The sequence below is a fragment of the Bos mutus genome, chromosome 23 (assembly GCF_027580195.1).
Source record: "Bos mutus isolate GX-2022 chromosome 23, NWIPB_WYAK_1.1, whole genome shotgun sequence".
Lineage (NCBI taxonomy): Eukaryota > Metazoa > Chordata > Mammalia > Artiodactyla > Bovidae > Bos > Bos mutus.
The window spans coordinates 17,354,726-17,498,904 of NC_091639.1; the positions used below are offsets into that span (position 1 = coordinate 17,354,726).

General features: G+C 38.4%; 1 long non-coding RNA gene and 1 pseudogene across 1 annotated transcript; both read left to right on the forward strand.

The window, feature by feature from the left end:
* The first annotated feature begins 28,087 nt into the window (after nt 1–28,087).
* Nucleotides 28,088–111,087, forward strand: LOC138984907 (uncharacterized). Its single transcript, XR_011462150.1, has 3 exons — nt 28,088–28,239; nt 50,612–50,689; nt 110,915–111,087. It is a non-coding gene; the product is annotated as an uncharacterized lncRNA (long non-coding RNA).
* Nucleotides 51,278–95,224, forward strand: LOC102268560 (regulator of nonsense transcripts 3B pseudogene; annotated as a pseudogene).
* Nucleotides 111,088–144,179: the final 33,092 nt, after the last annotated feature.

Sequence of the window (144,179 nt, forward strand, 5' to 3'; positions counted from 1 at the left end):
ACCAAGAACATTGTTTAGTCCAAGAGAACAGTATGTCCAGAATTTGAAAAGAGAAACTTTAATGTGGATTGTGGAGTTGTGGCTGTTGGAGCTGGTAGAGAAAGAGAAAGACACCAGAAAGAGCTGGGAATATTATGACACTAAAAATCAAAGAGGGCTCTGCCAAGTGAAAAGACACAAAGGATGTGAGAGATACAGGAAATGAAATAGACCTTGACCACATGCAAGGAATGAGGCAGACAGAAGAGCCAAAAAAGGCATCCAGCAATATGGGACTAGTTGAGTCAAATAAATGACTGAAAAGTCAGAGGGAAAGGAGGAAATAAATTAAGGTTTTATCCAAAAGCATCTGAGCTCTATTTTCCTGTATTTCATCAACTTAGTACCAGAAATCAAAAAATTGAGGTTCTGCAGCAAATTATAGAACTAAATATTCTACGGAGCCTCTGCTAGACCCTATGGAATACCAGAACCAAAGCAGAACTACCCAGTGATAACAAGTAGTAACTCACTAGTCACTTGCAACACTTAAATAAGACATAAATTGTAAAGCATAGAGAATGAATGGAAATAAAATGGAAACAACCCATACACTTTACAGAGCCAGTCTAAACAAAACCTAAAACCTAAACAAAATAGAGGTAATGGTCTCCTTAATCATGTGTCCACTTTCTCCAAGAGTTTCTCATTCCTTTTGCCTGAATCCTCCCTTGTTTACTAACCCTTCATTGCCTTACTCTCAGCAGATGGTCAGCTAATCACTAATCAAATAAATAATTAAACAGTGTTCACTCCTGGGATATATTTGTATTGATGGACTCTTCAAACTGAAAAGCTTTCTAATCCCCTGAACATAAAATGCTAAAACTGGAAGGACTCCTTCCCAGCCTCTTTCCAAAATGCCCAGTGGGCAGCAATTGTGAGTCTATCTACTTAGACGTTTTCTGCCATAAATATAACCTGTTTGGATAGTGAAGACAGGAGACGGATGAAACACTGAAAGATGTCGATAAGAAATGCATGGACAAGTGGAAAATATACCATAAGCCTTAAACACCGATCTCTGCCTGCACACCATACCATGTGTGATGGGAGCCATGTGGGCCTAATCAGGATGGATTTTTCAAGAAAGTTCTATATGAGTTGGCACTGAGAAGTTTGATTCAACTCAACTGTTTCAACATGATTCTTTGATTCTAAGACTCAAAGCCACTTGTCTCATTTAACTGCACTAAGTCAAAAAGGAATATACTTATTGCCTATTTGAACACTGCTAAGAAATTATAAAAGTTCTCATCACAAGAAGAAAATTGTAACTATTTCTAGTGATGGATGTTCAGCAGACTTATTGTGGTGATCATTTTGCAATATATATCAAATAATTACATTGTACACCTGAAACCAAAATAACATTATATGTCAATATTATCTATGTATAATGATACCTGAAACTGAAATAGCATATTTGTCAATGTGACCTATGTATAATGATCATATAATCATTATGTTATATACATGAACACATATGCATACCTTCAGTTAAGTTCAGTCACTCAGTCATATCCACTCTTTGAGACCCCATGGACTACAGCACATCAGTTTCTCATGTCCTCCACCATCTCCTGGAGCTTGCTCAAACTCATGTCCATCTAGTTGGTGATGCCATCCAACCATCTCATCCTCTGCTATCTCCTTCTCCTCCTGCCTTCAGTCTTTCCCAGCATCAGGGTCTTTTCCAATGAGTCAGTTCTTTGCATCAGGTGGCCAAAATTATTGGAGCTTCAGCTTCAGTATCAGTCCTTTCAATGAATATTCAGGACTGATTTCCTTTAATATCGACCAGTTTGATCTCCTTACAGTCCAGGGGACTCTCAATAGTATTTTCCAACACTGCAGTTCAAAAGCATCAATTCCTTGGTGCTCAGTTTCCTTATGGTCCAGCTTTCACATCCACACATGACTACTAGAAAAACCATAGATTTGACTAGATGAAATTTTATTTATATATATAAACATATATGTACACACAGCTATGTAAGGAAAAGTTTTGAAAAGGAATATAATTCTATTTTGGATAAGAAAACAAATAAACTAGTATAATTTTTTTTTTTTCAAATGTGCATTTTAACTATCATGTTGGGTCTAAAACCATATCTTCAAATGTAGTTTATGTTTATGCTGATAAAGAAACAGAAATGTGTCTTAACCTTGTAACATTAACTGCAGATCAGCTTATTTACAATAGCTAATCGAAACCACAAAATTTTTAAACCTATAGGCCTGCCCAGTACTCTGCTATTGGTCATTTAACCAATTGATCATTGACTTAATTCCTCCTTGACTCAGAAACTCTTATAGGTGCTTTGTTTACACAATAAACAAAGCAAGCAGACACTTATCCTCATGGAACTGATATTCCAGCTGGGGAAAGACAGATAATCTGCAATAAACATGAATCCAAGTACATTATATGGTATGTTAACAGGTGATCTGTACCATGGGAAAAGAAATAGTAAAGCAGAGGATGGGGTTTAGGGAATAAAGGTGAAAAAAGGAAGGTGATTTAAAGAAAAACAACTTAGACCACACTGAGGGGAGCAAACATTCTCTCTTGCATTCAAGATTCAAGCTTTCCCCTGTCCAGGCAGGTCTCTTGGTCTTCTGAAAGAAACTGCAAAATTGAAGTCTCTGAGGCTCTATCCAAACTCATGCAAACATGGATGTTCTGGACATTAGCCTGCCCCACACTTCAGTTGAAATGGTTTCAGGCAATCTTTTTTATGTAAAGGAGTGAGTTAAGCAACATCTTATGCAGGGATAATTTTCTGAATAAAGAACTAAACTCAGGTCTCTTTTCATTTTTCAACAGACACACCTAATTATATTATGCCAAAATAATATATATGCATTGCTATTCTAATATATTATGACATTTAAAAAATATACACAAATTAAAAATTGACAGTGAGATAAAAATAAATAGAAATGGAAATGGTAAAATTTTCTTCCCTGAGGCTCTATGCAAACTCACTGCAAACATGGATTTCTGAACATTCTGCCTCTCTTCAGTTGAACTGGTTTCATAAAAAATTGTTTTTATGTAAACTTCAATCAAATTAAGTAACATTTCATGCAGCAAATTTTGAAAATTTTCTGATTTCCTGAATAAGCTAATCTCAAATTATTTTCCATTTTTCATCAACACACTGTCAGTGACCTAATTATATTATTTTCAGTAAAAATCTTATAATATGCATTGCTATTCTTATATATTATGACATTTAAAATATATACAAAAAATATAAAATCAATAAATGTCAGGAGATAAAAATAATGAAATGGAAATGGTAACATTTTTTTTTCTTCCCCAGGATGAATTGACAAAAAACTCATTTTTATGGCCACTGGACTAATGGATTCTGAATGTACACACAGTCAAAGCTATTATACCAGTTATTTAACTATCATAATAAAGTAATTTCTTTTATGCTATAACTCTTCAATCAAAGTTCTCAGAATACCACAAGGGGCCAAGAATACAATTATATGTGAATAACTCTCTTCATATGCATATATAAAATTTTGTGAGCTCAATTAATTAATCTTTAGTTCTTTTGTTATTCCATCAATTTATCTACTGTTACATAATCCAAACTCTACAATAGATTTCTTTTTTCAAGGGTTTAAATCTCAAGTCATAATTAAAGAAGAGCAATGGCCTAGAAGAATAAATAAAATGTCATATGAATATCATTATATATATGCATTTGTAAAGAAAATTGATGAAAAAATGCAGAAGACTTACAGTTTGCTGAAACAAAAAGTGTACTCACTCAGAGATGAATATACATATCACCTAGAAAAAAATACTTTCTCAGCTTCTGATGACTTCTAAAGAAAAGGACTACATGACTTTCATCTCCAGCCTACTGTGGACTCCTTTCCACTTTCCTCCTCAACTTCCCTCCATGAAATCTCTTCCCTAGGTTATAAAACATACCTTGGGCTTCTGGTCAAGATGTGATTCAAGACAATATAGCCTTGACTTTTTTGTGCCCACTCCTCTGTTTGTTCTGGAAAAAAGAAGAGACCACTAAAGGAGACCTTTTATATTTGGCAAGAAGAAGGTGTTTAGGGCCTGAAGAATAGAAGAGCAACACAGCAGCACCTAAGAGAAGACAAGCCAGGCCCAGCATTCCTGACCTCCAACCTACCGTCAGAAGGCAGCCTGAGTAGGGCTGTTCTTCACAAGGAATAAATGTGAAGGAACACCAGGTGGTGGTTTAGTTGCTAAGCTGTGCCTGACTCTGTGTGACCCCATGGACTGTAGCCCACCAGGTTCCTCTGTCCATGGAATTCTCCAGGTAAGCATACGGATTCCCATGTCCTCCTCCAGTGGATCTTCCCAACCCAGGGACTGAACCCAGCTCTTCGCAGCACAGGCGGATTCCTTACTCTCTGAGCTACCAGGAAAGCCCAGGAAATTCAATAATGGCATGGATATTTGGAAAATAAAAGGATAAAACCATGTGTTAATATTAAAGTAGACTTTAGAGCAAAGAAAATTTCCAAAGACAAAGGAATACAAGTACATTATATAAGGAATAAAGAGTCAACCCAGCAGGAATACATAATAATCCTAATGTATACATCAAACAATATAACCTCAAAATACTTGAAGCAAAAATAGATACATCATCTGAATACTACTATAAACTTTAATGAGATTGAAACTGTGACATAAAACTTCTGAAAAAGAAATCATCAATCCAAGATAGTTTGATCAGAGAATTCTAACAAATATTTTAAAAATTAAGATCAATTTGACATAACCTCTTCAAGAAAATGAAAGACTAGGAAACCATTCCCAACTAATTCGATGGGGCCAGTATTGCTCTATATCAAAATCAGACAAAGGCAATTCAAAAAAGCAAAGTTTCAGACTAACATCTCTCATAAATGTGGAATTAAAAGTTTTCACTCTCACACATACAAATCAACCAAATGAATTCAACAATGTATAAAAACATCCCTTGATAGTTTCTGGTCCCTTCCTAAGTCTGGTCACATTACCTATCTCTTGAAAGGGTTTAAGTGAATCAAGGATACAGTCAGTTAGGGGCCCAGTAATATTTTCATACCAGAAACAGTGACAAATGATCAAGTCTGTGTCAAATCAGAAACTGACTTCTCCTATTAATCATAAAATTCTAAATGTCAAACAAAGGCAGTACAAAAACTAAAACTAGAACGTCAAAGAAAAAATTTTCACTCTCACACATAGAAATCAAACAAATGAATTGAACAATTTAAAAACATCTCTTGATAGAAGGCAATGGTCCCTTCCAGTACTCTGGTCCCATTACCTATCTCTTCATGGGGTTTAAATGGATACAGTCAGTTAGGGTCCCAGTAATAACTATCATACTAGAAATACAGTGACAAATACTCAAGTCTAACGGCAAATCAGAAACTGTTCTTGCCCATTAAAGAGAATCCCAGGTCATCCTAAATGCCTGGTGGTAACTGCAACAAGATTCATAAGATAAACAAAACATATCTACTACATAGACATGGTGGGTGTATTTGATATTCTTTATATGTCCCTTGGGAACCCTGTTGATCATTTTCTATTATGTTATGAACCTTTGGAGGCTGAGAAGACCAGACTTTATCCCTCTAGCTCTCCTGGCCTCTGACTTCTACTTGAGTTTGGCCAGTGGTGGACAAAAGAGATTGGTGAGTCAGTGGAGAAAGAGATTAGTGGATTGATTCTTTCCTCTGACTCCTTTCTTGCTGGGAAGTGGCCAAGTTTCTCCACTGAAGCCCAGAGCTCTGGTCAGAGGCCCTCTCTTTTAGCTGCAGCTATGTACAAGACTCTTTAGAGACTGCAATATCCATTCTCTTCCTTTGCCCTGTTGGCCTATAAGTGTTTGTGCATCCATGTTCTTGCCTGTCTCAAAGAGTTTTGCTTTTCCTTTTAAGCTATCCTTATCTCTGATACAACTTCCAAATCCTTAAAGTTCATTGTGTGTTAGTCGCTCAGGCATGTCTGACTTTTTGTGATCCCCATGGACTGTAGCCTACAAGGCTTCTCTGTCCAAAGGATTCTTCAGACAAGAATGCTGGAGTGGGTAACCATTCCCTTCTGCATGGATCTTCCCTGACCCAGGGGTGCAACCCAGGTCTCCCACATTGCAGGCAGATTCTCTACCATCTGAGCCACCAGGGAAGCCAGTTTTCTTTATTTTCCTTACCTGTGTAAATCATCTTGATTTCTGACAATGATAGGGGTGGCTATGGAGCTGCTAGATAAAGATGGTCCCTCAAAGATCTAATGCTAAACTGCTTACAACAGGAGGGGGACATCTTTTTTCCTGACTCCAAAATCATAAATACAAGAACATGTCACATGTCATGTAAAAATAAGTGCTGAGAAATCAATGATTTAAGAATGAATTTGGTCAAAAAAAAAGAATGTGCACAAACTTTAAGCTGTAAGATGATGAATAATGTCTGAGGATCTAATGTGTAACATGGTGACTATGGTTTGTAAAGTGTTATTGACATTTGTGGGGCTTCCCAGGTGGTGTTCGTGGTAAAGACCCCTCCTGCCAGTGCAGGAGGCATAAGAGACATGGGTTGAATCCCTGGGTCAGGAAGATCCCCTGGAGGAGGGGATGGCATCCCACTCTAGTGTTCTTTCCTGGAGAATCCCCATGGACAGAGGAGCTGGCAGTCTATATAGTCCATGGGGTCACAAAGAGTTGGACATGACTGAAGTTGGACACTGATGAGTCTGGGTGAACTCAGTTGGTGATGGACAGGGAGGCCTGTAAGAGAGGGTTGCAAAGAGTTAAAACTTAAAGTTCTCACCAAAGGTCTCACAAAAAGATCTTGAAAAATAAATATGTGAGGTGATATTAATAGATATGTTAATTAAATCAATGAGAGAATCCATTAATCATGTATACCTATTTAAATTGTCATGTATACTTTAAATATCTTGCCATTTTATCTGGAAATTATATTTTTCAAAAAACTGAAAAAAGAAAAAAAAACAAGAATTTCAATGCTTTTTATATAATTTTGTAGATATTTCAGCCATTACTCTTGGTATGTAAAAGGGTTTTTTTTATTCCAGATAATAACCAGTGGGATTCACTGGATATTCAGAAAAGGAAGAAACCTTGGAAATTATCTAGACAATCCTCCCATATTAAGGATATATAAGTAAATCCAAGAATGATTAGGTCACTTATCTAAACTTATAAAACTCGATGCAAAAGTAGCAATAGAAACCAGGTTTCCTAGGTTTAAGTGAATCTTTACCGAATTACCCCAACAAATGGAAATATCTCCTATGCTCTGCAAAACTTGATTCTTATCTCTTTAATAGAACTGATCATATTCCACCTTGTATTCACTGTCCAGTTTGCATAAGTTTTACCAAGTAAATTAAATTCCTTGAAGATTCAATCCTGGCATGTCTGTTCTTCTCACTCTATATTCTCACATATGGCTAACTCTTTATCAATGCCATTTCTTCTCCCTGGAAGACCCTCTCTCTTTTACCTCATGACTTCCCTGACATCTTTCAGATCTCAGTAAAGACCACTTCCACAAAGCAGCATTTCCTGACTCTGACACAGCTCAGGTCTCCTTGTTATGTGGACATATGGCATTCTGTGCTTTTTCCTCTCGACATGTGTCCCAATTGTGGTGCAACATGTAACTTTGAAATTTACCTCTTTCTGTTTTTCTATTAAAATTTAAGTCCTAATTCACAAAGTCCACATGTGTGCTCTTCCCTGCTGTCCATTCTTTGCATCCAGCAGGCCTTCTTATGTGTTTGTTCAATGAAACACTTTTGTTTCAATAAAACACTTTTTGATTTGTCATACAGTGAACTAAAATCATTGAGGTCTTTTCAATGAATTACCTGATTATTTGGACATAATTACAGATGAAGAAGGCAATGGTAGTGAACTAAAACCATTGAGGTCTTCTCTCCCCATTGGATAAAAACCTCATACCCCAGGATTATTTGGGGGTCACATAATTACAGAACTAGAACTGTGGGGGCTTCCCTTGTGGCTCAGCTGGTGAAAACATCTGCCTGCAATGTGGGAGGCCTGGGTTTGATCCCTGGGTTGGGAAGATTCCCTGGAGAAGGGAAAGGCTACCCACTCCAGTTTTCTGGCCTGGAGAATTCCATGGACTGTATAGTCCATGGGGTCACAAAGATTAGGACATGACTGAGTGACTTTCAGTTTCACAAAACTGTGGATAGATTTGCTTTTAATTGCTACCCTATTAGATGGAAAGCACTGGATGTTCAGTCTTTTATTCTGCATACACTAGCCCTCACAGTTCATGTCCTAAGATACTGTGATAATCCAGTCACTGACTAAAAGGCTGAATAGGACAGAACTAGAGACAGTGCTCTGAACCTGCCGCTTGAGTCTACTTTTTACCATAGGATTCTCAGCTTCACTAGAGGAGTTCAGTTTCTTAGCTGTACTCTCTGATGATGACAGATAAAAATACTTTAAGGAGAGCCTACAAATCAAATATTCCTACATTGTACACAAGCACCTAATCTCTCTTGGAAGGTAAAAAAAAAATTCACCTCCTTGATGAATTGTTACCTACTTTTCCCAGATGAAAGTACCATCTTCCTCCTTATGGCTTCCTAATTTCATTCTCACCATTTTTATCTCACTGACCACATTCTGACTTATATTATAGTTAATTATCTGAACAACACCAATTCCCACTCCTTTAATTCAGTTCCATTGGGTCTACAGGGTTACGCCAACTGCCCTGAAGTTACTATTTATTGAGTATAAAACATGGCAGAAACTGGCCAGCCATTTGTTCTTTCTGAGGTAAATATTACAATTAAAAGCAAGTACTCAGCCTCTGGTATTTTGGATAAACTGACAATTGGACAAAATATTAACTGCTCTTCCAGATAAGAGTTCCTTTTGTGTTATTTATTTATTTTTCTTTCAGAAAGAACTTGCATTCTAGATAGCTTTCAGGTGAATGGAAACGGGACTGATATGTTAACTGGAAAAAAACTGTTGCAGGAAACAAAAGTAGACAAATCATGTATTTCCGGAATATGTCAAGACTCATTTTATTGGGAGCTGTTGGCTCAGACAGTAGAGTCTGCCTGCAGTACAGGAGACCTGGATTCCATCCCTGGTAAGGAAGATCCCTGGAAGAGGGCATGTCAAACCACTCTAGTATTCTTGCCTAGAAATCCCCATGGACAGAGGATAATGGTGGGCTACAGTCCATGGGGTCATCAAACCATGGAGTCATAAAGCGTTGAACATGACTGAGCAACTATGCATAGCAAAATTCCTCAAAGTGACATACTGACATTTAGAAACAGTTTCTCTCACTAGTGTGCTTAACTAAAACTCCTGCTTTTCAATGAAAGACCAAAGATAAAAGTAGTATTCCATAACAATCAAGTAATTATTTCTATCAAGGAATTTTTCTTAAAGCTAAGCTAGAGAAATATACTGTGAGATAGAGCAGATAATGCGAAGTAGAAGAGATCCAAACACAGAAGCTGCACAACCAATCGATAATTTTCTTTTCAGGAAAAAGAATAAAACCTCAGTTTTGGGATCATATTTTATACAGAGATTTGCATATTCTTTGGAAATATACAGGATTTTCTACTCTAATTTCCTTATTTAGTTGAGAAAACCAAGGCCTAGAGAAGTGAAGATAAGTTTTCTAAGTCAAAGAGCAATTATGTTAGGATTCTGATGAGAGCTCAGTGATAGGCCTTAGGGTCCAGTTGCTTCATCTGTAGGCTGACAGGCTGGAGATAGGGGTACCAGTAATGGTGCAGTCTTCAGGCTGAATTGCTTTTAGTTTGAGAAACCTCTATCTTTGCTCTTAACTGATCGCATAAAATCCACCATCTATTGGTTTAAATGTTAATTACATCTAAGAAAATATCTTCCCAGGTGAGTATGTCAAAGAACTGCAATTTGAAGGAAATGTACAATTCTATGGAGAAGGCAATGGCACCCCACTCCAGTACTCTTGCCTGGAAAATCCCATGGATGGAGGAGCCTGGTGGGCTACAGTCAATGGGGTCAAAGTCCGAACGACTGAGCGACTTCAATTGGAAAGAAATGTGTCCAGTGTTCTTGCCTGGAGAATCCTAGGGATGGGGAGCCTGATGGGCTGCCGCCTATAGGGTCGCATTTGGACACGACTGCTACCAGTTCCAGCAGCATTTATCATGTTACCACGTGCCACTGGAATTGAATATCTATGCTACCTGTTCCATATTCATGACCTAGGAAGGGAAAACAAGATTGACATTTTTTTTTTTCCCACTTAATCATGTCCAGTGTTTTAGTGCATGCAGGCTGCTATTACAAAATGCCAGAGGCTGGGTGGTTTATAAACCACATTGTTTATCACAGTTCTGGATGCTAGAAGTCCAAGATCAGAGTGCCAGCATGGTTGAGTGAGTGAGGGCCTCTTCCAGGACATATCCCTATATAGAAGGGATCAGCAATTATTTCAGGCCTCTTTCACAAGAGCCCTAATCCCATTCATGTGGGTTCTGCCCACATGTGGGTTCTGAACTCATGACCTAATTATTTTCAAATGGTCCCACCATCTAAAATCATCACTTTGGAGATTAGGTTTTCAACATATGAGTTTTGGGAGAACACAAGCATTTAGACCATGGCACCCATCGAGGAGACTGTCTTGTCTAAGCTAACCCAATGCCTCATCCATACTGAGTCCTTTGTGGTGATGATAGGATGCCAAGGACTAAGGAAGCTGAATAAGGACCAGCAGCCCCAGGTGGAGTGTCTGGGATGCAAACTCCTTGATGGATTTCACAACAATATGTGAGTGTCTCCAGGGTCTTTCTTGGTTATCAGTCACTGAGTAATCCCACCCCTCCCCATACATGTTCCTACTTGAAATATGAGTTAATTACTGAGTTAGTAGACAAAAGAAGAAAAGAGCCTTTGAGAGATACTAATTTTATAGTGGAAGGTCCTCAGGACTTTATTTACTTCAGATAGCAATTACAAGTTTGGGGATCTCCAAGACCATTCTTGGGTTCCACAATCAGCTAGGACTCCAAGAGCTCACTGAAAGCTGTTATACACATGGTTATGTTTTATTGAAGATCTTTGATTTATTTTTAATTCAGTTTTTAATTTTTAGTGCAGTATAATTGATTTACAATGCTATAAATGTCGGTTCTTGTTGCACAGTGAATACGTTACACATATACATATATCCACTCTTGTTTAGATTGTTTTCCCATGCAGCATCTGGTAGTTTCTGGTGCTATACAGTAGGTCCTTATTAGTTATCTATCTTATATATAGTACTGTGTAGACATCAATCCCAATATCACAATTTATCCCTCCCCTCTTCCCCCTGGAACCATAAGTTTATGTTCTACATCTCGACTCTCTTTCTGTTTGTAAATTTCATTTGTACAATCTTTTAATATTTCACATGTGTTTTCATATGTATTTGTCTTTCTCTAACTTAACTTCACTTGGTATGACAATATCCAGGTCCATCCATATTGCTTCTGATAGCATTATTTTGTTCCTTCTTATGGCTGAGTAATGTTACTTGTATATCTGCACCACATCTTCTTTGTCTGTTTCTCTGTTGATGGACATTTAGGTTGCTTCCATGTTCTGGCTATTGTAAACAGTGCTGCAGTGAACACTGCTGTGCTCAGTTGTGTCCGACTATTTGAGACCCCAAGTATTGTAGCCTGCCTGGTTCCTCTGTCAATGGGGATTGTCCCCATGGACAAGAATAGGCAAGAATATTGGAGAGGGTTACCATCCCTTCCTGCAGGGGATCTTCCTAACCCAGGGATCAAACCCTGGTCTTCCGCATTGTAGGCAGATTCTTTACCATCTGAGCCACCTGGGAAGCCCTGATGAAGCAATGAACACTGAGGTGCATGTATCCTTTCAAATTGCAGTTTTCTCCTGGTATATACCCAGGGGATGGAAGAGTTTTGAAAGATACAGATAAAAAAAACTGCCCAGGAAAAAGGCATATAGGGCAGAGTCAAAGAAAGTGTGAAGCATGGAGCTTTTCCTCTTCCCAGGGTGTTATAGGCAGCTTTATGTTCCCAGCACCGATGTGCCGGCAGTGAGCACTTGCAGACACGGGAGCTCACTCCAGGCTCCGTGTCCAGAGCTTTTACTGGGGCTCCATCTTGTAGGCATGATTGACGCTCCATACAGCTGATCTCAGGCTCAAACGTCTCTAGAGGTGCAGCTGATACTGCATGAGCAAACCCCCCATCCTAAATCACATTGTTCATGTGGCCCAAACTTTTTACTCTAAATCACGTTGTTTGCATCCATACCAGGCTGTCCCAAGACCCTCACATAAACAATAGCACTTCTCTCAGTGTCAACCTTTGACACCTTTAGTCACCCTTCCCCAGAGGAAAACAACCTAAGGATTTAGAGAGGAGCTCCCAGGAAACAAGGGCAAAGTCCAGACTTCCCTTTGGGTGAGGCTGCGCCCTTCACTACACAGCCGGGTGGCTGGATTTGCTTGACAAGGCTCCCTCTTTGTAACTTCACACTAAGAAAATGTGAAGGGACAAACACTGGTCAAGCATTTATCTTCTTCTGGTCTTTCTCTGAAATGTTTTTCTTGCATATCTTCATTAATTCTTATGCAACTCCATGAGGTGGACACTAGTTTGAATGGCATTATGGAGAGAAGTAAATTAAGGCTGGCCTAAAGATTCAGAGCTAGTGAGTGGTGGAGTGGGAGTATGTACAAGGGCTACAGGACTCAAGGTTCACACTTAAAGCCACTATGTGGCGAAGATCCCAACATTTCTTTTTTTTAGTATTTTTATTCATTTGTTTCTTAGTTGTAGTACATCTGGTTCTTCCACCTCTGTTGTGGCCTGTGGGATCTAGATTTGTGAGCAGGGACTGAATCCCAGGCCCCCTGCATTAGGAGCACAGATTCTTAAGCACTGGACAACCGGGAAATTTCCAACACCATTTCCATTCGGAGTAAGTGTTCACATGCAAGTGCGCATCCAAAGAAGATTGTGGAATAAATATTGTCCAGTCCTGCCATTCTGTTGCACAATATATATAAATTAAGCAAGTTACAACATGAAGCTCTTCTTGCAATCCATTTAAAAGAAATAAATAAAAGACAGAAAGACATGATGACTTACCATAAGCTCATGATGCCAAGATCAAAGAAGGCTTAGGCAACAGGAGCATTCCAAATGCTCTCTTTGTCCGGCATCCCAGAAATCTGTACTCCCTGGGGCATCACACAATAATAAGATTCCAGATAGTGAAAGGCATGCCTTTCTTTGTCAAAGAGGGCCAGGGCAATTCTGAAATGGGAGGTGGGAAAGAAGACCAGTATTTAAGCCTTCAAATACAAATGCTTTCTCAGAGAGAAACATTTAGAAAAGAAAATATATGAATGTTGAGAGTCTGAAAATTGTTTCCCTAAAATCTCTCCCTGTGAGCATACACCATGGAAAACTTCGTGTGCCCCAGAATGCCGTGGTTTGTTAATACTATCTGACTGGTCCAGTATTTTAATGATTTTCTTAATTTTGGGTGAAGCTTTCATGAACTTCCCATGTGACCAATGGTGTTGATAATTGATAAATCAATTGGAATGGGGTTCCTGAAAATGGAGTGGACAGATGAGAAATGTAATCTGAAGTCTAAGTAAAGGGAGTTCAATACACAGTGGGAGAAAGGATTTTAACTTCTCTGAGGAATGGTTGGTGAGATGTGGTCCTCAAGGTTCTAGGTGAAGGAGCCCACTCCCTGCATCAACTGAGGACAGGGGAAAGGATGGAGTCTAAGCTTTGGTGGCAAGACAGAAGTGTTTCAGCCTACAGCCCTTCATTATAGACAGAGCGAGCTCTCTGTAGGCAACAGTATCCAAAATAGGATACCAGCAACAGCAATACAAATGACCAAGCGATGGAGGAGCAACACAGACCTATTCTAAGCAAACCAAGGTGTTCCTAGTGGGAAAATTCTGATGGCCTCCCCAGCCCTTACTTCTTAGTTCTACTTTTGTCTGAGAGAAAATTTCCTCCAAGAAGGATAGGAGTTCACTCTCCTTCCAGGAAGTCAACTGGGGGGCCTAAGCCATGGAATCACTATTTGGATCTACAGTCATTTTTGTAATCATACTGTGTCTCTTATCCTTCAAGTGGTGGACTTGGAAACAGCAGTTACAATTGTGATTTTAAAGAGATACTAAATACAGATGTTCTTCTATTTTACTGTCTGTAAATTTTAGAAACAGGTAATGTGAAATTTAACATTTAAAATTGCCTTACTCAGAGGATTATTTTACACTGATTAGAACGTAAATTACCCTTAAATAAATTTGACCAAAATATTGTCAGAGCTTCATGGTATGCACACTCTGCAAATACTTCATAGCAGTGTTTTTAATAAAACAAGAAAGGCACTGAATTGATACCAATATAATAGTTGAAAAGTGAAAATCTAAGTTAATTAATCAATTGTACCATTCTTACAGGAAAACCAAATATATTCTAGTGTCGGAGGGATTTGCTTTGATTTGGTGCTGGTTTATCCCACTGGATTGATTGTCTCTTGATCATCTGGTTTTACTTTTTTATTGCTTATGCTACTTAATATATCACAGTCCTTCAAATTTGTGGATTGTATGGTCAAAAAAAAGCATGGACCTTCTCCTGGTTTTGTTGTATGGGGATAATTTTTCAAACTTTCAGTTTAGAGGAGGAAATAGGCACCCTATTTCCATAATTGGAAACTTCCAGCACCAGCAGGTACAGCTCAGATAAGGTGGGATATAAACAAAAAAAAAAGAAAAGGTTGACTCACAGCATGTTCCTCAAAGGAAGGGGTGTGTGTCCAGCTCCCTTTTTATTGACACTTAACAATTAATACTTGAGTAAAGCCGTTTATAGTATCCATGGAGGGGTGAAGTAGGGCAGGTTGGGAGACTACGTCTGTGGTCAAGCATTAAGTCTCTGGGGATAGGAGAGTAGGAAGACTTCAGCTTTAGTTAAAAGAATTTGCCTTTGCTTCCAATTTCATGGCCTCCTTTAGCCATGATATAGCGTAAATAGAAGATGGAACTTAAAAAATCAAAGAATGCAGAATGGTTTTGTTTCTGCAAATGCCTTGAACAAAGCACGTGTTTCTGTTTAAAGCTGGATAAGCTCCAATTGATATCTAGATCCTTGTCAAAATGTTTACTTTTCCATGGGATTTTTTTTTTTTTTTCCTAGTGGGCCATTCTGAAGCCATGGCTACAGCTCTGGACTTCAAAGTTGCTGCCAACTTCATTAGAAAAGCCATTGTGTTACCCCTTCCCTATCTCCATTCAAATTAAATCTTAATTTTTTAATAATCATTTTGGGCCAGAAAATGATCAATCTTAGTACCGAAAAACAGAACAAACTCAACAAAGAGTTGAAGGATATTCGCCAAAGCAACTACAAGGACAATAAATATTGAAAAAAATAGGGATACTTTGCTCTTTGGGTATCATGTAAACAACAGCAGCAAAATAACATTTTCTGTTTCAGCAGTTGTGGACATCTGATGTGAGTGTGCAAGACCACTGGAGAAGAAGTCTTGAAAATAAAAAAAGGTACTTTATACTATGGTTATTTTATTTAACTCCATAGACCCATAGAAAGTAAAATACATATGCCATGAATTATAATATTATAATTTCATTGGAAGGACTGCTGCTGAAGCTGAAGCTCCAGTATTTTGCCCACCTGGTATGAACAGCTGACTCATTGGAAAAGACCCTGATGCTGGGAAAGATTAAGGGCAAAAGGAGAAGAGGAGGACAGAGGATGAGATGGTTGGAAGGCATTACTGACTCAATGGACATGAGTTTGAGCAAAGTCAGGGAGACAGTGAAGGACAGGGGAGCCTGGCATGCTGCAGTTTATGGCGTGGCAAGGAGTTGGACAAGACTTAGTGACTGAACAACAACAACAATGAATTATAAATATGTCAAAACAGTAAATAAATAAACTTGAATGATTTTTTCTTACATTTTTACTAGAAAGTTTAACCCATAATTAAAGGCACACAGTATGATGCCAGAGACTGCAGAACTATAAAAGTAGGAAATAAAAAATATAGCTTAGAGATAACACCTATTTACCTGAAAAGATGAATGAGTTTTGTCAAAGTAAATAGTTGTGTTGGAGAAGACTCTTGAGAGTCCCTTAGACTGGAAGGAGATCCAACCAGTCCATTCTAAAGGAGATCAGTCCTGGGTGTTCTTTGGAAGGAATGATGCTAAAGCTAAAACTCCAGTACTTTGGCCACCTCATGCGAAGAGTTGACTCATTGGAAAAGACTCTGATGCTGGGAGGGATTGGGGGCAGGAGGAGAAGTGGATGACAGAGGATGAGATGGCTGGATGGCATCACTGACTCGATGGACCTGAGTTTGAGTGAACGACGTGAATTTGAGTGAACTCCAGGAGTTAGTGATGGACAGGGAGGCCTTGTGTGCTGCAATTCATGGGGTCACAAAGAATCAGACACAACTGAGCGACTGAACTGAACTGAACTGAAAAATGAAGTCTCTCATACCACTGTATAAGGGTTTAATTTCTCCCTTTCTGATTTTTAAAATTCTTTCACCAATTTTTTCAACAACTGAGTAAAACACTCACTCCTCCCAGCCTTCCCCAAGGAGTGCCGAAATTGAACCACAAAGATCTGGGTTCTGGTCCTGTGTCTACCTGCTTCTGATGCTAGGTTTATAAGTTAGTTTTTGCTGTTTAACAAATCATCCCCAAAACACAGTGCTTTAAGACAACAGTCGCTGATCAGTGCGCAATTCTACAGGTTATCTGGTTTGTTCTATCCTCTCAACTGGCTTGATGGGACTGGCTGATATAGAACAACCTCATCACATGTCTCAGGTCTTGTCTGGGCTTCCAAGAGGCCAGCCAAGGCCTCATCACTTCCAGGGAGATGGATTTCCAGCAGGAAGAAAGGGCAAATGCAATGCAAGGATCTATGCACCACATTTGCTGCTGTTTGATTGGCCAAAGCAATCATATGAGTAAGCTTAGCCAGAGTACAAGGGGATGTATAGGGAATAACACAGGGACGTGTAAATGATGGTGAGGGCAGGGGTCTTTATTGTAACAATCTGCCAATTAACCCCTCAAGGACTCATTTTCTTCATCCCTAAATTGGAGAACATAAAAATTTGAATTTCTCTGAAAAAACTTTAGAAATTAAATGAGAAAATATATATGGAAGCTTTGAAAAATGCAGAGAACTCCATAATTACAAAATACTATCATATTTCTAAAGAAATCCTTGTTCTGGGTTGCTTTTTTCCCTCTAAGTATGATTATTATTTTTATTTTAGTTTTATATAATATGTCCCAACAAATTAAAAACATATTGACCCCTGGGAATTCCTTGTGGTCCAAGGGTTAGGAAGTCACTCTTTCACAGTGGAGGGCCCAGATTCAATCTCTGGTTGGGGAACTAAAATCCCACAAGCCTTGCGGCTCAACCACACACACATACACACCTACGACAATATTGACCCAATATAAAACATTTAAATTTAACATCAAAGTCACTACTTTTTTAAACTGAAATTTTAATATTTCAGCCAGTCATCTAGGTAGTATTCATCAATTTAGCAAACAAAAATCTGATGTCTTGTCAACTCTTTACAGAATTAAGACTTACATATTTGGCCAAAAGAGGTGGCCAGTGTAAAAAAGTTGGCTTTTATATGGTGTCTGGATATTACATCTATCTACACTAAAGATTTTGAATCACTATTGATCCATTAAATTCTTCTATTTCATTTTGTTTTTAAAAGATGGTACAGTTGCCTGCTTTTGAATTACTTTAAGTATTCTAAATTATGCCCTGAGATTAAAATGTCTCTTTCTGAGAAGAGTGATTTTTTTCCCTACCACACCCAATGTATCATCTTCTTCACTAAATTTCTTGTAGCAATAAAAGTTCTAATTTTTAATTTCTCAAACGCACTGTCCCCAGGAAGTAGAAGCTTTATGGAAAAATGAGTATCCTGTCTTAATATAGTGTCCCCATATGGCTACTGTTCTTAAAGACCCAACTGACCATTCTCTCCCACCATGCAGAACTTTATCCAGTACACATTTTTACATTTTTTTTCTTGCGGTTCTCTTCTTTTTCTCCAATTTCAACTTTAACCACCTTGTTTTCGTTTTATTCCCCTATTGTATCATTAGCCACAGGATTTCTTAGCAAACATAGGAGATTCAATGTAAATTTGAGTGATTGCTCTATGATAAAGAGGAGAAGGCACTGGCAACCCACTTCAGTACTCCTGCCTGGAGAATCCCATGGCTGGAAGAGCCTGGTAGGCTGCAGTTCATGGGTTCACTAAGAGTCGGACACGACTGAGCAACTTCACTTTCACTTTTCACTTTCATGCATTGGAGAAGGAAATGGCAAACCACTCCAGTTTTTTGCCTGGAGAAGCCCAGGGACAGCAGAGCCTGGTGGGCTCCCATCTATGGGGTCTCACAGTGTTGGACACAACTGAAGCAACCTAGCAGCAGCAGTAGCAGCAGCAGCTATGATAAAGAATACAACTTTGAGATATAAATAAGAATCATTAAAAGAAACATGGTAATTGCTTAAAAATAAGTTAGAATGTGGTTATCCTAATGCTATATAATTCTTTAACCACATTCATCTTGATGAAAAGTTTGAGTTAGGTATTTGATAGGCCTCAAATGTTTTATTTTCTTGGGCTCCATAATCATTGCAGATGGTAATTCAGGCATGAAATTAAAAGATGCTTGCTCCTTGGAAGAAAAGCTATGAAAAAACCAGACATGTATTAAAAAAGCAGAGATATCACTTTGCCAAAAAATGACTGTATATTCAAAGCTATGGTTTTTCTAGTAGTCAAGTATGGATGTGAGTATTGTACCATAAAGAAGTCTGAGCTCTGAAGAACTGATGTCTTTGAACAGTGGTGCTAGAGAGGATTCTTGAGAGCCTTAGACTACAAGGAGAATAAACCAGTCAATCCTAAAGGAAGTCAACCTTGAATATTCAAAGGAAGTATTAATGCTGAAGCTCCAATACCTTGGCCACCTGATACAAAGAGCTGACTCATTGTAAAAGACCTTGATGCTGGGAAAATTTGAGGGCAGGAGGGGAAGGTGGTGACAGAGGATGGGATAGTTGGATGGCATCACTGACTCAATGGACATGAATTTGAGCAAACTCCAGGAGATAGTGAAGGACAGGGAAGCCTGGTGTGCTGCAGTCCACAGGGTCACAAATGTCAGATATGACTTAGTGACTGAACAACAAGAAGAACAAAGCCTCACATGTGGATATGAAGTTTAATATTTATGAAATATAAGGAGTCTTACATTACACATACAGAATAACTTCAGTACATGTGAGTTGTAATAAAGGCTAATCACAGCACAAGTAAAAGGCCAAATGTAATCACAATTCTTTGATTTGTTGTTACTACCAGTTTCTAATTGTTGTTGCTGCTCAGTTGCTAAGTCATGTCTGAATCTTTTGGGACCTCCTGGGCTGTAGCCCACCAGGCTCCTCTGTCCATGGGATTTTCCAGAAAAAAAATATTGGATTAGGATGCCATTTCCTTCTGCAGGGGATCTTACCTATAGAACCCAGTGCTGTCTCCCAAGGTCATGTGAGGAGGCTTGTCTCCAGGATAGACAGGAGTGGAGGGTTCGCTCCTAGGCTCATGAGTCCATGTGTCTGCCCGGAAGTCCACTCATAGGAAGGACAAACCACAGGGAGCAAGTGTGACCTGTGAGTCACAGGCTGGGGATCTTTTGCTGTTTTTGCCTGGCCCTCCCAAAGATAGGAGAGAGCTGATAGAATTCAGCATCCTTCCCCAAACTTGTGGCTCTCTTCAGATTTTAAATGTCTTTCTTTGTATAAGCTCTTCCCCAACCTTGAGTCCTGTCCCCTTCCACTCCCAGGGAGCTCCTCCAAATCCTATTTCACTTCCTTTTTGAAAATTCTTGTGACTTTCCCAGATAAATCAGCTCTTCTCTCCTTTGGGTTCCTATGTTAGGCTTTACTTACATTCAAAAAAATGACTACAACTGGACTAATTGTTTATTCACATATTTATCTGTTTCTCATGAAAAATTTGGGACCAGCAAGATTAAATTCAAACAATAAACCTTCATAAAAGTTAACAAATATATATTTAATAAATGTATGTTGAAGAAATGCTCAAAATATATTATTTATTTATAAGTTGGTTATCAAGGTCATTTCTCATGCCAAAATGCCTTAGGCTATGTTTCAGGATAATATTAAATTTTTATTAATGTAAAGGAGTAAAGTAGTAAACTCAAAATCAGTTAACTATTTTGAAAATATGAATAATTTCAAAAATTTCATCTATAAGCACAAATTCTTAAGATAAAGGAATCCTTGAAAAATATTGAGAGTTTTACTTAACATTCAACTTATTACTATGGATCCCCTCTATGGCAAAGGGCAGAGGGTTTATTAGGAAAGTCTGAGGAATCTTATTTTCTGTCATTCAAGGTCAAATGCCTGTTGGATAAATATTACAATCTAGACTCTCTGCCTTTCCCCTCCTATGTCAGGAAAATTTCACAAGTCATCAAGTTATTCAGATATACATCTTCATAGATTCTTATGCCAGTTAATACAGGTGAAATAGGAATATGAAGGACCATATAAAAACATATGGTCAAAGTTTCCCTCTACTTTTTATTCCAAGATGTAGGTTATTTTTCCAATTGACATATAAGATCATACACGTTTTAGGTATGCAACATAATGGTTTGATATTTGTATATATTGCAAGATTATCACCACAGTAATTCCAGTGTTAATTTTCTAGTGTGACCCATCATTACACACTGCTTCAAATTTTTCTTGTGGTGAGGACTTAAAATCTGCTCTCTTAGCAACTTTCAAGTATACAATACACTATTATTAACCATAGTCACCACTCTCTGTATTATATCCCTGTGACTTGTTTATAACGGGAAATCTGTATCCACTTCACCCATTCTGGCTCCCCAACCCAAACCCTGCCTCTGGAAACCACCCAACTGTTCTCTGTGTTTGTATTTTGTTGTTTGTGTTTATTGGTTTTTGATTCCTCATTTAAGTGAGATCATATAGCATTTGTCTTTATCTGACTTATTTCGCATAGCATAATGCCCTCAGGGTTCATTCATGCTATCAGAGAGAGCAAGATTTCTTCATGGTAAGTCCATAACTAATACATTATGATTACTTGCATAATCCTGAGGATAATGTTGGTTAGCACCACACCCTGCTCACCCCTCATGGTGAACAAATTGTTGATAGTGGTATGATTCATGTAAGTTACCCTTTAATTGTTCCCTGTCTGTTTGCTTGACGCCATTTTGCTACCTGGTCACCTGGACCTGACCCCCAGTGTCCAGTGCAAGAGCAAGCATCATTAGCACCTGGCCATGAGGTGGGACGTGGAACAGCTGCTATACTTTGGCAAAAACCATTACGACTATATAAAAATAAAACTGGAGTGAAGTAAATACAATTTTTACTAGAGAAACCTTATAGTATATTAGTTTTAAATCAAAAGTGCAATGCAGTGACTAAATTTTGTGAAATTTAATGCTTCACAATTGCTTGCTATTTCTTTCCTTGGCCATTTCAGTTCATGTGAAAAAGTTATTTTAAGAAATGAGTATCACTATTTATAAAAATACAAATCCATCAAAGATGCTATCCAAAATGGAAAAAAAAAATTAAGATCATTGTCACTTTATAATTGGCAAAGCAAAGAACATCACACTAATAAAACTTAATTAAATCATTAAATATTTAAAATGAATTCCTAACTCTTGCTTATTTAATGGTTCTCTTTTATGTAGTTTAATCCCCATAATGAAGTCTATACATAAAGAAAATTCAAATGTAAAACCAATCTATGTAATGTATTCCTCTCAATCAAAAATTCCATTTCCTTTATCCTTCCTAAATTTAAATCATCTCAAAACACTACATCTCAATTTATATTTCACTCATATCAGAAAACACTTAATAAAATAGGGTTACAAATACATCACTTACAAAGTAGTTGCATCTTTAAATATAACTCATTCATTTCACATGTTTCATTTCATTTCACTAATAATGTATAATAATATTGTCCAATTTAGAATGAATGTCGTATTTCTGGTAGATGAGATATTGAATATTTACGAACTCCATTTTTAACATCACTCACGACCAATTATATAGATACATATAAGTCTTCAATATCCTTCAGAAAGTATTTCTAACAGTGAGACATAGGAGTTTTACTTTGAATAAAAGGCAGAATTAGATACATAATTACCTTATTTAGTAAAAATACAATATATTGCCATATTACTACATGGATTTGTATACATCTATGGAGAAGGCAATGGCAACCCACTCCAGTACTGGCAAATCCCATGAATGGAGGAGCCTGGTAGGCTGCAGTCCATGGGGTCGCTAGGAGTTGGACAAGACCAAGCAACTTCACTTTCACTTTTCACTTTCATGTGTTGGAGGAGGAAATGGAAACCCACTCCAGGGTTCTTGCCTGGAGAATCCCAGGGACAGGGGAGCCTGGTGGGCTGCTGTCTATGGGGTCGCACAGAGTCGGACACGACTGAAGCAACTTAGCAGCAGCACATCTATAAGATAAGCACTTCTCCTGCATTATACTACATATTTTAAAATTTAAAACAAAATCAATAAATACCATAAGTAACCAAACACATCACACAATACACAAGCATATTCCTGGGTTGTTTTACCTGACCACATAAGAGTGGCAGACTGAGCATTTCCTCATTTCTTGGTTTATTCCCTTGTGGCTCAGCTGGTAAGGAATCTGCCTGCAATGTGGGAGACCTGGGTTTTATCCCTGGGATGGAAAGATCCCCTGAAAAAGGGAAAGGCTACCCATTCCAGTATTCTGGCCTGGAGAATTCCATGGACTGTATAGCCCATGGGGTCGCAAACAGTCAGACATGACTGAGTGACTTTCACTTGCACTACACTAAAACTGGGCTTCCCAGGGGACTAGGTGATAAAGAATCCACCTGGCAGTTCTGGAGACGCGCGTTCAGTCCCTGGGTCAAGATGATTCCCCTGCAGTGGGAAATGGCAACCCACGCCGGTATTCTTGCCTGGAGAATCCCATGGACAGAAGGAGCCTAGCAGCGTATCGTCCACAGAGTCACAATAGAGTTGGATAGGACTTGGTGACTAAGCGCGCATGCACTGCTCTAATGCTAGCATTATTCTGCTTTAGCAGGAAAAAGGAATTATAACCCTTACTGGACCCATAGTCTGGATAAGTAAGGAAATCTTTCTCCCTTCAAAACTTTCAAATGCCCTTTGAAAACAGAAAGGCTTTAGACTGCTCAGTCTGGAAGCCCAAACCCAAACTTTCTACTTTCAAGCCACTGATCTCACTTCTCTTTCATCTGACTACCGGCTTCTCTCACCATCCGGTTTGTTGCCTGAATCAAACACTGGAATCAGTTTACAACCATCCAAATCTGCCAGCTCTCCCTGACATCTTTTCAGTCTCTCCACGTGGCCTTCCAGTACTGGTCTCTCACTGCAGCTTCTCTGACACTCCGCACCGTCCCGGCAAGCAGCCTCCTCATCTCAACCTGGCTTGAGTGGGTATTCATTCCCTTCTCCAGCGATCTTCCTGACCCAGGGGTCGAACCCAGGTCTCCTGAATTTCAGGCAGATTCTTTACTCTCTAGCCACCAGGGAAACCCTGCCTCTTTCCTGGTTGTATTATATTAAGTTGGCCGAAGGGTTCGTTCTGGTTTTTCTATATCATCTTGCAAAAACCCAAACGATTTCCGGCCAATCCAATATTTTAAGGCCACTTAACAGCTTGTTTTAAACAAGCTGTTTTTTTTAGTCTTGTCTTTTCTTAGTCTTCTCAGTACTCTGCAGAAAAAGCAGTACTGCAGTACTTGGTACAGTACTTGCAGAGAAAGCAATAAAACCTTTCAGAGCAGGAGTAGTGTCTCAGAGCATAACGATCTGCCTCAGTGAAGTTCCTCTCCAAATGTACCACTTCAGTTCAGTCAGTCAGTTCAGTCGCTCAGTTGTGTCCGACTCTTTGAGACCCCATGGACTGCATGGACCACTTCAAGCTGCTGCTTTACTTTTTAAATGAACAATTAAAATACGAGAAGAGCCATACACAGTTTCTCCTGCTTTCATATGCTTAACAGGCACCGTAGTTATACCTAAGGCCGCGGTAGTTTAGATGTCTAGTTTACAATCAAAAAATTCATGATTTGTGGATAATGTTAGACTGGGCTTGCCTGGCAGATATGTTAGGAACAAAAATCCTGCTTTCATATTCTTCCTCAAATTTTCTCTAACTTCACACCTCCTTCAATGTTCACCATTCCTTAAGGATATGATCCAAATTTCTCAATGTGTCACATGAGTCCCCTGACAATCTGACTCTAAATTATTTTACACACCCCAACTACACAGCCAATGCTCCAGATAAGATGGACTATTAGGAACATTCAACTCTCAGCCGCTCTCTGGAAGAGCTCACTCATTCAAAGCCATGATTTTGACATGATAAGCCTACTACTCTAAAACTGCCCATTATTCAGCCATCTCTCAGATTTCAGCAAATAAGGAGATATGCTTTATGCCTAAGGCACTAGAAGGTAAGGAAGCATTATCAGGTAAACAGAAAAAAAAAGGTCAAAAGGGAAAGTTGTGAAATACTGAAGTGTTCAAGTGCGTCATTTCATAACTTTAAAGGGACTTCATACGCTCCCTGGGGCTTCCCTGGTGGCTCAGATGGTAAAGTGTTTGCCTGTAATGCAGGAAACCCAGGTTCAATCCCTGGGTCGGAAAGATCTCCTGAAGAAGGAAATGGCAACTCACTATAGTACTCCTGCCTAAAAAATTCCATGGCTGGAGGAGCCTGGTAGGCTACAGTCCATGGGGTCGCAAAGAGTTGGACACGACTGAATGACTTCACTTTCTTTCTTTCTCATATGCTCCAGTTTTAGAAAATGAAAACATCGATTAAAATGTACATTATTATCTGTTTGTTCTTTAAACATTTATATAGAGTTTTATAAAGGGATAATAACCTTTGAATCTGCTGTTAAAAAAATGTTTTAGATGTTTATATTTTTCTTGTATTATTCTGTTTCTGTCTCTTGTGAGGAAACTTACCACAGCAAAGGAAAAGGAAAGACTGCTATCGTGACATAGTATGAGTTTATTGTCCAAGATTAACCATTTCAACATATCACTATTACATTTATTATCTAATAATATCATTTCAATAAAGTATATTCTCATCTTACCTGATAGCTCAGTTGGTAAAGAATCCACCTGCAATGCAGGAGATCCCAGTTCAATTCCTGGGTCAGGAAGATCTGCTGGAGAAAGGATAGGCCAACCAATCCAGTGTTCTAGCCTGGAGAATTCCATGGACTGTATGGTCCATTGACATGTATAATCCATAGACATGTATATTCCATGGGGTTGCAAAGAGTCGGACATGGCTGAGTGACTTTCACTTTCCCTGCGGTATCAACATTTGATGCAAGCTTCCTAAATGTATTAAAGTTTCTATATCATGGGGAGGGATACTAAGAAAGCTTGGTTATAGTGCCTGTCATAAAAAATGATAAATGCATTTGTAAGAATTGTTATTGAGTTTCCAAGTCACGTCTGACTCTTTGTGAGCCCATGGAAGGTTTGTGCTTATCTCCAGAAGTATCCTTCAAGTAACTGACTGGGCTATACTATCATTTAAACAAGAAGGCTGCATCAGCCAAACTTTAAATAATACACTCTCTAGGTCAAAGAAGGCATAAGCTCCTAAGATGTGGAATCAAAAGAAAAAAAGGATCAGTTTTGTGAAATCTCAAAAGATTTTTCAAGATTGAAAAATCTGTTTCAATTTCCTTTCATTCACTTAGATTTTTACATTTCCAAAATAAGGTTAAAGCTCCCGTATTTGTTATCTTGGACTGCTATAACAGAATACCATAGACTCAGTGCATTAAACAACAGAAATATATTTCTTCACAGTTTTGGGGCTGGACATCCCAGATCAGGGTGCCATAAGGTCATGTTCTGGTAAGGGCTCTGTCTTCCCAGCTTGGCTTCTCCCTGTGTCCTCACACGGTGGGGGGTCGGGAAGAGAGACAGACAGAGACAAAAGAGAAAACTCTCTGGTGTTTCTCCTCAAAAAGACACTAATCCTACTGGATTACTGTTCCACCCTATGAGCTCATTTAACCTTAATTAATCTTCATAAAGCCCTTTTTCCAAACATGTACTTTGGGAGTTGAGGGTTCAACACATGAATTTGAGGGAGACACATTCAGTCCATAACAATACCTGACATAAAGCACTTTGGGGAAGGGGCTGGGAAAAGGAAGCATGTTGAATCTTTGGCTCTTCAGTGTCCCTCTGGGCATTCTTCACGTGCACTCAGTAAATACACAATAAATGAGAACTGCACTACAGTGAACTGTGTGGATGGAATGTGTTAAACAAAGCTGAATCCTGGCCATGGAAACAAATGATGACAATTCTTTAAATGCTACAAATGATTGTTATACGATTTGCAATGAATAAGTTTAGACCTAAAATAGAGGGTTGTTTTAGAATTGGAAACAATTATTCTCTTTCTGATGAAGTTACTTTGAAGGAGTGTGTAAACTTTTAGGTCAATCAAGGAGTCCACAGTAGAGCAGACAAATAATAAAAAAAAAAATAGTGCTCAATGTTTCTATTAAATTCCATAGTCCTTTATATTCACTAGCTTTTCTTTCATCCTCCATTAAGTCTTTTTAACTAATTTATTTTTATTGAAGGATAATTGCTTCACATAATTTTGCTGTCATCCTCCATTTTTGACTGTCATCTTTTTTCCAAATCTCCCAAGTAATCTCTTTAAATGTTCACAACTTCCACTAAATATTAGTTTTCCTCTATGCATGTGTTAGCTAGTTTTTGTTGTTCTTAGTCTCAGTCCATTGCTTAGTGTTTCCTAGAATTTTGTGCCGTGTCTTTCTAACTACTTTGCCACCATCACCAACATTGTATTCTGCATCAACAGTGAACACGAAGCTGTAGGTGTGTGGATTCACAGGTTAGTCAAAGAAAAGTTATAACTTTATAACTCCTATTAAGAGAGCATATTGGTCCCAACCTCAGTAAACAAGAGATGAAATGTTTATAAATTATCTCTATAAACAAGTGTTTATAGATATAATGGAAAGAAAAAGTAGGAAAAAGAATGACTTTCAAATTTTTATGTGATCTTCAGAAAAATTAGACATCTATCAAATGTGTTAATATTCTGGTAATGGGTTCATTTATTGAATGCCCAAATAACTCTAACTCTGAATTTGCTTGATCACTTCCAGAATAAACAGTATGCCCAGGGCAGAGACTTAAATCTCTTCAACAGTTGCCATACCTCCTCCCTCCCCACCCCTCAAAACAAATGAGCAACTGAGCAGACAGAGGTGACTCTTTTTGTCCAGTTTATCACTCAAGCAACCGAGGCAGTACACTTATGTTACCAAGCTTCATATCGTTAGAGGTTACGGTAACCACTCATGCAGAGAAAAGTGGAAGAAAAACAAGCAATCAAAGAGAAATTACTTCTGCAGTTGATAAACTATGAATAAAATCAAGTGATGGCTAAATATCTGTAGCAGCAAAATAAATAACCAATCTATAAATTGCCCATACAGTATAAACTAAGATCTTATATTTTATTTTACAGCTTTTACCACCTTCAAAAAATTTGGCATGCACATAGGAATAACAAAGAGTTTTTTAGGTCAACTGCTCTGAGTAAATGTCACACGTTACCAAGCACACTGAAGTATACTTATTTTAAGAGATTGTTTCTTATGGTTGCATAGGATGAAATCCTTCTGAGGTGGGTGCTCATTTTGCTGGTCTCCTGGAATGACTCTTTGCATCACCTAGTCACAGAGCTGCAGGATATGAAAGGAGCCTCAAATGCTCTTCCATCAAAGGCCAAAGAGATTGAGGAAGACAACAATGTACTTCAGGAAGGCATGGAAACTATAACTGGCCAGGTGAGCAGCCTCCTGAAGGCTTCCTTGCTTCTCTCATGAATGAAAGAGGTGACCTCTGTAATAAGGAATGTGTTATGAGATTTCTCACTTAGTAAGATCAAGATTCAGGCCTTCTATATTCTGGATTGCTATTACAGGAAGCAAAAGCCTAGTCATTCATAGTCATAGATTCTCCTGTCAGTGGATTAGAATTCCACTGCAATTTTTGACAGGTGCAGCCTTCCCTGAATTGCACACAATTCCACCAAAACTGTGCCTCTTCCTGGTCACAGGTGACTGAAATGTTTTCGAGGGTAAGAGAACTACAGAATAATTTCCAAGATAAATGCTTTCTTGAAAGTATATCCCAGGACATTCATTAGTGAAATTCCACTATTTTCTTTGTCGTCCTCAAACCAAAAGAGAGAGAGGGAAACAAGAAGAGAGAAAGTCAAAACTAAACTCATACTTGAGTTCTGCTTCTAGTTTTTAGATTACTAATAGATATCTGATGTGCTGGCTATAAAACACATGTCTAGGGAATTTCATGTCTCTTCCCGTAATCTTAATTTGATAATTGGATGGAACAAAGAAGAGCAAATACTAATAAAACTCATAATTTATTATCTTTTGGTGCTTAATTCATCCTGGAGTCAAGGAGAACATGATTACTCCTTGTGGTCAGGACTCCCATCGCTGCAGTCAAAAGATGAAGATGCCCACCAAACCACTTTGAATAACCTGCCCTAGTGCCTGTGCATGGATGCAAGTAAGATTAACACTTACCTCAGGCACCTGAATTGCTGAATCATCTACAACGAGAAGTGCTAAGCCCATATCCTTCACATGAACTTCTGAGATGGTTTTTAGTGATCCATCCCATAGCAAATTTCTTTGAGTTTTGCATCTTTTTCATGCGTGCCTGAGTGCAATGGATCTCATCTTAAAAAAATAATCTGTAGAGACGTCAAAATCTAAGAAGGCTATTTTTCAATATTTCTTACTTTCATTTAAGAGAAAAATCAAAAGAAAATCCATCCTTACCATTGACAGAATGAAGTTCTGATGAAAATTTGTCACAGATAGGAGAAGCTGGCATTACAAAGAAGACCATTAACAGCTTACTTTAGAATCCTAGCAAGTTATTCTGGGTCAACTTATTAGATAATTATTCATTATGTTGGTTATCTTACCAAGAAAACTGAATTCTCAGGATTCTTTATGAAAGTCAGCCATGTACTATTAGCCAAGTTTCAGAGTGTTACAACAGACAATAAAAGTACTTTGCACCTGGGTACCCAAATAGCATGAAGTTTACAGAACTGTCTAAAGACTGTTAGGATTCTGTCTTAGTCCTTCTGGGTTGCTGTAACAAAATAACAGATTTATAAACAATAGAAATGGATTTGCACAGTCTGGTCAGGCAGGGTCCTTTCTAGTCCCACACTTCTTACTGTATCCTCACATGGGGGGAAGGGTTAGGAAGCTCTGTGAGTCTCTTATACATAAAAACACTTATCTCATTCAGGAGGTTCTGTCCTTATAACTCCATCACCTCCCAAAGGCCCCACTTAAGAACACCACTTAAGAGATGATGCCAAGCAAAGTGCAACAGTGGATTGAAGTACAGCTAGGAGCCATCTGAATGTGAGAGCAAGGAGTTTTTGGATTAACACAATTGCAATGGCTTTATGATGGAGTTCATGCAAATATAGGAAGACAGCATATCTGTCAATTCATTTAGGATTACGTATCTCCTACATCCTGGACAAGGCAACTGAGATATTAATACATGTAGTATTTAAGGTATCAGTGAATAATCAAGTCTGACCAAAACACAAGTGTTCATTTTTTTAACAGACATGTGATACCTCTCATTATTATGCTCCCAAGATACGCTGTTAAAATGGAGAAAATCTTGTAAGCATTGCTTGTGTATTAGGGAGCATCATTTATGTCAGTTTGGAGAGTTTGTACTTATTCTACAAAGCAACAGGAAACCAGGAAATTTTAGTGCAAGAGTATAGTATGTCCAGAATTATAAAAGAGAAAGATTAACCTGGATTGTGGTCTTGTGGGTAATGTGGTTGGTAGACAAAAACAAGCAGCCCAATAAACTTGGAATATTATGACACTGGGAGAAGGCAATGGCACCCCACTCCAGTACTGTTGACTGGAAAATCCCATGGATGGAGGAGCCTGGTGGGCTGCAGTCCATGGGGTCGCTAAGAGTCGACAGGACTGAGCGACTTCACTTTCACTTTTCACTTTCATGCATTGGAGAAGGAAATGGCAACCCACTCCAGTGTTCTTGCCTGGAGAATCCCAGGGACAGGTGAGCCTCGTAGGCTGCAGTCCATGGGGTCACACAGAGTCAGACACGACTGAAGCGACTTAGCAGCAGCAGCAGTATTATGACACTAAAGGAAAATCAAAAGGGCTCTGCCAAGGGAAAAGAAGCAAAGGTTGTGAGAGATACAGGGAAAGAAATAGGCCTTGACCATACAGCAGGAATGAGGCAAATATGAGTCAAAAATGCATCCAAAAACACGGGACAAGATGAGTAAATAAATGACAGGAAAGTAAGAGATAAGAGATAAAGAGGTAAATTAAGGTTTTTGTCCAAAAGCATCTGAACTTTACTTTACTGTATTTCATCAAATTAGTACCAGAAATAAATTTTTAAAAAGTTAAGTTACTGCAGCAAATCATAGAAATAAGCACTCGAGAGCTTCTTCTAGACAGTATCAAATACCAGAACCAAAGCATCACTACTCAGTGATAACAAGCAGTAAGTCACTTGTCACTTTCAACACTCGCGTAAGACATACATTGTAAAGCATAGAGGGTTAATACAAATAAAATGTAAAAGTCTATCCCTTTACAGAACCAGCCTGACCCAAAACCTAAACAAAATGTAAGTAATGCTCTCATTAAACATGTGTCCACTCTCTCCAAGCGTTTCTCATTCCTTTTGCCAGAATACACTCTTGTTTACAGTCGTCCCTCCGTAGTCTTACTCTCAGCAGATGGTCAGCTAATCACTAATCAAATAAATAATTAAAAAGTGTTCACTTTTAAGATGTTGAAAGACTCTTGAAACTGGAAAGCTTTATAATCCCCTGGTCAAGCAGATGGTCAGGTGAGCAGATGTGACTTCTTTGACTACTGGAGCTGTTTATTGCTGCCATGTGGCAATCTTGCATATGTACAAGTTGCTTCAGTCATGTCTAACACTTTGTGACCCCATGGACTGTAGCCTGCCAGGCTCCTCTGTTTGTAAGATTCTCCAGGCAAGAATACTGGAGTGGGTTGCCGTGATCTCCTCCAGGGGATCTTCCTGACCCATGGATCGAACCCAAAATCTCTCGAGTCTCCTGACTTTGGCAAGTGGGTTCTTTTCCACAGGTGCCACCTGTGGCAATCTTACCTGCATTTCCTAGAAAGGCAACATGTGTTGGACAGATCCAGAACTTCCAGGGTAAAGGATGTAGAACCCCATGTGAACTACATAAACCCAGATCTGCCACTCGATGTTTTCAGTCATCCAATAAGTGCCTTATGTTTTTCCCACTTGTGTTTGGGTTTCTGTCAATTGCAACAGAAACTATTCTTTGTAATATACACGGACTGGAAAGAATAGTAAATGGCATTTCATTTCATAAGTTTTCAGTAGAAAAAATGATGATATTTGATTTAAAACTTTTTCATAAATTTAAAATCATCATGTATTCCTATTACAACTCCTAACTTAATTGGGTTTAAACTTGATTACTGTTAATTACAAATTCTAACATAGAATAAAAACAAATACCAGTTATATGGTTAGATGTGGTTAGTATGGTAACTCTGAAGAAAAGTTACAGACTATCAGCTAACTGCCAGATGTGAAAAAAAAAAAAAAAAATCTGAAAAGAATGCCATGTGTGTAATCTTCCAAAAGGAGAAAACTAAGGTTGAACAAAGAATTTAGTATATGATACAGTGTGGTGTGCTGTGTACTGTGCCTAGTTACCTCCGACTCTTTGTGACCCTGTGGACCCCGCCAGGCTCATCTATCCATGGGGATTCTCCAGGCAAGAATACTGGAGTGGTTGCTATGCCCTCCTGCAGAGGATCTTCCCAATCCAGGGATGGAATTCAGGTTTCCTGTATTGTAGGAGGATTCTTTACCAGCTGAGCTAATAATACAGTGTGATGTTATTTAGAAAATTCATCTGAAATAGTAAGAAAAAATAAGATATCGCTTGCATTAGTTTCGACAATAGAGATGAACACTCCTGCTTAATTATTTAATTTACTGTGGAGAAATTAGATTTGGAAAGGATTAAAATCAGGCCAAATATTTATCCAATTTCTTCAAAAATAGTTTCTTTTAAGAATCGTTTCTCTTTCAATTCCATATCTAAGATCAAGCTCAGGGAAGAGACATATTTCTTTATTATTTCTGCCACTAAAAATTATTCTAATTTGGCTAGACTTCCATTCTTTGTAGTTCAGACACATTCATCGTAGTGGACAGCAAAGAATGCTTCTTTAAATACTGTCATATGCCAGTACCATTCAAAGAAATGCCCAAGATGTCACCAACTGAATCCCAGGTAAACTGCTAACTCTTTACCCAGAAAAGCTATGAAATAATAGCTACCAGAAGCTACTGCCTAGGACAATAAAAATGAATTCTGAATAATTCTGAGCTCATCTTTATTGTATTAGGTAGTTTCCATTTGCAAGGGGAAGAAAACAATTTCTACTGAAAGAGAACAGGATCTGTTGAAAGTCCACTTTCTAAAGGAGACTCAAAAAAAAAAAAAAAAAGGTATTTCTGGATGCACAATACATATAATCTCAACAGCAGTAAGGTAGGATTCTTTATTGTACACCATACTGTGCCAACAATATGACGTAAATATTCCCCAAAAGCCTAATTTTAATGTCCTATCAAAAAATCATGTTGTTACCCTTTATTTTTATTTTTCTCTACCTAATTGTTCTGCTTACTCAAAGTTTCTATTACCTCATAACTTTGGCAAAGTCCATCATATCTTTCCAGCTGATTTCATTTAACTTTGGTACCTGCTGCTAAATGACTCATTCCCCCAGAAGTTCTTAGTTCAAGAGAATCTCACTAACTGAGCTCATCGTTTGTGAGTCAGACCACATCACAGTTTCCTCATCAGCCATTGGATTGACTGTTCTTTCATCCAGTTGGGGATGACTAAGATGGTGGATATTGTGCAGGAAGATTTTTGTGAGGCAGCTTATCCTGGGAAGGAGTTAAGCTTACCAGGATAAGTTCTCTGTGCATGCGTGGAGAACAAGGCACTTACATGATATAGATTAGGTCAGTAGAGCTGGTTAGCAGAGGCTTCACATGCTGCAGTCCACAGAGTCACAAAGAGTTGGATACGACTAGGCTACTGAACAAAAAAAAAAACAACCAGTAGAGCAAACATCGTCCCCAGCACAGCTGCAAAGCTGCGCCCATCTAACCCATTCCATCTACCATATGCATTGTACATAGGCCCATATCATGCAAATAGAATGCTGTGCTGTGTATCAGTTTCATCTCCTGCCTCTGAAAGTGGTGTCTAAAGGACCTATCAAAAGTTCTTGATGGTCTTGGAGTCTACTGGATAATTCTTGATTCTACAGAACTAAGAATTTATTCTTTTAAGTTCTGATAGTGTCATGCACAGATGGAAGTAAAGATACAAAAAAACACCTTGATTATATTCTACATGTTTCATGCTCAAGGGCTTCCCTGGTGGCTCAGAGGGTAAAGAATCTGCTCTCAATGCGGGAGACCCAGGTTTGATGCCTGGGTTGGGAAGATGCCCTGGAGAAAGAAATGGCACCCCACGACAGTACTCTAGCCTGGAAAATTCCATGAACGGAGAAGTCTGGTAGGATGCAGTTCATGGGGTTGCGAAGAGTCGGACACAACTGAGCAACTTCTCTTTCACTTTTTCATGCTCAAATATACCCAAACAAGACCTGGATTTTCCCCAGTCCTTTTATTTATTCTGTGTCTCAATAAAGATGCCAAGTGTAAAAACAAAGGTACCTTTAGTGCATTAAAGACATTTAGTAGTCATCCAATGCCAATATTTTCTCTTTGACTAGTGATCAAGAATATTTTATAGGAAAATAGTAGAGATATCCACTGTAATTGTTAATAAAAATTCACTGACATGAAATAGATTTGAGAAAAAAACTTAAAGCTAGACCCACTCAGTCTGTATGGTGAATACATGACATGAGAATACAGTCTCAATGACCTTTTCACTGTCTCCGCTGAATTGACTTCGATATGGTTCCTTTCATCTTCATGTAGGAATGAACAAACCACCTCCCATGGAGGCCGAGACTTACATGAGGTCTGTCCCTTGCTAAGATCTTCAATCAATAGAAAGGTCATGAAAGCTGCATACTGATCACATTCTACACCTTTTCACCCAAGCCCCGGTGGAAGCCAGGATTAATGAGACTGATAAACTCTGATTTATCTTTTAGGACAGTTAGAGAAAAACACCCCATTGTGACCATTCAAGGCCAATAGGAAAAGCCATGGTAACCCTCTCTTACCTGGCTCTTGTTCCAAAGACAATTTTGAAACCAACAGGCAATGGCAAATGTGCAAACATTCCTTTTTTTCACTTCCCTGGAATGAGAAGGGGACACCATCAAAAGTCAAAATTTCCAGAATAAAGTGATTGATCAAAGGTTACTGGAATGCTTTTAAACTTATTACCAATAAAGTATTTTTATCCATATTCTCATTGGGACAATTTTATTTTCAAATGACCCATTTATGTTTCATTGTATCTCTAATGTTTCTTTTATTTCTTCAACTTGGCTGAAAATACCAGTCAGTCAAAATGTTCAAAATACTTGGGACAAAGAAAAATCCCAGTTTGACCGAAACTCAGTAGATGTATGTTGTTTGTTCATAGTGAAAAACATTTGACATAGGAGAAAAATGTCTCCCCAAAAATGTCCATGACCAAATTCCTAGAATCTGTGACTAACTATCTTCTATGGAAAAAGGGACCTTGCAGATTGTGACTAAATTAGAATTCTTCAGAAATTAACCCAGATTTACTGCACAGCACCAATATGATTGCAAACTCAGGCCCCATAAATAAAAAAAGGGTGGCATAAGAGTCAAAGGCTGGGAAGGAGTTGTGACAACAGAAGAAAAGGGAGTGATACAAATACTGGTTTTTAAGATAGAGCCAAGGAAGGAGAGGAGCTTATAGAAGCTGGAAAAAGACAAGGAATTCTCCCCTATAACCTCCAGAAGGAATGCAGCCCTGTAAAAGCCTTAACTGTAGACCAATGAGGCCCATGTGAACTTCTGACACCCAGAACTGTAAATTAATAAATATTTCTAGTTTTAATCCACTGAATTTGTGCTGACTTGGTACAGAAGCAATAGGAATCTAATGTGTGTGCTTAGTCGCTTAGTCATGTCTGACTCTTTGCAACACCATGGACCGTTGCCTGCCAGGTTCCTCTGTCCATGGAAATTCCCAGGCAAGAACACTGGAGGAGGTTTTCATTTCCTCTGCAGGGGAACTTCCCAAACCAGGGATTGAACCCAGGACTCCTGCCTGCATTGCAGGTGGATTTTTTTTTTTTTTTTTTATTGTCTGAATCACCAGGGACGCCTAAGAGTACTGGAATGGATAGCCTATCCCTTCTCCAGGGTATCTTCCTAACCCCAGGAATTGAACCAGGTCTCCTGCATTGCAGGCAGATTCTTTACCAGCTGAGCTACCTGGGAAGCCCCTAGGAATCTTAGACATGGTCTAATAATTTTATTATTAAATCATTGTAAGGAATCTATGCAACCATAGGTAATACACTAGTTTATCAGATCGGATCAGATCAGTCGCTCAGTTGTGTCCAACTCTTTGTGACCCCATGAATCGCAGCATGCCAGGCCTCCCTGTCCATCACCATCTCCCGGAGTTCACTCAGACCCACGTCCATCAAGTCAGTGATGCTATCCAGCCATCTCATCCTCTGTCGTCCCCTTCTCCTCCTGCCCCCAATCCCTCCCAGCATCAGAGTCTTTTCCAATGAGTCAACTCTTCGCATGAGGTGGCCAAAGTACTGGAGTTTCAGCTTTAGCATCATTCCTTCCAAAGAAATGCCAGGGCTGATCTCCTTCAGAATGGACTGGTTGGATCTCCTTGCAGTCCAAGGGACTTTCAAGAGTCTTCTCCAACACCATAGTTCAAAAGCATCAATTCTTCAGCGCTCAGCCTTCTTCACAGTCCAACTCTCACATCCATACATGACCACAGGAAAAATCATAGCCTTAACTAGACGAACCTTTGTTGGCAAAGTAATGTCTCTGCTTTTGAATATGCCATCTAGGTTGGTCATAACTTTCCTTCCAAGGAGTAAGCGTCTTTTAATTTCATGGCTGCAGTCACCATCTGTAGTGATTTTGGAGCCCAGAAAAATAAAGTCTGACACTGTTTCCACTGTTTCCCCATCTATTTCCCATGAAGTGGTGGGACCGGATGCCATGATCTTCGTTTTCTGAATGTTGAACTTTAAGCCAACTTTTTCACTCTCCTCTTTCACTTTCACCAAGAGGCTTTTGAGTTCCTCTTCACTTTCTGCCATAAGGGTGGTGTCATCTGCATATATGAGGTTATTGATATTTCTCCCGGCAATCTTGATTCCAGCTTGTGTTTCTTCCAGTCCAGCGTTTCTCATGATGTACTCTGCATATAAGTTAAATAAACTTTTCCTATTTGGACAAGTCTGTTGTTCCATATCCGGTTCTAACTGTTGCTTCCTGACCTGCATACAAATTTCTCAAGAGGCAGATCAGGTGTTCTGGTATTCCCATATAGCCCATTGTTAAAATGATTATTAAAAATATTAATTGACCACTCCTTACTTTTCAAAAAACTAGGCCACCTTTGGACTCAGTGAAGACCCATGACTAAAATGTCAAAGTATTTCCTTCTTATACTCAACCTGACCCATATTATCTGCTTAAAAAAAAGTATTTGCAGCTTTATCATTTTGAAAAATAATGTAGTGATATAAAATTAAGCCCTATTAATAGAAATCCCAGAGATAAATCCACATACTTATGGATACCTTATCTTTGACAAAGGAGGCAAGAATATACAATGGATTAAAGACAATCTCTTTAACAAGTGGTGCTGGGGAAACTGGTCAACCACTTGTAAAAGAATGAAACTAGAACACTTTATAACACCATACACAAAAATAAACTCAAAATGGATTAAAGATCTAAATGTAAGACTAGAAACTATAAAACTCCTAAAGGAAAACATAGGCAAAACACTCTGACATAAATCACAGCAGGATCTTCTACGACCACCTCCCAGAGTAATGGAAATAAAAGCAAAAATAAACAAATGGGACCTAATTAAACTTAAAAGCTTTTGCACAATGAAGGAAACTCTAAGCAAGGTGAAAAGACAGCCTTCAGAATGGGAGAAAATAATAACAAAAGAAGCAACTAACAAAGAATTAATCTCAAAAATAAACAAGCAGCTCATGCAGCTCAATACCAGAGAAATAAATAACCCAATCAAAAAAAAAAATGGGCCAAAGAACTAAACAGACATTTCTCCAAAGAGGACATACAGATTCCTAACAAACACACGAAAAGATGCTCAACATCACTCATTATCAGAGAAATACAAATCAAAACCAAAATGAGGAAACATCTCACATCAGTCAGAATGGTTGCTATCAAAAAGGCTACAAAAAATAAATGCTGGAAAGGGTGCAGAGAAAAGGGAACCGTCTTACACTGTTGGTGGGAATGCAAACTGGCACAGCCACTATGGAGAACAGTGTGGAATTTCCTTAAAAAACTGGAAATAGAACTGTCATACAACCCAGCAATCCCACTGGTGGGCACACACACTGAGGAAACCAGAATTGAAAGAGACACATGTACCCCAGTGTTCATCACAGCACTGTTTACAATAGCTAGGATTTGGAAGCAACATAGATGTCCATCAGCAGATGAATGGATAAGAAAGCTGTGATACATATGCACAATGGAATATTACTCAGCTATTAAAAAGAATGCATTTGAATCAGTTCTAATAAAGTGGATGAAACTGGAGCCTATTATACAGAGTGAAGTAAGTCAGAAATAAAAACACCAATACAGTATATTAGAGCATACATATGGAATTTATAAAGATGGTAATGATGACCTTATATCAGTTCAGTTCAGTTCAATTGCTCTGTCATATCCTACTCTTTGTGACCCCATGAACCACTGCATGCCAGGCCTCCCTGTCTATCACCAACTACTGGAGCATACCCAAATTCATGTCCATTGAATTGATGATACCATCTAACCATCTCATCCTCTGTTGTCCCATTCTCCTCCTGCCTTCAATCTTTCCCAACAGGGTCTTTTCAAATGAGTCAGCTCTTCACATGAGGTGGCCAAAGTAATGGAGTTTCAGCTTCAACATCAGTCCTTCCAATGAACACCCAGGACAGATTTCCTTTAGGATGGACTGGTTGGATCTCCTTGCAGTCCAAGGCACTCTCAAGAGTTTGCTCCAACACCACAGTTCAAAAGCATCAATTCTTCAGTGCTCAGCTTTCTTTATAGTCCAACTCTCACATCCATATATGACTACTGGAAAAACAATAGACTTGACGAGATGGACCTCTGTTGACAAAGTAATGTCTCTGCTTTTTAATATGCTGTCTAGGTTGGTCATAACTTTCCTTCCAAGGAGTAAGCGTCTTTTAATTTCATGGCTGCAGTCACAATCCAGTGATTTTGGAGCCCCCCAAAATAAAGTCAGCCACTGTTTCCACTGTTTCCCCATCTATTTGCCATAAAATGATGGGACCGGATGCCATGATCTTAATTTTCTGAATGTTGAGCTTTAAGTCAGCTTTTTCACTCTCCTCTTTCACTTTCAACAAAAGGCTTTTTAGTTACTCTTCACTTTCTGCCATAAGGGTGGTGTCATCTGCATATCTGAGGTTGTTGATATTTCTCCCAGCAACCTTGATTCCAGCTTGTGCTTCTTCCAGTCCAGCGTTTCTCATGATGTACTCTGCATATAAGTTAAATAAGCAGGGTGACAACATACAGCCTTGACATGTTCCTTTTCCTATTTGGAACCAGTCTGTTGTTCCATGTTTAGTTCAAATTGTGGCTTCCTGACCTGCATACACGTTTCTCAAGAGGCAGGTCAGGTGGTCTGGTATTCTCATCTCTTTCAGAATTTTCCACATTTTATTGTGGTCCACAAAGTCAAAGGCTTTGGCATAGTCAATAAAGCAGAAATAGATGTTTTTCTGGAACTCTCTTGCTTTTTCAATGATCCAGAAGATGTTGGCAATTTGATCTCTGGTCCTCTGCCTTTCCTAAAACCAGCTTGAACATCTGGAAGTTCATGGTTCATGTAATGCTGAAGCCTGGCTTGGAGAATTTTGAACATTACTTTACTAGCGTGTGAGATGAGTGCAATTGTGCAGAAGTTTGAGCATTCTTTGGCATTGCCTTTCTTTGGGATTGGAATGAAAACTGACCTTTTCCAGTCTTGTGGCCACTGCTGAGTTTTCCAAATGTGCTGACATATTCAGTGCAGCACTTTCACAGCATCATCTTTTAGGATTTGAAATAGCTCAACTGGAATTCCATCACCTTCTCTAGCTTTGTTCGTAGTGATGCTTTCTAAGGCCCACTTGATTTCACATTCCAGGAAGTCTGGCTCTAGGTGAGTGGTCACACCATCATGATTATCTGGGTCATGAAGATCTGTTTTGTATAGTTCTTTAATGTATTCTTGCCACCTCTTCTTAATATCTTCTGCTTCTGTTAGGTCCATACAATTTCTGTCCTTTATTGAGCCCATCTTTGCATGAAATGTTCCCTTGGTATCTCTAATTTTCTTGAAGAGATCTCTAGTCTTTCTTATTTTATTGTTTTCCTCTATTTCTTTGCCTTGATCACTGAAGAAGGCTTTCTTATCTCTCTTTGCTATTCTTTGGAACTCTTATGCAAGACAGCAAAAGAGACACAGAGATAAAGAACAAAATGTTCGACTCCGTGGGAGAAGGCGAGGGTGGGATGATTTGAGAGAATAGCACTGAAACATGAATACTACCGTATGTGAAATAGATCACCAGTCTAGCTTTGGTGCATGAGATGGTGCTTAGTGCTGGTGCACTGGGATAACCCTGAGGGATGGAATGGGAAGGGAGTGAGAGGTAAGTTCTGGATGGGGAGCACATGTACATCCATGGCTGATTCATGTCAATGCATGGCAAATGCCACTATAATATTGTAAGGTAATTAGCCTCCAATTAAAATAAATACATTAATTTTTTAAATAAAGCTTTTTAAAATGCGTTACTTAGTCATTATTAGTAATCAATAAATAATTTTCAAAAATAAAAGATGATGTGAAAATTCCTGTTTTGTTTGGAGATAGGCTATAAAGATCTGCTAAACATTTGTGGTTTCTAAAACTAAAAGGAGTAAATTCACATTTTAAAAGAGATGATTTTTTTTTAATTGCTCAAAATTGAGTGAGTTATTTAAAATATGCACTGGGGATAAATAAAATTGACCAAATAACTTTGCTTGTAGTTTTATTTTGAAAGACACTACTAAGAATGAAATGTTTTATTATTGCATCAAACAGAAAATCCCAAATATTGCTTTTCAACATCACGTACATGAACTCAGAAATGTTATCACTATAATTATCAATAGTTTACATAAAAAAGAAGTTTTGATTTTTTTAATCAGGAAAGACAATGCTTTTACTTTGCTTGCATTTGTCAAAACAGTGTCTAACCTCAGACTATATCTGTGCATTTAGAGATAACAGTAATATTCCTCCTAACATCAAGGACAAAAACAAATATGAGAAAATCAAGATAGATACTGAATCTATTAATTTATACACTTTCATGGGGGATTAATTTGGGCATAAAGCATATTTTTTCTATACTATAAAATTTCTAAGAGGGTCAGTAAATCTTTGCTAAAACTTGGAATAGTTATTCGGAAAATTTTAGTATGAAACATTTCAGAAAAGAAAATCATTTGGTTGCAACCAGAGTATTTGACCTGGGTCACATTTGTAACTAAAGGAACCTGATGGACATCACATTTTCCGAAGTGGGCAAACGTCCTCCAGGACCACAAGTGTATCCTGGTTGCGTATATAATTCAGGTAAAGTCTGGCAATAATAAGTTTTTTAACTAAGGTATTTGTGCCTAGATTAAAACATCAGTTACTTCTAGGAAATTTGATTATTTTACAAGTTTCATATTTTTTAAAAAAAGAATAATTCACAAAAATTATGATCAGAAAGGAGATTTTTTGAAATCTACTTTTCTTCCACCTGATTTCATGTATAAGCCTACCTAAATATATTACTTTTTCCCTGAATGCCTCACTGTTATTTCCAAAAGCCCCCAATGGAAACCTAGCTGTCTTCATTTTATTGGGAAATTTTTGCTGACAGAAAAGTATTCTGTCAGCAACTGAATTTAAGTTCTCTAAGTACAAGTTAATCTAAGTAATCAACAATAATTTGGAGGTAAATAAACACACTTTGTACATAAAATATAATACTGTGAAGATTTCTTTTACTTGCTTTAGAGGAAGAGCCCTCCTGGATGGTGGTGGATGGTACAGAAGGGAAGTGAGGTGCTGATGTTTCTTTTCTACATTATTTCTTCACCATATTTTTAACCCTTTCAGTGCCATGGCTATCTTGCACTCTGACTTACAGATAGAGTTATAGTGCAGAGATGCACCTTGAAGTGACTCCAGTTCCAAAATGAGAATTCTTCAAAAGTGGAGAAAGTTACCCCAATGTGCAAGGGCCAAGTAGGTATACACCTTCCCTTGATTAGGCTTTCAGGCAAAAGAACTTCAGGCAAACCATTGATCTTGAGACTTATCTGAGCACGGGGCACAATTTAAATTTGTTCCATGCAATATTCTTCAACCAGAACCTGTTGTGTCAGGTAAACTGTCTCTGGGACAATTATGTTGAAATATTTCTTTTTATAGCATATTGGCTTTAGCAAGTTTGGGGATAAATTCCTTATTATTAATAAAAGGAGGGGTTGTCTGAAAAATAGTGAAGCTTTGCCATCACTATGGAGAGAACATTTTATTAACAGTCTTTATGTGAGATAAGTGTATTGTAAGTGTAATTAGGTAGAGATATTACCAAAGTTGTCGTCATGGTCTCCTCCCTCAGGAGCAATGCAGTTTACAAAGCAAGATGATATTCCATCTTTATATAATAGCAATTATGAGAAACGTTATCTATAAGAATCATGAAGGAAATTTTGAGAGGCAAAGCAGTCATTAGATTAAAAATCTAACATGTTCATAAACTTACAACCAGTATTTCTACTTGAGAGAACATATTTAAAAAGATTAGAAATTTATGCACATATATGATTATTACTGTGTTCACTGTAATAGTGAAATTGTGCAAATGATCTTTATGTCTAAACAGTAAGATATTTAAGTAACTAAAGTACATCCATATACTGGGATAATTCAAAACCATTGAAACATGTCTTAAATGATCATTCACACATGACAAATGCACTTGATATATTGCCAAGTTAAGACAAATCAGATTGCAATACATTCAAATTAACCTCAATTTTGTAAAAAGTCTCTCTGAGTGTTGATTTCTTCTTAGAGAGGTTTAAGCAGAAATAAACCAAATATTAACTGGGTTTCTCTGCTGTGAAATTTTGGGTGACTCTATCTTCTTTATTTTTCTTTTCTATATTCTGCTATTTTTTTCAACATGTAACAATACTTCCAATGTATTTTTAACAAATGAAACATTCAATTGGAAGTAGTTTTTAAGATAGCCTGATGGAAAAGAAGAAATAGACTCAGGTAGGAATTATGTTTTGAAGTAACGGAGGCTTAAAGGTATCAGGATGTTGATTAAGGAATTGGCCATTGAAAAGGAGATTTGGAGAGGGAAATTGCAAAGGGAAAATTTAACCAAATTACTCAGTGAAAAGTTAGCCACATGCTTAAAATATTAATCACTGAACATTTATTTTTAAATAGAGAAGGAAATGGATAAATTTCCAATTTCTGGTTTTGTCCCAAATCATCCACTTGAGTTAGTTGGATAGTTTTAAAATCTCTGGACTTTCTAATTAACTTAAGATCAAGGACTAAAGTACTTTTTTATTGGGAAGTTCTCTGAAGTAGCCATCATGGAGCCTCGCTCAAAGTGATTTGTAATTCCTGTGTGTGAATTTCATCATTGGAAAAACTGTTACATCATCCATGTGTCCATAATTGAAGAGTTCTGATGTTGGCTAGGAACTTGGGTTAAAGTGACTGGTTTCTCAACCCTGTTATATATTCAGTAGTAAGTACCTTTCATCTTCTTAAATTATGCTTTATGAAAGTGAATACACCAAGTCCCCTACACAGGAATGAGTTCAGTTCCCAGAGTGCATTTGTAGTCAAATTTGTCCACAAGTCCAACGAAATTGTACCCAAGTTGAAGCCCAGGTACTCAACTAACACAGTCCGATATACAGTACTGTAATGCAATAGGTTTATAATACTTTTCTCACAAATGATATGTAGAAAACAAACACATAAAACAAACATTTTTAATCTCACAGTACAGTGCTTTGGAAAGTTCAGTAGTGCAGTACAACATCTGGCATATAGGGGCTGGCATCCAGTCAACAGGCAAGAAGGTTTACCGATGAGGGGAGCGAGAGGGGATGGGAGACGACAAAGCTGAAGGATCATTTGCAATAGGAGATGGAGTGCAAGCTGCAATTTTTCTCACACCTGACATGGATGGAGAACACTTTCACATCTTTGAAAATTCGCAACTTGAACTTTGTAGGGGAACTATATAGGGGACTTATTCTAGATGTAGGACTAATTAAATATTTATAAAACAGTCAGCTATACTAGTAGAAATACATATACTATTTTAATTCAAACCCTTTAAAGTACATAAATATGGATTAAAAAAGAGAGCCAACGAGACAACGAACGTACACTTTAAAGATGGCTCTGTACAACATTTCATGTACATTAAAATGAATTTAGTGTATTTTAAGGTCTATTTCAAATATTCAGTGCATAGAGTTTTGTTTTTTAAAAAACAGGAATATAATAAATACTGTGCAGAGATTCTGAATGCCCACAGTTTATAATTATCTCAAAGAATCTTCACCCCAGGCCACCTGGAGGCTAAATTTTAAAGTAAGAAAAGTTTGCATTTACCATTTCTTTCCTTATTACCTTTCATTTTTAGGAATGAATCTATTCCTCCAGTCCCTGAGCTAACCTACACTCTCATCCACAGCCTTTCCTTCTTACCTCCAAAATAGTTTGTCTACTGCTCGGGCCGTGGTGCCATGCTTTCTTGACAGTCCTGATGTAAGATTCATTGCTCCACCCTCCTGAGTCCCAGCCATTGTTCTCTGTTTGAAATGGGATTATTCACATATTGAGTGATTACTCCTCACCACCAACCATGCATAAAACATGATGTATGGTCTTTAGCACTTACACACTCCACAAAGGATCAGAAGTTGCCTGAAATTAAAATGCCATCTTAGCTACATAGACCAGCTTTGAGTGTAAAAATGAGAAACTTTCTTCTGGTGGTTACAGCTGAATATCCCTGATGGGATTCCATATATGTGAAGTAGATAACTTTAATCAAAATGTCATGGGAGCCTATAATACTTTGGCCAGTTTAACTGATATTACTTTCCTCTGTCAAAATGAGCTTCAATTGCCCCAGACATCACAGGTGATGTTCACTTTCCTTTATAGTAAATCCCTTACATACAAATCTGCAAGTTGTGAACTTTCAAAGTGCAAACATGCCCAGAAAAGTAACAGAAACAAGAGGACAAATAAATAACTGAATAACCAAAGAGATTCATGACACAGGAAATGGAAGAAGATTTTCTTTATTTGAGTGGGCACTGCTGGTCTTAGAGGCATAGGACTCGAACAGAGAATGGTACACGAAAGTTGCAGCAGCTGTTCAAAATGCAGTCTAGTGATATGTGTCATCAATGCTGAAAGAAAAAAAAGAACTACTACACACTCATCACTGGATCATTTTTTCCAGAGGGTGGAAAGTAAAGAAAGTGAAGACTCTCAGTCATGTCTGATTCTTTTCAACTCCATGGACTGTAGGCTCCCAGGTTCCTCCATGCATAGGATTTTCCAGGCAAGAGTACTGGAGTGGGCTGCCATTTCCTTCTCCAGGGGATTTTTCTGACTCAGGGATTGAACCCTGGTCTCCCGCACTGCAGGCAGACTCTTTACTGTCTGAGCCATCAAGGAAGCAGATAGAATTGAATCCAGCCAGGAACCGGAACTGTGTCATCAACATCCAGCATGAGTGCGATTGCAGCATCCCCACTGTTTCCCATTGCTCACAATCCTTCAGCTCTACCATCTCCCACCTCCTCTCCCTCCTCCAGTCAGTAGCTTGTCTTGCCTGCTCACTCCATGCCAGCCCTTGTATGCCAGCTGTTGTACTGTATTTTTCAAGGTCCTGTACTGTAAGATTAAACATTTTTTCTTTATTTTTTTGTGCTTGTTTTTATGTATTATTTGCATGAAAAATATAAGCCGATTACAGTACAGTCTATTATAGCCAATTGTGTTAGTTGTTTACCTACGTAAACTTCATTGGACTTATAAATAAGTTAGACTTATGAGTGCACTCTTGGATGAAACGTGTTTGTATGTAGGGAACTTACTGTACTTTCTTACCATTCTTCCCTTCACTGGCTTTTTCCCCCGCAGTTAAGGCAGAGCGAACCCAGGAGATCAAGACATCATTCCATTTATTGTCTTTTCCCTCATCATCGTTTCCCTTTCTTAAAATTCATTTGATAGTGTTAGTTCTTTAAAAATAGTCTCAGGTAATCCTGTGTTTTTTTCCAAAACCATACCAATCCAAAAATAAACTAACAAAAATCATTTACCCCAAAGAGGAAAGCTCAAAACATATTTTAACATGCAATTCAACAAAGATGGAATGATGTCTGGATCCCCTCAGGATAGCATACATCTGCTAGTACAGCTGACTATTCAGTTCACCTAGTAAATGAAATTTGACCAATGGGACATTGGTATAGGTGACTAATGAGAGACCTACACAGAAATAAAATGACATACTTTCCAAATTTATGACTTTGGCTCAAAGGTGTCCCTGTGGAAATCTTGAGGTCAAATGGAATCAAAGGAGCATTGACCATGTAGTAGGAAAACCGCCCACAAATTGATCTAGAGCAACTCTCCTTGGTTACTTCAGTTCTCACAGCATGTTAACTTATAAGGTGAGGACGAAGACACAAAGTAATCAGCCTGAATTAAATAAACCCCAACTTCTTAAAAATACCCAAAGGTATATTATTGATAATAAAAGTACTCAAGTCCTCTTTTGCTAAAAATTACTATGTTTTTGATTATCCTCCAGTAGAACTTACCATATTCCTATTTCCTACAATGTATTAGGGGAGATGAAGACACTGATTCATGAGAAAAATGAGGATTTACATAATGTCACCTAACAGATTAATCAATAGGGAAAGTTCAGTTCAGTTGCTCAGTCGTGTCTGACTCTTTGCGACCCCATGAACTGCAGCACGCCAGGCCTCCCTGTCCATCACCAACTCCCGGAGTTCACTCAGACTCACGTCCATCAAGTCGTTGATGCCATCCAACCATCTCATCCTCTGTCATCCCCTTTTCCTCCTGCCCTCAATCTTCCCCAGCATCAGGGTCTTTTCAAATGAGTCAACTCTTCGCATCAGGTGGCCAAAATATTGGAGTTTCAGCTTCAACATCAGTCCTTCCAATGAACACTCAGGTCTGATTTCCTTTAGAATGGACTGGTTGGATCTCCTTGCAGTCCAAGAGATGCTCAAGAGTCTTATCCAACACCACAGTGCAAAAGCATCAATTCTTTGGTGCTCAGCTTTCTTTATAGTCCAACTCTCACGGAAAAATAGCATGTAAAATATAGTTACACTTCAAATCTTTGGCAGATACTCAAACAAGCCATAAATACTGATGTATGGAGTATGCTGGAGAAGGCAATGGCACCCCACTTCAGTACTCTTGCCTGGAAAATCCCATGGACGGAGGAGCCTGGTGGGCTTCAGTCCATGGGGTCGCTAAGAGTCGGATCCGACTGAGTGACTTCACTTTCACTATTCACTTCCATGCATTGGAGAAGGAAATGGCAAACTACTCCAGTGTTCTTACCTGGAGAATCCCAGGGATGGGGGAGCTTGGTGGGCTGCTGTCTATGGGGTCACACAGAGCCGGACATGACTGAAATGACTTAGCAGCAGCAGCAGCAGCATGGAGTATGCTTATATGCATAATCATTAGCCAAATTATATATCTGTAAAGGAAGCAGCTTCTCTTATCTATATGCTTATTTGATATCTTTTTCCAACAAATGTGCAGAATCCATGTATTGCAGAACTTTTCAGCATTTACGTTGCTTGTAAAGATTGATTCTAGGACTATTTTCTCCAGATCCTGTCACTAGACTCACTAATCTTATTAGAGAGGGTGATAATATATAGAGTTTACAAATAAGGCCTACAAATAAACATTTCCCTATTTCTTCAAGATTAAACAATTAAATTCTTACATCTTATAGATTATGGTGTTTGGCAATAAAGTTATAACAAAGCAGTAGACATAGACTTGCCTCAAAAGTTCCTATACTTTACTAAGTGACATAGCATTTATTTATAAAGCCTTATAATGAAAGTAAAAGAGGAAAGTGAAAAAGTTGGCTTAAAGCTCAACATTCAGAAAATGAAGACCATGGCTTCCGGTCCCATCACTTTATAGGAAAGTGGAAACAGTGTCAGACTTTATTTTTGGGGGCTCCAAAATCACTGCAGATGGTGATTGCAGCCATGAAATTAAAAGACGCTTACTCCTTGGAAGGAAAGTTATGACCAACCTAGATGGCATATTCAAAAGCAGAGACATTACTTTGCCAACAAAGGTTTGTCTAGTTAAGGCTATGGTTTTTCCTGTGGTCATGTATGGATGTGAGAGTTGGACTGTGAAGAAGGCTGAGCGCCGAAGAACTGATGCTTTTGAACTACGGTGTTGGAGAAGACTCTTGAAAGTCCCTTGGACTGCAAGGAGATCCAACCAGTCCATTCTGAAGGAGATCAGCCCTGGCATTTCTTTGGAAGGAATGATGCTAAAGCTGAAACTCCAGTACTTTGGCCACCTCATGCGAAGAGTTGACTGATTGGAAAAGACTCTGATGCTGGGAGGGATTGGGAGCAGGAGGAGAAGGGGACGACAGAGGATGGATGATCCAGATGGCTGGATGGCATCACCGACTTGATAGATGTGAGTTTGAGTGAACTCTGGGAGATGGTGATGGACAGGGAGGCCTGGTGTGCTGCGATTCATGGGGTTGCAAAGAGTCAGACACGACTGAGCGACTGAACTGAACTGAACTGAACTGAGAAGTTCCACTGCCAAACACCCAGTAACTTCTAGCACCCTTGGTTTCTAACATCACGTAATTTCCTTTATATAGAACAAGACACAACTAGTTATCACACGTTAATTGCCAGATGAGCAACATGGAAAATAAAAAAACTGAAATTGAAAAGAAATCTATAGACAGTGTTTATAAAAACCCTCACTACAAAACCATAAAGGTTTTTAAAGGTTTAAGAAGTGAACTTGTAAAGCGATCAAGGCAGAGTTTGGGCCCTGTCTCTGGCACACATCGACTGAGTTTTGAAGAAATCATCTAACATCTACCATTGCTTCCCAATGGAATCATTATTAGTGTTTGGAGCAGGATAATTCTTCTTTGTTGAGTCTGCCTGAAAATATGCAGGATGTTTACCATCTCTTGCTCTTGACATCAAAGGTCATTACAACCTTCCATTTATCTTTATCTTGACAATAATACCCTCTCCTGAACCCTCATCTTTTGCAATTAATTGGATAGAAGTTAGATGAAATGGGTACTATCACCTTTGTTGAGAACCTCTATTTTTTAACCATTATCCTCCTGTTATTCCCTTATTTATAAATGGGGCTTTTGTTCACAAGTTAATTTACTTTCCTTTGTTTTCAAGTTCTCAAATTCCCTACAGCTTACAACACAAAGTAAAATCATCATGATAACTATTAGATTCTTTGAGGTGGTGTGAATATTTTATTTTTCTTTTTCTTGTCCCACAGGTATTGTGTAAGATGTGTTTTGGTGGGTGTTGGAGAAGTAGGTGATGCAAAGTATAGCACAATAAGAAATAAACGTAACCTTCTATATGACATTCATTTCTCTATATCCTCTTACCCTTCAAAGCCCAATACAAATGTCAAATCTGAAATATTTAATTTCATCCTCTGCCTTTCCCTGCCTCTCTTAGTGAACTTATACTGTGTTTATGCTGTGAAACTGGAAATAACACATAGCAACTGACTTCAATAAAAAAAGATCAATTTTAATCAGATAAATATTAAATCTTACCATGAGTCTAAAAAATTAACTGTTTAAGTACAGATATGCCTCAAATATTGATCAGCTCCATATATTGGAAAGACTGTAGAAGATTCTCAAAAATTCTGTAAAAACAGCTGAAAGAAACGAATTGTGACTTTGCGTGTGGTTAAAGAAAAAAGGAATCAGAGAAGTGTTCTCTACATTTGAAGATAATAAAGCTCTTCTTTCAGTAATCAGGTCAATTTCTGACCCACCATTTACATATTTTAGAGGATCCTCCTCTGCCCCTCCCTTCTTGCCTGGTGGGCTTCTTTCTCTGCCTCAAGTTCTTCTTGTAACAATGGAAATAGATGTGCAGGGACTGTTAAGAACAAAATTTTGGCTAAGCTGAAGTTGATCTTGGATAGCTGCCTTTAACCTCTCTCTCCCTCACGAGGTTTCATGATTTTACATCTACTGTCTTTTGTGAAATTTAATTTAGTCGTATTCCAAGACATCCTCATTTATTTTGTGATTGAGTCCCATCTTTGTAAATGGAAAGAGGGCTGAGTTGAATACATAAGGGTAGGTGACCTTTACCCCATGATGGAATTGTGAGAGAGATTTATGATGGTGAAAGAATCCATGTCTACACAGCCAGCAAATCCCAGCATTGCCAGTCTCTGCCACTGCCTCATTTCCGTCTGCCACCTTGCTCTGCTGCGATGTTCAGTCAATGTCTTCTTTGGTATGTTTCAATTGACAGCAACATTTACAAATGAAATCCTTACTAAAGGTGAAATAAAAAGATTTTCTCCTTTAAGGTCTGAATTTAGGAACCTGTCTTTTCTTATAACAGCTGATGACATCTCCGGTGTCGAGGAACAGAAGGGAGACTGCATCTGTTGGCAGGAAGAGAAAAAAGAATGTACACAAGGTACAATATATTTGCAATTTTTTTTAAACACTGGAGACAGGAAATGTTTGAGTTAAAGTGCTAATGGCAAATGTCTGGGTGTGTGTTCTTTATTATTACATACAATGCTTGCATTTAAAAGGAACTTAGAGGTGACTCTTTAAATAGCCAGTTTTCCCCCAAAATCATTTTTAAAAATATGATCTATACTATTAAAGTTAGTGACATGTTGGAAAAAAATTAAGCTTGGTATACAGTGCTTTTAAAATTATCACCATAATTTAGCCTGTTACCACTATCATTTTAGGTTCCCTGATGCAGAGAGAAATACATAATGAGATATCCCCATTAATATAGAGTTTAGGATATTTATTTTTACACTTTCAGTTCAGTTCAGTTCAGTCGCTCAGTCGTGTCCGACTCTTTGCGACCCCATGAATCGCAGCACACCAGGCCTCCCTGTTTAGGTGCTTTTAAATTTATTAATTTTGTCTTAGGAGAAAGCTACATATATAAAAGACGCCAGCCCTCTCCAAACCTGGCTGAATCAGCAGAATAACTTAATCTGTGTGGCTTCTGTGTATCAGAAATTCATTATCACCTAAAAAAATGGGCTCTTGTGAACAGCCTGGTTTGGATCATTTTAATGATGTGTTACAAAATACAGCGTAACTGCATAAACAATTTCTCCGTTGTTTAAAAGAAAGAAAAAGACATAGAACAAGGACAAGTAAAAATGCTTCCCATTTCAAAGCAGTCACTCTTGAAAACAATTCATATACTTGTGACAACATTCCTCGTTGACTAGCCACCAGCAGGCACACACACCCAATGCAAGGTGTGTATGAGTATTTGCACATGTATGGCTGTCTCCTAAAAAATGCCATTGAATTCACTTGCTATATCTCACTACGTGTCTAAAAAAAAAAACACGATTCTTCTAAACTCTTTCAACTTACTTTAAGGCTGGAAAATCACAAATGAACTAAAGATTCATAAAGGGCGGAAACCCTTGTGTGATCAAATTTGCTGTAGTGGAAATGGCATTGGCCTCTTGGTTCTTGGGTTCTCAGCTACTTCAGGAAAACCATTCATCAGCATACATAAAACCATCACATAGACTTAATGGGATTCATTCAATGCAGACTTTTGGTTCCTGGTGTATGGTTTTCTCTTTCCTATTACACACTTCTTCACACATCCTACCTATTAGCTCCACTGTTAGTTCTTGCTACCATTGGGCTTCTCACGTGATGCTAGTGGTAAAGAACACATCTGCCCATGCAGGAGACATAAGAAATGCGGGTTCTATCACTGGATCAGGAAGATCCTTTAGAGGAGGACATGGCAACCCACTCCAGTATTCTGGCCTAGAGAATCCCCATGAACAGAGGAGCCTGGCGGCTACAGTCCATAGGGTCGCAGAGAGTCAAACACTATTGAAGAGACTTATCATGCGTGCATTCAGAATTTCCCACAACAGCATTTCCAAAACTAATTTCTCTCTCTGACTGCTATAGGACTGGGATTTTTGTTAGACTCAAAAAATTACTATTCTCCCATCTCACAGAGAATATCTTGCTTTCCAATCCCATTATCTTCATCCTCTTGCATCTTTTCCTCCTGTTCTAACATCTTACAATGAGAAGTTCTTCCTTCATCCAAAATTCATCGCTGCCCCTGAAACCTGGGGCTGTCAATGCCTGCCTTCATGACTCATTGACTATCTCTTTTCTCATCTGAAATAACAACTTCTCTATTTCTCTCTCCCCCCCAGCTATCTCCTTCAGCATATAATCGTACTCAAACCACTCCCAACTTAAAATTTTGCTCTGATTTTTCTTTGTAATGAGCACACATTTCTCTCCTTTAAATTACAAAGCTATTTTAACTTGATACTTCCAACTCTAATCCTCACTTAGTTTCTCATTTGAAGCAAGGTCATTTCTGCATCCATCCTCCTATAGAATCTGACCTTGTCAAAATCATCAAAGATTCTAGCTGCTAAGTGCCACAGACACTTTAAAGTCATTATCGTGAACTTTCTGAGGTGTTAATATTGTAAAACATTTCCCCATTTTAGAATCTCTTTCTAGTCTTCTAGTTCATCACTCTTTCCTGAATTTGCTCTTCTCTCTGACCACCTTGTTGTAGTTTACTTTTTTTTTTTTCTGAGAAAATCACAATAGGCATTTCAGGCATTCCAGGACTTGCCTGGTAGTTCAGCTGGTAAAGAATCCACTTGCAATGCAGGAGACCCCAGTTCAATTCCTGGGTTGGGACGATCTTCTGGAGAAAGGATAGGCTACCCACCCCAGTATTCTTGGGCTTCCCTGGTGGCTCAGCTGGTAAAGAATCTGCCTGTAATGTGGGAGACCTGGGTTCGATCCCTGAGTTGGGAAGATCCCTTGAAGAAGGGAATGACTACCCACTCCAGAATTCTGGCCCGGAGAATTCAATGGACTCTGTAGTCCATGGGGTCGCAAAGAGTCAGACAAGACTGAGAGACTTTCACTTCCACTCACTTTCAGTGTGATACAAATAGATTACAGCTGTGCCAGAGATAGTGATGCTACAGAATAAGAATCTCCCCGGAGCTGACTCTGGACATGTGCCATATAAACAATTGGTCCTTTTCACTGTAAGACATAATGTTGAAAAGTTTGGCAATCAGTGACCCAAACTTGAAGAAGCTGCTGGTCATGAGGGTTTGAGTTCGGTCTTCTTTAAGATCCTCTTCTCATTCTGCTAAGTCCCTCTCAGTGATCTTCCAACCCTGACATGTGGGTGATTTCCACACGTGGTTGTGAGTCATGTTCCAGACATGCAGGTTCAACTACTTCTTCTTCAAACTAATTTGTTGGTATTTCTGGCATCTCAGATATTTTGAAATGTCCGAAACTGAACTCATTATACTTTCCCCCCCAAGTAGATATTCAGCTTAATTTTGCATATTGAGCTTGACCCAATTCCCTAACCAGTTGTCCAAAGATTGAGAATTATCCTTCCCACTGTTTCCTTTCTCTCCACCACATCTATTGGTCATTATATCCTAGTCATTTTTATTTCCTTAATAACTCTGACATCTAACCCTGCACATATTTTTATACCAATCTCTATATTACATATCTCTCTATAATTTCCTACCATAGGCAAGCAAATATAAATTCTTTTTAATGAGGCACAAGACCCTTCCTGGTTTTATCCCCCATGAGTTCAGTTTTATTTCTCATCATGTCTATTCTTCTCTTATCTGTATCCACTCCCTAAAGTCCAGCCACGCCATGTTTTTCTAGACATGAGGAGATACAAGAATTAGGGTAGATGGCAAGTGCCAATGGCAAATGCCAATTTGTAGTTGACATTTGTAAGTAGAATCTTTGCATATTTAACCAAGTTAAGATGAGGTCATAAAGGTGGGTGCTAATCCAGATATGACTGGATTATATTTCCCTTTAAAAGAGGGGAATGGACACAGGCACACAGAGAAGAAAGACTATGTGAAGACACATAGAAAGAATGCCATGTAATGATGAAGACAGATCAGAGTGATGCCTCTGCAAGGCAAGGAATGTTAAAGGCTGCTGACAACCCAACAGAGCTAGAAGAGATAAGGAAGGATTTCCTTCAGGTCTCAGAGGGAGCATAGAACTACCTACACTTTGATTTCAGAGTCTTGACCTCCAAAGTTCTGAGACAGTAGGTTTTGTAGTTTTACGCCCCCCAGTTAGTGGCACTTCCTAGTCATGTTAATGCTAGGAAAGTAATGAAGATACAACACCAATATCCTGAATAAATTTGTGGGCAGCCTCTCCCCGAACACACACAAAATATTCAGAAGTACTGAATGTTTGCAGCCTCTATTTCTGTAATTTGGTCAGAACATGCTATGACATTTTTTTTTTTTTTTTGGTAAAATGCAAGTGACAACCATCATAATACTTTCCTGAAGAAACTGTTACAATCAAATACATACAAAACACTTAAGCAGAATATGAATGCTCAAAAATAGTATTATTATTGCTATTGCTATCTTCATTCAGTTCAGTTCAGTTCAGTCGCTCAGTCATGTCTGACTCTTTGCGACCCCATGAATTGCAGCATGCCAGGCCTCCCTGTCTATCACCATCTCCCGGAGTTCACTCAAACTCATGTCCATCCAGTCGGTGATGCCATCCAGCCATCTCATCCTCTGTCATCCCCTTTTCCTCCTGCCCCCAATCCCTCCCAGCATCAGAGTCTTTTCCAATCAGTCAACTCTTTGCATGAGGTGGCCAAAGTATTGGAGTTTCAGCTTTAGCATCATTCCTTCCAAAGAAATCCCAGGGCTGATCTCCTTCAGAATGGGCTGATTGGATCTCCTTGCAGTCCAAGGGACTCTCAAGAGTCTTCTCCAACACCACAGTTCAAAAGCGTCAATTCTTCAGTGCTCAGCTTTCTTCACAGTCCAACTCTCACATCCATACATGACCACAGGAAAAACCATGGCCTTGACTAGACGGACCTTTGTTGGCAAAGTAATGTCTCTGCTTTTCAATATGCTATCTTCATTATTGCTAGTTTTATTGCTCCATGTGGCACCTGGGAGGGCATATGCATATTCAGATATTCAAGTCTGGGATACGGGTCCCCCTGGATCCCAGCCGTTGCACTCTCTGCATGCTTTCCTATGAGCTAATCCACCTTGAGACTTTCCTTCTGCCAGAGGCCAGGCACACTCTCTCAGCCACCCCTATGTTGGGATTTGGATCACTTTTTTTTTTTCTGTAGAGGAATAAGTGCTGAAATTGTATGTGAGGAATGGAAAACAAAACAAAACAAATACCGGATCCACTTGAGACAAATGTTTGCTTTATAAATAGCTCCTCAAGAATGACTTGTTTCATTAAACAAATTTGTCAAGAAAAATCCAAATTTCAGGACATAAATAAGAGCTAGTTATTCACATCATATACACATATTCATCTTCTAGATTTTCCTTAACGAGATATAGCAGTTAAAGTTGTATAAGTGTGAGTCTATTTATAATTTCTTGGTCATATAGCTCATCTACAGAGAGAGTACAATGTGAACATTTATTCCAGACCATACATAACAATGCTGATGATCTTGCAGATGTCTCTCTCTCCTTAGAAGTATCTCTTTCTTCCTTTTAGGATCCTATCTGGAGGTTCCCAACTGCTGGGATCTAACGCCTAATGATCTGAGGTAGAGCTGATGTAATAATGACAGAAATAGAGTGCACAATAAATGTAATGCATTAGAATCATCCTGAAACCATCTCCCACTCCCACCCCACTCCACATACACTAGCCATGGAAAAACTTTCTTCCAGAAAACTGGTCTCTGTTGTGAAGAAGGCTGGGGATTGCTACTGTAGCCTGATACTCTTCTGGTCTCTAAGCCCTCAGTAAATCCTGACTACAGGATTGACTCTAATGATATAAAAATTCTAAGTTATGAATGACAAATAAATTAAAAATTTTTGTCACTTCCATGAATGGTTAAGATGGGTGACCATCACATGGTTCTCCAGGTATCTTCATGCATGTGAGAAAGAGACATTAAGGTGATCTTGACATTAAGCTCACTTATATTGATAGCAATGAATGAAATGCTGCCAAGGGAAATGACAGCACCTTGGCTTGGAGCACTTTCTACAGTTCTCCAAGGCTCTATCAGACACAAGTGGATAATCCAATTCACTAATTTCTACATATTCTTGGTGATTTGCAAGTGTTAAGAGAGGAATATTATTTAGTAGCCGATATCTTCATTTTTTCACTTTCAATTAAGCTAGAGAACTGGCAGGGATAAAAATGCTTTATAGACACAATTTAAGAGTCATAAAGAAAAACAAGGGAAAAAAATTGAAAGAAAAGCAAAAGAGAAAATCCTCGCTGAAAAACAGATTAGAGAGCTGGCTGTAATTTGCTGAAGATATTCTGTGGGTTGGAGTAGCCTCGCTCTGGAGCTATTCATAGAGTGTGGTGAAATCTTTTATATAAAATAAATATAGTTTGGTGGGGGAAAAAAGATAAAGAAAATAAGAGAAAACACCTTCCAGCTGGCTGGCTTTATTGGCAGCCTGCAAAGGGTGAATTGGTGGTTTATGCAACCAGGAAAGAGTGTTTGTGAAAAGAAAGAGAAATGAAGTAAGCGATTAGAAATTTCAAGTTGATCTCACACCGTTCCCTTTCCTTATATTCTCACCAGCACTCTCCCTTTTCAAGGTCTGTCTGAAATTATCAGTAAGGATGCCAAATGAGAGGGCACCTGTCCCCATATCCAGGATGATATTCTTCTTTCTTTCTTTTTTTTTTTTTTGGTATTCTACTTTCTTTGGGGTTGAACCTATATTATTTTATGGATAATTGAACTATTACATATCACTTCTATATACCATTATGCATCATTTGACTGTTTTCCCACAAAAATAATAAATGAAGATGGTCATTTACAAACTATGCTGTGTATTGGCAAGAAACTTACCTTTTGGAAGGATCAGCTGAGCCACAAATTATATCTTTTCTGGAAGAAAGGTAATGTCTTCAAGGGAGGAACGTTCTATTTCCTGAAGACTATTCCAATCACTGAGAATATTGGATTTATAGCAGTAGCTATCATAATAGCAGATCCCTGAGGTTATCTGATTCCTAGGGGAAGAAAATACCATAAATCCTTTCTATTTTTTACATATTCATGTTACACTACCACCAATAAGATCACAGATATGTGACATTTGCTGTCTCCATATGTGTAACAGTAATGTTAAAGTTGTCCTTCCATTGCAATGTTTACGTAAAATAAATACCCTCCAGTACTGGAGATAAGGATTTCTGACTGAGATGATGGAGTAGAGGTGGTACTGTTGCCATGTTGGGTGGACAGTTTGGCACAACCCAGGAAAATCAGCATCCCTGACTCTTGCCCACTAAATGCCAGGAGCATCCCAGCCTGAAGCATTAGGGAAACCAAGCACAGCCTCCCCTCCCAAAACACACACACACAAATGCACACACACATGCACACACACACACATTTGCAACCATTCCCTGGGTAAACAGTGCTACTCTGGTTTAGGGGCACAGATCTGAAATTATTTTTAAGAAGTATATTTTCTTAAAAAAAAGGAAAGAGAAGAATCAAGAAGAGTACATATCTTCCTTTGCCCACCTCAGCATTCTATCGAGCTAAGAAAAATCCCTGTTTCCTAGTATCAACCACTTTATCAGAACAGGAAAATTTGAATAATATCTGGCACAGACTAGGTGTTGAATGAACACTGCATTTCTTTCCTCATGTCCCTTTTTCCAAGAAAAGGAAGTGAAATAAGGAAACATTTCATGGTGAAACATTTTGGTTATGACTTTATTGCTCATTTGGAAAGGGTAAGTCATTTTCTTACCCATTTGCTTATCAAAAGAAGGCTGTCCATTCTTGTTTTGTCATCTTGATGGACAAGGCATAATTTGTTTCATGTTCGTAGCACAGAGCCACTCTTTTCTAGACAAGTTGCAGGCAAATTTCAACTGCAAGAGTTACCAGCTATTAAAAGAGGCCATGTACAGCAAGGCACCAGCTCTTTGCTGACTGATACTGCCTGCTATTTTATTTTTGGAAAGTAGCCTAAAGCTATTATGGCTCTGGGTTTTTGACAGGCATCATATATCGGTATTTCAGAAGAAAATTTAACTTCAAAAATCAAGTAGCCTGAGGGTTTGGAATCAAATTTAAATTTTTAATAAGTTGTCAAAATATAGTTTGCAGTATTCATTTATAACTGGACTCAACCCTCTGCAAATTAATATGCAAAGCTTCCCACTTCGCTTACAGTTTGTTATGCAAAAAAAAGTTAAAGGAACAGTTATCACGTATATTACTAAGAGAAGTAGGAGGTGCTATTTGTTTATTTTTTATGTGTGTTTAACAGGGACATACTAGCCTGAATATATTTCTGTCTAGAACTAAACTGATAACTAATATCAGTTCTTTTGACTGACTTCAATTTGAATATGCAAATGAAGTTTTCAGAATCAGTTCAGTTCAGTTGCTCAATTGTGTCTGACTCTTTGGACTGACCCCACGGACTGCAGCACGCCAGGCTTCCCTGTCCATCACCAGCCCTTGGAGCTTGCTCAAACTCATGTCCATTGAGTCGGTGATGCCATCCAACCATTCCATCCTCTGTTGTCCCCTTCTCCTGCCTTCAATCTTTCCCAGCATCAGGGTCTTTTCCAATGAGGCAGTTCTTCCCATTAGGTGGCTAAAGCATTGGAGTTTCAGCTTCAGCATCAGTCCTTCCAATGAATATTCAGGACTAATTTCCTTTAGGGTTGACTACAGTGCTCTCCTTGCAGTCCACAGAACTCTCAAGAGTCTTCTCCAACATCACAGTTCAAAAGCATCAATTCTTTGACACTCAGCTTTCTTTATAGTCCAGTTCTCACATCTATACATGACTACTGGAAAAGCCATAGCTTTGACTAGACAGACCTTTGTTGGCAGAGTAATGTCTCTGCTTTCTAATATGTTGTCTAGGTTGGTCATAGTTTTTCTTCCAAGGAGCAAGTGTCTTTTAATTACATGGCTGCACTTACCATTTGTGGTGATTTCGGAGCCCCCCAAAATAAAGTCTGTCACTGTTTCCATTGTTCCCCCATCTATTTGCCATGAAGTGATAGGACTGGATGCCATGGTCTTAGCTTTCTGAATGTTGAGTTTTAAGCCAACTTTTTCACTCTCCTCTTTCACTTTCATCAAGAGGCTGTTTAGTTTTTCTTCACTTTCTGCAATAAGGGTGCTGTCATCTGCATATCTGAGGTTATTGATATTTCTCCCAGCCATCTTGGTTCCAGCTTGTGCTTCATTCAGTCAGGTGTTTCGCATGATGTATTCTGCATATAAGTTAAACAAGCAGGTTGACAATATACAGCCTTAAAGTACTCCTTTCCTGATTTGGAACCAGTCAGTTATTCCATGTCTAGTTCTAACTGTAGCTTCTTGACCTGCATACAAATTTCTCAGAAGGCAGGTCAGGTGGCCTGGTATTCCCATCTCTTTCAGAATTTTCCACAGTTTGTTGTGATCCACACAGTCAAAGGCTTTGGCATAGTCAATAAAGCAGAAATAGATGTTTTTCTGGAACTCTCTTGCTTTTTTGATGATCCAACGGATGTTGGCAATATGATCTCAGGATGAACCCTGCAATAAGGATTATAATCGTCCATGGGTCACTGAGAAACCTATTTAGCATCTGGAAAGAGAATCTTATAGTTTAAGTAGTGATATCAATCAATGACTACAAAGTCTACAAAGCAAGCATCAGAACTGATTATCTGATCTTTGTCATCTGATCATATGGGTGAGCTAATTAAAATATTGATTATTTGGCTATTATTGACCTGGAAAGTAGGTCTGGGATAGAATGAAGGGATTATAGGTAGTTTGGATTAAGTTTAGGAGAAATGTATGGTGTCATCACGGCATCTGTGAAGACTCATTGTGTTAATGAAACAATGCAGACTGTTTTTAATCAGATAGAGCTGGTTTTAAAGTCTTCATCTTCCTCTTATAAGCTATGTAACTTTGTATAGGACTTTTATTTTTTCTGTCAGTCTCTTTATATAAAAATTTCTAACATCAATCATGATAAAAATAATGAAGATAACAAAAATAATACCTGCCTTATTACACTGTGATGGAGATTAACAAAATGTATTGGAAATAAGTTCTTCAATTGTTTCTGCCTTGAATGGCCATTAATTTTTTCTTCTTTACTCATATTTGGGACCGAAGGCAAATAAGAGGCTCAAGTAAACCTTTAGAACTTATTTAGGTTATTCAGGCTAACAAGCATATGGGAAAAATACCCATGGAGTGATATTTAGCCAGTACATGTTAGCCTGTATTCAACTTGCCAGAAAACAGAAAGTGGACATAAAAGCCAACTTCTTTCTGACTTTCTAGAATAAAGCCTTCAAGGATATTTTCTCAGATGTCTAAAAGACTATCTAAAATGCATATTAGCCTTTTACAGTTGTACTGTCAGAATGACAAATGTGTATGCAAAATATATGAGTATCTGAGAACTTCACAGGACTCAGAGCCCTTCCAGCTCTCTGAGATAGTTTGGAAAGGCACAATGAGATTTCAGTTATATTTTAGGAACTGGCTAAATTTAGATGAGAAGCCTGGAATAAAGACATTTTAAGGAGTCCTGGATAATTCTAGTCCTAAACATGCAAATATTTAAGATCTATTCCAGGGATCACACAAGTTGTTTGGAGAGAAGGTTCTAGAGTATTCTCATGAGAGAAAATGGAAAGATTATTTGGAAGTGGCTTTAGAAGTCTCAGATGCTCAATAAGCCCTGTATCTTCAAAGTTTTGATAGTGATGAGAATGGAGCATTGAGAAAACTCAGCAGTGATGTACTGAATGATGGGAAGTCAGAGAAGCTACAGATATGAGCTAAAGCACAATCTATTATGCATTCCAAATAGCACATATGATTTTCTTTAAAACACAATACAAAATCAGAAAGTAGTAAGGAACAGATAACAAAATAAAATTGACAAAATGTTGATACTTTTAAAGTTAGGTGATAGCTACTTGGGAAATTCCTCATAATAAAGGAATATAAATAAATATATAATATTATTATTTCTTAAACTTATTTGTGTATTGCCACTTTGAATAGCTGAAGAACGCAGTTGATAATCTGTCCAGAAATATGCATTCATTCAAAAATATTTATACACATACATTTGCAGAAGTTCATAGCTCTGTCTTCTCCCTTAACCTCTCTGTGAAGTCCATCCATGTGCCTCCTGAGTTCAACAGATTTCTTGTGTATATACAGGAAATATCTCCAAGTCAAGACTCTTGGAGACTTTAGACTGGGACTTTGGATCTTCAAGTGCAGTTCATGGCTCTCATTCCTCAAACCTTGGCTTTAATTCAATTCTGTTTTACTTTCCATTCTTCCCAAGCCCCATCTGTTCTTTGTCACACAGAACTTTTCAAGGGTGACAGTGCTTCTCTCATTCACATGCTGTTTAAAGAAAGACAGGGAGCCAAGACCAATTCAAAGAAAGAAGTGGTTTATGATACCATACCACAAGGTCACAGAAATGTTTATGTTAACAGAGGCATTTTCTAAACTCTGGTGAAAGGAATTCAGTAGATCTCTCAACAGCTAATTGGTATTATACATATCCAAACTGATTACTATTCCAATGGAAGGTATGTTGGTAAAATCTAGGAAAGGAGGCAAAACACCCTATCAGTTAATAACTCATATTTTGGAGTGACAAGAACCAAAACTCAGTTACATACATTTCTTATCTGTGAAAAGATAAAATTATTTATTTTCATGTAATTACTTATTACATGAAAATTACTTATTTCCATGAGCTTTCATTTTTTTTTCATCTGTAAACTATGTGATACATAATTCTCGAAAAGATTAAAGTGTGAAAGTATTGATAATACTTCCAATTAATAGTGACAATTAGCTGGTAATTTCCAACCAGGGCTTAGCCAAGTTTTTATGTAGTACTCAAGACTGTATTATTTTATCTGAACAAAGCCCTGAAGCATATGATATCAGGCATTTCCAATGTGTTTCTGTAACATCATCTCCTTTTCAGAACTCCTTAGGATCACTCCTTTCTGTACTATTTTTTCCCCCCACCTTTATAAATATATACCCTGATTATCATCCTGGATCTTTCCAATCCTCTTACTCTGTAAATGAATCCTCAGGATTCCATGCAAAGTTATGGTTTTAATTACTACCCATACAAAGATGATTCCCAATTGAAAAAAAAAAAAAAAAAAACCTTCAACCCTTTATTATCCTCAAGCTCTAGATTTGGAAATGAAAATGTTGAAAAGTCAGCATTTCCAGAACTGAGCTTCTATTCCTTATCTACTCTCATCCCTATAACTATTATTGCTCTTCAATTTTCCATCTCAGTTAAGGTTACTGCTAACCAGTTTAGAGATCCTATAAATCCTCCTCCCTCATCATCCATATTCAAACAACTCTTGAATCTTCTTAATTTTTTCTGCTTTCTTCCCTTGTTTACCTCCCTGTTGCTACTTCCTCAATTCAGAAGTCATTGTCTTCCCACTAGATTTCAGAAATAACCTGCTGGCTGGCTTCCCAACTCTTGTTTTCCCTTTTCCGGTTAGACATAGCTCCTCAAGAACAATCAAAAAATATATACTAGCTATGGCAAGCTGTATTATTTTTCTAGTTGGTGGAATTATTTATAATTATAGAAAACAGCCCAGGTAGTTGAAATTAGAATCATCACAGAAAACCTGGAGTATATTGTTGCCTATGTTTTTATGTAGAAAAATTTTCTTGGTTTATCTACTAAAACCATTTTACATTTTATTTGTCCTTTTTAATATAATGCAGTCCAACTTTACAGGATTAAACAGGTATTTAAACAAGATAATGGCTTTGTATTTTGAAGTTTAGAAACCAGTGTCAGTGATGAAAATAAGAACATGTGATGACTGATCTTGTCTTGAGCTCTTGGGCCTAGATGAATTTATAATCAGAAAGATACCTTTCAAATAATGAATGGCTTTAAGCCAACCCTTCATATAAAATTACTTTTATTGTTCTTTTCTACCTTCTAAGAGTCAAAAATAGGTTTGACTGAATGTTAAGAAGCCAGAAAATGTCTGCCCAGTGCAAAGTCCAGATTTTTCTGAGAAAGTTTATCCACAACTGTTGTTTAGCCATTGTTATTGTTGTTTAGTTGCTAATTGGGTCCAACTGTTTGCAACCTTGCAGACTGTAGCTCGCCAGGTTCCTCTGTCTATGGGATTTCCCAGGCAAGAATACTGGGTTGAGTGGGTTGCCATTTCCTTCTTCAGGGTATCTTCCCAAGCCAGGGATCAAACCCACGTCTCCTGCCTGTCAGGAGGATTCTTTACTGATGAAGCACGAAGGAAGCCCTCCACAACCACAGCATCCATGAGAGCAAACAAATAGTCTATCCTCACTTCTGAAATAATTTTGAAATGAAGTATTTTGGAATTGTATGCTTCTTCCTCAGACCTGCCTTCAACAATTTAGTTAGGGAATGTGATAATAAGAAACAGTGTCAGAAAAATTTGGAATTGAGAGAGACTCTCTGTTATTTACTTTAAAATATACCAAAATAAAGCTTAGAGGGGAAAAAAAAAGTTCAATAATAAGAAATAAGAGAGGACATAGCTAGAAGAAAAGAAACCAGAGAGACATTAATATTTTGGGGAATTCAACATTCCCAATGCTCTGTTCTATATTTAGGTAAGATAAATGTTTTCAGAAGGGAAAAAGAAAAGGACATTCTGGCCTTTTTAAAGGCTAAATAGAGCTTTTAAGGAACCATTTCATCAACGGGTTAGTTCCCAACCAATCTGATTCTTCTGAGACAAGCTGCTGGTCAAAACATTTCATCAGCAGCTAATCAAGAGAGCTAATGTTCTATGTAGTTAGGCACTTCATGACCTGGAGTAGTTTAAATTAATCTTATGTAACTGACAGCTGTCAACTTTCATCTAGCTTGTGGGTTAAGAACGAAAATAAGAAACCAAAAGTTAAAAATTCTTAACTTGCAATAGTATGCCACTTTGCTTTCTAGGGTATTTTAAATACTAGCTTTTCAAGAATTTGGAAGAGGACATTCAACTGAATCATTCTTCAGTTCAACATTTCCAAAAATTTTAATGGACTATTTCTGTAGCAATGAATATGTTCTGAATACATATTTAAAATGAACACAAAAGTTGACACACATATTTATTAAAGTCAAGGTCAAGTTTAAGAAACATTATAGCTAAAGAGACTGTTGGGTAAATTAGATGACCAAGGTCATTTCTAAAGGACACATCCAGAATAGGAAGGTACAAAGTGTGAGTTTAGTTCATGACTCTTTCTGAGTACTGTGAGCTCCATTAAGCCATTTAAACTCTATTTTCTTATTAAATTTGTTGAACGAAATAAGCTGTAAAGTCCATTCAAGGTTGATGATTCTTCAACCAACTATTAAATAGACCCTAATTATGAGTATGCAAATTATTTACATTTCAAGAAATTTGCATCCCTTACCCAAGGGTCAGAACCCAATTTACATTTGTCAGATATACTTCTATCTGAGGCAGACCACTTCATATATGTTGGCATTTTTCTGGTTTTCCATTAGGAAAATACAGGATATGTTTAGCCTAAAATTAAAACTTAGCTCCAGAACAAAGTTTTTCACAAAAAATACAATAGGCATTAATATATGCTGTTGAATTACTGAATAACATATACATGAAGTAACAACTGTTTTGAATCATTAATATTATTAGTTTAATCTTCCAACACATATTATCATTTAAGGTATTCCTAAACTGTATTGGTTAGCAAAATCAGTCCCTTTGTTTATAAAGTCTTAACTCTAAGTTGTCTCTATTAATGTGGACGAGGAGAAAGGTACTTTTTACTTCCCTTAGTCCCCCTCAAAAAGAGCTGGGTCCAAAAAGGGAAGTGTCCACCCACTGGAATTTTGATGCTGAAGCTGAAGCTCCAATACTTTGACCACCTGATGCAAAGAGCTGACTCATTGGAAAAGACCCTGATGCTGGAGAAGATTGAAGGCAAAAGGAGAAGTGGGTAGAAGAGGATGAGATGGTAAGATAGCATCACTGACTCAATGGACATGAATCTGAGCAAACTCCAGGAGACAGTGGAGGACAGAAGAGCCTGGCTTGTGTAGCTCATGGGGTCGTAAAGAGCCAGACATGATTTAAGCAACTGAACAACACCAACAAAAACTTCACTTCAAGCTCAATGTGACTTTTTGGTTGTCAGTTTACAACATGAATGATGAAAATGCATTAGGCTGAGGAACCTAGCAGTCTTTATTATTCACAGAAGTAGAAGAAGATAATGCTATTTTATTTAGAGTCTTAATAACCTTTATTCTTTTAAAAAATGTGTTTTATTGAAGATTAGTTGATTTACAATGTTGTGTTAATTTTTGTTGTACAACAAAGTGACTCAGTTATACATATATATGAATATTCTTATATATATATATATTCCTTTTCACTATGATTTATTATCGGATAGTGAATATAGTTCCCTGTGCTATACAGTAGGACCTTGTTGTTCATCTATTCTATATTTAGCAGTTTGCATCTGCTAATCCCAAACTCCCAAACAATCCCCCTTTATACGTCTATACCATGGCAGTATATAGTAATCATTATGTTCAACTGACATAATACTTGGAGTATAATCTTGAAACCATTTTGTTTTTGTTTCTTACCATCCTTTTTTTATTCAGAATCCTAGTTCTTCTCCTCTTTGCCATACAGTAGAAATGAACACAACATTGTAAGACAACTATATTTCAACAAAAAATAATTAAAACAAAAAAAGATTCTAATTCTTCTCTTGTCCTTGGATGGAAACTTGCAGAGGTTCTTGAACCTTACTCATTGCTTTTAGCTGCAAAATCAAACTTTACTTCATGAATAAAATATCCCATCCATTATCAGAAACAAATTTGCAAACTTGATTTGGTTTGAAAGTGTCTCCCGTGCCCCCAGCTCAGGCCTCTACACATGGGAAAGATTGCCATGAAAGGAAGAACAGGTGGGCTCCTTCCACCTCTCCACTACCTCCAGAGCTTCCCTGCCTTCAGATGGTTCTGCAGGGCTGAGCCCTGGGGTTGGGACACAGGAGAAGCAGTGGAGAAAGGATGGCAGGAAACCCTCAAATCATCAAAAACTCTCCTGAGCTTGGGTTAGTGTTCTAGGGGCATGGCAGGGGTTAAATTCATTTTGGCCTGAGGTTTGTGACTTCTTTGGAGACCTTGGTGTGTCTCCTCCACACCCCACTTCCACTCATCTAAGGAAGTTTCGGGTCTAGCTCCCTTGAGTATGGTAGATGTCCTAGAAATACTATGACACTTCAATGTCCTTCTGCCAGCTGGTCCTCTTGCATTCATTTTACCTAAGGGAAGCTTTTTTCTAGATCTTTCACTTAACAGTCTCTGGGGATACAATTAGTTCACAAACAGCTACTAACTCTTTGCCAATCCTTTTCACCTTTGGGATGACATGGTCACCAGTCTTCTGCAATTTCCCTGGGTTCAATTGGTGGGGGTGGGGGTGGGGTTTCTGAAGATGCAGGAGCCATTTTGGTGATGTCTTTTAAAACCCTGTTCTCACGACTCATGGACACCATGGGGGAAGGAAAGGGTGGGATGAACCAAGAGAGTAACATTGACGTATACACACTAGCATGTGTCGAATAGATAGCTAGTGAGAAGCTGCTGTATAACACAGAGGCTCAGCTCTGTTCTCTGCGATGACGAGAGGAGTGGGATGGCAGGGGTAGCCGGAGGGAGGCTCAAGAGGGAGCGGATAATGTATACATATAGCTGCTATGCTTTGTTGTACAGCACAAATTAACGCAGCATTGTAAAGCAATTATACACCAATTTTTCTTTTTTTCTTTTTAAGCCTTGTTCCAGACATGGGATAAGGAGCAGATGAAAGATTTCTTCCCTTCCCTTTGGGAGAGTTTCAAAGCCTCACTCTCTCCTGAGAAAATGTCCTCAAGACTACTCTCAATTCCCTAGATCCAAATACTTGTCTACCCTCCATGTACAAGAGGAGTTTCAGAATAGTCCAACGTATTCTAACCACTATTTAAAAAAAATTTCCCAAAATGTGTTAGCACTGTCTTTATAATGTGGTTCATCTGAGACTTTGAATTAAGCACCCCCTTCCAGAAATAACACTAGGAAATTTTCCTCTCTACCTACCCTCGTTTACCTAGAGGTGACTAGTGTCTGAGAATTGATGCAAACAACTCTTTGAAACATTATTATGTCTGCCAATATTTAATTATAACATTGTATATGGTTTATACTTATGTCAAAAGAAAATAAGTGGGATGTAAAATGATATATCTATAGATTGCCTTTGGAATTTCAGATTGAAATTAGACTTTTCATAGATTATATTTAAGAATAGTTAAAATGTTCTTATCACACCAGTCTGAGGAGAGAGGCTTATTATTACTACTTTTTGCATTTAGCAAAATAAGGAGCAGAATTGCTGCTACTTATTTAAATATACTTTAGTGGCATTGTTCACAGTGATAGTCACTAGACGCAGGTAGCTATATAAATGTAAATTTAAATTAATTAGCTTATATAAAATTAAAAATTCTACTTCTTATGTGCACTATCCATGTTTCAAGTATGTGAGAGTTATAATTGGCTAGAGACTACCATGTTAAACAATGCAAATATTTAAAAAAATTGCACCGTTGTAGACATTTCAATTGAATAGCAGGGCTCTGAAGATGAATACTACAGTTAAACCCATACACATGGAATCAAATATTCTTCTTGTCAAGGGAGGTAGAGGAACATTCTAGAGTTATTCAGGATGGCCTTCTAAGGTAGGGTTGAGAATTTGTACCATACAAATGATGAAATGTCTTTCTTGGGACAGCTAAGCTGGTTTTGGTGATATGATTGAGGAAGCTTCCATGTTGGGCAGGGCATTAAGAATCGGTTCTTCTCAATTATGAGGTTATAGCTGTGGGGAAATTGCCTTTGTATTACTAGATGTAGACTTCATTACTCAGAAGAGCTGAAAGAGGATCTTAAAAGAGGCCAAGTCCCAGGATTTGACATTGTGCAAATTGAACTCACTGCTGAATGTTAACATTTTTGAGAGAAACTCACTTGGCTTACAGGTGTGAGATATTTCCATTTTCTCTTCCTGTGTCTTTAAAATAATTATAATTTAGACCCACAGTCACTTACTGGGATAATATCTTCATTCTTGTGTGTAAGATGTCACTGGAACTTTACTAGGAAAATCGTAATGCACCTTCTCTTTATACAATTTATTTATTCTTCTTTGCTTTTTAAAACTGATTTATTTTATTCCAAAAGACCAGGAAAGGATGAGATAAAACCTGGAGACAATGAAAAAAATATATCCTGTTTGTTTTTTGTACAAAACAAAAGGTTAAGGCTATTTTTTTTTTCAAAATAAAGAAAATAATTCTTTGGTCATCTATAATAGGACAGAGCTATTTTGAACAGTTTGATGTCATATCTACATCCCTCAAGGAAACAAAGGGGAAAGTCAGAGGAAAGGGAAAAGGCAGCTTTGATAAGTTCTGCCAGCCACTGGGCCCTGAGAGTGAAGCATCCTGTTTTTATCATGTGTCTGAAAACAGTGGAAAAAAATGTACTGCAATCAATGGTACCATTCTTTTGTTATTTCACAGTTACCTGCCATAATTCCCTAAATAATCACACCAAATGAGAGCCTTTTTAGTGACAACTGTGAAACAATGGGCCAGTCTGTATAAAGGTCACTGGAAAATTACAGTCTGAGATGGAGAAAGAATGCTGACAAACCAGAGACACTTCGTGATATGAAGAGCATTCTGAGTCCTGATTGTCTGTCACCACTAGGTTTTATGACAGTCCTATCCAGGCCATCAATTAATACTCCCAATTACTGTAAAAGTCAGTGGGAGACACTATACAGAAAAAGTAATAGAAAATATAATCCTCATAAAAATAAAGGATTCCTTTCAAACAAAAAATGGCTTCTAAATGGACTTTTTGCGGTTCCTAGGATTGCTCTATCTATTAATCAGTCAATCATTTTAAGGGACTTCAAGCAAAATGACCTCAGAGATTGCTACCACTTGGAATTCATATCCTTTCAGTCGTCTTATCTCGGGGTATCCAGGTGCAATCCTATAGCATTTATCAGCACAACATCTATAGGATGTCAGTGCAGCACAAGTACACTCCCAGAAATTACCGAAGAAACAGTTCTTCACCCATCTGTTTATCAGACTGGCTTTCTAGGGCATCCTTCATGGTGGGGCAGAAAGAGGAGAGAACAGCTTCTCTGCATTTTAGTATATTTAGGAATAATTTTGGAGCAAAGTTCTAAGGGTTTTTCTTCGTGGATATGGTTCTTTAATTAAAAGAAGATCATTAAACCTGAAATTGTCTGGTAACTGACTTTCATCCTTACTGTCTTTTTGTCAGGACTTACAAGAAATATTTAAAAATCTAACCAATTACCTGTGGGTTTGTTTTACTTGCTGCCAAACATCTGGTTAATTTAAACATATCCAGATAAAATTATATTTTTCAATGATTTTATATGAGTTGTATAGACACAGCCTCAGATTGCAGGCGAGATGAACTGATATAATCCCGGAGAGCTATTTATACAATTAAGCCTCCATCAAGAAAGAATGTGATTTCAACCTCTGTCCTTTGGAAAGCATGATTTATATGAAATTGATTTACTATTTTAGAATTTCTACGTATTGTTTTCTTCTAGTATGGCTTCCAGCCTCCCAGCGAATTGAAAATATTCGAGTCCTTGGAATCCCAATGGATTGCCACTGGGAATGAACAGAAGGTCTCTCTCCCTCCCCCTCCCCGCTCCTTTTCCTGTTTTCAAGTTCCAGAGCCAGATATATGGCTGTGAGACAACACAGAAGCAGTGTCAAGAAAACCATTTTGCTCAAGGGACCTGGCAGTTGAACTCTCCCCAAAAGCTTTTAAAAAGAAAAAATACATATATATTAAATGCGAATTTAAAACAAATCCAAAGATTTGTGGAGCCCTTGTTCACCTTGTGATGTTGCTGGAGATATGAATATACACCAAATGAGCTAACAGATTATGGAAAGCCAATGCTTAAAAATCTCTTGAGTTTTCTAACAAGAGATCTGGGAAGTTTAAAAGCCTATCGGGTTTCCCAGAGATTATTAACTCTGGCTTGCATTTCAAAGTATATCAAGTGCCGTCTGCTTTATACCAAACAAAAGGGAATGTACTACCAGATGGAGCAGACAGAACTAATAAGAGCTGTAATAAATCAAATTAAGAAATATTTATTGAACATCTCTGCATCTCCAGCATTGAGCTGTTAGGTGTGTGATAAATATAAAGTATAAATGAAAAGGTCTGTGGTCTCAAAAAGCTTAAATGAATTTGGAGAGATAAGATAATTGCACAGAAAATAAATAATAAAGCAGAATTTGAAAAGCAATTCCAAAGGAATGACTCAAGAAATATCATAAATAATAAAAATGAACCAAACCAGGAACATAAAAAATGTTATCATTTGAATTAAGCTTAACAGGCAACTTCATGAAAATTTTTCTGTGGAGAATAATGTTGCCCTTCAAGGAATATATATTTATATTTCTTCAGAGACCCACTCTTTGGCTGAATCCCAGGACTGTTCTATTTGCAAGGGGGTTGGATGGCCAAAATGGCTATAGCCAATAGACTCACAGAATGACGTTAAAGTTATATCATCAAATAAAAAACATTCCATAGTCAAGTCACTGAATTGCACTGTAGGGAAATATGGGTCATTATTCTTGAAAATATCATAATATGACAATAATTACAGCTTCTATTTAAATTGCTAGACTTATGTGAATGATCTACCAGATCTGCACATCCTTCAAAAGTCTCTGAAAGGCCAAGCTTTATAGCAGTTTCATCTTATTTCTTCTTTCTTGGTGAGTGTGCATGCTAAGTCACTTGTGTCCGACTCTTTGCGAACCAGTGGACTGTAGCCTGCATGCTTCTCTGTCCATGGGATTCTTCAGGCAAGAATACCAGAGTGGGCTCCATGTCCTGCTCCAGGGGACCTTCCTGACCCAGAGATTACACACAAGTCTCCTGCATTCGCAGGCAGCTTCTTCACCATTAGCGCCACCTGGTTATGCTTATTAAGAAAACCCAAAATTATTTTAACTGAGGTAAATTAAGCATGTTCCCATTCTCTTTGACCTGAAAGCACCTAAACACCCTCTGATGTAAATGACCTAGTTCCTATTGACATTCAGACAGTGTTACTACATCATCTGAGTTTTGACAAAGACTTGAAACAAAGCATAATAAATGGCCATGAGACCCAGTATAAAGTAAATAAACAAAGGAAATGTTTTTAAATGAAGAAAGAATTTACAAACCCAGAATAAATTAACTAACACAGAGAAAGAAAGAGAGGTAAGGAAAAGGCCAAATCCCTTATCTTGAAGAAAGAGAAACCAAAAATTATTTTTAATAGATTTTGGCCCTTTAACGTGGTTCAAAGAATGGTGTTAAGATATTCAGCTAATCTCAAATAGAACTAAAAATAGAATGCTTACCTTGAAAGTCCCTGCTGAAAACAAAGCTGAAAGAGCCCCTACAGCAAAATAGAAGAAACTGAAAAAGCAAAGGAACTGGAATTAAATCATATACTGAGATGAAAAAGTTTTAAACCAGGCACAGTACACCAACAAGGTGGCAGGAGATGGTAAAAGCGGGTAAGTCAATAGAAGCGCTGTTCAAAATGTATGAACAAGAGACTTCCTCCATGGTCCAGTGGTTAAGATTTTCCCCTCCAATGCAGGAGGTGTGGGTTCGATCCCTAGTCAGAGAACTATGATCCCACATGCCTTGGGGTCAAAAAAACAAAACATGAAACAGAAGCAGTGTTTGAACAAATTCAATAAAGACTTTTAAAAAAGGTTCACATTAAAAAAATTATTTAAAAAAACATATGGATAGATTTAGGGACATCAGCAAGATAAAATTAGGTCCTGGAGTTAGCAACATCAGGGATCTTTTCCACCCATAGTCCTAAAAGGCAATGGGAGGAAACAGTTAACCAGAATGAAAGAAATCAGGTCTGCAAAGAGAGATTTTATCAGGCTGTGGCACTTGCTAGAGAGACAGCTATCACTGAGACCCAGCAGGAATGAACTAGGATAATAGCTCCTCTACCTCACTCTTTTCCTGTCTGTCAACCTCTGCAGAGTCTTCCACCAATGAACTCAACAGGCAGCTAGAGGGCAAGGAAGTCCTTGATGTCGTCCATATAATTCAGCCTCCTGGAGCATAGAGCAGTAGAAATTATGGAGAGTTGATCTTGAGGAGCAAACCACCCCGCCAAGATATCCAATGATACAATGATTACAGAAATAAGCATAACATGATACAAGGTGTTTTAGAAAAAAAAGTAAAAAAGTGAAAGTGTGAGTCACTCAGTCATGTCCAACTCTTTGCAAACCAATGGACTGTAGCCCGCCAGGCTCCTCTGTCCATGGAACTTTCCAGGCAAGAATACTGGAGTGAGTAGCCATTCCCTTCTCCAGAGGATCTTCCCGACCCAGGGGTCAAACCGGGCCTCCTGCATTGCAGGTGGGTTCTTTACCATCTGAACCACCAGGGAAGCCCAGAAAAGACAATGATCTACATACAATTGAGTGTTTAAAAAATTGCTTCATTGAGATGTATTTCACATATTATAAAATTCACTCTTTTAAAATATACTATTAGTATCAGTGCTTAAGACATCGTCTTTCAATTCCAGGAGTGTAGGTTCAATTCTGGGAGTGTAGGTTCAATCCCTGGTCAGGAAGCTAAGATACCACATGCCTCACGGCCAAAAAACAAAAACAGAAAATAGAAACTATATCGTAACAAATTCAATAAAGACTTTAAAAATGGTTCACATTTTTAAAAAAGGACAAGATTCTGTTATTATAATACATTCAGAGTTATATAACACCACTCTATGCATAATTTTTAAATATTTTCATCACCTTCAAATGAAATTCCATGCTTAATAGCAGTTACTTTTCCATTTCCCTCTCCTCCCAATCCCTGGCAAACACTAACATATTAATATTTTCTTTCTCTATGGACATGTTCTGGAGATGTTCTATACATGAAATCCTACAATACATGGTCTTTGGTCTGACTTAATGTAACAGGAGAGATCAAGAAGAGATGGAAAGAATACACAGAAGAACTGCACAAAAAAAGATAGTAATGACTGGGATAATCACAATGGTATTGTCTCTCACTCAGAGCCAGACATTCTGGAATGTGAAGTGAAGTGGGCCTTAGGAAGTGGTGTTTCCAATAAAACTAGGGGAGGTGATGGAATTCCAGCAGAGCTATTTAAAATCCTAAAAGATGGTGCTATTAAAGTGCTGCAATCAATACGTCAGCAAATTTGGAAAACCCAGCAGCGGCCACAGGACTGAAAAATGTCTTTCCTCACCCCAGTTCCCAAGAAGGGCAGTACTAAAGAATGTTCAAGCCACTGAACAATTGCACTCATCTCCCATGCTAGTAAGGTTATGCTCAAAATCCTCCAGGCTAGGCTTCAGCATTATGTGAGCCAAGAGCTTCCAGATGTTGAAGCTGGTCTATAAAAGGCTGAAGAACCAGAGATCAAATTACCAACATTCATTGGGCCATAGAGAAAGCAAGGGAAATCCAGGAAAAAAAACATCTAACTCTGTGTCATTGACTATGCTCTTTTGACTGTGTGGATCATAACAAACTGTGGAAAACTCTTAAAGGGAATATCAGACCATCTTACCTGTCTCCTGAGAAACCTGTGTGTGGGTCAAGAACCAACAGTTATAACCCTGTATGGAACAATTGACTGGTTCAGGATTGAGAAAGGAGTACAACAAGGCTGTTTATTGTCATCTTGTTTAACTTTGCAGAACGCATCATTCAAAATGCTGGGCTGGATGAGTTACAAGCTGGAATCAAGATTGCCAGGAGAAATATCAACAACCTCAGATATGTGATGATACCATTCTAATGGCAGAAAATGAAGAGGAACTAAAGAGCCTTTTGATTAGGTTGAAAGAGGAGAGTAAAAGTGTGGCTTAAAACTCAATATTAAAAAAAAAAAAACTAAGACGATGACATCCAGCCCCATCACTTCATGGAAAATAGAAGGGGGAAATGTAGAAGCATTGATAGATTTCCTCTTCTTGGGCTCTAAATTCACTGTGAATGGTGACTGCAGTCATGAAATTAGAAGACGATTGCTCCTTGGCAGGAAAGCTATGACAAGACAAGATAGCATGTTTAAAAGCAAAGACATAACATTGTTGACAAAGTTCATCTAGTCAAGGCTATGGTCTTTCCCTTAGTCCTCTACTGATGTGAGAGCTGGACAATAAAGAAGGCAGAGAGCCAAAGAATTGATGCTTTCAAACGGTGACATTGGAGACAATTCTTGAGAGTCCGTAGGAAAGCCAGGAGATCAAACCAGTCCGTCTTAAAGGAAATCAACCCTGAATATTCTTTGGAAGGACTGATGCTGAAGCTGAAGCTCTAATACTTTGGATACCTGATGTGAATAGGTGGACTCAATGGAAAAGATCTTGATGCTGGGAAAGATTGAAGGTTGAAGGAGAAGAGGGTGACAGAGGATGAGATGGTTGGATGGCATCACTGATTCAACGGACATGAACTTGAGCAAACTCTGGGAGATGGTGAGGGACAAGGAAGCCCGGAGTGCTGCAGTCCACAGGGTTGCAAAAAGTTGAACATGGTTTGGCCACTGAACAACAACGACATACTGTTTACAAGATACATACGTGAAGTAGAAGGAATCATTATCTCATTCTTTCCTATGGATGAATTACACTTCATGATATGAATATATCACATTTTCTTTTTCCATTCTTCTTTTGATGAATATTTCATTGTTTCCTCTTTTTGACTATTTTGAATAACAGGGTGCTATGGACTTTCATGTGAAAGTTTTCTTTTCGTGTGGATATACATTTTTAATTCTCTTGGGTAACTATTTGGAGTGAAATTTCTGGGTCATATGGTGTAACATTTTGAGGAATCACCAAAAAGCTTTCCAAAGAGCTATGCCATTTACATTCCTACTAACAGTGCACGTGGATTCCAGTTTGGCCACATTCTTGCCAATACCTGTTATTATCTGTCTGCTTTTAGACTTTTGCCATCTTAGTGAGTGTAAAGATGTATCTCATGTGGTTTTCATTTCCATTAATGACTACAGTTGTGTATTTTTCAATGTGTGTCTTGACCATTAGTATATCAATGACAAATTGGCAATTTCCAAGGGCGTTTGCCATCTGTCTCTCCAGGGATTGAATTTTGGATTGCTGCAGCTTTTGACCTTCAACATGCCCTCAAGGGAATTCAGGGAGAGAGAGGTATTTTCTGCTCCAGGAAAACTGGTGGAACAGGTCTTTAGATAGATATTTTCAGGAACTAATTTCATGATCCGAATCCTTGAATCCTCTCATATCTAGAAAAGCACTAAATCCCTTCATGATGACATCAGCTCCTTTGGTTTAGCAGAAAACATTTTGTAAGATAAGTGCTTGATTGTATGAACTCCCCCTTCACCAAAATCACATATATTGATCTTTCCCTCCCACTATGCCTTTGGAGCAGTTTCTCAGAGCTATCTGTGGTATTGTCCTCGAGGCTACAATCCTCATTTTGCCCCCAATAAAACTTAACACAGCTTTCACGTTGTACATCTTTTTTTAGTCAACAAATATATATATTTTTAATTTTTGGGAACCTCTCTGTTCAAGTCTTTTATCCCTTTTAAAATTGGGTTATTGCCTTTTTATTCTTGTGCTTTTAGACTTCCACCCCACTCCAGTACTCTTGCCTGGAAAATCCCATGGATGGAGGAGCCTAGTAGGCTGCAGTCCATGGGGTCGCTAAGAGTCGGACAGGACTGGGCGACTTCACTTTCACTTTTCACATTCATGCATTGGAGAAGGAAATGGCAACCCACTCCAGTGTTCTTGCCTGAAGAATCCCAGGGACGGGGGAGCCTGGTGGGCTGCCACCTATGGGGTCGCACAGAGTCGGACATGACTGAAGTGACTTAGCAGCTGCATTGTGGTTACAAGTCCCTGACTGGATATTTGATGTTCAAGTATTTCCTCCCATCCTATGAGTTTTCTTTCCTCCGCCTTGATAGTGTCCTTTAAAGCACAAAACATTTTACTTTAAATAAGGTCTAATTTTCCTAAATTTTTCTTTCGAATTTTGAGGTTTAGATGTCCTTGGATGTCTAATCCAAAGTCATGAAAACTTACTCTTGTATTTTCTCCTGAGAATTGTATCATTTTATCTCTTTAATTTCAGTGGATGGTCCAATTTGAGTTATGTGTGTGGTGTGAAGTAAGTCTTAATTTCGTTCTTTGCATGTGAATATCTAGGCACCCTAGTGCCATCTGTTGAAAGGATTTTTCTCCCTTGAATTATTCTGGGACTCTTGTCAAAATGAATTTATGATAAATGTGTAACTTTATTTTTAGACTCTCAATTCTATTCCTCTGATGAATTTATCTATCAATCAATTGATTGATCTTTCTATCATGAATCTATCATTTATCCTTTTGTCAGTACTCCCCTGGCTCAATTACTATAGCTAGTAAGTTTTGAAGTCAAAAAGTGTGAATCCTCTTTTTCCTTTTTGAAATAGTTTAGTTGTTCTGGGTTTCTGACTTCCCCTATGAATTTTAGAATCACTTTGTCAATTTCTTAAATAAAAAGAAAACTCGGGATTTTACAAGGAATTGTATTGAACCAGTATATCAGTTTGGAGAGTATTATCTTGGCAGTGTTGTCTTCCAATCTCTGAGCATTGGCTATTGTTTCAGTGGTTTATGTTTTCTTTAATTGTTTTCAATGATGGTGGGAGAAGTGGGTGATGGGGTTGAAAGGTATAAGCTTCCAGTTTGTTGTTGTGTAGTTACTAAGTCATGTCTGACTCTTTTTATGACCCCGCAGACTGTAGCCCATCAGGCTCCTCTGTCCATGGGATTTTCCAGGCAGGAATACTGGAATGGATTGCCATTTCCTTTTCCGGGGATCTTCCTAACCCAAAGATCCAACCTGCATCTCCCATACTGTGAATGGATTATTTACTACTGAGCCATCTGCAAAGTCACACTTCCAGTTGTGAAATAAATAAATCATGGGGAAGTAATGTGTAATATGGTGACTATAGTTAATAAATACTGTATTGCATATTTGAAAGTCGCTAAGAGAGTAGATCTTAAAAGTTCTCATCACAAGAAAAGAACTTATTTATAACAATGTAAAGTGTGATGAATATTAACTAGACTTATTATAGTGATGATTTCACAATACATAATTATCAGTGGGACAATGCAAGGAGTTGGGATGCCAACCCCACACCATGTAAAATCGACATATAACTTTATAGTTGGTTTTCTGAACCCACATTTCTGCACCCTTGGGTTCAAGCAACCATGGATTGTGCAGTATTGTGGTACCTATTTGTTAGAAAAAAAAAAGTTTGGGTGGGATTGGCAAACTTCTTGAATCATGATAGCTTTCAAAAAGCAGAAATATAAACAAAACATATAATATATATGCACACACATATTAAAAAAAAAAAAAAAAACATGAGGGGGAAAAAAAGACATAATGGGGTTTACACTGAGGTCAAAATTGCTGTACAAGTGAGAATGTGCTATTTGGAACTGTATTTTCCAGAGAAGGCAGATTTTATACATTTGTATATATGCTTGCCAGAGAGAAGTGATTTTTTAATACTCTTTCCTGCATTTGCTGCCTGGGAGTGTTTAACTCAAACTCTAAGGAGACCCTGTCTCTTAAGGAGTAGGAATCATTTCTGGAAGTGTACAGAAGATTGATGGTAGCCAAGCTTGGATTAAGTCAAAGTTTCTAGTTCCATAAGTGAAACTAGATCCCTGCGGACTTGGAAATTGCTATGGGATTTTCAAATAAACAGGTTTTGAAACCACTGATACAGGCTAATTGCTAACAGAAACTCGAGAAGCTGGCAGAAAGAGCTATGCCAATGACTGGTGAAAAATATTTGGTTTGAGCAAGATTTTTAATGGCAAAAAACAGAAAGTCTCAGAGACTAGGATGTTCTGCTGATTAACTTATTCTGCAGTCTGCCCCGAGGTCTTATCAGTGGATTAAGCCATCCTTATGTCCAATTCTCTGCTGGGATTTCCTATGCTTTAGTGCAAATATAAGAACTGATGACTTGCTGAATTTAAAATGATCCTTCACTAAAGAAGAAAAACATTATTCATGTTTACATTAGAGGACAGTTTCTGCTGAAGTGATTTGGCTAGGACCAGTGAAGTAAAGCTTAGAGATTCCTACAGAGTTGGACACGATTCATGAAAGAGGGATCTTTGAGCCATGTTTGCTAAACACTCTTGAATTTCACAATAAACCCAGGGGATCATTTGAATATTCACTGCTAGTTGAATTCATCAAGCTTTAGAAGGAAAAAGCTGTTATTTTAACTGCCCTCTGGAACCTGGATTGAGCAATGACATTTGGATGTGAGATGTTGGGGCAGCTTTGAAACTCAGAAGTTACTTGGGCATTCCTCTGACTCTTAAATTTGGAGCCTCTTGTTGGATCCTGCTGGTTGTGGAAAGCAGGTCAATTGGTCAATATGGATTAGTGTATTCCTTAGAGCTAGGTGAGTGGCTCATGTGGTAAAGAATCTGCCTGCCAAACAGGAGACATGGGTTCGATCCCTGATCTGGAAAGATCCCCTGGAAAAGGAAACAGCAACCTACTCCAGTATGCCTGCTTGGGAAATTCCAAGGACAGAGGAGCCTGACGGGTTATAGTCCATAGGGTCACAAAAGGGTTGGACAAAATTTAGCGACTGAACAACTACAGAGCTGGCCCAGGACACAAAGTGGGCCTATGTCTCTCCATTTGAACCTAGTATGAGACATTGACTCATAACTATTTTATGCATAGATAGTCATTCAGTCATATCCAACTCTTTGTGACATAGGTTACATGGACTATAACCTACCACACTCCTCTGTCCATGGGATTTTCCAAGCAAGAGTACCGGAGTGGGTTGCCATTTCCTTCTCCAAAGGATCTTTCCAACCCAGGGATCGAACCCGGGTCTCCTGTTTGGCAGGAGATGCTTGTAGGCAGATGCTTTACCGTCTGAGCCATCAGCAAAGTTATCTATGTTTGTGAATAATCAATCAAATGTAATCAAGCGAGTGATGGATTCATTGTAGAGAATGAGAAAGGAAGATGTTATATTTTTAATGTGAATGGGAATGGTTATGAGTGGTATGGCCATATTTCAAAATGGAGGGAAAAAACAAAGAAAAGTATTGACAAAGAATATTATCAGCACAATTTTAAATTGACTGGACTTTAGCCATCATTTAACCCAACTTGCTGTCTTTATTGATTAAGAAATCTCTGAAGTCTGTAAATATCAAGTAATCCATAGACTTAGCAGAAGAGCCAATCTTAGAACCCAGACTTACTAAACCTTAAGTCCCTAGGTAACGTTTCTCAGAGATGAAATAACTAGGCTCTTGATGAGATGGTTCAAATGGTAAATGAAGAGTGTAGAATAATTGTAGGACTAAGGGGAAAGACGACAGACTGGAGATGCATTTGCCCAGTTTTCAGTAAGGATGAAGAGCTAACCTAGAACTTAAAAAGCAGAAGGCAGATGTTGATGAGGTGGTGAAGTATGTGGTTATATATGATGAAACTCAAGTTAAATGCTTTTATAATATGAAATAGGTTTGCCGTAGAAATGGCACTGGATAGTACACAGAGCCATTCGTATAGAGTAGTGCTAGTCATCAATTCCTTGTTGTTTCGTCGCTAAGTCGTGTCTGACTCTTTGCAACCCTGTGGACTGTAGCCTGCCAGGCTCTTCTGTCCGTGGGATTTCCCAGGCAAGAATACTGGAGTGGGCTGCCATTTCCTTCCCCAGGAGATCTTCCCACCCAGGGGTCGAATACTGCAGGTGGATTCTTTACCTTTGAGCCACTACATACTCAACTACCAGCAATCAAAATCTACCCGGCACTGCTAGCATGTCCAAAGCTGATAGTCACTACTTCAGCCCATACAAAGATAAGCAATAGTGAATGTGAATTTGGACATAATGCAGAAAAAGAAAAGATTGAGGGCAAACACTGAAGCCAACACTCGTTACTAATGGAATTTTTTCCTACTGCCTTGATAGATTACCTTCTCTAAATGCACATTTTAATTTCTCTCCCATCTTCCTCATGCTCGATCTGCTTTCCCAAAAGAATTTCTTTACTTTGATTTAAAAACTATTTGCTCAAGCCTCTTCTGAAGACCCCTAAGCCAATATAATATGGATTTATTCTTTTTCCCCCCTTTCAATTGTGTGTCATGTAATCAATACAAATTCAGTATGCAAAGCATACAATACTTGTGGATCTGATTGTTTCCAGCAGTTAGTGGCTAAAACTTCATATTGTAATATGTTTGTGATTGTCAGTATACAGAGGTTGTATTTACTCCAAGGAACATAAGACAGAAAAGCAAGAGACTCTTCTAAGGTCAGTATGAACAAAATCAAAAATAGATATAAAACCTTATGCTTCCTGGTTTAATATTTTAGCATTATCTTTAATTTTATTTTTACACATCTGCAGCATTTGGTATGATTCAGATTACTTGAAAAGATGGTGCAAAAGTGACTCTCTCCTTTTAAGTTCTGCTGAATATAGTCCTATATGGATAGCAGACATTGTAAAATAAGATAAGGTGTTCTCTTAAGGAAAAAAAAAACAAAACACCGTACATGCTACATAAGGAGAGATTTAATAAAAATTAGTCCCAGAACTGAAAAATCAGTACTGTGTATAACATCTTATGCTTTAATCTTGTTATCTTGAGCATTTTAATGTAATTTACAGAAAACTGTTATTCCCAATAAAAATGTAGAAAATAATGGATTTATGTAGTATGAAATAACACATTGAAATAAAACTGTCACCATACTTTCATTTCACTATGATGTGCTCTAGTTTTCACTCACATATGGAACTCAAGTACTGTGGCTTTACAAATGGAGAGTCAAAAGAGCCTTTAATGGTGATTAATGCTAATTCTAAATATATACATTTTGATGAATGCAAAAATCTATTTAATAAAAAGATTTAAGATGTTCAAAAAGGGTCTTGTACAAAGCTAAAAGAAGCTTTCTTCCAAAAATTGAATCTGTTTGTTTTTAAAAAATGACATCATCCAAGATGTGTTTTTAATCAATTATCATTGTAGATAATTCTGCGGGCAACATGGTTGGAGAAACAATGGTGTGATTAACTAGGCGTTGACCTGGTGTCATGGCACTGGTCCAGGGAGAGCTTATTAGTTTGCACTAGCAGTAAATATGAAACCCAGGGCATTGTAAATCACGACTGTAGGATTAACTGAAAGTGAATTAGATACCCGGGTAAAACTGAGCCATTCCCAGTTAGTTCAAAAACAGCTACAGGAGGTCAGTGGAGAGAAAGTAACAGTTTTCATACACAGGCCTATTCTAAATTTTTTCCATTTTATCCATAAATTTCAATTGAAAAAATTGATCCTTATACTTAATAATGTTCCTTAATAAAATACATAAAAAACAGGGACACTTAGACTTTCTGGTGATGCTGGTCAGGGTAAAATCTTTTTTTTGAGGGTGGCGGTAGTCCTGTATTTTGTCTCTCAAAGTGTTTTGTCCAGTCATATGTTCAAAACATGGCGAATCAGCACACCTTAAGGCCATAATTTCAGCACCATAAACTCATTTTGTTTAGTTTGTCTCATCACAGTTTTCATTCTTAGAAAAACACTCTGCCCCTTCTTCCTTGTGACAGCCAGTGAATTGGCTGGGCCACATTAAACAGTGATAGAAAATTGATTGGAAGACTGCTGAACCTTGTTTTGATCCATCCCTAATTTACATACATATGCTTAATCAGGATGTTAAAAAGAGCTTTGAGTAATGATACTCTGAAACTTATATACCACTAAAACAATTTTATTGTTGCTGTTTTACCATAATGTCAAATAATTACCTTGCACATATTTTCCCTCTTCTCATTTCCCTCTGAAATTGTTTTAGTAAATACAATTTCTTTTTAAGAGCAAACTCAATAAACCCAGTTGTGTATGGTGCCGTGTGTGTGCTCAGTTGATCAGTCAGGTCCGACTCTTGGTAACCCGGTCCGTGGACTGTAGCCCACCAAGCTCCCCTGTCCTTGGGATTTTCCAAGCAAGGGGTTGCCATGTCTTGCCCCTGAGGATCTTCCTGACCCAGGGATTCAACCCATGTCTCTTGTATCTCTTCATTGGCAGTGGATTCTTTACCACCGTGCCACCTGGGAAGCCCTGTGTAAGGAAACACAGCCAAGTCAGTGTGCTAAATTAGTGATGTAAGCTAATCAGAAACACACATGTGCTTCATACTCCTTTGGGGTTTCTACATGGGTATTCTTCCATTTATATATATTTATTTTTCAACCAGACATACTGAGTGTATGTAAAAAGTATATTTCCCTACTGTTGTCTACTTATAAGCCAGCTGCTGTTGTTGTTTTGATAGGTTCCATTAAGACCTACTTGTTCTTTCCCAGAGGCACTGAAAATGTTCACTGTGGCATGAGTCATACTTATGGCTGCTTTCTGTCAGAGGATGAGTCAGTGTGGGATGCCTAATTCCAGAAGGGTCTAGGACAGCAGAAGAGACAGCTTGTGTCTATCCTCTTAAAGCTCACTCCGTGCCAGAAACGTACACACAAAAAATAGCGCTTTCAATCTAGAGCAAAGACTTCTTTAACACTTTGATTATATCAGATCTACTATAGAAGCAAAGCATGCATAGAGTGGCAGACATAAAATTATATTGCACATGTGATTATTATCCTGGGATGATAATACATCCTTTTTCAACCTGTTTAAGAGAGAGCTAAATTAACCTAGTAAATTAAAAGATGATATGAAAGGACTTTAAAAGAATCTATTTTTATGATTATAGAAAACACAAAAGTATATAAGGGAGGTGAAATTTTTATGTCATTCAATTTCATTAGCATATAGCGAGCCAATTATATAAAATTAAATTTCAAGCCTGATTGATTTTTTAAATATTCATTTTAAGCACTGCTTTTGGTGTTTATTATATTATACAGGAAATATCAAAAATGTCTGCTGTCTTCAGGAATTAAATGAAGCCTATACTGTCAATAGCCTAGATAGGCCTTTTGATAAAGTATTATGACATTTCTATATTATGTAGCAGCATAAAATGCTAAACACACTCAGAACACAACACTATAAGTTTCAAAAAGCACATGCTGGGAACTAGAGTGTTTGGCATTTATAGCTGGCTAGCACGGGAAGATAATGAGAAGTTTGATACCTTAAAAATCATAACTATGAAATATAATAGAACAATAGTTTCCCATCAAGATGGATCATATATCATACAATATCGGAGGATAATTCAAGTCTGTAATACAATCTGCTTTTCATTTCAAGTGGAGGGTGATGTAAGTCACAATTTACCCAGGTAGTACTCATGTGGGAAATAATGACAAACAGAGCAATAGATGAAAAAAAAAAAAAGGAAAAACATGAAAGATTTGATGTCCTTTGGCTCCCAAGTTTTCCCCCCTACTTTTCTTAACCTTCTTCTTCAGTGGAAAATCTTTGTGTTAATATGGATTCGTGATGAAATATAAATATTTCTATAAAGATATAATGGGACATAACACAATGACTGGGTAGTATTACCCAATAATTATTGATTGATATAAAATAAGATAAACCATTTACATGATAGACTACTGTGGGTATCTAGGTCTCCAGGAAAATCTAAATATAAATAATTGTCTATTAAAATCACTTTCCATGTTAAGATGTGCGATGACTCCTCTTATACAAGAATTATTTCTTTATCAAAACAATTAATGTATGTCATATACAAATGGAGTTGAGGTGGCATAGGACCAGCATGCCTGGATTTTGAAGAGAGCTAAATGATCGATATTCTGCTTTGATTTTTCTTTTCAGCATTTAATGAACTATCGTGAGACAGTAGGAAGACAGAAGGAATTGTTAGTGAATAATAGAATAATTCTTTGTGTTCTAACAAAATAATGGTATCCTATGGTTTTTTCTTATTGTCTACATAGGCTTTGTAGACTGTTGTCACTCAAGTTCTTCATCTTGTACCTACTGCGAGATGAAAATATGTCTAGTAAAGACAGGGTCAGTGGGAGTTTGTGGTGTGGATCTGAGTTTTAGCCCCATCTCTGCCCTTACTTCCTTTTTAAAACTATAATATGGAAATATCCCTTTGCTTTTGACTTCAGTCCTAAAATCTAAAGACACCGTGTAAACAGTGGAACCATTTTTCTTTTTTTTTTCTTACATAGACTAAAACTTACATCACCATTACATTCATCTTCCTGAAAACCAAGAAAAAAAAAATCAGTTTCAACCAATAGTCAAGAGACAGGTCTACCTTTTCATATCTGATGACAGTGGAATCATTTTAACTCTTTAACTCTGTGTTTCAGTTTTATGATTCATTTGTACTTATATGCTGTGCTAAGTCACTTCAGTCATGTCTAACTCTGTGACGCTATGGACCATAGCCCACCAGGCTCCTCTGACATAGGATTCTCCAGGCAAGAACACTGGTGTGAGTTGCCATGCCCTTCTTCAGGGATCTACTCAGGAATCAAACCCATTTCTCTGATATCTCTTGCATTGGCAGGCAGGTTCTTTAAAACTAGCACCACTTGGGAAGCCATATAGATATGGTGATAATGTAGCAAAACGTACTCTTTCCTTTCAATTACCAATGGTAATATGAGAAAAAACAAAAATGAGGTTAATATAAATTTTCTCGATCATTTTAGTTAGGTGTTACAATGTTTACTTTTGCAAATTTGCGTTTTGTTTTTTTTTAATTCTGGGGGAAGACATTGTTTTAATTGATTTGGGTTCCTAGATAACTTTCACAGATAGCACAGAAGGTAACATACATTCCTGCATAAAGTTCTCAAGTAAGAAAATGAATTTAAGATTAACAAGGGGTAAGGAGAAGGAAATGGCAACCCACTCCAGTGTTCTTGCCTGGAGAATCCCAGGGACGGCGGAGCCTGGTGGGCTGCCGTCTCTGGGGTCGCACAGAGTTGGACACGACTGAAGCGACTCAGCAGCAGCAGCAGCAATGACTATATACGGAGAAGGCAATGACACCCACTCCAGTACTCTAGCCTGTAAAATTCCATGGATAGAGGAGCCTGGTGGGCTGCAATCCATGGGGTCGCTAAGAGTCAGACACGACTTCCCTTTCACTTTTCACTTTCATGCATTGGAGAAGGAAATGGCAACCCACTCCAGTGTTCTTGCTCGGAGAATCCCAGGGATGGGGGAGCCTGGTGGGCTGCCGTCTATGGGGTCGCACAGAGTCGGACACGACTGAAGCGACTTAGCAGCAGTAGCAGTAGCAAGGACAGTGGGGAGGGATAGATTTGGAGTTTAGGACTGACACGCACACATTACTCTCTTTAAAATAGATACTACTATATAGCATAGGGAACTCTGCTCAACATTCTGTAATAACCTAAATGGGAGATGATTTTGAAAAAGAATAATTACATGTATATGACTGAATCACTTTGGTGTATACCTGAAGCTAACACAACATTGTTAATCAACTATGTTCTACTGCAAGGAGATCCAACCAGTCCATTCTGAAGGAGATCAGCCCGGGGATTTCTTTGGAAGGAATGATGCTGAAGCTGAAACTCCAGTACTTTGGCCACCTCATGCAAAGAGTTGACTCATTGGAAAAGACTCTGATGCTGGGAGGGATTGGGGGCAGGAGGGGAAGGGGACAACAGAGGATGAGATGGCTGGATGGCATCACCGACTCGATGGACATGAGTCTGAGTGAACTCCGGGAGTTGGTGATGGATAGGGAGGCCTGGCGTGCTGCAATTCATGGGGTCGCAAAGAGTCAGACATGACTGAGCGACTGATCTGATCTGATCTGACCTGATATAAAATAAAAATTCTTTAAAATATATACTTTTAAGAACATAGACCATCTTCTCAGTGTTCTTTTCAAATTTTTAAACTTAATTCCTCTTATTTTTCCTTAGGGATTGTTTTCTAAAGAGGTAAAGAAAAAAATTTAAAAAGTTGTCAAGATGGTTATTTTGAATATTGTATTCTAATTTTATTATTGCCATGTTCCCCCTTTAGTCAAGTAAACTTAACTTCTTTTACATTATTTTTTGCCCCCTTTGCCAATTATGCAATTGTAATCATTTCAGATGCTCTAGTCGAGTGTCTTTGTATATATTCAAAACCATTTACTTCATCTTATTCACTTTAAAAAATTTTTTGAATGCAATTAAAAAGCTGTATGGTATACAAGTTATACAAAAATTAAATGTTCTAGGAAAGTTATTATATAGCAAAATTCATGGAGAAGGTTTAGGTTAAATAGATGAACACTTCAACAGGGTTTAACTTAGATTTACTTATTTATGTACTGATAAACAACCTGATTTATATCATGAATGAATTGTTAAAGTTTAAAGAAATAAACATAAAAAAAGAAGAGAAAAACAAATAGTTGAGAGAGAGAAAGAGTAAAGCAAATATAAGGGCACACTTAAATGAACTCCTGCTGCTGCTGCTAAGTTGCTTCAGTCGTGTCTGACTCGGTGCGACCCCATAGATGGCAGCCCACCAGGCTCCCCTGTCCCTGGGATTCTCCAGGCAAGAACACTGGAGTGGGTTGCCATTTCCTTCTCCAATGCATCAAAGTGAAAAGTGAAAGTGAAGTCGCTCAGTTTTGTCCGACTCCTAGTGACCCCATGGACTGCAGCCCACCAGGCTCCTCCGCCCATGGGATTTTCCAGGCAAGAGTACTAGAGTGGGTTGCCATTGCCTTCTCCTAAACTCCTAGACATATAGAATTAAAGAGCCTCTTGATGAAAGTGAAAGAGGAGAGTGAAAAAGTTGGCTTAAAACTCAACATTCAGAAAACTAAGATCGTGGCATCCAGTCCCATCACTTCATGGCAAATAGATGGGGAAACAATGGAAACAGTAACAGACTTTATTTTGGGGGGCTCCAAAATCACTGCAGATGGTGACTGCAGCCATGAAATTAAAAGATGCTTGATCCTTGGATGAAAAGCTATGACCAACCTAGATAGCATATTCAAAAGCAGAGATATTACTTTGCTAACAAAGGTCCATCTAGTCAAGGCTATGTTTTTTTCAGCAGTCATGTATGGATGTGAGAGTTGGACTCTAAAGAAAGCTGAGTGCTGAAAAATTGATGCTTTTGAACTGTGATGTTAGAGAAGACTCTTGAGAGTCCCTTGGACTTCAAGGAGATCCAACCAGTCCATCCTAAAGGAGACCAGTCCTGAATATTCATTGAAAGGACTGATGCTGAAGCTGAAACTCCAATACTTTGGCCACCTGATTCGAAGAACTGACTCATTAGAAAAGACCCTAATGCTGGGAAAGATTGAAGGCCAGAAGAGAAGCATATGAAAAGGACGAGATGTTTGGATGGCATCACCAACTCGATGGACATGAGTTTGAGTAGGCTCTGAGAGTTGATGATGGACAGGGAAGCTTGGTGTGCTGCAGTCCATGGGGTCGAAAAGAGTCGGGCACAACTGAGTGACTAAACTGAAGTGAACTGGAGACACATAGAAGTGTAAATATATGTAATAGATATACTGTAGTTAAAAAAGTAAGCCACAAATTTTGCCTCAAAGCTTTTAGCTGTTTAAGTAAAAAGGGAATTTGTATCAATTATAAGAATCACAGTATTCCTAAGATTTCAGAATGAAAATGAAATAGAAAACAGTAATTGAGGAAAAAATAATCCAAAAGTAGAAATCTGAGGTTTTTCTCTCATCACTTCTCATAAAGTATTGAATAATGTAATAGAAATATGCCTATGGTAGGTATAGTGGTAATTTTACTGGACTGTTTCTGATGGTGCTTTTTAATACAGACAACTGATATAAAGTTATGGACAATTAAGTGAAAATCAATGAAAATATCAAATATTGTGGTTGAATGCCCAGCTCTTTAGTTTGATACAAGTGTGTTAGTCGCTCAGTCGTGTCCAACTCTTTGTGATCCCAGGGACTGTGGCCCATGAGGTTCCTCTGTCCATGGAATTTTCCAGGCAAGAATACTGGAGTGGGTTGCTATTTCCTTCTTCAGAGGATTTTACCCGACCCAGGAATCAAATCTGGGTCTCCTGCATTGCAGGCAGACTCTTTACCATCTGAGCCACTAGGGAAAATAGTTAAAATATATAAAAGAATAAATGTTTAGCATGCTCATCAAACCTATTTCTGTTGTTTAGTTGATCAGTCATGTCTCTTTTGCAACCCCGTGGACTGTAGCCTACCAGGCTCCTCTGTGCATGTGATTTCCCAGGCAAGAATACTGGAGTGGGTTGCCATTTCCTTTCTTCAGGGGATCTTTGTGACCCAGGAATTGAACCCTCATGTCCTGCTTTGCAGATGGTTCTTTACCACAGAGCCACCAGGGAATCTCTCAGTCTGTATCTAGAAATAATTCGCTATCACTCGTGTTTTGAAAAGGATTAAATAACAAAGACTTAAACATTTTCACCTGCCTGAAAAAATGTGTAGTGTAGCTATTAGGCACTGCAGATTAAATGCTGAATCATATTCCTCAAAACTCTTATTAACAAAGACAGAGTCTTCACCTGCCTCTCTTATCAGATCTACAATCAGACCTAATCTTAAGAAAAGGTGAAAGTGAAAGTCGCTCAGTTGTGTCCTTCTCTCTGTGACCCCATGGACTATACAGTGTAGTTCAGTTCAGTTCAGTTGCTCAGTCGTGTCCGACTCTTTGCGACCCCATGAATAGCAGCACACCAGGCCTCCCTGTCCATCACCAACTCCCGGAGTTCACTCAAACTCATGTCCATCGAGTTGGTGATGCCATCCAGCCATTTCATCCTCTGTCATCCTCTTTTCCTCCTGCCCCCAATCCCTCCCAACATCAGAGTATTTTTCAATGAGCCAGCTCTTCACATGAGGTGGCCAAAGTACTGGAGTTTCAGCTTTAGCATCATTCCTTCCAAAGAATACCCAGGACTGATCTACTTTAGAATGGACTGGTTGGATCTCCTTGCAGTCCAAGGGATTCTCAAGAGTCTTCTCCAACACCACAGTTCAAAAGCATCAATTCTTAGGCGCTCAGCTTTCTTCACAGTCCAACTCTCACATCCATACATGACCACAGGAAAAACCATAGCCTTGACTAGACGGACCTTTGTTGGCAAAGTAATGTCTCTGCTTTTGAATATGCTATCTAGGTTGGTCATAACTTTCCTTCCAAGGAGTAAGGGTCTTTTAATTTCATGGCTGCAATCACCATCTGCAGTGATTTTGGAGCCCCCAAAAATAAAGTCTGACACTGTTTCCCCATCTATTTCCCATGAAGTGATGGGACCAGATGCCATGATCTTAGCTTTCTGAATGTTGAGCTTTCAGCCAACCTTTTCACTCTCCTCTTTCACTTTCATCAAGAGGCTTTTTAGTTCCTCTTCACTTTCTGCCATAAGGGTGGTGTCATCTGCATATCTTATATAGCACATGGACTTTTCCAGGCAAAAATACTGGAGTGGGTAGCCATTCCCTTCTCTAGGGGATCTTCCCAACTCAGGGATCAAACCCAGGTCTCCCGCATTGCTGGTGGATTCTTTACCAACTGAGCCAGCAGGGAAGCCTTAAGAAAAGGTATGGATAAGAAATAAATCATCAGCCCAAAGGAATAACCGAAATCCCTCTTTTCAATTTAGGGACTATCAAAGTCCCTAAAACATGTAGTTCTACTGTACTTGTTTGGAAATTCTCTCTGGGGTTAGCCACAGATTTCTTTAGAGAGATAAACTCAAATTCCAGTAGAATCAGTACCACTGATGTTAACAAAAGGTAGACACAGACGCTGATATGTTTCAATAGAAATATCTGGTTTTTAGTATATTTGAGCTTTGAGCACCAATCACAATTAATAACCTGAAAGTGATTTGAAACACACACAGTGGTCTGTAAATATAGTTTTGATTTGTTTGGCCCGCCTCAAAATTAAAAATGAAATACTACTACTCATTTGCCAAACACTTCAACTGTTTGGTCAGATTCATTTTGAGAGAATCTGGAAGATGTTCCATTACTTTAAATGTTGCCTTTTTAGAAGAAAGCGTAGGCTTGCTCCCCACCCCCATGCCCCAAGAGAGTTCTAGTATAAAATAGAATTCTCCTGGAAAAAATTTCCACGTCTGTATTCTCAAAGAAATGTAATGTCTTATTTGCCCTCTCAGCTCCATTCCAGGGCCACACAGCAGTTTTGTTCTATTGCTTATTTTATTCCCCCCTCCTGTAACCTCTCATTCTCACAGCACTGAAAGAGTTTAAACAAAAATGACTTTGTTTGGTTCTGCAGAATTAACACGACACTCGGGCTTATTTCTAATTGACTGCAGATGTTCTTTAAGCAGAGAAAAGCCTCAGCCTTGCGTGCATAATTCTTCCATGGTCCTAATGGAGAGAAGTGAGTCCAAAATTAGCAACTTTTTTAAAGTCAAATCTGGCTATCTGTTGCATAGACTTTGTTTTTTGGTGTTGCTTTGTTTTGTTTTCAATTTTCCAAGGGCATCCAGACAGAAGATCTTTCAAGATCTTTACAGAGAGGGCCACTATGTTTCCAGGAAACTTACAAAAGAAAGAAATCCAAACCAATCATTGTGGCAGTGCATTTATGTCTCCCCTCTACTCTAAGGTTGTCTTAATAATAAGACACTGTCCTTGAGAATTGTTGCTGCTCAGAAACAGGACTTTTAAAAAACTCACCAAAAAGTGTTGATCTCTATGCAGCAGAGTGGCAAGTTTTGAAGAGAATGAGGTCAACCCAAGGGTTCTGTTTTGACTGTCTCGAGTCTGATTTGCTGACATGGATAAACTTGTGAAAACCAGCTGAAGAAAGGGACGCTCTGTGTTCTTTCGACTCCTGGCTTCAACAATTTGCCTCACAATATGTTACAACCTCATTGTTTCTTCCAGATCCAAGGCCATGTGTTTATGTGTCCAAACAACAGGTTTTGAGGCTGCTTATGTTGCTTTTAAAAATATCACTTTAAATATTGAGAACCTCAGAACTAAGTGTACCATGTCTCTGGTCCAGAGACCTGACCATGGGACCCACTAGGGAAAAAATGCATGGGCCCAAAGAAATTCATGTTTTAGGTATAGGAATGTGTGTCCTATTTTCTTTTTCGTAAAAATTTCAGGACAGTTAGGCAAACTTTCAGAATGTGTGATTATATCTAATGTGAAAATACATAATCCCTCAAAATTACATGTTAATAACTGAGAACAAAATGTTTGAGTGTAGTTGTTATGTCACTAAGTTGTGTCTGACTCTTTGCGACTCGATGGACTGCAGCATGCCAGGCTTCCCTATCCGTCACCATCTCCCAGAATTTGCTCAAATTCATGTCCATTGAGTCGGTGATGCCCTCCAACCATCTTATCTTATTTCCCCCTTCTCCTCCTCTTAATCTTTCCTAGCATCAGAGTTTGATGATAGAGTTCAGTTCAGTTCAGTGGCTCAGTCGTGTCTAAACTCTTTGCAACCCAATGTACTGCAACACACCAGGCTTCCCTGTCCATCAGCAACTCCTGGAGTTTGCTGAAACTCATGTCCTTTGAATCAGTGATGCCATCCAATCATCTCATCCTCTCTTGTCGCATTCTCCAGCCTTCAATCTTTCCCAGCATCAGGGTCTTTTCCATTGAGTCAGTTCTTCACATCAGGTGGCCAAAGTACTGGAGCTTCAGCTTCAGCATCAGTCTTTCAATGAGTATTCAGGACTAATTTCCTTTAGGACTGACTTGTTGGATCTTCTTACTGTCCAAGGGACTCTCAAGAGTCTTCTCCAACACACAGTTCAAAAGCATCAATTCTTCAACATTAAGCCTTCTTTATGGTCCAACTCTCACATCCATACATGACTACTAGAAAAACCATAGCCTTGACTAGATGGGGCTTGTTGGCAAAGTAATGTCTTTGCTTTTGAATATGCTCTCTAGGTTGGTCATAGCTTTTCTTCCAAGGAGCAAGCATCTTTTAATTTCATGGCTGCAGTCACCATCTGCAGTGATTTTGGAGCCCCCTCAAAATAAAGTTTGCCACTGTTTCCACTATTTCTCCTTCTATTTGCCATGAAGTGATGGGACCAGATGCCATGACCTCAGTTTTCTGAATGTTGAGTTTTAAGCCAATTTTTTCACTCTCCTCTTTCACTTTCATCAAGAGGCTTTTTAGTTCTTCTTTGCTTTCTGCCATAAGGGTGGTGTCATCTGCATATCTGAGGTTATTGATATTTCTCCTGGCAATCTTGATTCCAGCTTGTGTTTCTTCCAGCCCAGCGTTTCTCATGATGCACTCTGCATATAAGTTAAATAAAGCAGGGTGATAATATATAGCCTTGATGTATTCCTTTCCCGATTTGGAATCAGTCTGTTGTTCCATGTCCAGTTCTAACTGTTGCATCTTGATCTGCATACAGATTTCTCAGGAGGCAGGTCGAGTGGTCTGGTATTCCCATCTCTTGTAGAATTTCCCACAGTTTAGTCAAATGCTTTGGTGTAATCAATAAAGCAGAAGTAGATGTTTTTCTAGAACTCTCTTGCTTTTTCAATGATCTAACAGATGTTGGCAATTTGATCTCTGGTTCCTCTGCCTTCTCTAAATCCAGCATGAACATCTGGAAGTTCATGGTTCATGTACTGTTGAAGCCTGGCTTGGAAAATAAAGGGAGGGGATAATACTGTTAATGAACATAGAAGTCAGCCCTGGGTTTATTTGTTTTTTAATATTTATTTATTTATTTGGCTACACTAGGTCTTAGCTATGGCATATGAGATCTAGTTGCATGACCAGGAATTGAACCTAGACCCCAAGCACTGGATGCATGGAGTATGAGCCACTGGGCCACCAGAGCAGTCCTCAATCCCTGCTTTGGGTTTAGGATTAGAGTCAGATATTCCTATAAAGAAGGGGATTCCTGAATTCACCAGCATCCTCAGTTCCTCCCCCAACCTGCTGACATGAGAATATCTACCCTGGAGTCTTTCTGCTGCCCTGCAGTCACTGGCCTCTTATTGATTTCAATACTATGCTTGCATTTTGCAAAAGTTCACCTGCAAGTATAGCATGAACATTAGGTTTTAGTGACCTAGAAAACATGGTTTTGCCATGGATTTTGCCTCCATGGAATTATTTTCAAGAATTCAGTTATACAGTACTTCAGGTCTTAATTTAGGTAGAGGAAGCATCCTCTGGCATATGGTTTAAAATAAGACTTCTCAGCAGAGGCTGGGAAGCGTAGGTGACTGACGTAGCCAGTGTTTAGGCCAAGCTGCCACAGTGCTACAGGCAGCAGTGTTGGGGCTTCAGGAGACAGCACTAAAGGGGAAGATAAGCAGGATTGGAACAAGGAGAAGAAAGACATTGAGCGAGGCAGTAATTCAGAGATTACCGCCCACTTTGACCAAAGAGCAACTTCAGGAACATCTTCAGCCTACGCCTGACCATGATTATATTGAGTTTTTTTCTAATGATATTACTATGTATCCTCATGTGTATGCAAGAGCATACATCAACTTTTAAAGCCAAGAGGACATTATTTTGTTCAGGGATTGTTTTGATGGTTATGATGGTTATTCCTTGACAATAAAGGTCAGGAATATCCTGCCATCATAGAATTTGCACCTTTTCAAAAAGCTGCAAAAAAGAAGACTAAGAAAAGAGATACTAAAATCAGGACTATTGATGATGATCCAGAATATAGAAAAATTTTGGAGAGCTATGCTGCAGATAATGAGAAAATGACATCTACTCCAGAGACACTGCTAGAGGAAATGGAAGCAAAAAATAGAGAACTAACAGCTAAAAAGGCATCTCCACTTTTGAGCTTCCTGAAAAACAAGCAGAAGATAAGAGAAGAAAGGAGGTGGCGAGAAATAGAAGGAAAAAGACAAAGAGAAGGAGAGAGGCAGAAGTGGAAAGAAGAAGAGAAACAAAAACAGATATAGAAAAGCTAAAGAAGATAGACAGAGTTCCAGAAAGGGACAAATTAAATGATGAACCAAAGATTAAGCTGCTCAAGAAGCCAGAAAAAGGAGATGAAAAAGAATTGGACAACAAAGCTCAAGAAATTAGACAAAGAGAATCTGAGTGATGAAAGAGCCAGTGGGTAAAGTTGTACATTGCCCAGGAGTTCTGAGGGTGAATTTAAAGATGAAAAGCCTAAGAGACCTGAAGATGAGCATGGCAGAGAATACCGGGAGAGGGAGCGGGATTATGAATAGGTCCAAGAGTGCATCTGGTGGGAGAGAGAGGCTGAAGAGGCAGGAAGAAGAGATCCACAGGCAGAAGGAGCACTATGAGAAGGAGAAGGCTTGCAAGAGAAAGGAAGAAGAAATGAAGAAGGAGGAAGAAGCACTTTGGGAAAAAGGAAAGAAGCCTGAAGGTACAGAGCCAGTATGCAACTCAGAAAAAAAAACTGAAAAGAAAGAAGTGGTTAAGAGAGATTGCATAAGAAACAAGGATCACCTAGCGATGCAGCTTTACCAGCCAGGAGCTCGAAGCCGAAATCGGTTCTGTACCTCTGAGACCAGCACCAGGACTGGAGATTCAGCCATAGAGATAAAGCAGGAAAGTGGTATTAACCATAGAATAGAAGGAAGGGAGGAGTGATAAGTCCAGATGGCCTTAGGTGTCCTGACTGTCTAGGCAGCCAAAGAGGACGGAATTAAGCAATCCTGAAGTGCCTTCGGGGCAAAGGAATAGAGAGAGAGAGAAAAGGGGTGCTGTGCTGGTGGGGTACACTGCAGAGGAGTAAGTTTTGTGTCAAAGCAGGAACCTGATTGCAGGTTCAGATTGGAAGTGCAATTTTCATTTTTTATGCAGTTTTCTACAAATTAACTTTAAAATGTCAGATAAAGCTGATGGGGAGAGGACATACATCAGTTTGCAGGCAAGAAATGTCACGAGAGGACTTATTTAAGTATGACCTGAGAAGAAGACATGAGAACTGGCTTTAAAATCAAAAGGTTTTCTTAATCCTGGATTGAATTTTCTTAAATTTCAATTGAGCAGAGTCACTGTGAAGTCTCGTTCAGATCTAGTTATAGTCATTGTTGGTGATAACTGTTGACTTTGTGTAGTGTAGAAGCAAGAAGCATGTAATTGTAATACAAGTACAGTGAAGGATATAACACATCTTCATTTATGCAGAAATTTAAACAATCGTGTCATGTCAATATCTTTTTTTTAATTTAATTTTATTTTTAACTTTACAATATTGTATTGGTTTTGCCATATATTGAAATGAATCTGCCACAGGTATACATGTGTTCCCCATCTTGAATCCTCCTCCCTCCTCCCTCCCCATACCATCCCTCTGAGTCGTCCCATTGCACCACCCCCAAGCATTCAGTATCACGAATCGAACCTGGACTGGAGACTCGTTTCATATATGATATTATACATATTTCAATGCCATTCTCCCAAATCATCCCACCCTCTCCCTCTCCCACAGAGTCCAAAAGACTGTTCTATAAATCAGTGTCTCTTTTGCTGTCTCGTATACAGGGTTATTGTTACCATCTTTCTAAATTCCATATATATGTCCTGAAGTTTTAGAATTAGTTTAGGAACCACTACCCACTCCAGTATTCTGGCCTGGAGAATTCCATGGACTGTGTGGTCCATGGGGTCGCAAAGAGTCGGACACGACTGAGCGACTTTCACTTTCACTTTAGTTCTTTGTTTGATTACGTGAGATTAGTGTAAAATTTTTTTGAAAAAAACACATCATTTTGCCTTTAGCAATTTTTATATTCAAGAAGTTTAACCCTTAGTTGGTGCTTGACAATCCAGTCTTTGCTTGACCTTAGGTTTCATGAGCTGAGTGCCTACCTTCTCCAGGAAGGAAATTGCACCAATATTTGTCCCAGTTAAATAGCAACTTAGCTTGTCTTGCATCAATGTCAATAAATAACAGCACTCAAAAGAAAGAAAGAAGGAAAGACTTTTCAGCAAAACTTAACATTTGGGGAGAAAGGAAAAAAATATATATTAATCTCCTTTTGTTGCTAATTTATGATAGACCTTCCAGAAAGGCTCTATTACAAAATCAAAGTAGGTTACAGCTTTGAGAAGCTGAAAGTGGAATCTTACTTCTAGAGAATGAGTTCTTCTCTTGCTCAAATAATGTTATGAAAACAGAAAGGCCACAGAGCATATCCTACTGCTTTTTTGCCACATTGTCTGATAATGTTATAAATAAATTACTTATCTCATGAAACATTAAACATGTAGGAATGTCTGAATTTGCCAATGATAAGATACTACCCTGGAGAGTTGGAAAGTTTAAAAGGATTAAGCCTATCTCCATAAATATAAGAAGATTTGGGGCTTTAATGATAAATAATTAGTATGTTATCTGAAAGCAGTTATCTGAAATTAGTAGTTATCAGAAAGTGTTATCTGAAATAATAATATGAAAGTTTAAGAGAAAAAAATTGTTGGTGACAAGAGAAAAGTCTTTATAAATATCATCCACTCAAGATTTCTTACAGATTAAGAGATGTTAAGCCTCAATATGTCAAATATCATATCTGTTTAACCTGTTATTTTACCAAGCAAAGGCCAAGATAAGTTGAATATGTGTGTGTGCATGCCAAGTCTCTTCAGTAGTGTCCAACTCTTTGTGACCCTATGAATTGTAGCCCGCCAGGCAACTCTTGTCCATGGGATTCTCCAGGCAGGAATACTGGAGTGAGTTGCCATGCCTCCTCCAGTGGTTCTTCCTAACCCAGAAACCTGCATTTCTTACATCTCCTGTATTAGCGCCACCTGGGGAAACCCTGAGTTTAATACCAGTTCAGTTCAGTCACTCAGTCGTGTCCGACTCTTTGCAACCCCATGAATCGCAGCACGCCAGGCCTCCCTGTCCATCACCAACTCCCGGAGTTCACTCAGACTCACATCCATCGAGTCAGTGATGTCATCCAGCCATCTCATCCTCTGTCGTCCCCTTCTCCTCCTGCCCCCAATCCCTCCCAGCATCAGAGTCTTTTCCAATGAGTCAACTCTTCGCATGAGGTGGCCAAAGTACTGGAGTTTCAGCTTTAGCATCATTCCTTCCAAAGAAATCCCAGGGCTGATCTCCTTCAGAATGGACTGGTTGGATCTCCTTGCAGTCCAAGGGACTCTCAAGAGTCTTCTCCAACACCACAGTTCAAAAGCATCAATTCTGTGGCACTCAGCCTTCTTCACAGTCCAACTCTCACATCCATACATGACCACAGGAAAAACCATAGCCTTGACTAGACGAACCTTTGTTGGCAAAGTAATGTCTCTGCTTTTGAATATGCTATCTAGGTTGGTCATAACTTTCCTTTCAAGGAGTAAGTGTCTTTTAATTTCATGGCTGCAGTCACTATCTGCAGTGATTTTGGAGCCCCCAAAAATAAAGTCTGACACTGTTTCCACTGTTTCCCCATCTATTTCCCATGAAGTGATGGGACCGGATGCCATGATCTTTGTTTTCGGAATGTTGAGCTTTAAGCCAACTTTTTCACTCTACTCTTTCACTTTCTACCATAAGGGTGGTGTCATCTGCATATCTGAGGTTATTGATATTTCTCCCGGCAATCTTGATTCCAGCTTGTACTTCTTCCAGTCCAGTGTTTCTCATGATGTACTCTGCATATAAGTTAAATCAGCAGGGTGACAATATACAACCTTGACATACTCCTTTTCCTATTTGGAACCAGTCTGTTGTTCCACGTCCAGTTCTAACTATTTCTTCCTGACCTGCATACAAATTTCTCAAGAGGCAGATCAGGTGGTCTGGTATTCCCATCTCTTTCAGAATTTTCCACAGTTTATTGTGATCCACACAGTCAAAGGCTTTGGAATAGTCAATAAAGCAGAAATAGATGTTTTTCTGGAACTCTCTTGCTTTTTCCATGATCCAGAGGATGTTGGCAATTTGATCTCTGGTTCCTCTGCCTTTTCTAAAACCAGCTTGAATATCAGGAAGTTCATGGTTCACATATTGCTGAAGCCTGGCTTGGAGAATTTTGAGCATGATTTTACTAGCATGTGAGATGAGTGCAATTGTGCGGTAGTTTGAGCATTCTTTGGCATTGCCTTTCTTTGGGATCGGAATGAAAACTGACCTTTTCCAGTCCTGTGGCCACTGCTGAGTTTTCCAAATTTGCTGGCATATTGAGTGCAGCACTTTCACAGCATCATCTTTCAGGATTTGAAATAGAGTTGAATATAGGTACTAACAAATTATAAAGTCTATATAACATTTAGAAAGAGAAAAAAACACCAAAAACATGAGAAAACCAGCCAAAACATGCTTCCTTCAAAGCTTGAAGGAAAAGGGGATTATTTTGGATGCATGTTCATCTTCTAATACCAGCAGAGAAAGACTTGAATTATCCGTAATCAAGGAAGACCTTTTAAAACAATCTCAGCCAGGAAGGCTAACTCAAAATATTGTAACTAGTGAATCATTTTTGCTTTTTCCATGCAATACCAGAGCCTTAGCATACTGACACTCATGGATTTATACCCATGGAACAAAGACTTTCTCCAGTGCCTTAGATGTTCAATATTAAGCAGTTCCAAATGCACTTAATTTTTGGTTTCTTTTTCTTCAAGTTTCAGTCACTATTTGTTATCTGCTCTATTTATTTACTTCTAAAACACATAGCTAATAGCTTTTCACTGAATAATACCTGCTTTTAAAGAGGACTCATAGTGTGCTATTATCAGGTTATCTTGTAATTGATTGTTTTTAACGGATGGGTCTTTTTGTTTAACTAAGGATTTCTGACCTTTAAGACTGTTAGTATTTCTAGGTGATATTTACTCTGTTGATCTCTGGCTTTCATTGTTTCTTTGCATTCCTTGTGTGTAGTGTCTATGTTTAAACTGGTGATTTCATGTATTTTGAAACTAAACACTCAATCTCTTCGGTTTGTATACTTTCTGGTCTGGGCCTATGGAAAGACTCTCCCAATGCATTACAGAGATGTTGAAATTTTGGTTTCAGATAAACTCTAATGCTCCTTGTTGGAGGAGAGGAGCCCTTTGATGTGGCTTAGCAACGCTGCTTTATTTTCTATTTTTATTTTTGTTCATTATAGCTAATAATATCAGCCTAATAGCTAGTAATATTGGCATTTCAGAAAGGAGAAAACAATTTTTTGACAATATCTCCACACTATGGATTATTTGCTACTTTCTGGGAATGATAAGGCTAAAATGGCACAGTTAAAGTAACGCTATATATTTCCCCAAGGATAAGATTGGGTTACAAATTATTTACCAGATGGTCTGAGATCAAGTCTCCTAGGTTGGGGATAAGACAGAAGATATGCCCACAGTTAGCAGTGAAATAAAGTTTAAAAATGCTTAAGGAGGTTCTAAAGGAAAGAATCAAATAAAGGGGTGTGTTAACATAAAAAGGGTCAGTGGAATGAATGCTTTTTATCTTAATAATTTGTTTCACCCTTATGGGCTCATAAACCCAAAAGCAAAGTTGAACCTCCAGTGTCCATTACCTGGAATTCTGAGACTAATGCCTTCTGCTCTCAGCTCATCTGCCTGGATTCAGGCCTGTCCCATGGCACGGCCCCCAGAGTGAGGAGCCAAAATGGGAGTGGCATCATGACTCTGACTCAGTGTACCCTAAAGTGGATGCCATCCGGTCTTCCCCCATGACTGCTATATTAGCTACGCAATGCTATTCATGGAGAACTTGGAAACCTCTCAGGCGGGGTCTTTGAAGAATAAAAGCAGTAATCAAAAGTGAGGTACTTAAACTGCCCTGCAAGCAAGAAAATGCAACAAATACCACTCCATTTCCTGGCTTTCAAAACTTGGGGGAAAAAAAAATAAGAGATTTAGCACCAAAGTGCATTTAAGAAAGTAAAATCAAGACAGTATAGCTGAAGCTGGGGGAGGAGGGAATACACAGAGTAAAAATTCCCTCAGAGCCCACGGAAAGCAATAAGAGTTCTCATTTAACCTCAGAAAATGACTTGAGAATCACTTGTACTTTGAAACGATTCTAAATTGCAAACTAATTTCCCAGTGGGATATGTTGATGGTCTACTGTACACAGCATAAATAATGAGTTTGCAGCCAGGACCCCAAATAAAGCAGTGCATGTTTGTGGAATTTATGAACCATTTTTTTCCCCATCTGACATCGCAATGTTAATGCTTCCAGTTAGGAGTTTTACTGTGTCAGCAGGTGAATTCCCTGGCAGTAAGTCAAGCTTTAATGGAACATGCTGGTAGGAATGATTATGCTGCTGCAGTATAAAACCCCAGCGTTGGTATTAGGCTTCTAGAACACATGGGCACAGCCTGCTACCTACCCTGATTGCAGATGTTCTTGGCTGTTTGACTTTAATGCTACACTTCAAATTGACCACGAGGAAGTAAGATTTCTATCTTATAAAGAATCTTAGAACTGGAAAATCTAGCCAAACCTGCTTTTCTATATAAGAAAGAAATCAGAGGCCTGAGAAGTTACATGGCTGATGAGACGATATCCACTGTAAGTGGGGGAACTGGGATGCTAAATTAGACTCTGCTGGTCCTTCAGTTCTCTGTTTCTGTCTCTTTCAAGGCTACTGCCTTTTGCTGAAAAAGAAAAAGGTGAGTATAATACATTTTATAAATGTGCTTAAGAAAAGCAGACAAAAATACAAATTTGAAGCATAACTTCATAACAGAAAACGAAGTGTACAACCCGGTATATATGAGTATTCAGACATCTCTGACTACAGTGAAAAATGATTTTTTACAAAGCTTCATCCTCAAAGTTAAAAATATTACTAGACCAGATGTCATGAGTTAATATGATGCTGATAAACAACTCGCTGAGGTGAAGACCAAATGGTCCTTACCTGCCTGTAGAAACAATGGATGTTTCCTAAGAAAAGCTTGTGTGCCATGTGTGTTAGGAAGGGGTAGCCAGGTTATACTCAGCCATACCTCTTCTGAGATCATTTGAGTGTGTCTCTACTGTGGAAGACACATGGTTTCCTCCACAGGAGCAATGTCCAAATTCTTAACCACTTATCCCAGGGTGTTTCTTCTGCTACATGGTATGGTATGGATTCTGCCCCTCAGAACAGTTCCAAGCACCTTGCCATTCACATAAGTTGGCAACTAGTGTTGCTCTATTATATCTTCATTAGACCCCTCCCCAAACCTAAACGTAAGATCTGAGTTCTAGCCTAGCCTGAGGATTTGTGCCACCATTCTAAGCATCCCACCTGGACTTGGGTGTCAATGAGCAGTCCTCTCCTCATCAGCTCCTTTTCCTCTTCTTTCCGTCAACTAGTCAACCTCTTTTCAAATCTTCTACTTGACTCCTTCATTGTGATTCTTTATAGATAAACATCCTTTTCCATTTTCATAAAGAAAGTCAAGAACACCTCAAACCGGGACTTCCTTGGTGGTCTAGTGGTTAAGACTCTGCACTTTCAGGGCAGGGGGTGTGGGTTCAATCTCTGGTCGGGGAATTCAGACCCTACACTCTACATTGTTGTTTACTCGCTAAGTCGGGTCCGATTCTTTTGTCACCTCACGGACTGTAGCCTGCCAGGCTCCTCTCTCCATGGGAGACCCAGAGTTAGAACCCACACCTCCTGTGGCTCCTGCATTGGCAGGCCGATTCTTTACCACTGAGCCACCTGAAAAGCCCTTCAGATACTTTCCCCTTATACATTTTTAGTACACGCTTTAGAACTTAATTTTCACAGATTCAAGCATCAATAATAATACACTTCCCAACTTGAAGATGATGCTTGCTCCCAAGACCAGCCTATTCTTATTTCTAGCAGTCTATAATATGTACACAGGTAGAACTGTTTATATACAAAGTGCAAAGAGAGGATTTAAAAAACAACCATGTATGAATCACAAAAAATATTAAAATCTAAAAATGCTTAAACATTTCCTTCAGAATCCAAAGGCAGTAAATGAAAATATATTTAGAGCATCTGTCCAAAGACTGCCATAAAAGGTATCTAATGGTGCTGGAGATTCCTTTTGCATTTGTTTTGGTATTTGTGGACAGAACTGTGAGTGAGACATAAGCCAGTCAGTGCCCATGTTGTGAAGAGTTCTGAATGTGTTCATATACCTCCAGAGTCACACGTTCCACAACCCTCCAAGTATTATAAAATCTTTAAAGATAAGGTTTAATATTATTATTCTAAAATATATGCTTCCAAGTGCTAAGTTCTTCATAGCGTATTATGTCTCATGTCAGGGTACTGGTGACAGAAGGACTAAATCTGCTCATTTACATCCACAGTTGGAAACAAAGCTAGTTTCAGCCAACATAACTCAGCTGACATTATTCTAAAATATCCTCCTCCCACGTGAAGTAGGATTTCATATTTGCAGAAAATATTTATCCCAAGCTGCAAGCAATATTACAGTGACTCTTTGTTTCAAACTATTCATCACCATATTTAGATAGGTTTAAATGCCAAGTCAGGTGTCTTTCTTGTAAGAATGAGGAAAATGGTGGAAAAGATTATGCATTCTTTAAAAGTGCACTGATTTAATCAATTTGTAAAGGCTATCAGTTGGACAGCAGCATATCCTGTACTTACCAACTTTTGACCAAGCAGATGGTCATTTTGTCACTGGTTAACTTGGATGGATCTGTGTGGATCCATGACAGTGTGATCTGGACAATTTTGTCAGGAGCTCAGGGAAGTGCGGCATTCAGTCATCTAGTCTTCACATTTGCTTGAATGCTAGGTGGAAAATATGAAGACATTTTATTGTCTGAACTGTGTCTGTGTCCTGAGCCCTACAGTGATATTCAAAGTCAAATTGCTTTCTCTTAACTTTCATCACAGCATGATTTTTAAATTAAAAAGAAGCATTTGCCCTTTCCCTTTTAGTTGCTAATTATCCCTTAGGTAAAAGGGATGAAAAGTTAAGCTGCAAAACCCAGTAATACAGATTTTTTTTTTTTTTGCAGAAAGCAATGTTTTAAATTAACTCATTTATTTCTTTTATAAGTCCTATTACTGATACCTACAATGTATCTGTCACAGAACTGGGCAAAAGGAATGCAAATACAGAGATATCCCCTCTGCTTTCAAGAAGGGTATTAATTCTTGGACAAAAGAAAAGTGAAATGTTAGTTGCTCAGTCATGGCTGACTCATTGCAACCCCATGGATTGTAGCCTACTAGCCTCCTCTGTCCTTGGTATTTTCAAGGCAAGAATATTGGAGTGGGTTGCCATGCCCTTCTCCAGGGATCTTCCTGACTAACTCAGGGATTGAACTTGGGTCTCCTGCATTGCAGGCAGATTCTTTACTATCTGAGCCACCAAGATTCAGGAAGGTATAATTTCTTGGAGAAGACACACAGAATTAGGTAATAGTGGAATATGGTAAGTACTTTAGTGGTAATATGAATAAATACCATGAAAGTGAAAATGTTAGTTGCTCAGTTGTGTCTGACTCTTTGTGACCCCATGAACTGTATGGCCTGTAGCTTGCCAGACTTCTCTGTCCATGGAATTCTCCACCCAAGAATACTGGAGTGGGTTACCATTTCCTTCTCCAATAAATGCTATGGAAAACACATTTTAAAAATTCACACATTTTGGGGTTTAGCTGATAGCCTTATAGAGAAGAAATCTTTTGCCTTAATTAGTGAATAGAAACTGACCTGAGAAGGGGGCTTGCTTTATATATGAGTACAAAAGCATTGTTTCAAGATGGTCTGGTCTATCTTTTACCTTCTTTAGCTGCAGTGGAGGATGACTATGGAATTGGGAAGGAGTGAAGAAGGAAGTGACCTTTCTACTGGATCAAAGGAAAAACATGTGATAAATGACCTTGAGCTTTCATCTCAGGGGTTATTTTTATTTCATCTTAATTTTAGGAGATTTATAAATCTCTACCCATCACAGACTTGAATTTGGGATGCTTATACAGACATTTCAAAATACAGAAAAGATTTTGTACCTCTCAGTGGTTACAGACATGCCTTAGATGTAAGGCAGAATCAATTAGGAATCAAAAGATTTACCACAATGATACGAGTGAGGAATTGTGACTAATAGAGGTATAAAAGGTATAGGAATGAAAGTTGACAAACTGCAGTTGCAGAGATTGAGAGTTTTCCAGTATTATCATGGAGGATTTCACACCCTAATAGAGCCAGTGTTTCATAGACAACAAGAGAAGTCAAAGTCATAGAATTATAATGATGAAGAAAGATCAGAATGAAGACCCCTTCATCCCATTGCTTCTAGATAAGGTTAAAAATACCATGGTGAAGAAGCACTCCCATTTAGTAGGTTACAATTATCCCTGCACATTACTTACTTTTCATGTGATCTGCGCCCAAAGGTGAATGTTGTATTGTCTAGTTGCACATTTCTTGACATGTGAGTGGCTGTTCATAAATATTCACAGAACAAATGGCTACACTGTTAATTGTTCATTCCACAAAGTAGCTTTCTTTCCCCCATATTAATCCTTTATTGGTTACAATAAAGTTCATGTTAAAAGAAGCTCTTCTGTTCTCCTTAAATCTTAGAAGGAAGTCTTAGAAGGAAACTTGTATAGCTACTGCTAAGCTATTTCAGTTTGATAGACCGTGGAACGTCATGCTGAAACAGGGGTTCTTCAGTTGAAGAGATCCTCCCTGTGGGATAGCTTTCTTTTTAACCTACAGTGCTTGCTGTTCTATAAATAAGCTTAAATTGACAAAAAACATAGCAATCTGAGTTTGGTAGAGTCTCATGACGCGTGTGAGATTGATAACTCTTTTGGTGAGACAGGAATTTATAGGGGACCCAAAAAGCTGTCACAAGTGATATATCTATAATAACTCTTGTGGAAAAAGTTGCTTCATATGTCTCTGTCTTTATTAATTACTGATAGAGATGTTTCTCAAAGCCCAGACCATGTTTTAAAAAAAAGGCATTTTAAAGGAAAATGAAGAAAATTCAAAAAGCTTCTAAGACTTTTAGAAAACTATCACAAGATAACTTACAATTTACAAATACCTACCAAGAATCCAAATAACCAAAAGCCAAAATAATCCAAATCTGGCGTTGTATCTACTATTGTTCACACTGTCAAGGCAGGACTAGAAATAACATCCTAATACTTCCAGAGTCACAGAATAAAAATTAAACTTAGAATAATTCTATTTGTACGTATATTTGACAGTGTTCTGTGTATGTATGAATATTAGTCAATCATATAAATATCATGCATTCATTCAAAAAAGCATTCTCTTTTACTATTTGAGAGACAGTATATTAGATACTAGAGGTACAAATAAAATTGATCGGTCCCTGCCCTCAAGAAGCTTATAATCTAGTATATTAAAAGTGGAACATTGTTTTGTCACATCACTCTGGCCCGTTGCTGTCACATTTGACTAAGATGATGGACTTGCAGCCATTGTGCAAAAAAGTGTATAAAAAGGACATCAGGAAGAACAGAAAGATAACAAAGATCTTGTATCATTTATACTAATGATGGCACCTTATTATTTTTATTTTTTACAAAAACAAACTTTTTTCATCAAGTTGAAAACCTACTTTTAGGATACTTCAGGCCAAAAATCATTCAAGAAGTAACCACAGCCTCATGGTAATAAAGAAAATTCAGGACTCAAGGCAACCAAAATTATAAATAGCTCATTGCTCAACTTAATTGTTCTTTCTCCTCTCAATATTGACTGTTAACATTTTGCAATTGGAATGCTTTCCATCTGTGTCTTTACTTGAACTGTGTGATCAACGTTAATGAAAACTATTATCGCTCTGTGTTTTAGTCTTCAAGTTGCTTTGTGGTGACATAATAACAACCTGAAAACCCTTAGCTAAGCCACACACTTAAATGTTATATATGCTTTATGTCCCATGTTCAAATGCACACGCAGAAATATTATCCATAGGAAGTTATTGGTAATTGTGTTGGGTTCTTTTAAATATTCAGAATCATACTAAATATAAGGACTCTAGTGTATTAATAAATAAAAGCAATTGAACATATTAATTTAGCAAATGCTGGTTCTTTATATCTATTCTTTCAATTAAGTATTTTACTCAGTCTTCTCTCTCATGTGTTAAAATGTACTTCTCACAAGGCTACCGTGATGACCAAGGACTGCTCTAGAGGGGACCATTCACATAATTATATATTCAGTTATTATATTCTTCATTTCTGAGTGAGATGTCTTTTATCTTTTTTCGAGCTCATTGTTAAAATTCTCAGTGAGTTCGTTTATTCTTTTCCCTAATTCAGTTCACATTTTGATTACCAATGCTTTGACTTCTTTATCTGATAAATTGTTTGTTTCATTATTTTTTCCCCCAGGGTTTTCTCTTGTTCTTTCAACTGAGAATGGTTCTGCCTTTTCTTTTTTTTTTTAACTTTCTCTGCCTCTATGAATTTAGGTGAAGCAGTTACCTAACGTGGTCTTGAAGGGGTGTCCCGGCACAGACTGTGTGCTCATGCCTCTGGTGGGAGAGCTACATTGACATGGATGCAAGTCACATCTTTTCACAGGGTATCCTGGAAGGTATCACCTTGGCAAGTGGTGGGGTTGGAGATGGAGGGGCTAGAGCAGAGACAGGTGAAAGGTGGGACTTCCCCACTGCTCAGTGGCCCGCACTACCCTTGTGGGGTGCGGTCTGATCCCAAGCTGCTGGAGAAGAAGCCCTGAGGGTGGAGCCCATGCACAGTGACTCTGTTCCCTTTAAGTATATGCCTTCCCTTTCCTAACACTGGGACCCTTGCTCCAGATGCAAGAGAACCTCAGCAAGGAGGCCCATTCAGGTTATCTGCTCATATCAGCCACAGACAGAGGCCTGAGCACTTTCTGATGCAACTGCCTGTGTGGGTGCCCCCAGTTGTTTCTCTGCCTTTGCTCAGACAGAGCCTTGAGTACAAGTTCCCTTTGCTCCTTGCAGCCAATCTTTGAGCCCAGCCTGTACCACCCTTGCCCTGTTGTGGAGCCATGCTGTAAGGCAGGTGGGGCTCCTGTCAACTCTTGGCATACATTGGGGCATCAGTCGTAGTAGAGTTCTGGGCTGCTTCGAATGATTTTTCTGAATAAGCACCAACAATGGCCATAGCTGCTCTTCCTGGGCTCAGCCCCCAGGAGATCAGGTTGTCTCTGAGAAAGCCCATGGCCTGGCTTTCTCCCCAGTCTGGCCACTCTAGATCCAGTGCTGTGCTAGGATGCAGAATGAGCAGGACTGCAGCATTTACTTGGCTTTGGATGGGGCTTCTGTTGAGGTGGTAGGCAGAAACCAGGGAGTCTCTAGAGCAGTCCTCTCTCTACCCTCTCTGCTCTGCCTCAGGGGCAAACCAGCCCCCACACACTCCTCCAGCTTCCCACAGCCCTCCAGCCAAACAAAGTGACTCCTCTCCCAAGTGTAGAAACCCAGGATGGAAGCACCCAATCTGTGGCTCTCATTGTTCACTCCTACAGGGAGGTAAGTGTAGCAGGGATGGGAGGAGGGTGAGAGGGGGCATCTCCACCCACATACTCTCTCTTTTCTTTAGATTTCCTCCCAGGGGCACAGGTCCTGTCTGCATTGCCTTTCTTCTCTTCTTACCTGATTATGTGTGAATCTTTCTTGCAGCCTTGGATGTACAAGAGTCTTTCTGACTGTTTCTAGTTAGTTTTCAGTAAGAATCGTTCCACATGTAGATGTATTTTTAAAGTTGTTCATGGAAGGAGGTGAATTCCATGTCCTCTTATTCCACCTTGACTGATCTCCTACCATGCTTTAAAAAAATATTTGTAGCTAATTATATTTATGATGTCTTTTCTTAAAACCTGCCTTTCTAAAACAACTCTTAATTACATAAGTATCTTTATTGTGATTGTTGCTCACACATTCTCTTGATGTCTGTAGTCTCCATGTAAAAAATGAACTGTATAAGATACCAAAACTTATAATCAAATGGACCATTATCTATTTGGTCTTCCACTGTATAACTCAGGTTTTTTAATTTGTCTCCCTAATTGTTATTTTTTTTTTCCAAAGGAGATAACAAAGCATTTTTAGTAGACAACACAGATACTTCTAAACCCAAATGATCTAAATACTCTGTGTCACTATCCAGTCATTTAGATGGAATATTTGTGCAGCTCAATCAGTGGAATATAAGCCATTTCTATGCTTGAGTAGATTTATAGTCGATTACATTTATAGTAGGCAGTATCTCTTCCTGGAAAATGTTGACTTCATATAGGATTTTATGATGAGGGTGTGTAAGCATGCACAAGTGCATATTCCTGTGTGTGTGTGTGTGTGTATGTGTGTGCATGTGTGCACATTTTCAACACATGCCTCCTATTTCTCTGGGATTACCCAGGAAAGCATTTCCCAGAGAGCTTTATTTCTAAGCTTCACATGAATCTGGAGTTTTCAAGGTGAAAATGATTCCCTGTGGATTGGTTTCAAAACAAGGTGGGCAGCACAAACTGAAAGGGATTAAGGCAGTCAATGTGACCACACAACAATTTCCTCCCTTATAAACCTTTTATATCATTGATCAGAATTTTAATTCCATTTGCTAAGTAAATGCAGGTCCCCAGAGCAGAGGTTATGCCTGCAGCCACAGGTTTGAGTTTTCAGCTGCTTTTCCATTACATAGCACACTGTAATTTCTGTGGGCCTCTTTGGTGATGAAGCAAGGAAAATGAGAGTTAGATGGTTAATCCTTTTATTTATTTTTTCAATAGGAAAAGAATCCTTGATTTGAAGACCATTTGCCCATTGCTGGATAAGAACAGCCCTATAAAACTTAGACCAAATATTCTTAACTTATCAATTGACACATTTCAGAACAGTCTCTGCTTCTTTCGACTACACTATTTTGGAATGATTTAAGTTAGTGTATTTACATATAATTCTTGGAAGAAAGTCGATCTTTCCTCAACAAAGCTGGAGTACTCATTGGCAGGCAGCAAAGATGGGCTGTGTTAATGTCAATTTCTTTACTTTTTATAAATGCCACCTGTGTTACCAGCATTGATTTGAAGGTGATGTAATTTTCTTGCAAATCCATTAGTTTTATAGGTTTTTGGCAAGCCCTGCTGCTGTGTTGATTAGATATAGCAACTGTGTCTATTTAAACAGGGTTTTAAATGCTTGGCTCGACTTTCTGTATTGGCTGGATAACAAGACATACAGTAGATGCTTTAACTTAAGGTTGTGTGAAGCAATGATTTGACACATAGCTTAGTGTTTAGCCATTTGTGATAATAAGCACGTTAATTGTGGAGTTAATTGTAGGTACCTGCAAGACATACCGTTAAGTGATCCTGACAAATAAGATACAGGCTCTCCGCCCTCTTTACGTAGCTTTTTTCTAACAGTGTTTCTCAAAGCTCAGTCCTCAGACGAGGAGCAAATCAGTATCATTTGGGAATATGTTCAAAATGCGAATTCTTGGCCCCAGCACAGACCAAGTGAATCAGAAACTCTAGGGATGGGGTCGGGCAATCTATGCTTTAAAAAGTCCCTCTGGTGATTCTTCTCTTGTTAGTTTGAGAATCACTGGTTATAAGAGAATGCCTGACACACATCCCTGCTATGTTTTGGCACCAAACAATTCGTCATGAGTCACTTTGATAATTATTCTTAATGAATTAACCTTCTATATCCAAATTGGCAAATGCTGGGAAATCATTTAATATTAATGAAAAAATGATAACTTATCTCTTAATTTTGAATATGTATCTTTACTCTGATAGATGGTGGATTATTATAAATGTATTAGAATTGAGGCTCAGGGTGAGGGAAAGCAGCTAATCTTTATTTTCTTTATCTCTCCTTGCCTCCTCGTTTTCATTATCTGAAGAAGTTAACATCACATGCTCCATTACACAAGATGCAGCCTTTATTATCTTTTATCTCTTCCTGAACCCTTTCTATAAATGCTACTTGATTACTCTTGCATGTTGAGATAGACATTTAGAATAATCAAAACATCAGGAAAGTGATGCCTGGTTAATCTAGGGCAGTGCTGCTTCCATGACATAGATAAATGAGTTGAGGCTGTTGGAAACATGAGTTCTGGTGAATGAGCGGAGATGATGTTTAATGGAAGATAGAAGGTGAGAGACTTGATGCTAGCAAATAAAAAAAAGGTAATAAGTATATTTTCCAGCAAAGGATATACTAAATTCCCTAGGGAAATGAAGAGCCCTGACAGTTCAGATATCTGAAATTCATGGCAGTTAATTCTTAAAGGTGATTAATTTGATTTTTCATTTGTTCACTCATTCATTAAATATTAATTGTCTGTTTTCTTTTTGTCTGCTTTAAGCTGAGCTGAAACTGTGTTTCCAGAAATCCCTCCTGAAATAGTTCCAGATGAGTGTGGGCCACAAGGCAAGAAGCATTTTGCTGTGAGATTTGGAAAACAGAAGTGAAGCATAGCTGGGGCATTTCAAGGCACCGTGTCACTTACACCTTGGCTCACCTTATTGAAATGGGACAACAAACAATCCGAAGATTATTTCTAAGTGCTTCAATTGTGTTCACATGTGGTTAAGAAACTACGGTGTAAACATTTGAGAAAAACTCATGGTAGTCAGTTTTATTGTGCTCAGAATTGTTGTGGCGATTCAGCCAATATATATTTCTGGGTCAAAGGCCAAAGTTTCTGGATTTTTCATGTCTTCTTTTCTGCAGTCTACATTTTACCCAAGCCCCAGAGGTCACTCTAGTACTAAAAGTACAGTTTCCTCAACCCTGTGAAAACCACTGACTGAGGCTTTTACCATAATATTGCAGAAGAACATGGATACATGTGCTTTGCTGCTACTGCTGCTGCTAAGTCGCTTCAGTCATGTCCAACTCTGTGCAGCCCCATAGACGGCAGCCCACCAGGCTCCCCCGTCACTAGGATTCTCCAGGCAAGAACACTGGAGTGGGTTGCCATTTCCTTCTCCAATGCACGGAAGTGAAAAGTCAAAGTGAAGTCACTCAGTCGTGTCTGATTCATAGCGACCCCATGGACTGCAGCCTATCAGGCTCCTCCGTCCATGGGATTTTCCAGGCAAGAGTACTGGAGTGGGTTGCCATTGCCTTCTCTGGATATGTGTGCTCACTAACCCAGAAATGCAAAGTTAGTATAAAATCTCAAATAAATGACCAAGAGGCCAAGGCTGGCAGACTCTAGTGAGTTTTAAGGAAAACTGTGAATGAGTTTTAAGGAAAACTGTGACTTTGCTCTGGTGAAATTTAGAGGTCAAAAAACACATGGAGATGACCCCATGATGAAATATTTAATAAGCTTGGGGAGAATAACAAACTTGGTCTGGATTCCACTCAATTTAGAGTGAAAACTAGAACTTGATTCAGAAGGTTAAGAGGAAAGACCAAACACATTAATGTGAAAGAGTGAATAGAATTTGTTTTGTCCTTTCTTGACAAAGAAAAAAAAATAACACAAATAACCTTTGCAATTTATATATATATATATTATAAACACACACATATATGTTTATTTATATAAATTATTATATATATATAATTTATATACAAAATAGTATACAAATGTGCATATATAAAGTTTCAGAGATTTTCTAAATTTCTCACTTGTGGCAACAGATGGATTCTGAGGATCCCCAAAACTTTGCAACTGAGACTCACATCATGTGATGTTTTCAAATGTACTTTCTTAAAAAGTGATGTCAACTATGGATCAACCCCAATTGGCAGACACAAAGTCAGTAAACCACGGGCCAGAGTTTATTTGGTGCTTCTAGTTAGAAAAACTGAAGTTGATACATTTGTCAAAGCTCAAAGATATTTTGAGTGCATTTTACATCAGAGTCAGGTGGAAATGCCCACACTCTGAAGGAATCGTCTGAGAAAACTGGTGACAGATGGATCTGAGGACAGGAAAGAAGTGAGTGAGCAAAAGGTGACTCTAAAATCTTGAGCCTTTAGCTGTGTATTCACTCAACTAAGCTTACAGAGCCCCTTCCTTTTCTACTGTTACAAAAGAGTAGGAAAGAAAGCAGCCCAAGTCAGCCTGTTTTCTTATGCCAATCAGTCACTGAGCAGTTCAAGAAGGAACCATTTTAGGGAATGCAATTTCATTTTGCAAGGAGTTGGGAGTTTCCCCATAGTCTATACTGTGTCAAAAGGGACTAAATAAAAGTAAATTTAATGAACTTGATCAAAATCTCTGAAGCACTTTTGGAGTTTAAGAAGAAATGAAATGCAGGTCTAGTAACCAAGATTTAGTCACAGATGAGTCAGATCCAGAACCAGTTTTGACAAAGATCAGTGTATCATATCTGCTCAATCTAGAGTATCCTCATTTTCCAAACAAATAACTGTGTGGTATTATTTAAGATCCACAATTCAGTTTTTATGTCAGTCTGTCATATGAACTTTGACATGCTAACACTGTGTTGGAAAAAAGATCCAAACAAGTAGGTTTATCAGAGGGTAAGTAGCAAAATAAGAGCTACTTTTGCATAAGGAAAAATATTGCCTTGCCTAACTGCTAACGTAATGTCCAACAAGTTAAGGCAAAGTGAAGGTACAGATCAGACCTCATGATTCAATGATTCAATGTCTGGGTCTTTTGTTTTGAGCTTTATATCCTGAACATGACTTCCATAACATTATAGTTTACCACCATCATTTCAGGAAAGAACACAAGGAAAAAAAGGGTTGTCAGTTTTTCTATTATTGAGCTACTTATATATTTTGGAGATTAATTCTTTGTAAGTTGCTTCATTTATTATTATTTTCTTCCATTCTGAAGGCTTCCTTTTCACCTTTCTTATAGTTTCCTTCATTGTGCAAAAGCTTTTAAGTTGAATTAGGTCCCATTTGTTTATTTTTGCTTTTGTTTCCATTACTCTGGGAGATGGATCATAGAGGATCTTGCTGTGATTTATGTCAGAGAGTGTTCTGCCTATGTTTTCCTTTAAGATTTTTATAGTTTCTGGTCTTACATTTAGATCCTTAATCCATTTTGAGTTTATTTTGGTGTATGGTGTTAGAAAGTGTTTTCATTTCATTTTTTTACATGTGGCTGACCAGTTTTCCCAGCACAACTTGTTAAAGAGATTTTCTTTTCTTCATTGTATACTTTTGCCTCTTTTGCCAAAGATAAGGTGTCCAAAAGTATGTGGATTTATCTCTGGGCTTTCTATTTTGTTTCACTGATCTGTGTTTCTGTCTTTGTGCCAGTACCATACTGTCTTGATGTCTTTGGCTTTGTAATATAGTCTGAAGTAAAGAAGGTTGATTCCTCCAGTTCCATTCTTCTTTCTCAAGGTTGGTTTGACTACTCGAGGTTTTTTGTGTTTCCATACAAACTGTGAAATTATTTGTTCTAGTTTTGTGAAAAATACCATTGGTAACTTGATAGGGATTGCATTGAATCTATAGATTGCTTTGGGTAGTATACTCATTTTCACTGTATTGATCCTTCCAATCCATGAACATGGTATATTTTCCCATCTATTTGTGCCATATTTGATTTCTTTCATCAGTGTTTATAGTTTCCTATATATAGGTCTTCTGTTTCTTTAGACAAATTTATTCCTAAGTATTTTATTATTTTCATTGTAATGGTGAACGGGATTGTTTCCTTAATTTCTCTTTCTGCTTTTTCATTGTTAGTGTACAGGAATTCAAGAGATTTCTGTGTATTAATTTTATATCCTGCAACTTTACTATATTCATTGATTAGCTCTAATAATTTTCTGGTGGTATATTTAGGGTTTTCAATGTAGAGGATCATGTCATCTGCAAACAGTGATAGTTTTACTTCTTCTTTTCCAATTTGGATTCCTTTTATTTCTTTTTCTTCTCTTATTACTGTGGCTAGGACTTCCAAAAACTATGTTGAGTAGCAGTGGTGAGAGTGGGCACCCTTGTCTTGTTCCTGATTTTCAAGGAAATACTTTTGATTTTTCACCATTGAGAAACAATCCAATAAAAAATTGTGCCAAAGAACTAAACAGACATTTCTCCAAAGAATACATATAAATGGCTAATAAACACATGAAAAGATTCTCAACATCACTCATTATCACAAAACTAATACAATTATGTAAAGTTTAAAAATAAAATAAAATTTAAAAAAAAAAAAGAAAAGTAAATCAAAACCACAATGAGGTATCATCACATGCTGGTCAGAATGACTGCCATCAAAGTCCACAAACAATAAATGCTAGAGAGGGTGTGGAGAAAAGGGAACCCTCTTACACAGTAGGTGGGAATGCAAACTGGTGCAGCCACTATGGAGAACAGTGTGGAGCTTCCTTAGAAAACTGGAAATAGAACTGTCATATGACCCAGTAGTCCCACTGCTGAGCATACACACTGAGGAAACCAGAATTGAAAAAGACACATGTACCCCAATGTTCTTTGCATCGCTGTTTACAATAGCTAGGACTTGGAAGCAAACTAGATGTCCATCAGCAGATTAATAGATAAGGAAGTTGTGGTACATATATACAATGGACTATTACTCAGCTATAAAAAAAGAATGCACTTGAATCAGTTCTAATGAGGTGAATAAAACTGAAGCCTATTATACAGAGTGAAGTAAGTCAGAAAGATAAACACCAATACAGGATACTAACACATACATATGGAATTTAGAAAAATGGTAATGACAATCCTATATGTGAAGCAGCAAAAGAGACACAGATGTAAAGAACAGAATTTTGGACTATATGGGAGAAGGCAAGGGTGGGATGATTTGAAAGAATAGCTTTGAAACATGCATATTACCATAGGTAAAATAGATGACCAGTGCAAGTTCAATGCATGAAGCAGGGCACTCAAAGCCATGGCTCTGGGACAACCCAGAGGGATGGGGTGGGGAGGGAGGTGGGAGGGGAGTTCAGGATGGGGCCACACATGTACACCCATGGGTAATTTATGTCGATGTATGGCAAAAACCACCACACTATCATAAAGTAATAATCCTCCAATTAAAATAAATTAATTAAAATGAAAAGAAAAAAGAAAAAGTGAAACAAACAGGTAAAAGTAAAAAAAAAAAGGATCTGTCAGTATAGTTGATTTTATACAAGCCTTTTATCATGATATGATTAATATTTAGTTTCTAGCAAATCAGATAATGTATGATGATGCACATGTCAAGTAAGTATTGATATAATACACTAAACCCTTTGCATGCATCAGTTCAGTTCAGTTCAGTCATTCAGTCGTGTCCAACTCTTTGCGACCATATGAATCGTAGCATGCCAGGCCTCCCTGTCCATCACCAACTCCCGGAGTTCACTCAGACTCACGTCCATCAAGTCAGTGATGCCATCCAGCCATCTCATCCTCTGTCATCCCCTTCTCCTCCTGCCCCCAATTCCTCCCAGCATCAGAGTCTTTTCCAATGAGTCAACTCTTCACATGAGGTGGCCAAAGGACTGGAGTTTCAGCTTTAGCATCATTCCTTCCAAAGAAATCCCAGGGCTGATCTTTAAAATGGACTGGTTGGATCTCCTTGCAGTCCAAGGGACTCTCAAGAGTCTTCTCCAACACCAGAATTCAAAAGCATCAATTCTTCGGTGCTTAGCCTTCTTCACAGTCCAACTCTCACATCCATACATGACCACAGGAAAAACCATAGCCTTGACTAGATGGACCTTTGTTGGCAAAGTAATGTCTCTGCTTTTGAATATGCTATCTAGGTTGGATATAACTTTCCTTCCAAGGAGTAAGCATCTTTTAATTTCATGGCTGCAATCACCATCTGCAGTGATTTTGGAGCCCAGAAAAATAAAGTCTGACACTGTTTCCACTGTTTCCCCATCTACTTCCCATGAAGTGAAGGGACTGGATGCCATGATCTTCATTTTCTGAATGTTGAGCTTTAAGCCAACTTTTTCACTCTCCACTTTCACTTTCATCAAGAGCCTTTTGAGTTCCTCCTCACTTTCTGCCATAAGGGTGGTGTCATCTGCATATCTAAGGTTATTGATATTTCTCCCGGCAATCTTATTTCCAGCTTGTGTTTCTTCCAGCCCAGCATTTCTCATGATGTATAGATGCACACATAAGACTACTTGTTCTAATGTTATCATAAAGCATATTCAACATGCATAAAATTACAGTCTTATCCCTAAATATTTTATCACCTAAAGATACAATTATATTGTACCTAGGAAAATGGCAGACAGCCATACCATGGGTACTCAACAAATACTGTAACAGGAAAAATCTTATCAAAACAACCAATTTTCTGGGAATAAAAGATTTAAAGGGCTAATCCACAGTATCTCTGTTTCTCATTTTATATTCTTCCCTGAAATGCTATCCCTCCAATAAAGTGTAAATAATTTGAATTCCAAAAGTGTGGGGTGGATAAAAGTTTGTCATCCTTGTAACTTAAGTGTACAAGATTATCACAGGTGCAGGCAATTAATAGGCTGATTGCCCTATGCCCAGAATACCTGGAGACCCATCAAATAGTAATTAAAAAGATCATTGAGATTTCAGCTCAGTTACAAATAGAATTAAGCAGAGAAAAATTATACACCCTGTTTTCATTTTATCCATTTTCTTTTGAAACCAAAAACACACATAGGAGTCGCTTTGAAGGTAGGGCCGCTTGAATATGATATTACTGATTTTGATAACAGGTTTTTGGCTTTGCAGTGTGTATGTGCATTTTTCAAACATATATGCAAATCTTTGATCTGATTTGCTCTACCAGAACACTCTACAGTGACTGAAAATCATTTCTATATAAGGGTTTGCTACTGAGAAGAGGGGATTCCCAGGTGGCGCTATGGTAAGGAACCATTCTGCCAAGGCAGGAGACTTAAGAGACAAGGGTTTGATCCCTGGGTTGGGAAAGATCCATATGGCTGCAGTCCATAGGGTCACAGAAAGTTGGACATGACTGAAGTGACTGAGGGGAAAACTGGTTTAGTTTGGAAGAGGTTGGAAATATCCCATCTGAAAGCTCTTTTCAGTCCTCAGCCTAAACATTTTATTGAGGGGGTCAAAGGTCACCAATAGCCAAAACAAAACCCAAATTACAGTGTTCCTGCAAGGAAACTAAGCTGAGGGAAACCAGAGCTCACCAGCTGGACTTCTTAATGGAGCATGGAGCAAACAGTAAAAATGCCTTTAAAAAGAAACAAGTATATTCTAAACCCTACTGATTTTTACAAGTTGTCCAATAAGTTTAAAAGATTAGCTTCTTAGGCATCAATGTAGAAACTAAATCGAACTATTCAATAAGGAGGAGTGGTGGTGGTGGTGGTGGCGGCATGCTTGGTCCAAATTTTGAACTGTCAGAGCAACCAGCCTGCAAACTCCAAAGCACCAGATGGTTTCATAAACTGGAAGGTTCCTAAATCTTCTCTTAAAGTTTTCAATTTTTTTTTTTAAAGGTTGTTTTCTTTTTAAGACTGGGGAGGGGGGTAAATTTTGCCATTGGGTATCTGACCCACAAAATCCTAACAACCTTTTCATCTTTCTTGCTCTGCAGGAGACAAACAGAACAGAGGCAAGGAGGATAAGTTCCGAACACAGTGTCATCTGGTAGCTGCCTTGCTGGGGAGAGAAGGCTGAGCTTCCCTTTCTCAACCCTGACTGTCTCACTGTAGTCATCACAGCTTAAGGAAGTTCTAAGATTTTAAACATTCAGGGACTGAGTTTATGGACTCCTCCTTCAGTCATAAACTTTATAAATAATTCTGATTTTCAGTAGAACCCCAAATATCCAGCTTTTAAATCCTATTCAGCAGTGACAAGAAAAAAGAGGGAGTGATGGGGGAAAGACTTCTCTGATGTTGTTGTTGTTTGGTCTCTAAGCTTATCTGACTCTTTATGACCCCATGGACTGCAGCACACCCCGCTCCTCTGTCCATGGTATTTCCCAGGCAAGAATACTGGAGTGGTTGCCATTTCCTTCTCTAGGGGATCTTCCCAATCCAGGGATGGAACCCTTGTCTCCTGCTTTGGTAGGCGATTTCTTTACTGCTGAACCACCAGTGTGACTTTAACTTTTAATGGAGCCAATGTTATCCCTAAGCTTTTAATGTATGAGTCTGTTTGAGTTCCTCATTTTCCACATCCTACCCCATAGAACATATAAGAAGAGTAAAGAAAGTTGGAGGGAAAGAGGGGAAGACCAAAAAGTGATTGATAGCCACAATTCAAATAACTGGTTCATTTTACTCGTTAAGGTCTGTGTGCATACCTGTATCGGAGACGGCAATGGCAACCCGCTCCAGTACTCTTGCCTGGAAAATCCCATGGATGGAGGAGCCTGGTAGGCTGCAGTCCATGGGGTCGCTAGGAGTCAGACACGACTGAGTGACTTCACTTTCACTTTTCACTTTCATGCATAGGAGAAGGAAATGGCAACCCACTCCAGTGTTCTTGCCTGGAGAATCCCAGGGACGGGGGAGCCTGGTGGGCTGCCGTCTCTGGGGTCGCACAGTCGGACACGACTGAAGCGACTTAGCAGCAGCAGCAGCAGCAGCATATCTGTATGTTGGGCATTTGTGTGCCAACATGGTCAGGATGGGATTCAGACAAGAATCTTCAAAAAATAAGAGGTTTTGATTTTGCTATGAAAATTAGTGAATCAGAAAAGGGAAACTGTTCTCAGCAGACCCATCAATCTTACATAGCTTGGCCACTGAACTATGTAAGCATCCCATTAATTCAAGTTCTTACATCCATCTCCTGTTCTATCTGACCCTTCATGGCACATTAGCATAACTTCCTCCCCCAGATTTCTTCCTTCCCTATCTAGTGTATTAAACCCTTTCTCTTTGTGTATCACAATGTTCTTGGGAGAACCAAGAAAAACACAGCATGAATTAAAGGGTGTTTTGTAAACTATGAAGCTTTGTAATACTTCCAACTATGATTATTTATTCATATGCTGAAATATACAAAAGACAGGGTGGAAAGGAAGGCATGAGAAATGGTAAATGCTTAAGAATGCTTACCTTTAAAAATTATGTTCAAGATCATTTAATAATCACATTTAAGTACATTAGGAATTATAAGACTAAGGAGGCTTCAAATTAAATGTAAAACAGGAAAAAAAATTGGAATGACTTCAATAATAAGAAATTTCAGTAGTCTGAGTTGTTGAGTCCTGATATGGATGAATCATTAAAGGAGACTGTGGACTGACTTCCCAGGAATTGTATAAGGAGCAGAATGGTCACCCTCTAAAGTGGTTCACATTTTGTAACCATGCAAAAGTAATGAGAATATTTTTGTCACCCCAATCTTGTTTTCCAGCTCCAAAATTTGGTCAAAATATTAATTTTTTAAAACTCTTATGCAAAGTCCCTATAACTTTAATATAAACATCTACATTTTAAAAAGCAAAATCTCCTAAATATTGGAAAATGAGTTTAAAATCCCAACTATTATGCTAACAAACAATAAAAATATTTTTCAAATAAAACATGCACTACCCAATACATGGAATTTTCCACAGTGGCCATTTCTGATGAGACTTCTGTTTATAAGACACCCCCAGAGGTTCAAAAATCACAGAGGTGGTAGTAGCAGCACAAGAGCAAGTTTCTCGGTTTTTATTTGTATTCCCAAGAAGTCTTTATGATCTGAAGTGTCCAGGAAAAAAAAAAAATTCAGCCATATCAAAAACGTCCAAACTTTCAGTGACTGGTCATTATAAACACTGTCAGAGACATTCCACACACAAGTTAATGACATCCTTGTTAGATGATCCTTTAGCTACCCTTTATGCACATCTGTATGAATATGTTGATGCACATATATGTGCATTTTAGTTATTAATTTTATATTTTTAATTTCTTTTTTTTTTTTTTTTTTATTTATTTATTTTTTTTTATTTTTATTTTTAAAAAAAAAAAAAAATCACATGCTCCCCATCCTGAACCCTCCTCCTCCCAACCTCCCCATACCATCCCCTGGGCCTTCCCAGCGCACCAGCCCCAAGCATCCAGCATCGTTTTGAACCTGGACTGGCATCTCGTTTCATACATGAATTTCACATGTTTCAATGACATTCTCCCAAATCTTCCCACCCTCTCCCACAGAGTCCATAAGACTGTTCTATACATCAGTGTCTCTTTTGCTGTCTCGTAACAGGGTTATCGTTACCATCTTTCTAAATTCCATATACATGAGTATACTGTATTTATGTTTTCCTTCTGGCTTACTTCACTCTGTATAATAGTCTCAGTTTCATCCACCTCATTAGAACTGATTCAAATGTATTCTTTTTAATGGCTGAAATACTCCATTGTGTATATGTACCACTGCTTTCTTATCCATTCATCTGCTGATGGACATCTAGGTTGCTTCCATGTCCTGGCTATTATAAACAGTGCTCTGATGAACATTGGGGTACACGTGTCTCTTTCCCTTCTGGTTTCCTCAGTGTGTATGCCCAGCAGTGGGATTGCTGGATCATAAGGCAGTTCTATTTCCAGTTTTTAAGGAATCTCACACTGTTCTCCATAGTGGCTGTACTAATTTGCATTCCACCAACAGTGTAAGAGGGTTCCTTTTCTCACACCTCTCAGCATTTATTATTTGTAGACTTTTGGATCACAGCCATTCTGACTGGTGTGAAATGGTACCTTAAGAAAATTAAGGAGGAAATTTAAGAATCTCTTCTGATTTCAAGGTTTTGTGGTGTGGTATTTTCACTTCATTCAGATTTTACTCTGAAAAGAAGGGAATTAAAGTAACCAGACAAGAAGTCTAAATTTTTGTTCACTGCTCACTGGAAATTGGCATCCTGAATTTTGTTTGCATGCCCATAGTTTTATTATGTGGGGTATGTGTATGTATGTGTGTGTGTGATGGACATATGTATGCATGCATAAGACTACCACTGCTGCTCAAGCAGCCTAAAAAATTTCATGTACCACCACTCTAGTCTTGACAGGAGGAGTCCAGCTTGGAAAACAAAACCTCTCCTTCAGCGCTACTTCAGCCTTTTGGATTTTCTCAAAAACACAAGGGATACAGGTGTGTGCATGCTAAGTCCCTTCAGTTGTGTCCAACTCTTTATGACACTATGGACAATAGCCTTCCAGGCTCCTCTGTCCATGGAATTATCCAGACAAAAACACTGGAGTGGGTTGCCATGTCCTCTTCCAAGGGATTGGGGAGGCTTTTATTCATTGCAAGCTATTTCAAGTGATAAAGGACTTTGTCACCTCTGGGGACCAAGCACATAGTTAAATTTGTATGGAGGCTGTCGTATTAATTGGTGCTTACTTTTGTTGTTTTGGAAGGAAAGCTTTCTGTGTTTCTCATCTAGAGTCTAATTTCAGATTTATCAAAAGAAAGAGTAATCTTTCTATACTCATTCAAAAATTTGGGTTGCCTTTTTGCTATTTAGTTGTATAAGTCTCATATATTTTTGGTTATTGAGTGAAATAAATCAGAGAAAGATAAATACTGTAATGTCTCAGTTATTTGAAACCTAAAAAATATTGGAACTCAGAGACAGAGTAGGATGCCAAATATGTGATTTTCTCTCATTGCATAGGTTGCCACTTGCCATTTGCTTTTGTTGATGGGTTCCTATGCTGTTTAGAAGCTTTTGAGTTTGATATTATACCACTTGTTTATTTGTACAGATATTGCCTTTGCTTTTGATGTCAAATCTAAGAACTCAGTGCAAAGATCAGTGCCAAGGATATTATCCTCGGTTTTCTTCTAGGAGTTTTATGGTTTAAGATTTTGTGTTCAACTTTTAAATCCATTTTTAGTTGATTTTCATATATTATATAAAAGGGGATACAGTTTCAATTTTTTGCATAGGACTATCTAGTTTGCCATGAAATTAAAAGACACTTACTCCTTGGAAGGAAAATTATGACCAACATAGATAGCATATTCAAAAGCAGAGACATTACTTTGCCAACAAAGGTTCGTCTAGTCAAGGCTATGGTTTTTCCTGTGGTCATGTATGGATGTGAGAGTTGGACTGTGAAGAAGGCTGAGCACCGAAGAATTGATGCTTTTGAATTGTGGTGTTGGAGAAGACTCTTGAAAGTCCCTTGGACTGCAAGAAGATCCAACTAGTCTGTTCTGAAGGAGATCAGCCCGGGGATTTCTTTGGAAGGAATGATGCTGAAGCTGAAACTCCAGTACTTTGGCCACCTCATGCGAAGAGTTGACTCATTGGAAAAGACTCTGATGCTGGGAGGGATTGGGGGCAGGAGGAGAAGGGGACGACAGAGGATGAGATGGCTGGATGGCATCACTGACTCGATGGATGTGAGTCTGAGTGAACTCCGGGAGTTGGTGATGGACAGGGAGGCCTGGCGTGCTGCGATTCATGGGGTCGCAAAGAGTCAGACACGACTGAGTGACTGATCTAATCTTATCTGATCTAGTTTTCCCAGTACCACTTATTGAAGAAACTGTCCTTTCCCACCTGAATATTCTTGGCTTCTTTTGTCATAAGCTAACAGATAATACATGGTTGTGTGTTTATTTCTGATTTCTCTTTTCTGGTCTGTTGATCTATGTGTCTGTTTTTATGTCAATACCTTTCTGTTTGATTACTATAACTTTGTAATATAATTTGAAATCAGGAACTGTGATAGCTCTAGCTTTGTTCTTTCCTTCTCAAGATGGTTAAGAGGTATATGACAAGATGCTTAGCATCACTAATTATCAGGGAAATGCAAATCAAAAGCACAAGGGATATAACCCCATACCTCTTATGATGGCTATTACCAAAAAGGCAAGAAATAATAAGTATTGGTGAGGATGTGGAGAAAAACAAACACTTGTGCACTGTTGGTGGGAATGTGCATAGGTCCAACTCCCATGGAAAACTATTCTGGAAGTTTCTCAAGAAGTTTACAAGAGAACTGTTATCTGAACATTAATCCCTCTTCTGGGTATGTATTCAAAGGAAATGAAATCATTATCTCAAAGTGAGATCTGTACTCTCATGTTCATTGTAGCATTATTCACAGTAGCCTAGGTATAGGAACAACCTAAGTGTCTGTCAACAGGAGAACATATTTAAACAATGAGACATGACATATATATGTGAATGTTATTTAGCCGTTAAAAACAGAAAGATATACTGCCATTTGTAGCAACATGGATGAAAATGGAGGGTATTATGCTAAGTGAAATAAGTCAGAGCAAGACAAACAACACATGATTTCAATTATCTGGAATCTTAAAAAAAAAGAAGTCAGAAACAGAATAGGAAAGTGATTGCCAAGGCCTGGAGGATGGGGGAAATAGAGAGAGGTTTGTTAAAGGTTACACATTTTCACATACAAAATTAAGGATCTATTATAAAGCAAGGTTACTATAACTAATACAACTGTGCTGTGTAATTGAAATTGTCGAAGAAAGTGGAACATACCTGCATTCTCTTCAAAAAAGTAGAGGTAAACATGTGAGGTGATGAATGTGTTACTGAAGTCAACAAAATCTTTTATAATACATACATAAATGGGGATCAGCAACATGGTGGAGGGGTAGCTGGACATGTAATACTTCAAGAATACATCTACGGATGCAGCAATTATCACAGAACACCAGCGGACTACTGGCAGTGGAAAGGAATCTATGGATCCAGGCACAACTCAGGAGGATGAAAGAAAGAAGGAAGAAGGTGGAGGAGAGCTAGCTGGAAAGGACTTGCACCCGGCAGAGGGGGAGCTGAAACAGGGGAGAGATCCATGCATTAGGGATAGGGTTAGGTGAGAAGGGAGCATCTGAGGTTGTCAGAGAGTGAAGCAGGTAATCTGTGACAATCTAAATAGAGTGAGAAACACACAGAGAATCTGAGCCTTGGCCATATCTATCTCAGACAGGGTTGGGAGTCCACTGGTGTGCATGGCGGCTGGGAGCTAGAGCCATGGGAATTGAAGAGCTTTCCCAGGGTAAAGACTGCTGTTGACTGTGGCAAGATGGTCTGAGGGAATGGGAGGGTGGAAATCCATTATGCGGAATGCATTTGGAGGAAACCTGGGTGGTTGTGGAAGCAGGTTGCTACTGCTGAGTCACTCCCAAGTATGGCGTTATCACTGTAGTTTCCTTCTTTCCTCATGTAGGTGCCAGCAGCTGAGCAAAAAAGACCCCAATGAGACTGTTCCTTTTAATGCCTGATGTGGCAAGCAATAGCAAAGGAGCAACCAGGGAGGCACTTTGAGTACCAGCTGTTAGAAAATAAGCCTAATAGAGCCATATGTCCTGAACCTGTGGTAGCTAGCTTCCTCGTATTGAATGCAATTGGGGTCTCTGAAATCCCAGCAGGAGCATCACTTCCCATTTGGTACTCGTGGAGGCAGACCCAAGTCCTCCAGGGGCAAACTCTTGTTGATGATCCACAGGCTACCGTGGGAATGAAACCACAGCTGAGACCCAGAGATGCAGTGACTAAGGAGTATCAAAAATCTTTCCATCAGATGTATAAGCTACAGAAAAAACTCAAATGGCAACTAGGTAGACTCTTAGCCCATGGAATATATAAAAGGGCCATGAATGTTCCATTAAGGAAATGCTCTAGATTTAGCAGTTGTGGACATTGGAGGCAAAACATATAGAGTAGGGCCAAATTAAAGTATGAGCTCTCCACACAGCAGGTCCAGAGAACCACAGTTCACGTCCACAGTTCAAAAGCATCAATTTTTCAGTGCTCAGACTACTTTATGGTCCAAATCTCACATCATACTTGACTACTGGAAAAACTATAGCTTTGACTGCTGCTGCTACTAAGTCGATTCAGTCATGTCCGACTCTGTGCGACCCCATAGACGGCAGCCCACCAGACTCCCCCATCCCTGGGATTCTCCAGGCAAGAACACTGGAGTGGGTTGCCATTTCCTTCTCCAATGCATGAAAGTGAAAAGTGAAAGTGAAGTCACTCAGTCATGTCTGACTCTTAGCGACCCCAGGGACTGTAGCCCACCAGGCTCCTCCATCCACAGGATTTTCCAGGCAAGAGTACTGGAGTGGGGTGCCACTGTCTTCACCAATAGCTTTGACTAGATGGACTTTTGTCAGAAAAATAATGTCTCTGCTTTTTAATACGCTGTCTAGGATTGTCAAAGCTTTTCTTCCAAGGAGCAAGCGTCTTTTAATTCCATGGCTGCAGTCACCATCCACAGTGATTTTGGACTCCAAGACAATAAAATTTGTCACTGTTTCCCCAAATATTTTCCATGAAGTGATGGGACCAGGTGTCATGATCTTAGTTTTTGTGAATGTTGAATTTTAAGTCAGCTTTTTCACTCTCCTCTCTTCTTCATCAAGAGGCTCTTAATTCCTCTTTGCTTTTTGCCATTAGGGTGATGTCATCTGCGTATCTGAGGTTATTAATATTTCTCCTGGCAATCTTTATTCCAGCTTGAGTTTCATCCAGCCTGACATTTCACATGCATGATATACTCTGCATATAAATTAAATAAGCAGGGTGACAAAATACAGCCCCAATGTACTCCTTTTCCAATTTTGAACTAGTCTATTTTTCCATGTCTGGTTCTAACTGTTGCTTCTTGACCTGCATACAGGTTTCTCAGGTAATGGCGTCTGGTCTCATCTCTTTCAGAATTTTCCAGTTTGTTGTGATCCACACAGTCAAAGGCTTTAGTGTAGTCAGTGAAGCAGAAGTAGATTTATTTATTTATTTATTTGAAATCCCCTTGCTTTTTCTGTAATCCAAGAGATATTAGCAATTTGATGTCTGGTTCCTCTGCCTTTCCTGAATCCAGCTGTACATCTGGAAGTTCTCTGGAATATGGTAAGATACATAATAATACTGAAATTCTCTACTGCTCAGTTCCTCAAGGGCCACCAGTACTGGGGTCTTTCTCCATTGCTCATCTGCAGGCACCAGCATTGGCAAGAGAGAAGCTACAGTGGTTGCTCCATCCCATGGGTGTTACTCAGCAGTAGTGCCGAATATGTAAGGCCAACTTTCCTCCCAAGGTGTTACCCACCACAGACTTCCTCCATCTGTCCCGTCAGGCCATTTCCCGATAGCCAGAAGCAGTCTTCACCCTGAGATTGCTCTCCAACCCACGTAATTCCAATTCCCAGTCGCCCTGGACACCAGTGGACTTGCCACCCTGTCCAGGGTGCATAAGATTGTGACATGCTTGTCTGTGTGGTTCTTACTCCATTCAGACTATCACAGGTCAGCTTCTTTACTCTCCAATGGCCTCAAATGCCTTCCTCTGTCCCAACAGATTGCCCAGATGTGGGGATCTCTCCCCTGCTTCTGCTCCCCGACTCCAAGTACAGGTCAGTCCCACTCACTTTCCTCCTCTTTCCCTTTCTTCACTTCATCCTTTCAAGCTGTGGAGTGGATCCATATATTCCTTTCCAGTGGTCAAGGAATCCTACCCCTATTTAGCTGGCATTATGTGAGAAATGCTGCATCTATAAATGTGTTTGTGAGGCATCCATGGTGAGAGATGGACTCCATGTTCGCCTACTCCTCTGCCATCTTGTCGACCCCAATTTATGTATGTCTTAGAAAAAAATTTAAATTTCTATTGACTTTAGTAACACCTCACATGTTTACCTTTTTTTTCTTGAAAAAAAAAAAAAAGTTCCACTTTTTTAGACCATTTCAATTCTGCAACACAATCTTATCATTTATAGTCACCAGGCTATACATTAGATTTTCAGACCTTATTAATTTTATATTAGAAAATGTGTAAATTTTTACAAACCTCTCCCTATTTTCCCAACCTCCAGGCTTTGGCCTCCAGACTTTCCTACTCTGTTTCTGAGTTTCTCTCTCTCTCTTTTTTAGATATTTATGGGATTTTTAAAATTTCAGATATTTATGAGATCATATGGAATTTATCTTTCTCTGACATTCACTTAGCATAATGCCCTCCAGTTTCATCCATGTTGCCAAAAATGATGGGATATTTTTTCAATGGCTAAATAATATTCATATATTTATGAATACTCACACATACACAAAACATCATATTGTTTTAACCTGTTCACCTGCTGACAGATACTTAGGTTTTTCTTATACATTGCCTACTGTGAATAATGCTGCAATGAACATGGAGTACATATCTCAATTTGAGATAATGACTTCATTTTCTTTGAATATATTCCCAGAAGTGGGATTAATGGATCACATAGCAGTACTCTTTTAAATTTCTTGAGAAATCTCTCCAATGGTTTTCCATGGGAGTTACACAAATACACATTTCCTCCAACAGTGCATAAGAGCTCTGTTTTCTCCAAATTCCCATCAACACTTGTTATCTCATACCTTTTGGTAATAGCCATTCAAACAGGTATGGGGTGATATCACTTGTGCTTTTGATTTGCCTTTCCCTGAAAATTAATGATGCTGAATATCTTATCATATACTTCTTGACCATCTGTATGTTTTACTTGGGGAAAAAATGTCTATTCCATAGTGCTGTAGAATACATTTTGTATACTTTATGCTAATATACAATACTCAGTTGCTTACCCATATAGGAACAACAAACTATCAGAAAGAGAAATAAAGAAAACTATTCTGTTTATAATTGCATCAAAAAAAAAAAAAGGATAAAGTACTTAGGAATGAATTTGAATGAAGTGTTAAAAGATCATGAAAACTTTGAAGACACTGATAAAGAAATTTTAAAAAAGGCACAAAAGAAGGAAACATATTTCATACTTAAGGATTAGAAGAAATGATGGTTAAAATAGCCATTCTACCCAAAGCTATCTATGGACTCAGGGCAGTCCCTTTTGAAATCCCAAGGAATTTTTCACAGAAACAGTAAAACAAATCTAGAACTTGTAAAGAACTACAAAGGACACTAGTCACAAAGATCTTGATCTAGAAGAACAAAGCTTGAGGCACACAGTTGCTGATTTCAAATTATATTACAAAGCTATCCTAATCAAAATAAAATGATGTGTGCATGCTAGTCGTTTCAGTCACGTCCAACTTTTTGCAAACGTATGGACAGTAGCCTGTCAGGCTCCTCTGTCCATGAGATTCTCCAGACAAGAATACTGGACTGGCATGCAAACAAGCACATAGGTCAAAAGAGCATAACGAAGAAATCCGAAATAAACCCACACCATGTATTGTCTGTTAGCTTATGACAAAGAAGCCAAGAATGCCCCATGGGGAAAAGACAGTCTATTCAATAAATGGTACTGGGAAAACTAGATGGTTCTATGCAAAAATAAAGAAATGAACTGTACAGAAAATGAATTAAAAACTTGAACGTAACACCATAAACCATAAAACTACAAGAAGAAAGCATTGAGGGTAATCTTGACACTGGTCTTCACAATGAGATTTTGGGTTTAACATCAAAAACAAAGGCAAGATCTGCAGAAATAAACAAGTGGAACTACACCAAAAACAAAACTTCTACACAGTAAAGGAATCCATCAACAAAATCAAATGAAAACCTAAGGAATGAGAGAAAATATTTGCAAATCACATGTTTGAAAGGGTTTTAATACCCATGAATATATGAGACTCCTATGTCTCAATAGCAAAACCCCTAAATAACCCAAATTTTAAAATGATCATAGAAAGAGTAAGGGTTTAGATAAATCTGAAGATTAGACTGTAGATTAGAGACATGGCAAGCTTTTCCTTTCAGAACAACAAAAGCTTATGTCTTCCTTGCTTTGCTTTCTTTCATCCCCATTCACTTGTTTGGTGACTATAGTTCACAGTGTACATCCTTCACTCAAAAGCAATTACCCCACAGTGAGCTATAATATGTGGTAAGAAAAGTCCCACCGGACAAAAACTAATATTAACATATTTACTAATGAAGCATATAAAAAGCAGTGCAATTGCCAGAGTTTAATATTCCATTCTTCTCTACATTCCAAGCCAGGCTTCAACAGTATGTGAACCATGAACTTCCAGATGTTCAAGCTGGATTTAGAAAAGGCAGAGGAACCAGAGATCAAATTGCCAACATCCATTAGATCATAGAAAAACCAAGAAAATTCTAGGAAAACATCTGGAACATTTATTGACTATGTCAAAGTCTTTGACTGTGTGGATCACAACAAACTGTGGAAAACTCTTAAGGAGTTTGAAATACCAGACCACCTGACCTGCCTCTTATGAAATCTGTATGCTGGTCAGGAAGCAACAGTTAAAACTGGACATGGAACAACAGACTGGTTCCAAATTGGGAAAGGACTGTGTCAAGGCTGTATATTGTCACCCTGCTTATTTAACTTATATGCAGAATACATTATGTGAAATGCCAGGCTCCACGAAGCACAAACTGGATTCAAGATGGCCAGGAGAAATATCAATAACCTCAGATATGCAGATGACACCACCCTTATTGCAGAAAGAGAAAAAGAACTAAAGAACTTCTTGATGAAAGTAGAAGAGTAGAGTGAAAAAGTTGGCTTAAAACTCAACATTCAGAAAAGGAAGATCATGGCACCCAGTCCCATCACTTCATGACAAGTAGATGGGGACACAATGGAAACAGTGACAGATTTTATATTTTGGGCTCCAAAATCACTGCAGATGGTGACTGCAGCCATGAAATTAAAAGACGCTTATTCCTTCGAAGGAAAGTTATGACCAACCTAGACAGCATATTAAAAACCAGAGACATTATTTTGCCAACAAAGGTCCATCTAGTCAAACCTCTGGTTTTTCCAGTAGTCATGTATGGATGTGAGAGTTGTACTGTAAAGTAAGCTGAGTGCCGAAGAATTGATGCTTTTGAACTGTGGTGTTGGAGAAGAGTCTTGAGAGTCCCTTGGACGGCAAGGAAATCCAACCAGTCCATCCTAAAGGAAATCAGTCCTGAGTGTTCATTGGAAAGACTGATGCTGAAGCTAAAACTCAAATACTTTGGCCACCTGATGTGAAGAACTGACTCATTTGAAAAAAAAAACCCTGATACTGGGAAAGATTGAAGGCGGGAGGAGAAGGGGCCAAGAGAGGATGAGGTGGTTGGATGGCATCACCGACTCAATGGACATGAGTTTAAGTAGACTTCAGGAGTTGGTGAGGGACAGAGAGGCCTGGTGTGCTGCAGTTCATGGGGTCACAAAGAATTAGGCACAACTGAGTGACTGAACTGAACTGAACTGATTCTGTACATTCTATTTAAAAATTGAACCACCTAGTAAAGGAACATGAGTTAGGGAATCTCAATAGCATACGGATAGAAAATAATTTAAAATTGGAACATTAATGGATTATAATTTGCAGGGAGTTTATTTTTACCATTGTAATGTTATTCTTTTTAATTCTCTGGTACATCAGGTTAATATTTTATTATAAATATTAATACCAACACATAGAGACATATAGTACTGAAGTTATAGTGGATAGAGAAAGACAAAGACAAAATATGAGGCAGGAAGTGAAATTACAAAAAGTCAGCAATGGTATTAAAATAAAGGGCTGTACTCCCTACAGAGAAAGCGAAGTTCTCAAAGTTGTTTGAGGTACCAAGAACAAGCCAGATGTGAGGAAGCAGCTTAAGGTGCATACCAGAAACTACATCAGAAAGAAAATTAAGTTCATAGAAATATGTTGATGCTAAAAGTCAAAATTTTAGCATGAGAATAGGGTAGGGTAGGTTAGATGTAGATATGGAAATTCAGGATTAGAAGTAAATATGAAAGCCAATACACTAATGAACCTAGGGAAAAACAAATGACAAAAAGGTCTGAAAAACAAATCATCAAGAGACTTGGTAGTCTAGTCAAAAGAACAAGAAATTAAAATTTGAAAACCAAAGTAGAAACACGTGTGCAAATGGTGAAACCAGAGTATGCTCAGGAAACAAAAATTGGGACTTAGTGGACCAGGGAACCAGAGACCCCAGCATCAGGAACAAAAACTCTGGAGCTAGGCTCCTGTCTATAAATTTTGGGAACAGCCTCAACTTCAATACTTGAGCACTACAGAACCTTAAAGTTAACGTAGGTAGGTGTTATAGCTTGCTATGATATCAAGTCAAAGAAAGTGGTGTTTAATAGTTTACTTTGCTCATTAAACTATAAAGTTAATGGATAGTTATCCAGGGATAATTGATGCCATCAGTTTACAGTGTGAATGACTCACTAAGACTCTCTTTGGTCATCTATTGGATATTTGGATATATGATCACCAATCACCAAATTATATTTTAACAGAAAAAAAACATATAGTTAGCCATCTACCAATAAATGATCTATTACATTAGGACTTAGGATATTCTGCTATACTTATTGCCTCCTATAAAATCTAATTTTGATAAGGCCCAAAGTTGCATGTAGGAATTAAGTATACGTCTATATTTATGCATAACACATGTATACATACACAGAAGTATATGTACACCAATATGTCGATGTTATACGAGCTATTATTCTCCTTGATTGTTGCAATAAGCTCTGAAATGTTGAGAGAAATAGCCTCAAATTTCTCCAACATATTTCTTCTCTTTAAGAGCCTTCTTTGATTTTCATCACCTAATTTTAAGTAACCATTTTATTCTTAGATACCATGCCTCTTTATAGCTAAGAGCAGAGAAAACTAAGAAAATTCTGATATCTTATCCTTAATGAAATTACCCCTCTTCTGATAAATTAGAAAAACAATATCATGTTCAGAGCTCATTCAAAATGATAAAATCTCATTTGTCAGTCCTTGTCCAAACTAAAGTTTGCTCACTTCAGTCTTGAATCCTGATTGATCACAAAGGTCAACAGGCATATTATTCTTTTAAAATCAGGTTTTCAATATAACTATATTTTCAGTTTCATGGGCAAAAACACATTTTAGTAAAACTTGATGGCAGCATGAAAGTTAGAGCAGCTCTGACTATGGTTAATTTTATAGAGATATTTTTAAAATTCCCTTCTCAGAAACATTTTTATGAGGTATTCAAAATAAAATAATTTTAAAAGAAAGAATATTAGCATATTTAGATGAAAAGGGTATTTGCTAGTCCTCTGATATTCTTCTTATACTAAGGCAAATGCATAACCACTTTTGAAAATGAGAGTTATTTTATGCAACTGAAATAACAATATATAAAATAGATCATGGTTCAACTAATAACCATGGGGTGTTTATATTTTTAGTGCAGGATATCAGAAGATTTGAGTTTTGTTAAATTTCAAAGGAGAATTATCATCCTCAGTTTACATACACTTGAAGCTTCTACTATATTATTTCCTTCTTCTGGTAATAATTACGATCACTAAGGAAAGTAGAAAGTGTGTGTGTGTGAGGGAGAGAGAAAGGAAGATAGGATGAGAGGAAGGAAGGTAGGAATGCAGGAAGGAAAGAGGGAGAGATGGGAGGAAAAAAAGAGGCAGAAGGAAGGACAGAGGAGAAGGAAAGGAGAAAGGAAAAGAAGACAAAGGAAGGAAAAGGAAAACCAGCAAATCCGTACTTGAACATAACTGAAGAGTAACACTAAATGACATTAACTCTAGAGGACAAGTAAGGTCAAGAAAAAAATGATAAGAATGATAGTTCTGTACCATATGGCTCTTAGTCTAAGAGAAGAGTAGAATAATATTCTGTTGGGTGGACAAAACTCTGTTAGGAACTCGACCATCATTCTAGGCAAACCCTGTTTATTTAACTTATATGCAGAGTACATCATGAGAAATTCTGGGCTGGAGGAAGCACAAGCTGGAATCAAGATTGCTGGGAGAAATATCAATAACCTCAGATATGCAGATGACACCACCCTTATGGCAGAAACTGAAGGAGAACTAAAGAGTCTCTTGATGAAAGTGAAAGAAGAGAGTGAAAAAGTTGGCTTAAAGCTCAACATTCAGAAAACTGGATCATGGCATCTGGTCCCATCACTTCATGGCAAATAGATGGGGAAACAGTGGGAGCAGTGGCTGACTTTATTTTCTGGGGCTCCAAAATCACTGCAGATGGTGATTGCAGCCATGAAATTAAAAGATGCTTACTCCTTGGAAGGAAAGTTGTGACCAACCTAGACAGCATATTAGAAAGCAGAGATATTAATTTGTCAACAAAGGTCCATCTAGTCAAGGCTATGATTTTTCCAGTGGTCATGTACGGATGTGAGAGTTGACTATAAAGAAAGCTGAGTGCCAAAGAATTGATGCTTTTGAACTGTGGTGTTAGAGAAGACTCTTGAGAGTCCCTTGCACAGTAAGGCGATCCAGCCAGGATCCAACCAGTAGATCAGTCCTGGGTGTTCACTGGTAGGACCGATGTTGAAGCTGAAATTCCAATACTTTGGCCACCTTATGAGAAGAGTTGACTCATTTGAAAAGACCCTGATGCTGAGAAAGATTGAGGGCAGGAGGAGAAGGGGACAACAGAGGATGAGATTGGTTGGATGGCATCACTGACTCCATGGACATGGTTTTGGGTGGACTCTGGAAGTTGGTGATGGACAGAGAGGCCTGGAGTGCTGCGGTTCATGGGGTTGCAAAGAGTCGGACACGACTGAGCGACTGAACTGAACTGAACTGAAAGGGAGGGGAGACTCTCAGAAAGGAAAAACACAGAGAAAAGGAATCCCAAATTCCATGGAAATTTCTGGCTGACCTCTGTGTGTGTGGCAGACTCCACACAGCACAGCTAAGGATTAAATAACTGATCCAAGGTTTGAATTGCCATCTAAGAAATGGAGTTTAAAGTGTGAGTCTTGTTAAATAACTCACTACTAAAACAAATAAGCAAAAGGCAATTATTTGCAATAGATTATAACAAAATCTAAACACAATGATATTTACAATGATGAGTAGAAATTGTCATTATGAAATTACTTGACATATGAGGAAACAGGAAAATGTCATTGATTATCTTTTCAAAAAACAATTAGCAGAGATGACTGTCTGTCTGCTGAGATAGAAATTGGTGACTAAATCATCCCTGATAACTGCCAGACTTTAAAAGTGAGTGTTTTATAGATAGAGCAGAACAAGTAGATAATGTCAACTTTCTAGGGTCACTGCTGTCATGCAAAGACAAAATACTTTTCTCTGCTAGTAATGACAATGACCTCTGCAAGCATGGGAGCGTCACAGCTACTGATGTGGTCCCTGTTACACACATGCAGACCAAGAGCTCACATATTTGTGTGATGTGACATGAGGAAGTGAAAAAAGGACAGTCTTGGTGCCTAATCACTTTCATCTGCTAATCATGGGACTTGGGAAAATCACTTACACACTCTAAGTCTTGTTATTTCATTAATACAATTTCATGATTATAATGAAGGTCATTGAAAAGGACCCTGGTGCTGGGAAAGATTGAAGGCAACAGGAGAAGGGGGCAGCAGAAGATGAGATAGTTAGATAGCATCACTGACTCAGTGGACATGAATTTGAGCAAACTCCAGAGTAAATGACAGGGGAGCCTGGCATGCTGCAGTCTATGGGGTGACAGTCAGATAGGACTTAGCTATGTTCAGCAACAACAGCTCAATGAAGGTCAAGGCTATTTCAAAGGGTTAGTGTGAAACACAAATTTTACAAAATTTTTAAAGCTTTTGGCAAAGTATCAGGAAATGTATGTGGATTCAAGCTACAGTATCCTTTTATTCTTAGAATTCTCTTTGTACTTTATAGTAGCAATCAGTCAAGTGTTCATTCTTACCCAGTGTGATGGTAAAATCACAGAGATCAACTGTGCTATTCTTGCCATTTTAGTGTCTAAAATGCAACCGTAGTCAATACAGAGTGAAAAAATTACGAACTCCTAGAGAGCTTCGCTGCTGAGAGTCTGCAGAAAGTCACAAGACATTAAACTCTTTTACGAAAATGACCTAAACACTCTGGCTCAGGATTAATTTAAGCTCCAAAGGTTTGCAGAGCACCAGAGCACTTCTGGGAGCAATACAAAAACGCAGGGAGTAACCGACTTCTCCAACTATGTATCTGTGCAAATATCATCATGCATCTAAATTACACAGTGGAAGCTTCTGCCTCTTCCCCGTCCCAGCTACTCCAGCACCAAATACTGCTCAGAGCAACGGGGAGAGAGAAGTCTCCCCTGGACAGGATGGCTTTTGCTAACCAAGGGTGAATAGATCATCTCAGAGTGGCTCATGTTTTTATTTAAGCAGGGCCGCACCTGCTCCTGCTCCTGGTGATGTCAAATCTGCTCTTGCGCCAGAGTGTGGTCTCCACGCCCACCTGTTCCAACTTTGACAACTGTGAGATTCCCCTTCCAAAATGATTTACCTTGTAGTCGCAGTGTCCAACTATATCCATTACCTCTCCAGGGAAATATTCCACGAATTTGTAAGTGCTGTACTTCTTGCTTACTTAGAGAAGGAACCTTTGTGTAAGTGACTGGGCTATATTATCCTTTAAACAAGAAGGCTGCATCAGCCAAATTTCATATAATACAATTTCTAGGTCAAAGAAGGCGTCAGCTCCTAAGATAGGGCAATGGAAGAAGGGATCAGTTTTGTGAAATCTCAAAGATTCTTAAAGAGTGAAATGGCTGTTTCAATTTCCTTTCATTCATTTTAATTTTTAAAGTTCCAAAATAAATTTAAAGCACCTGTATTTGTCAGCTTGGACTGCTTTAACAGATACCATATACTCAGTGGATTAAACAACAGAAATTAATTTTCTCACAGTTCTGGTGGCTGAGGGTCCCAGATTAGGGTGCCAATGAGGTTAGGCTCTGGTAAGAACTCTCTTCCCACTTTGGCTTCTGCCTGTATCCTCACAGGGTGAGGGGGTGGGAAAGAGAGACAGAGGCAAAGACAGAGACACAGAGATGAAACAGAGATGAACACAAGAGAAAACTCTCTTGTGTTTCTCTTCATAAAGACACTAGTCCTACTGGATCAGTGTTCCACCCTATGAGCTCATTCATTTAACCTTAATTAATCTTCATAAATGGAGAAGGCAATGGCACCCCTCCCCAGTACTCTTGCCTGGAAAATCCCATGGATGGAGGAGCCTGGTGGGCTGCAGTCCATGGGGTCGCGAAGAGTCGGACATGACTGAGTGACTTCACTTTCACTTTTCACTTTCATGCATTGGAGAAGGAAATGGCAACCCACTCCAGTGTTCTTGCCTGGAGAATCCCAGGGACGGGGGACCCTGGTGGGCTGCCGTCTATGGGGTCGCACAGAGTCAGACACGACTGAAGCGACTTAGCAGCAGCAGCAGCAGCAGCAATCTTCATAAAGGCCCTTTACAACACACTACGCTGGGATTCAGGGCTTTATCATATGAATTTGGGGGAGACACATTCAGTCCATAACAGTAGCTGACATAAAGGACTCTTAGGTGGGGCTGGGAAAAGGAAGCATGTTAATCTTTTGCTCCTTCAGTGTCTCTCTGGGCATTCTTCACCCAGCCCACAGTAAATAGCCAATCAATGGGAACTGCATGGCAGTGAACTGCGTGGATGGAACATGTTAGACAAAGCTGAATTCTTGTCATGAAAACAAATAATAGCCATTTTTTAAATGCTACAGTATATTATTGTAAGATGTGCAGTGAATAGGTTTAGAACTAAAATAAATGGGTGGGTTTAGAATTGGGAATAATTATTCTCCTTCTGATGAAGTTACCCTGAAGTAGTGTGTGAACTCTTTTAGATTAATCAAGGAGCGCACAGTACAGCAGACACCTTAAAAAAAAAAAAAAAAAAAAAAAAAAGGCTGTGCTCAATGTTTCTATTAAACTCATGTAGTTCTTTTTATTCACTAGCTTTTCTCTCATCCTCCATTTTTGACTGTCATCTTTTTTTTTCAAATCTTCCAAGTAATCTCTTTAAATGTTCAGAGATTTGTTTAGTTTTTTCTCTATCAGCATGTTAGCCAGTTTTGTATTCTTATTCTCAGTCCATTGCTTAGTATTTCTTAGAACTTTGAGAATTCATGTTTTTCTGACTATCATTCTGTCACCATCAACAACACTGTATTCTGCATCTATAATGAACACTAAGCTATAGGTATATGGATTCAGAGATTAGTCAAAGAAAAGTTTAATTTTATAACTCCTTTTAAAGGAGTATATTGGTTCCAATCAACAGTAAACAAGAGATTGAATGGCAACATGTAGGTATACAGGCACTACATTTGGTTCAAATACTAAAAAAATGGTATTTAATAAAACATTTACTATTTCATATTTGTGGCATTTTTATTGTTTGCTATCCAAAAATTAACTGTGAGAAGGATAATATTAAACAAGAAGAGTAAAGAAGGGAAGAGACTAAAATTTAGAGAGCTAGATGAAAAACTGTTTATAGAGATAATGGGGAAAAAAAGTAGGAAAAAGAAAGACTTTCAATTTTTATGTGCTTCTCATTAAAAAAAACTATACATCTATCAAATGTGTTAGTATTCTAGTAATGGGTTTGCTTATTGAATGCCCATATAACAGTGAAAAGTGAAAGTAAAGTCACTCAGTCATGTCCGACTCTTGTGACCCCATGGACTGTAGTCTAACAGGCTCCTCCGTCCTTGGGATTCTCCAGGCAAGAATACTGGAGTGGGTTGCCATTTCCTTCTCCAGGGGATCTTCCCGACCCAGGGAGTGAACCAGGGTCTCCAGCATTGCAGATGCTTTACCGTCTGAGCCACCAGGGAAGCCCCATATAACAGTAACTCTTTGAATTTGTTCGATCATTTCTAGTATACAGTGTATGCCCAGGGAAAAGACTTCAATCTCTTCAATAGCTGCCACACTTCCTCCCTCTCTACCTCTGAGAGCAAACAAGAAGCTGCACAAAATTGAGTCTTTTATCCAGATTTTCACCTTAGCAACTGAGACAGTACACTCGTGTTACCAGGCTTCAGATTATTAGAGTAATGGTAACAGCTCTTGCAGAGAAAGGTAGAGGAAGAATAAGCAATCAAAGAGAAATTATATTATGCAGTTGATAAAGTTTGAGTAAAATCGAGTGATGACTAAAGATCTGCAGCAGCAAAATAAATAACAGATCTATAAATTGTCCATGCAGACAACTTTATTTCAGCCAATGCATTAGACCCAGGATTGCAGTTATTACTGTGTGAAAACATGAACTGACTGGAACTTCCATGTATAAAATATAAGATTTGCAGAATCCATTGATATTTAAGAAACACAACCCCAGTTTTGAGTATTCCCTGTTACTAGTGACTCCTAGGTGACTCCTACCTAGGAGTCACTCTTATACCTTACCACTTGAGCCATCGCTTCTGAATTTCTAGGCTCTCATTCTGCTTCTGCCTCTCTGACACCTCCTTCATTCTTCATTCTCAATGACTCTTCTATCATCTTTTATTCTTAATCATAAGTCTCCCCACCAGTGGCCTATAAAATTTTGTCTTGCTTCTCATGGCTGCAACAATTGCCTCTGTTCTGATGACAACACAATCTCTATATCAAGCTTCAATCATTTATTCCAACTTTTTATCATTATAATCTCTCCTTTTTGATTCCCTGCACTAATCTCAGTCCTGACATTATTTAAAATATTTTCACATGCATCCCTACTTAAATACAATCTGTTCTCTCTACAACATTGTAATGATACCAGCATTCTTTCTATCTGCTAAGCTCCTTAATAACGAGGATGACAAAATGAAGGAAGAGGAGGAGGACTTTTTAAAATAAATTTAAAAGTTTTTTGAGAACTCTTACATTGCCATACAATTTACAAAGTGCTGTGTTTATTATTGTGTTTAATCCTCACAAAATATCCTATAACACAGTGACTGTTATTATGCTTCCTGAGATATGGAAATCAAGACTCAGAAAAGTTATGCAAGTTCTGCCAGTCACACAGATAGTGAGTCTGGGTTTCATTCAACTCAGAGCTCTCACTCTTCCTCTTTAAGCTACAACACCCCCAGGAAAACTATGCTGCCACTCACCCTCGAGTCTGAATTTCATTTCAGCTCCCTTCCTTGCACATCCCATCATGCTTCCATTGCAATGTCTATCTGATTCTTCTCTGCTCTTCATTTGTTGTACCACTAAAGCATTTCAAGACATCAAGAAATCAAGCCTTTTAATTAGAGATACTCAGCCCCTGGAAGTTTCATGCTCAATCCTGGTAGAAGTGATTTAGGGGAGAAAACCCTCCATTGTGAATCCCACTGATGCTGTTACTAAAGACAATACTGTGCCAGTTCCATCCCTACATAGGTCAACAAAAAGACTGCTCTGATATCAGCATGGAGGCTGCTGTTGGGATCATTTGAGGAAAGCCTGTTTAGGAATGTCGTGTCTTCTTCCTTGTCCCTTTGTTGTAATATCATAAAACAAATTACCAATCAGATAATGAATACATTAGTGAGTGATTTGATTCATTAATACAAATGAATCCTTGGGTGAAAAAGATGTGGGCACAGGTAGAATTCGTGTTTTCTGGATCAGGTACTCCAGGCACATTCTGAGTTTCAACAAAATACTTAGATTTCTCTCCCTGGACAAGCATAGCATTCAAACATAAAAGAACTCACTGAGTGGATGGTAGAATTTCAGAAGGAAAAAGGAAATTCTTCATGTTATAGATTAGAACTTATCAGAAGGATTAGGTACCAAAATAAATGAGATTTTAAAAAATATTTCTGCAGAGTAGAAACTAATAGTTTTCATTTTATCATGTTACAACTTTTACCACCTTCGGGAACTTTTGCATACACAGATGAATAAGAAAGTTTTTTAGTTCAGTTGCTCTGATGAAAAATCACATGTTATGAAACCCACTGAATTATGTGTATTTTAATGAGATCATTTCCTATGGTTGCTTAGGATAAAATCCTTCTGAGGTGAGTGCTCATTTTGCTGGGCTCCCAGAATGGCCCTCTGCATCATCTAGTCACAAAGCCAAGAGGTATGGAAGGAGCCTCAGATGCTCTCCTACAGAGGGCCGGAAGAATTGAGAATGTACACAAAGTATTTCAGAAAGGCATGGAAACTATAACTGACCAAGTGAGCAGACTCTTAAAGCTTCTTTGCTTTTCTCATGAATGAAAGAGGTGGCCTCTGTAATGAGGAATGAGCTTTGAAATTTCTCACACTACAGAAACAAGATTCAGGCCTTCTGTATTTTAGATTTCTAATACATAAAGCAAGAGCATAGTCATTCATAGCGATAGATTCTAGTGTAAGTGAATCGGAATTCAACTGCAACTTTTGACGTGTGCAGCCTTCCCTGCAATGCACACAATTCCACCAAAAAAAAAAAAAACTTGCCTCTTCCTGGGCACAGGAGATTGAGATATTGTAAAGGGTAAGAGAACCAGAGAACAGAATTTTCAAGATAAATGTTTTCTTCAAAGTATATCCTGGTACACTTGCTAGTGAAAGTTTGCTCATATATTATCTTTGTTCTCTTCAAACCAAAGGACAAGAGTGGGAAGGAAGAAGAGAGAAAGTCAAAATTGAATTCATACTTAAGTTCTGCTTCTAGTTTTTAGATTACTAACAGATTTCTGGTATGCTGGCTTCAAAACCCATGTCTAGAGACTTTGAAGTTTCTTTCCCCAATCTTAATTTGATAATTAGATGGAAGAAGAGAAAATACTAATACAACTCATAATAACTCATTATCTTTCAGGTGCTTAGATTCATCCTGGAGTCAAGGAGAATGTCACTTATCCCTTGTGGTCAGGACTCCCATTCCTGCAGACAAATGAAGATGCATGCCAAACTGCTTTCTATAACCTGCTCCAGTGCCTGCAAGTAAGCAATCCAAGTAAGATTAGCACTTACCTCAATCACCTGAATTGCCCAAATCATCTAAAAACAACTGCTAGTCCACATCCACCCCATTCATCTCTGAGATGATTTTTAGTGATGAATCCTATAACAAGCTCCTTGAGTTTTACAGCTTTTTAATGCATGCTTGAGTGTAAAGGGTCTTGTCTTAAAAAATAAAAAGACCATATCTAAGAAGGCAATTTGTCAAAGTTTCTTGTTTTCATTTATTAGAAAAGCAAAAGAAAATCCATCCCTACATTTGAGAGAATGAAGTTCCGATTAAAATTTGTCAAAAATAGCAGAAGCTATCATTACACAGAAGACCATTAAAAGCTTACTTTAGAATTATAGCAAATTATTCTGGGTCAAGTTATTAGAATCAATGAATTAGATAATTATTCATTGAGCTGGTTATGCTAACAAAAAGAATGAATTCTCATTCTTTATGAAAGCCAGCCATGTACTGTCAGCCAACTTTCATGGTGTTATTATACCAGACAATATAAGTGCTGTGCACCTTCCTACCCAAATAGCATGAGGTTTACTGAAATATCTAGAGATCATTAGACTTCTGTCTTAGTCCTGCTGGGGTGCTAAAATAAAATATCACAGACTTATTAACAATGGAAATGGATTTCCACAAAAGCATCAGGCAGGGCCCTCTTGCAGTCACACACTTCTTACTGTAGCCTCACGTCGGGATACGGCTACAGAGCTCTTTGTGTCTCTTACATTTGTAAGTAGGATTGATTTCCTTTAGGATGGACTGGTTGGATCTCCTTGCAGTCCAAGGGGCTCTCAAGAGTCTTCTCCAACACTACAGTTCAAAGCATCAATTCTTCAGTGCTAAGCCTTCTTTATGGTCCAACTCTCACATCCATATATGACTACTGGAAAAACCATACCTTTGACTAGATAGAACTTTGTTGGCAAAGTACTGTCTCTGCTTTATAGTATACTGTCTAGGTTGTTCATAGTATTTCTTCCAAGGAGCAAGTGTTTTTAAATTCATGGTGGTGTGGCGGATTCATTTTGATATTTGGCAAAACTAATACAATTATGTAAAGTTTAAAAATAAAATAAAATTAAAAAAATAAAATAAAAAATAAATTCATGGTGGCAGTCACCATCTGCAGTGATTTTGGAGCCCAGAAAAAATAGTCTCTCATTGTTTTTCCATTGTGTCCCCATCTATTTGCCATGAAGTGATGGGACCAGATGCCATGATCTTAGTTTTCTGAATGTTGAGTTTTAATCTAGTTTTTTCACTCTCCTCTTTCACTTTCATCAAGAGGCTCTTGAGTTGCTCTTTGCTTTGGGCCGTAAGAGTTGTGTCATCTGCGTATCTGAGGTTATTGATATTTCTCCCGGCAATCTTTGATTTCAGCTTGTGCTTCATCCAGTCTGGCATTTCACATGATGTATTCTGCATATAAGTTAAATAAGCAGGGTGACAATATACAGCCTTGATGTACTCCTTTCCCAATTTGGAACCAGTCTGTTGTTCCATGTCCAGTTCTAACTGCTGCTTCCGGACCTGCATACAGATTTCTCAGGAGGTAAGTAAGGTGGTCTGGTATTCCCATCTCTTTCAGAATTCTCTACAGTTTGTTGTGACCCACACAAAGGTTTTGGTGTAGGCAATGAAACGGAAGTAGATGTTTTTCTGGAATTTTCTTGGTTTTTCTATGATTCAATGGATGTTGGCAATTTGATCTCTGGTTCCTCTGCCTTTTCTAAATCCAGTTTGAACATCTGGAAGTTCTAGGTTCACATACAGTTAAAGCTTAACTTGGAGAATTTTGAGCATTATTTTGCTGGCATGTGAAATGAGTACAATTGTGTGGTAGTTTAAACCTTCTTTGGCATTGCCTTTCCTTAAGATTAGAATGAAAACGGACCTTTTCTACCCTACTGCGTAGTTTGTTTGTTTGTTTGTTTTTTAACCAGGGAAAATGTTCCCATTCACACAGCTCACCACCTGCAAGTGTTCTCCACAGCCTGTTTCCCTCACTCTGCAAGCACCCTACAGGAGAAAATTTATTATCTTAAGGTTCGCTGATGACTAGCTGACCCACAGGAAACCCGTGCATCATAAACACTCCAAACAATTGAATGGCATAAATACTGGTGTGCATCTGACACTCTCTGAAGTCTATGGACAATTCTCCACCTGGTCACATAGACACAGAGTAGATCAGAAAGTTGGATACATAAAGATACATTATCTGAGGAGTGAGATTCCTTTATCTCCTCCTTTCAGAACCATGAGTAACTATCCTTGTCAATAGTGATTTGGTCTTACAAACCTCCCGGGCTAGGTCCCTGAATTGCAAAACCCTCTTCATAGACATAGTCTCTATTGAGACTGGAGCCATGTGACTGGATTAAGGTTGCTCAGCGTGTTCAACTGCCTCCAACAACCTTTGATGAAGGCCAATCTCTTGATCAGCTCACCTGAGAAAGCAGTGGTGTTACTGGACTGGTTCTGCAGCATCCTTAGGGCATTAGCAGGAATTCCTAGACAATATACAATGGGAAATATTTCATCCAACATCCTGATAGTGACAAAATAAAAAGTCAAAGGGAAGGGGGACGAAGAGTAAAATAAGAAGAAAACAATATAAGGAAAGAAAAACAGAAGAGGAAAAGTGAGTAAAAGACTTGGATTATGAAGACTGAAATGCTATTAGAACACTATAATTGGTGAAGACCCAAATACATATGTTTTAACTTCTTTTGTACTCTGAGAGCAAATATCATCACTGTTTCCCTGGTAGCACAGTTGATAAGGAATCTGCCTGCAATGCTGGAGAACTGGGTTCAATATCTGGGTCAGAAAGATCCCCTGGAAAAGGAAATAGCAACCCATTTCAGTAATCTTGTCTAGGAAATCCCATGAACAGAGGTGTCTGGCTGCCTACATTAGAGAATTTGTATTTATT